The sequence below is a fragment of the Ctenocephalides felis genome, unplaced genomic scaffold (assembly GCF_003426905.1).
Source record: "Ctenocephalides felis isolate EL2017-DRISC unplaced genomic scaffold, ASM342690v1 CF-g0.4_SCAFFOLD_01886, whole genome shotgun sequence".
Lineage (NCBI taxonomy): Eukaryota > Metazoa > Arthropoda > Insecta > Siphonaptera > Pulicidae > Ctenocephalides > Ctenocephalides felis.
The window spans coordinates 184,393,889-184,528,230 of NW_020538040.1; the positions used below are offsets into that span (position 1 = coordinate 184,393,889).

General features: G+C 30.4%; 4 protein-coding genes across 4 annotated transcripts; 1 reads left to right on the plus strand and 3 right to left on the minus strand.

Annotated features, from left to right (window-relative positions):
* Positions 1-10,737: 10,737 nt before the first annotated feature.
* LOC113378799 (protein lap4) lies at positions 10,738-88,391 on the minus strand. Its single transcript, XM_026619396.1, has 36 exons — positions 88,093-88,391; positions 48,686-48,803; positions 43,321-43,489; positions 39,886-40,006; positions 39,043-39,189; positions 38,419-38,567; positions 38,094-38,339; positions 37,421-37,541; positions 37,291-37,345; positions 35,830-35,901; positions 35,454-35,566; positions 34,972-35,127; positions 34,745-34,894; positions 34,129-34,284; positions 33,240-33,282; positions 32,291-32,454; positions 32,084-32,212; positions 31,859-32,014; positions 31,591-31,788; positions 31,339-31,525; positions 31,180-31,260; positions 30,940-31,109; positions 30,760-30,861; positions 29,308-29,481; positions 28,755-28,865; positions 28,516-28,695; positions 27,594-27,752; positions 27,416-27,520; positions 27,246-27,344; positions 27,000-27,182; positions 26,792-26,941; positions 19,792-19,867; positions 19,499-19,634; positions 19,233-19,425; positions 13,246-13,305; positions 10,738-11,295 (listed from the first exon to the last, which is right to left on the minus strand). Exons 1-36 carry the CDS (start codon positions 88,252-88,254, stop codon positions 10,966-10,968), a joined length of 5,121 nt encoding a protein of 1,706 aa, XP_026475181.1. The 5' UTR covers positions 88,255-88,391; the 3' UTR covers positions 10,738-10,965.
* Positions 88,392-90,289: 1,898 nt separating this feature from the next.
* On the minus strand, positions 90,290-92,148 carry LOC113377849 (eukaryotic translation initiation factor 3 subunit J-like). The gene is made up of 6 exons (XM_026618286.1): positions 91,964-92,148; positions 91,795-91,883; positions 91,146-91,265; positions 90,953-91,091; positions 90,710-90,862; positions 90,290-90,529 (listed from the first exon to the last, which is right to left on the minus strand). Exons 1-6 carry the CDS (start codon positions 91,977-91,979, stop codon positions 90,336-90,338), a joined length of 711 nt encoding a protein of 236 aa, XP_026474071.1. The 5' UTR covers positions 91,980-92,148; the 3' UTR covers positions 90,290-90,335.
* Positions 92,149-93,704: 1,556 nt separating this feature from the next.
* LOC113376368 (E3 ubiquitin-protein ligase HUWE1-like) lies at positions 93,705-110,725 on the minus strand. Its single transcript, XM_026616274.1, is given in 30 exon segments — positions 93,705-93,939; positions 94,015-94,205; positions 94,269-94,434; positions 94,502-94,823; positions 94,898-95,023; positions 95,026-95,064; positions 95,379-95,399; positions 95,485-95,760; positions 96,058-96,654; positions 96,732-97,071; positions 97,312-97,766; positions 97,769-98,232; positions 98,234-98,357; positions 98,455-98,629; positions 99,064-99,295; positions 99,627-99,933; positions 100,001-100,339; positions 100,399-100,610; positions 100,922-101,081; positions 101,259-101,531; positions 101,943-106,002; positions 106,074-106,523; positions 106,631-107,794; positions 108,015-108,116; positions 108,183-108,465; positions 108,562-108,912; positions 109,291-109,469; positions 109,715-109,954; positions 110,024-110,309; positions 110,644-110,725. Coding segments are annotated over 29 exon segments (12,015 nt in total). The 5' UTR covers positions 110,288-110,309; positions 110,644-110,725; the 3' UTR covers positions 93,705-93,836.
* Positions 110,726-112,725: 2,000 nt separating this feature from the next.
* Positions 112,726-117,416, plus strand: LOC113376369 (WASH complex subunit 4-like). Its single transcript, XM_026616275.1, has 18 exons — positions 112,726-112,780; positions 112,912-113,114; positions 113,178-113,274; positions 113,337-113,524; positions 113,587-113,808; positions 113,889-114,137; positions 114,196-114,378; positions 114,453-114,551; positions 114,624-114,857; positions 114,924-115,256; positions 115,321-115,579; positions 115,666-115,820; positions 116,001-116,180; positions 116,250-116,493; positions 116,569-116,786; positions 116,854-117,034; positions 117,101-117,294; positions 117,363-117,416. Exons 1-18 carry the CDS (start codon positions 112,726-112,728, stop codon positions 117,414-117,416), a joined length of 3,348 nt encoding a protein of 1,115 aa, XP_026472060.1.
* The last annotated feature ends 16,926 nt before the right edge of the window (positions 117,417-134,342 follow it).

The following is a 134,342-nucleotide window of genomic DNA, read 5'->3' on the forward strand; positions in this document are numbered from 1 at the left end:
TTGCATGATACTACCGCGCTATTCGGGGGTTTCCGGTACTCATTACACGATTTACGCGATGCATAAGTGGCGCAGGACATATAGAGCCCCTCACCAGACTCATCAGAAGTAGAGATGCAGACTATACCACTGCCCACCCCGAGATGCAGCTGTTCATTTGCGTGCGTACTTCTTGTAAAAGTGCCGCCAAATACGGTGACGACGCGGTAGAAAATGGGAAAAAGAAAGGAAGCGGTAGAAAACGGTAGAAAACGGTAGAAAACGGTAGAAAGCGGTAGAAAAGCATGGAACGCGTCGGGCCGCGTCAGATTCCTCTGTCTCACCAGTGTGTTTTGAAATTAAACTAATTCGATGTTATTAGTGATTAAAACATTTTTTAATGTCACATAGGATGTTGTAATTCGAATATTCGGCTTTGTCATTATAAACGTATTGAAAAAAAAATCAAATAGAAAATTATTATCATTTGTCTGCTTTAGACGCTTACGAAATCTTTCAAATAAAGATAAATCGTACGACATTCAGTGTTTTACTTCATTGTGTATAAAGATGTTTATAGGGGCCTTTTGAGGACAAAATAATATATAAATATATACTTCCGTCCGTAATTAAAACAATAAACCACAGCAAATTGTGAAAGAGAAACATTACTGAAAAGTTTCCTCGAGAACAATTTTTCATTTCGATGAATCAGCGCGTATTAAGCGTTAGTTTTATCGAATTCTAAGGCCAGATTTGTCGGCACTATTACACATGGGTATATTCTCAATAAAATTAAAATTAAAAAAAACAACTCTGTAGTAGTGTGTCGAACCCTTCCGTTAGTTGATGCACCATATAATGTAAGCATATGATACACAACTTAAAACATAAACTGGAAAACTAAAAAAACTGGAAAAACTATACTTATTAAAAAACAAAACAGCATCGCGATCGCCGCATCAAACAAATGATGGTTTCTTAACACCATTGCGATTATTACTGTAATATATTATTATAAATATATAAATCATTATTCTAAACACATATGTAAAAACTTATAGATTTATACAAACGTCCATGATAATGCATATACACATATATTAAATTATATATAGTAAATCACAGCCAATCTTGGACATTTATCATAAAAGCATTTTATTTCCACATTAGGAAAAACACAAAAAAAAACAAAAAAATATGAAACCATTTTAAACCATTTCAAATGAGAAATTTGACTCAAGTTACGTATAGTTAACATTAATGTTATTTATACGTAACTTTAATGTTACTTAAACGTAACCACTAAACGTAACTACTAAATTTACTTACAAGTCACATTAATATTACTTATACGTAACTACAAATCGTAACTACCAAGAAGGTTACTTACAAGCAATTTTAAAGTTACTTATACGTAGTTTTAGTAAAATTTCTAATTTAAAATGGCTTACTAATGAATAACATTACTCATAAATAACTTTGGTCAGATTTATAATTTAAAATGGCTCAAAATGGTGTAGGTAATGTATTATATTCTTTAATATTTTGTGTTTTAATATAAATATCAAAATTAAAAAAAAAAAATTTAATATTCTGTATTATTTTTTTGTCTTTAATTCTGCTGTGTTTATAATATGCTAATATTGTTAAATTATGTATATTTTTTTTGAAATTCTGGCTGTGATTTATTACTAAATTGAATATTGATTTCTAGTCAAATTACAAAATTTTATATATATATATATATATATATATATATAAAAAATATATATGTGTGTATATAATTATATATGCGTGTATGTTTGTATAAATCTATATCTTTTCACATATGTGCACTATTATAATTTAATTGTTGTTGTATTTACATATATTTATAGATATATTATATATAGTACAAATTTATTTTAATTTAAATGTTGCGATGATGTCTTTTACTTAATGAAAACATAGAAATACAATTTTACTTACAATTAGTCGATACTATAAAAAAATGTACAACGTACTGCAATGCAATAAATGTTTGATTAAAAAAATTATTAATTATGGACAAAAAATCATTAAATGTAAATGATAATTTTTGGTGATTTTTCTTTATTGATGAATTAGAAAAAATTTAAAGCAATCAACAATAAAATATTTTGTTGTAAAGAATTATTAGTATTAATTTTTATTTTTTCAAAATTAAAAAGTTTGATCTTGACTAGTCTAGCCCAAACTAATTTCTGTAAAATTTTAAATTTTAATTAGGGTGGTTTTTAATATGGACATTTACGAATTTCTTTGCTCCCAAGGGCTTCCATATTAATAAAAAAAATCTCTAAAAGTTTTAGCTCTTAATATTAGCATTTAGATAGTGCGAATTAAAAAATTCAAATATTCATTATCAGCATACGTCATTAAGTAAATCCTTGCGCCATCTGTGATAGCATTTGTGAACTCAAATATTATGACACTTAAAAATATTTATAAATAACTTAACCTCTAATTAAATCCATGTAGACTGTTTAACAAAATATCTATTCATCATGTCATCAAGATGAATTTTGCAGCAAAATATTTATTTAATTGATGATGTTGACATTATCAGTAATAAATTGCCATCAAAATTACAAGTGCTAGAAGTCTGTTATCACAGATGGCGCAAGAATTTACCTAATGATATTTGTTAATAATAAATCTACTGAACTTTTAATTGAATTGCAGACTATCTAAATATTAATATTAAGAGCTAAAATTTTTAGAGATTTTTTCTTAGTAATTTGGAAGCATTTGAGACCTTGGGAGCAAAGATTTTCTAAAATTTCCATATTAAGGTCAATGTAAATCGGGGTCAAACAAACTAAATAGTAAAAAACCCTTTAAATTTTTGTTGCACATTCTTAATAAATGTTTTAAATACTGAATTTTGCCTGTTTGTCTATTAGGTCCTTTTACATATGAACTGCCAAAAATGTTGCACCGCAGTACGTTCAAATTCTAAATTCCTCTAATAAGATTCTAACATATTGCAATTCTTTGAACAGATCTATTTCGTATATGTAAATATATGTATAAGTTGTGTACTATCATGTATAAATATTATGGGTAAAAAAATTATTCGTGCTGTTAATTATGAATGGTTATATAAAATATGAACTACTTGTTGTGATATTTGTAAGACAACTTCAACAAGTTTTGTTAATTTATAATAATTGCACGTAGTAGTGTTGTAAAGAGATAAATAAATAAATAAATAAATATATATATATGAAAAAGTTGATAGGTGACCAGTGTACACGTTTACATTCAGTTCGATATGTCCCAGTATGACAATCTTCCTATAGAATTATTATCTTTTATTCCACGTAACAAATTTATATCTATTTATATTAATAAAATGTTTATTTCAAATATTCTATTCGAATGAATTCAAAGTGTTTTATTTCAATTAGATTTGCAATACAGGGCGAAGAAGTTAAGCTGACATTGTCAAAAAAAAATAACAATATCAATTTTTAATTTTGAACATTACATCGATTATTTTTACTTTTATTATTATTATTATTATGTCGATTATTATTTTATGTCAATAAACATTATAAAAAAATGTTTTTCAGTACCAAAAATAAAAATATATAAAAATAATATAAAAATATTATCTAGTACCAAGTATTTATTTTATTGTTTTATTGTGTGATCGGATCAATATTTGCACCTATATAAATTTATATGCATTTTATACATAGCTTCTTAAACTATGGGTCGCGACAACATTTGCGGTCACATTGGAAAATTATGGGGTTACGAGAAATTTCAATATATATATATATATATATATATATATATATATATATATATATATCTTTTATAATATATATATATATATATATATATATATATATATATATATATATATATATATTTGTTTGGGGCCGTCAGAAACTCGCAATCATGGGGTTGCGAATGGCAAAAGTTTGAGAAGTTCTGATTTTATACATGGGCTGTTCAAAAAGTTTTCGTAATTTTCGTTTTTTCAAAAAAATATTTATTTATTCGTCTACATTAATGTGGTCCCCTTCAAAGTAGTCCCCCCCAGATATAATACACTTATGCCAGCGTTTTTTCCAATTTTCGAAGCACCCTTGATATTCACTTTTTGATATGTTCTTGAGCACTCTCAGCGATTTTCTTCAATCGAGGAAAACCGCCGTCCTTTCATGGGTCTCTTCAACTTTGGGAATAGGAAAAAGTCACACGGAGCCATATCTGGTGAATTTTTGCACTTTGCAACACTTTATTTCATTTTTTACGCAAAATTTAAATACAAATTCTTTGACTTTTCAATTCTTACATTGTAAAAATCGCCGAGCTCAGAAAAACACGTCGAACCTTAGCGACTACCACAGACAAAGTAAACAGTGAATATAGCTGAAAATTTCATCATACTTTAGGGGCATGTATACCAACACAATAAAAAAAAATTTTTGACAATCAGACACTCCAGACCCGCGAAATTTAATTATTAGTAATTCCGGGTACTTTTTGAACAGACCTCGTATGTTTTCAATAATACCTTTCAAAGGAATTTAAAGACCAATTCTCCGATAAAATAGAATTCACTATGTTACGGATCCATCTTTGTATGAATTGGTAGTAAAAAATGTCAAATATTTGTATTTGCAGTGCGATCAGGCGTTTTACAAATAAAACCTAACTTTACCTATGTGTTATCAGTGAGACATCAGAAAGATGCTCTTGTGATAAAGTTGTTATTTGGCGTTTTGTAGGTTAGGTTTTATGTGTGAAACGCCTGATCGCACAGCGAATACATAGCTTTTTGACAGTTTGTTACTGCTAATTCATACGAAGATAGACCCGTAACATTTCGTTGGGGAATTGGCTCTTTGTAACTATGAAATTCTATCATCCAAAAATTTAATTATATCATTTTTCAACTATTCGTGTCATTCATTATAAAATCATACCGGGACGTCCAATCCCTGGATTTGTATCGATTTAGGCATTTTAAAAATTTGCTGATATCGATATGGAATAGGTGCAGATATTAAAAAAATATTATAATATCGATTACGTAATTTATTGAATTAATTAATTAATTAATATTAAAAAATATATAAATATTTTAACAAATATATATTGTAATAAATTGAAGAACATCAGCAATTCAGATTTGCCGTCAGAGATCAAAAGTTGAGAGGCGCCAATTTTATAGGTAAGTGTAACTAAATCGTAAATTTTAATTTGCATGTATTCATATATACATAATCTACATATATATACATACACATCATGATCATATTATCCAAACAGTTTTTATTGATTTTATTTTAATTTTTTTTTTATAACTATGTTTATTAGGGTGGTCCTTAATATGGATATTTTCAAATTTCTTTGCCCCCCAGGGGCTCAAATGCTTACAAATTGATTTAAAAATTTTCTCTGAGAGTTTTAAGTCTTAATATTAACTTTCAGATAGTCCGCAATCCAACCAATATTTCTTGGTATGAAAAATATATCAAATTTTTATTTTCAATATATTATTTTTTTATTTATGGTCAAAATAAGCAAATACACTGTTATTCTCAAAATTTTGGTTCACTTGTAGCTAAGTTATAAAATTCTAAAAAAACAAGTTACATTTTACCCATGTTATTTTCATAAGAAGCTTTGGTTGGAGTGCGGACTATCTTAAAGTTAATAATATTAAGAGCTAAAACTTTCAGAGATTTTTTTTTATCAATTTGGAATCATTTGAGCCCCTGGGAACAAAAAAAAATTAAAAATATCCATATTAAGGACCACCCTAAAGTGTATGTATATTAATTAGCGCTTCTCCTTTTTGTTTGAATTATTTGTATGTACTGAAGATAAGTCAAACAAAAACTCGAAACGTAAGCTATTTTATTCAAGATATTCATCTTCATTAATTTTTACTATTATTGAATGGATTTTTTAAAAAAAATTCATCATACACATACATATATATTCTAATTGTGTCCATTTTAATCCTAAAAATCGATTATGCTCTTTGTAAATACTATTTCCTCAAAATCTAGTAGGTACGTTTTATGTGAATTTTTACTACCACTACTTTTTACTACCATCTCCAAAGAAATAAGAGTGTAAATAATATTTTCCTATCCCATTAAAACTTTAATCATTAGCTTACAATCCGCATACAAAAAGTCTAGTTAAATATTTATCTTCAAAGATTATTTAAAGAAAGTTTTCGACATACTTGAAACTGAATAAGTTTTCGACATGTTTGAAACAGAGCAGAACAAAATAGTTAGTTTTAACAAGAGTTTCAAGTAGTTCTTTCTGTAGAATATATTTAAAGTTGGTTAAAAGTTAGCTTTTTATTATATAACAGATTTTAATATGGCTCATTCACAAAAACAGAAACGGATGTTAGTAATAATAATACTCATATATATTTTTTTTATTTTCTTATAAATTACAATCTGTCTAAATAGAAAGACATTGAGTAATTAATTTGACAAATAACATAGAATTTTAAAAGGAAAACCCAGTGGTTCGCCTTTAATTAATATACTAAATTATATCTTAATTAAATTTTGGTATTAATAATACTCATATAACATCAAAATTACTGAATGTATATATTTATTTATTTTTGAAATATATTGTAATTACTAACTAGTGGTGCATGGCATCGTGCCTTAAGGCAAATTGCTGGAACTTCCCGTACCAAAAACTAAATTATTAAAAAAAACTTTGCAAAACTTTGAAACAATTAGATTTTTGAAAAATTTTGAAATTTTTGAAGAAATTTGACTTTTTTCAAAGATTTGATTTTTTTTATATTTTGATTTTTTTGCATTTTGATTGATTTTGAAAATTTTGAACATTTTTTTTAAGTAATCGCGCTGCATAGCTGATTTGGAGTCGAAATATCAAAGCGCATTGGTACGGAACCCATATAAATGTACACAAAATTTTTACTTATCATTATAATCTTTATAAAATATATGATAATACGATGTGCATATGTCTAATGTTTGTTTTTGACCGCCAAATGGCATTATTTTTGACTTTTTTTTATTGGATCTCCGGAGACGCTGGACTGCCTTTACAAAAATTATACCAGTTGTTCATTTCTTCAATACAAGTAAAATGCTTTTTAACTATTTAAATCGGACACTCCGTTATCTCAAAAACTGATATACCATTTTTGCCACTTTTGCCCCGTATCTCCGAAACGGCTAGATCTGCCTTTGCCAAAAACTAATCAGCACGTCTCCTTATCAGTAGGAGTTGAATTATTCAAATCGGTTCATCTGTGTTCGCAAAATTGTCGACGAAAATTTGTATCCGCACACGCACGCACACACACACATACATCAATTTTCTAAGGTATTCCAAAATGTTCAGAAATTTCTGAAACGTAAAAATATATATAAAATACTTCTTTGTCTACGATATTATATTATATATATTTTTCGATCTTATACTTTTCGATTTTGAGCCTTGTATAAAATTCTATTCCATTTTTTCATAATTAATTGGAAAAAAATAATGCTTGTTTGTTTGTTTTTATAATTTTTGGTAATTTACCTATAAGAGCTATTGGGTCAAAACACCCCCACTTCCCTTTAAAAACCTCACGTGATTAGTGGACTCCCCCTAAATTCGGGACAAATATTGCTTTTAGAAATACCCGAGACACAAGGTATAAATTCGGGACTGTCCCGACCAAATCGTGACGTATGGTTACCTTATTAGTATATCCATTGCAACTTTTGAACTAATCGATTAATGTAAATAGTGTATATGGCCAAATTGTTCAAAATTAAATAATCTACAACATTATGTAACATCATTTATTCCTACAATAACTCTGTATGCCCATAAATCGTGTTAGAAAAAGAGAAATATTTCGGCTTGTCGAGTCGAATCACCAAAACCGGTGCGCGCGAATTATTGTAAAAAAAACATTCGTAACAAAGGAATTCGTTATGTAGCCGTCATGTTTTTGACACGAGTAATTTTTCACGTGTGATACGAGCTTTTACATTTTCACATTAAGGATTTATACAAATTAATTTACGCGTTTAGACCTAGGACACATTCATTATAATGTGCACACGCTAACATTTATGAACTCCATGGTAAACTATTAATAATGCAAGCAAAACGAAAATAACATCCAAAAAAGTAATAATAATACATAAGATGATGCAGAATTATAAATATCAATTTCGATATTAAATATAGTATTATTTTGCGGATTTTTTACAAATTTGTTTAAAGTGGAAACCTTCAAATCACACCCATGTTGATGACGATGCATTCGAGTTCAAAACAATAATCAAGATATGGAACTTACCTCTGGTCTGCCCAAAAATGCCACACTTTTATTTTCAGTTTCTTGATGAAAAACAGCAATTCAATATTTAATTTGTGTCTTTTAACGATTTCAAGTAAAACTTGTTCCAAAGTCAAATTTAACCACTTTAATACGGTAATATAAAAACGCCATTTACAATATTTTCAAATTTAGCATCTGAACACAATGATCACTTTCACAAAATTCAGTTAAAAATAAAATTTAATTTTAATAAGGAAAAAAAATATTTAAGCCCTAAACTAATTTACTCACGTATTACTTCTACATACAGCTGTGTAATATATATTTAATATTAATATTAAACACAAAAATTTTGATACTAGTATTTACTACTATTTATCTACTGTTCAATTCGGCGTCGGAAGAACAACTGATTCGCATTCGATTGCAAGTTTTCGGATAAACAATTTTAATGCATTGTTAGAGAATTGCATAACAACATTTTTAGAAGTAAACACAACTGAATAAGAATAGAAGCAACTAACATCTGACAAAAACACGCATTCGAAATTATTATACAAATTTGTAACGTAAGTCGGAGCGATGATCGTCTATTGACAGGAATTAAAACAAGACTAACATGTAGCCAATTTGTCGAAAATAAAAAATAATAAATATTAATAAATAATTTAAATATATAGATAAATAAATATATTTTATATTTTTTTCACAATTTTGTCTTATAAAACTGATAAAGATACCATCGTACCCGGAAGTCCATTAATCATTGGATTGGCATTCTATTTAGACATTGTAAGTACTGCCAAAATTTGCTGACTTTTTATATGGAATAATTGCAGATATTTAAAAAAACTATTAAATGTTTGATTTGTAAAAGTTTAAAAAAAATTCAGGTAGTTCTGGTATATTAAAAATATTTGAAGTTGTATCTATCATTAAGAATTTATCCAAAATAGATTAGAATTACCATTGGGGTTCCCTTTAATTAAAAATGTGACAAAAATAGAATAGGATAGGTACTAGATCTTATAATAATAAAAATATTTCAAAAATAAATTAGAATCATTATTAGAATAAAATAAATAAAATATTTAAAACCTAATAAAAATGCTTCAAAAATATAATAGGGCAACCATTGAGTCACCTTTAAATAAAAATATGACAAAAATAAGAAGGACAACTATTATGTATTATATTAATTTCAAAAATAAATTAGAATCATCATAGGGTTACCTTCTAATGAAAATGTTTCAAAAATAGAATAGGACAACCATTGGGTCACTTTTAAATGAAAATATGACAAAAATAGAAACGACACCCATTAGGTCTTATAATAACAAAAATATTTCAAAAATAAATTAGTATCATTATTGGGTTACTTTCTAATAAAAATGTTTCAAAAATAGGATAGAACAGCCATTAGGTTGTATTTTATGAAAAAACATATTTAAAAAATAAATTAGAATCACAGTTAGTTACCTCCTGATAAAAATGTTTCGATTGTTTCAAAATAAGGCAACCATAAAGTTGTCTTCTAATAACCACGAGTAAACAATTCATCACAAAAAACAATAAGCATTGCAACAGAATTTAAATTCTGATTAAACAAAAATTAATTAACAACTTATATTTATTATGTTTCGATTGTTCGAATTAAGTGTTTTTTCTTCTTTTTGTGTATAAATATTTTCCAAATGATGACACACATTGGGTGTCGAAACATACAAAATAATTATCTTTTAAGATTATTTTTTATTTTTGACGAATTGGCTGCTAAGATTTTCAATGTATTTCAAAATCGAGCAAAATAATCATACAAAATAGATTACCTGAAGTTGGAGGTCCTTGATCTGTGGTGAACTCCATCTCAAATCAGGAAAGTTTAGGGTTTATTTCAAATGGCACTGCTCCAGGGAGACCCCTTTAATCGGAAACATAATTTTGACCTGTATTTTTAAATAGAAATCACTTTGTTGTATGCAAGATGTTTTTAACCACTTCAACAAACACATTATGTTGTCATACTGCTTGATATCAAGCTGACTGAGATTGGAATTGGTAGTAGTTCACGTTCCTACCACGACGGGCTCGAAGAAGAAAAGTCAACGTGCAATAGTTTCGATAAAAAAATTTGTACTCAGAAGTCCAAACAACTTTTTTATTTAAGCGCAATTTATAGCCATCTGTAAAAGATAATATAATAAAAAGGAATTAAGGATTTACGGTTGGCAAAAGGATCTCAGCAAAATAAATAATATGGTAATGAAATTCCTTCTTTCGTTAAAATTTCTTCATAATTAGTTTTATTTATAATAAAAACATTTCGTAAAATTTAACATTTACGAGTTGAAATATTCTCTTAAAAAATATTGTCATCTCCTACACCGTAATGATATAATAGAAATAAAATTTGTTATAATTATCATAAATATGATTAAAATAATAATACTTAAAATTATTCAAAATTATTCTAGATCATTTTTAACTTGTGAATTTGTTTTGTGTTGTGTCTGGGTCATATAATATATATCATATATCGCCTAATCATTTCTGTCCTCGGAGTCACATTTGGATCGGCAAGCATTGTTAAAATTTCCAAATCGAATGTTAAGAGATCTTTAAAAATGCCGCTCCAACTGGAGTCACAAATACTAAAGTTTCTTCAGCGTCTCTTGGTCTGTTTTGGACTTAGAGACGTCCGTCACAACATCCAATCCGCCCATCCTGGTGACCAGGTCAGCCAGCAGGGAATTTTCAGGAGAAAATTCGTCTGGTGAGTTTTGCTGCCGTCTCGGGGTGGTAAAAATCGTGTGTTCCTCCGTCTTCCTCCCATCCATTACCACTTGTCCATTACCGATGAGAGTCGGGTTGACGGCCTCAGGAACTGGATGACTCTGGTGAATGGCACCAGTATCTGCTTCGAATTCTGATCGATCGTACTCTAACGACGAAACACGTTGCTCCGGCGTCGAGTTATCCACCTGGAGGGACATGAAACAAAAACGTTTATGTTGATTCTGTATTATATTTCGTTTAATGCGTCTCCCAGCACGTGTGATATGCGATATGGTATGGATTTATGCGGGTGAGAAAAATGCGCAGACACGACCCTTTCAACCTGTGACGTTGCCGATAAGCAAAGGTGCGAGGTAATAGATAAAGGCGACGATTTAATTAAATTTTTATTAGTCATGGTTGATTTTTGTAATATAGAAATGAATCATATATAGGAAATGTATGGGGATTAGATGGAGGTTTGCTATAATAGCGCCTTCACATTGATACTGAAAACATAAATTTATTACATACAGATTATACTAATTCTACATGTTGCATTCTAAATATTTATTACACCAAGGTTTTATTAAGTAGAGTAAAATGAATTTATTGAGTATAGCTGTATTCGTATTAGTGTAATTATATGAAACAGTACAGTGAAATGAATTAAATCCTGGATTTCTTCCTTGCGTATCGGATTCTTCTATAGGTAATATTTTTCCCAGATACAGATTTTTTGTCCCGAATTTTTAACTTTGCGTAAGGTAAGTTATAGTAATCGCAAAAAAGTCGGAAGTGAAATTTTTTATTTATCTTTACGTTTCAGAAGTTTCTGAACATTTTGGCATACCTTAGAAAAAATTGATGTATGTGTGTGTGTGCGGATACAAATTTTCGTCGACGATTTCAGGAACACTGATCAACCGATTTGAATGATTCAAACGTGCTGATTAGTTTTTGGCAAAGGCAGGTTCAGCCGTTTCGAAGATACAGGGCAAAAAAACAAAAATGGTGATTCGGTTTTTGGGAGAACGGAGCGTCCGATTTGAATAATTCAAAAAACAATGTATTTGTATTGAAAAAATAAAGTACCGTTCGAATTTTTGGATAGGCAGGTCTAGCGGTTTCAGTGTTCGAGTAAAAAATTCTCAGACATCTCTTTTTTTTTTCAAAGTTTTCAAAATAATTTAAAGATTTTTTAAAGACACCACTAATTTTTAATGCGACGATAACGGCATAAATAGTTTCATTAAAAATCGCCAAAAACATAATTTCAACATTAATTACTAAAAAACGGCCTCGAAGATCATCAGCAAAAACTAAAACTAATCAGCACGATTCCCAACTGTTATCTTTCGAATGGTTTTCAAGTTTTAAAAATCGGTTCACAATTTTTGGAATAAATCTGGACAAAAAAAATGCACTTTTTTAGCTAATTGTAAAGACACGACTCGGCAGATCGTCGCGAGAATAATAAATTCGAGTTGTGATCGAAATTGATCAAATAGCTTTTAAATTTATAAAATTAAATAAATGCATATCTCATTTTGACCATCTTAGAAAACATGAAAATGCTGCAGTCATATCCATCGCTGAATCTTTTAGGATTACCAGGAGAAGATTAAAGAAAAAACAACCTATTGATTTACTATAAGTAATAAGGGCTCTCATTTGAGAGTTTCCTAAACAAACCACATTGTTTGTACCACAAATTTGTAAACAATAAAAAAATATATATAAAATCAGTGCAGCCGTTTTGATTCACATACATACTCAGACGATTCGGTACGACTAAAATATAAGTTAAAAATATAAGTCATTTCTTTTACCGAATAATCAAACTTTAAGTTGCACATAGAATTTTGTTCAGTAATTTTTGCAATTTTAAACTCAATCTTTAACACTTGGTGTAATAAAATCAGAATGTAACAAATGATAAATTCAAATCGCAGTATGTCAAGTCCAGCGTTCACCACCATGAAACTGATACCAATATGTAGTTTAGCACATATAAACTATGACAATACTAAATTATTCAGATGACAATACTAAATAAGACAGATATTAGAAAGCTGACGTGTTGTGCAGGTGATAATTATCCAATCAGCTCAGGAATGATGAAGTTTGCCTAACAGAAACATAAAAAAACTAACCTCTTCTTGCATTAACCTTTGGGCCATGCTCCTTATAACGGCTTGCGCTTGCATCGCATCCTGAAAACACATGGACATAGAAATAAAATAATAATAAATTAAAAAAAATATATAAAATAAAGTAATTGAGTTTCGGCATACCTGAAATGTACAAATTAAAATATTTAGACATTTGAAAAATAAATCAAATAATTGGTTTCCCTACAATTCATTCTCAACAAAGCAATATCAAACTATTGGTATTGGTATTGGTATGTTGCCTTGAGGCAAGTTACATGAACTTCCCGATTTGTGTAAATAATCGACTTAATCCATGATAGATAAATTAATTTATGAGTAATTAAAAGTATTCGAAGTGGATTTATTAAACATTATTGAAAATCGAACACGTCAACCCGGTTGAGAAGCAAATTTTCAAAAATCAATAATTTTTATAATTGAACCAGATTCCATAGGACTTTAATGGTTTACTATGTTCATTAAGACCAAATACTCTATCGTTATACCAAGTAAATCGTCTAATTTTAATTTCAACAAATATCAAAAGAACTACTCATTTTCATAAGACCATGATATATATCATCAAAAAAAGTTTCATAAAAATCGGCTTAAATTTTTTTTCAACAGTTAATTACAAGAAAACGGCTCGGTAGATTTTTACCTAAAACTAATCAGTATCATTTCCAAGCAATATCTTTCGAACAGTTTTTGATTTTTTAAAATCGATAAGGTAGTATGAGCTGAAATATGGACAAAAAGTTTAACACTTTTTTCCAAGTTTTAAAGGAACGGCTCGGCCGATCGTCGCACAAAACTGAGAAACAATAATCCTAATCGAGATACATCAAATGGCTTTTAAATTTCTGAAATCGGTTGAGGCGTTTTTGAGAAAACGTTGATGAAAGGTCTAATTTTGACAATGCCAAAAAAAACGATACTAATTTTTGGAAACTTTGACGAATTTTTAAAGATAAACGAGTTGTCGTAGGGCATTAATGTTTTAGTATGATCTAGAATACTATGGTATCTACCGTCAAAAAAATAAAAAGAAAGATCGTCGAAATTTCTTCTTTAAAACTTTATTACAAGAAAACGGCCCGGCCGATCTTTACCAAAAACTAATCAGCACGATTCCCAACCAATATCTTTCGAACGGTTTTTGAATTTTCAAAATCGATTAAGAATTGCGGGCTAAAACGTAGGCAATTTTTTTTTCACTTTTTTGCGATTTACAAAGAAACGGCTTGGCCGATCGTCGCACAAAACTTAGAAACGCTAATCTGTTCACATACACACACACATACTTCTTCCAAATTTGGTCTCATTCGATTCAGAATGGCTTGAAACGTCGAGAAAACATAAAATTAGCGAGTCGGATTTTTTTATGAAAACATAAACTTCTCCTTCGGGAAGTTAAAAACGAGGCCACAAGGTGGAGGCCCCCTTAATTTATATCGATCATTCTTAATTTTGGACTTTGTTATACGCTGATGGTACAACAATTGCAAAAGTTTGTACCATATATAAGGGTTTGTACATATCTGAATAATATATAATATTTTCTCAAAATCAAAGATTCCTACATCCAACGACTTCACTCTTCTACTAAACTGAAAAGATGCTGAACAAAGAGTGATTATCAACAATGTCAAAAGATTTTTTTTGAGCTCAACGATCTACTCAACCTATTTTTCCCAGACTGCGCGAATTCACTGATGTTTGATTTAATATAGAATTTTATAAATTTCATCACGTGTTATCCTGTATTTTTCTTCATCCCACTCCTATAAAGACTACGTTCATCAGCTATTGCCGCCCTTCGCCCTTCGCTCTACGCCTCGAACGGGCCGTTCTACGTGTTCTACGAGAAGTTACACCTTCCGAGAAATTTCCAATTTGGAGTTATATTTTGATTCAAACGCCGTTTTCGTTATCTTACCGCTTTCATATTTTGTATGTGACGTCACGTCGGGGCCCTTATCTGCTCATGTCACACGTGTCAAAAGACGAAGACGACGACGACGACGACGACCAGCCTCGAAGAAGGAACAAACTTTATGGGAAGGGCGCTAGGAGCAACATTTGTGTGCTTTGATGGAAACCAGTTGATGAAAATCTCCAATTTAAAAACAAATTTCAAATTTAAAAAAATGCTATTAACAAACTTGGTGTAATTGACGTTTAGCCTTAAGGGGTTATTCTAATAAGGGTGTAGCTGTAGATGCATGAATTTTAGGTCATTTTCAAATAATCGTAAGAAGCAGGCAATCATTTTTTTTTATAATTCATTTATCAATGTTACAAGAGTACAGAAAAAAATAAAACAAAAGAAGTTAATAATTTAAAAAAATAACAGTAGTTAAATTGAGGGGTATTAAAAAGTTGACACGTAACCGTGCCCACGATTGCAACCCTTCTAGTAATCCAAAACGGAAAAAATTATTAATAACTTCCCGTAGGGTAAGTTATTTTAATCGTCCAAAAATTGAAATAAAAATTTTTTGCATATCTTCACGTTTTGAAAGTTTCTAAACATTTTGGCATACCTTTTGTGTGTGCGTGTATGGATGTATGGACACAATTTTTTGTCCACGTTTTCGGGCGCACGGATCCACCGATTTGAATGGTGAAAGGCAAGTCCAGCCGTTTCGGAGATACAGAGCAAATAAGGCAGAAAATAAAATTCGTGTTTTTGAGAGAACTGAGCATCCGATTAGAATGATCCAAAAAATATTCTATTTGTATTAGTATTCTATGCTGACGAGAAGTGGTGATTAGATTTTGGTAAAGGCATGTCTAGCCTTTTTGGAGATACAGAGCTTAATATGCAAAACATTGCAGTTTTTTAGAGAAATAAGCATCCGAATTATTCAAAAGACTTGCTGTTTGTGTTGACGAAACGATTGCTTTTTAGGTAAAAAAATCGTTTTTCTTTTTTTTTTGAAATTTCCAGAAAATATTTATTTTTACTGAGTTCCAGCAATTTGCCTTAAGGCACGATGCCATGCACCACTAGTTATCATTATTAATCTAGAATGATGTCGCAAGGGTATATACTAGGATTAAGTTAAAAAATAGATTTTTGACAAAATGGCAAATTACCATTTTTTTGAGTATCTCGAATTTATTAAAAATAGTATAAATTCAAATTTGGAGATGAAGCTAGTATATATCTGAGAAAGAATCTCCGAAAATTTTAAGTGATTCGGTCCAGTAGAACTCGAGAAATCGTGGGTATCGTATTGAAAAAGAAGAGGATTATCGTGGTCAAACAGATTTATCTCCAAAAATAATTTAATTTTTTAAAAATCCTCTCATACACATATTTTTAAATTTTGAAAAATTGAAAAAAAAGAAAAAACGATTTTTTTGAATTCTACACTAAAATACCCCCCTTAAAGCAAGTTGCATGAACTTTCCGATACGTGTAAACAATTGGCTTGAATCAATAAAAATCAGGATTAGACATTTTGATAAAATAAAATTATTTATTGCTAAAATAAACTAAAATTTTAAAGAACGAACGATCAAACAAATAATTCGATAGTTGTATGTTTGATACATGGTTTTCACAGAATAATTACAAAGTCAAATTGGACTTTTGTGCCCCGTCCTACCCTACACTAACAACATAAAATTTTATAAATATGTTTTTTCTTTCAACGATTTTCTCCTATCGAATAGGAAAATTTTAAGAAATATTTTGTGCAGGTTTTAGCATTTTCTGTGTATCATATTTCCTATAAACCGCGTTTGGTAAAGATTTTAATATGTGTTTGTCAAAAAATATTTATTCCTTGAAAAGATTGGATCCCGGTGTAAGCGCGGCCAGGACACCGGGATCAAGAGCTTTAGAACTTTTGTAAAGGATTGAGACGTATATTCAAAGCCGATTTCAAACGGCTCTCAATGCAATACTTGGCCGTGTTGTGTTATTTTTAGATTTTAGATTTTAGATTTTAGACGATTGATGTGTGCAAGTTCGTATATATCAACTTCAAGTTTGTTTATCTACCGCCCGTGATATATATTTGATATTAATATGATAGCATATTAAATGTTAATAATGCTCTCGAAGAATAAATGTTTGTGTAGAACACTTGTGAGCTTGCGGAGAACATATGCTTTCAGAGAAATCAAAACTAATGTAAACACATGTCATTTTACGTGTAGTATGTCTGTATTATATCGTATACTTCTCAAAACTATAGTGTGATAATAAGAAATAACTAGTTGTAAGTAGTATTTTGCCTTAAGGCAAGTTGCATTAACTTTCGGATACGCAGAATCAACTTAATCAATAAGAATTGAGATTCAGATATTTAAGTAAAATGTTCAACTGTTTAAATTAAATTAATTTGTTTTACATATTTTATTTCATCCATTTTGAGTTGTAAAAATGTATTTTATTAAAGTGTGGACGTTAACGGTAATCAGTAGCTATCTACAAAACACGGAACGTATATACTTTGGTATAGATTATTATTTAAATCGCTTAAGCTCAAGGCGAAATTCTAAACTTCAATATTTTTTATAATCCAACTGTCTATCGTAGGCCTATAATATTTCAGTATGCTATTTCAGACTAAATCTATCGTTATACGAAGTTTCATCAGAATCAGGAAAAAAAAAATTTCAACATTTAATTACGAAAAAACGGCCACGAATTCTAACCAATATATTTCAAACAGTTTGTGAAATTTTAAAATTGAATCAAAACTATGAGCTAAAACGTGGGCAAAAAAAATTATATTCTTCTGCTAAATACAAAAAACTGCTCGGCCGATCACCGCATATAACTGATAACTTATCGATTAAGTTTTAAATTATTGAAATCAGTCCAGCCGTTTTTAAAAAAAACATCGAGAAAAGGTCAACTATCGTCTCCCATACACACATAGTTTTCCAACTTATATTTTATTAACTTCCCGTAGGGCAAGTTATAGTAATTGCAAAAAAATCGAAAATGAAAATTTTTGCATTTCTCGACGTTTCAAAGGTTTCTGAATAATTTGGCATACCTTAGAAAAAATGGATGTATGTGTGTGTGCGTGTGCGTGTGTGTGTGTGTGTGTATGTGCCTGTGTGTATGTATGTGCGGATACAAATTTTCATCGACGATTTCGGAAGCACCGATCAACCGATTTGAATAATTCAAAAAACATTCGATTCGTATTGATAAGGAGACGTGCTGATTAGTTTTTGGCGAAGGCAGGTCTAGCCGTTCCGAAGATACGGGGCAAAAAGTGCCGAAAACGGTAACTAAGTTTTTAAGAGAACGGAGCGTCCGATTTGAATAATTCAAAAAACATTTTACTTGTATTGACAAGATAAAAAATTTATCAAATTTTCATGAAGGCAGGTCTGGCGGTTTCGGAGATCTAACGAAAAAAGTAAAAAAATGCCATTTGGAGGTCAAAAATAATCATTAGACATATGCACATCAAATTATCAGATATTTAATAGAGATTTTAACAATAAGTATAAATTTTGTTTGCATTCCTATGGGTTCCGTACCAATGTTTATCCGTTAGACAGCGACGCGGCGCTTACGCGCTTTATATTTTGTCTCTATGCAGTTAAAGCAGTACGATTGCTTTGAAATAAAGTTCAGATCTTCCAAAATATGTCAAAATAAAGAAAACAATTTTTTTAAATGAAAAATAATAAAAAAAAAAATTGAAAATCTTTTTTTTTTTAAAAAAGTAATTTTTTGTCCAATTTATAGTTTTTCAAAAATCTTATTTTTTCGAAGTAAAATTTTTTCAAAAATGTTAATCGTTTTTAAAAAAAATAATGATTTTTGGTACGGGAAGTTCCAGCAATTTGCCTTAAGGCACGATGCCTTAAGACAGATTTCCTCTTACAGCTAGTTTAAGTCAATATTTTAGAAATTATAACATAATATTTTCTGACAGTAATTATAAGAAATATTGGGATTTGTTTAATTCAAAATGAATGTATTATTATTATTTCTATTAATTTACCTGTTCGAGTGACTTGAGTCGTGCCTGCCTCCAAGCGGCTCGTTTTTTGGCCTTCAGTGCTCGCAGTTCGGCCGGCGACAGGTCCGCGGTCTCCTGATCCGCCGAATCGCCCGCGCCGTTGCTGTTCCCGTTGCGGGCCCTATGCCGCTTCTCGGCGTTTGCAGTTCGGATTACGGCCGGGGCTTTTATATCACTGAAATAGTAAACACAATAAAATGATTTGCAAAAACATATTTGTATGTCGACGCTTTATTTTTAATACGTACCCCACTGAGCCATGATCATCCTCATCCGAATATTCTGAAGAACTATCAGAATCCATTATAACCGCAGCAATTTTGTGTTCTTCTTCCTGTTTTAACTTTTCTATTTCATCTTCGCTTAAAAAGCTAAATACTTTTTCTGTAAAAAAATAATCACACAACGATTAATAATTAGAAGTCTAAAAAATATTGAGTTTAACCCTTTCCACTCGCACATTGCGTATTTTATACGTGTTTTGCCGCCGGTGTGGCGACATCCGAGTCGAAAGGGTTAATAAAGATGAGAATAAACTTGCCTGGTTTAGGGGATGGTTTATGCGTTTCTTCGATCGCATTTTCGAAAAACTTCTTTTTGTCGCTCACAGAAAATTTCTAAAAAAAAAAAAATAAAAAAAAAATGTAAAACATTTTTCTGGCTGTGTTACAGCATAAATCCATAAAAATCATAGTAAAGAATAACTAAATACACCAAAAACTAAATAAATTAATAAATAGCAATTAAACTAAAAAATAATGCAAATACAGAAACCAAAATCATGCTTGTATTTATAACTAAAATAAGCCACATACACGTATGCAAAATCTTTGTGATAAAATTTGAAACAAAAAGTCTGTAAAGAATGAACAGAATATAATATAAAAATAATGTAGGATAGGCGGTGGGTCACAAAGGTCCAATTTGTTTTTGAGTAATTATACTGTCTGACAATTGAACAGCATGACAATACATAACATGGATCAAACAAACAACTATCGAACAATGTTAGTAAAATTCCAATTAATTCCTAATTATAGAAAAAAAATTACCAATTTTCCTAAAATTTGTCACCTGATATAATATTTAGTAAAATTCCCAATTAATTCCAAACAATAAAAATATATTTTTTAGCTAATTTCCTAAAATTTGTCACCTGTCTCTTTTTACCCTATAAGCGGTGTAAACAGATACAACGCCTATTTTTAATAGAATTTTACGAAATATTAGCTACATTATTTAACCAATGTGAAATACAAATTTTATAGGACATTTTTTTATGAAGATTTCATTGCACATAACCTGGACCTTGTATTTCAAAAGGATTATAGTATTTTTTTTATATTTATATAGTAATAAACAGAGGTCGAATAACAGTTATTTAATTTAATTTAAAAAAAAAATTAACCTTATGTATAACCTTGATCTTTTATTTCGAAAGAAATGTTAATATACAAAGGTCGAATAACAATGTTATTTCTTTTAATTTAAAAAAATGTGAGTTTTAAACGTAATATACTTATTTATTTACTATTTTCTTGTTTACTGTTTATTATTGTTTTGGTATAAATATTGATACATTTCCATTTATCTCTAATTAAGGTAATGTCCGGTTACACATTCTCTTACCTTCTACTTTAAAATAGTATCACAAAAAAAATTATATATTTTGCTTATTTTTGAGATAAGTATGGTGGCCCTATTAAGTCCCGCTCTACCCTTTCTCAAAATTAATTATAAAAATCTCAATGTAAAACATTGAATAGTATAAGATATAAAATTTTCCAGAACAAAAACAATAGATGATGGAACAATGTCCCTTCGTTATATAATCTTTTTCCTCAAAATCTCCATATAAAAATATTATCAAATTAGCTTTTATATGAGAAGAGAATATTAATGAAAGCAAGCTTCTGGAATCTGAAAATTACGCATGTCACTTGCATGTTTGTACGACGAAGATAATTATGAAGTTGAGATATGCTCCCGGAATTTCTAATATAACAAGCATATTTTCTTTTCTATACAACTAACTTTCAGTAATTAATATATAAATCGTAGAACGTGTACGACAGGAGCAATGGAATTAATAAGATATCAAATTTATTTTATTTATTTTTAAATTTAAATATACGTAGCTGTAAAATACGTAATCCAAAGTCCAATTACAAAGATACACACTATTAAATTAGTTATTGATTTCGAACACGTACAATACTGTGGCTACGGCATGTTAAAGTTTTAAACAATATGAAGAGCTGCCAGTTGGAAACATTTTTGATGCCTCCAATTACCTTGGATGATTGACCGGTGAAATTCAGAAGAAGAGTATAATTCAGAGTCAAGAAATTGAGGAGGAAAATATTAATTTTCACCCGATTAATTGAGACATGCGCAATTGTTGGACGTCCAAAGTTTTTGGTAAATCTTAAATAAATAAATTTGTCAAAATTCTGAACACCAGCAACAATTTTTTGAAATACTGCATCGAAAAATGGGCATTTTGATTTTTAAATAACAGTAAAGTGCATAATTTATATTAGTCAATTATTTTTCAACTAGGTGTAAGTGGCATCTTGCCTTAATTCAAGTTGCTTGAATTCCTCAATATGCGTGAATAATCAATTAATCAATAATAATGATAAATATTATTATCACCCGATTTGAATGATCCAAAACAAAAACATTCAATTCGTAATGATGGGAAAAAGTGATTATGTATTTTTGGCAAAGGCAGGTCCAGTCGTTTTGGAGCAGTTTTTGAGAAAACTTAGCACCCGATTTGAATGATTCCGAAAACTATATGCTTGTGTTGACGAAGCGATTGCTTTTGTGATTTTTTTTTAAATTATTTTTAATTTCCAAATTTTTTTTGAATTTCGAAAATCATTCGGATTTTAATTTTAACTCCAGTAAAAGTTCTAGAGCTCACTTATATACTTCAAATAATTAATTTTAACTTTGCTATAGTTTATATAATTCTTATAAATATTAGAAAATGTCCTTAATTTTAAATTCGATTGATTAAATTTTGTTTATTTACTTTTGTGTAAAGATATATAAGTTATAGTATTTATAATAATCTATTTGAAAACATTTAATATTCCTCGAATGTTTCATTACAGTACGGAAAGTTCCAGCAATTTGCCTTAAGGTACGATGCCATACACGACTAGTTTTATTTAAGTGTGGACGTCAACGGTGATCAGTACAAATCCAGAATATACACGGTCTATGTACTAGGGACGCCTGTTGTTCATTAATCCAAAAGTTATTGAATTTTTATAATTAAACCAATTATAGTAGAACTATAATATTTTATATGTTAGTTCAAACTATAAAGGTTACCGTTATACAAAGTTTCATCAAAATAGTAAAAAAAAAAACTAAGAAATGGCCCTGCCGATTACTACCACTGATCAGCACGATTCCCAATCGGATGTCTTTTGAATTCGAAAATCGGTTCAGATTTTTTTACGAAAACGTGGATGAAAAATGTAGCACTTTATGCTAATTCTAAAGAAATGGCATCGAGTTCGAGTTTCGTCGAATGGCTTGTAAATTTTTGAAATCGGTTCAGCCGTTAAAAAAAAAAACTTCGGCCAAAAGTCTAAATATTGTCTTACATACATATATACACACAGAAGAAGAGCGAATGAGAATAATTAGGACGAAAGTTTATTTAAAGTGGGCATTAAAGATTTCTAGAGCCTCCCCCCATGAAGTAATGCCTAACGGCGGTTTCTGTGGTGACTAAAAGCGAGGTAAAAGCGTAAGTTTTAGTTAGTACTATTTATAATGCCCAAGATACCCAGACAAATACCTAGTCTGGCATGCGTAAATGCATTTTCTTCGCCATAAAAAAGCACACACACACTTTTACCAAGTTTGGTGTCAAACGACTTAGAATGTCTTGAAAACACGAGCAAACATAAAATTAACAAGTCGTATTTTCTAAACGACAAAACGTTTTATACGAATATAAATTGATTCTGCGAACGATATTCCACGGAATCCAAACGATAGTTCATAAATTAGGCAAACCGAACACTAATTTATTTTACTTCCAATTAAAAATAAGAATTTATTTCGAGATTCACATTCACACATTCAACATTGGATTAAAAAAAAACTTCGACCTGTGTAAAATATCAAACAAGCAATTACAAAATTTAAATTAAAGATATATTATTTTTCTTAAAAATCAGTACATCGCCAGTATTTGATAAAAAGTTTTGCTCTAAAAATAAAGTACATAAATTACAAGAGACACAATTTTTATATATGAGAACTGCGTAGACTATCCCTAGTGCTTTGACTCAGAATTAATATTGAGGAAAGTATTTTATATAACATTATTTTCAAAAAACAAAAAGTTTCTAACAATATTAGTTAAATACTTTTGAAATATGGTACATATTGAATCAGTAATTATCAGCAAGCTAAAAGTATGTAATTTAAAAAAAAAGCATAGTTTTCACAAACTGTATTACCATTCCAAACAGTTTTGATATAGATTCGGAATAGTGTAATACATTATATATATAAAATATTGCCTATTATTTATTTTATTTAAAATTATCAGTTCTTGAATGTCATTACATCTAGGACAATCCTATATTCAATTTATTATTCACAGAGTAGGACGAATTGAAAAGGTATTCTATTGTATGAAACATAAACTATAAAGTTTTATTCGTAATAACAACTATACACGCAAACATACACACCTACAAATATGAATTAGAATATATAAATATTCTATATATTCCGAAACATATTTATACACACATGTATATATATATATATATATATATATATATATATATCTTTTGCTTAAAACCAACTGAAACCCTTGTTTAAAAAATATGAAAACAATACTTGTTTCCGAATCGGTCAAATTGAAAAATTTCACCTACTTACCTGTTTAAATATATAATTTTTACCATATTTACACCTCAGAATAGTCAAATAAATTGGATTTATCTTCATATATATTTTTTAAACAAGGATATCATCATGAATTTTCAAAGAAGAAAAATATGGAATACAACTAAGCACCCAGAGATAGATTTAATATATGCAAAAACATTACATAACAACGTATACAAAGAACGTGATAAAAATGTATACATATACAGAACCTGGAATAAACATCTCTATCATTTTCGACAATTTTCAACAATTACATAAACTTTGTACAAGTATTTCTCAATAACCATGTAAGATATAATACATAGAAATTTAAATATGAATACTAAAAGTGATTAAACATATATATACAATGGTATCCTGTCATACGAGTTTGATTTGTTTCTTAACTATGCTCATATGTCGATATAATAGCTGGTATCTCAAAGCTATTTTTCCCATATAATTACATTAAAATGCTATTAAAGTGTTGGTAAGTTTTTTGAATATTAAAAATAAGTTTACTATTTATAATTATTGTGTTATCCTATTTATTCATGATATTGAGAAAATGAGTTAGACATGTTTTGTTGTACAACTTTTTGGAGGATGAAAGCTGCTTATAAATTATTGTAGTCATACCCTTTATCAACTCCTTCTGCTTGAACAGATATCTATGACTAAACTCGTACATCCTCATATTTTTCTATAATTTCATGTTTTAATCCAAGAGACAAAAATTTGAACTCAACATATATAACTGTACAATCACTAAAATTAAAATCTCAAATGTTAAAATAATCCTCGATATATTCAGGTGGGTGAATTGTTACTACACAATTAATACTAATATATAATTGAAATGACTAACTATAAAATAATGTACTATCATAAAACAACCAAAATATTTCTATGATAGGAAAATCATTGTTATACTGGCAAAATTTTTCATATTTTCATTTTGCCATTAACATTTTTCTACCAAACTCTTGATCGCTCAAATCTCGCAACAAATCTTTGGCGGCTCATATCTCGAAACATTCGTATGTCAAATCATTCGTAAGTCTCAGTACCACTGTATATATATTCTTAATCACAGTGATTAAAATAGAAATTTGATTTATACTTGCATACCCAAATCATGAGACAAATGCCTCACGATAATGTTAGTGCTAAATGTACAATAAAATATTGATAAGTCTTTCCTCAACATTTTTTTATGATTATATAGATACAAAGTTATATGCAAATATATATATATATATATATATATATATATATATATATATATATATATATATATATATATGTATATGTGTATAGATATATTATGCGGAGTTGATCCCTTTATTTTTAAATACTTTGTACAATACCAATTTTAAATCTTATTTAAAATTGAAGCTTAAATTGAAGGTAAAAAACTCTTTCATATAACATTAATAATTGGCAGTAATATAATGTTCTTGTTTTTTCAATATACAATTATAATACACATAACTATGAAATAATCAAATTATCCCCATCCTAAACTAACCAATAAATTTTACCAGATCATGCTCTTTTATATAAATGCAAAGTAGAAAAACTTGCTTAATCAAGTAGAATGCTTCAAATAAGTCAAGATTAAGATTTCTTTAATTTATCCATCCATACTGTTAGATTATAATTCATGTTAGTATAAAATGCTCGGTGCAACTTTCAGAGAAAAACCACAAGATTGTAAGGTGATAAATGGAACATGCAAAGAGACACCCGTTCTAACAACTTTCGCACAATTGAGCAAAAACAGTTCTAATATTACTATAAATAAATTGGCAGACTTGCTTGGATTTGTAGAATTGTAACAATAATATATAAATAATATAATTCTGATATCTTCATGGCACAAAACCATATAAATAATAAATTGTTTATCTACAAATCCAAGTAAAATAACATTATTTGAATAGGATTAATATTAGAGTTAGAAAATTAATTTCAAACTAAAAGCTGCGTAATGAAGAAATGTATAAACTTTTACACTATATTGTAGAACATTAGTAAAGAATGTGCATGTAATAGAGATGTTGTATGTTAATGAAGTTCCTTGTAAGATGATTTTTCTTTCTGAAAATAAAATGTAACATTTATAAATCAATAGATCTTATGCTTAATTTCATAATTTTGACTTTAATTTCTTAAGCTTGTGCAAAAATAAATTGAAATCATCACACACAACATGAAATTAATAATACTAAATAAACCACCAACAAACATAATATAATATAAAACTCACAATACAAAAAGCAATAGCAAATCATGTTGCAACAAAATAATAACTGCAAAATAAAACAATTAAGCGTGCAGAAAAGTACTAGTACAAAATACCATTTATATAATAAAAATAATAAATAAAAATTTGATACAATTAGCATAAATGATAAACATAATTTTAAAATAAACAAAATAAAGTATGGTAAGTTCACTCAAAACAAATTAAATTAATAAATTTGAAAACTATAAAACATTCAAGGTAATATATATAATTTAGATAAAATTATCACACAAGTGTAGAATTTTTGAACTTTTATTTTTTTGACAAAAGTATCAAAAACATTAAACATTTGTTTAAAATTCTCTTATAGTCTTACCTGCGTTTGAGGTTGCTCTAACGTGTGTTTCGACATCATTACAGTAGTTTTTTTATGTAAACTATCCTTGCCATCATCCTTTGGACTTTTTGGTGAAATTGGAACTAAATCAGGCACTAAATTCTCTGCTGCTCTTACAATTTCTAATACCTAGAATATATAAAATATAATATAATTCAAGTCAATAATAAATATTTGTTTATATTACCTTTTCTGGTGTGGATTTAGTCCTATTTTCTAACAATTCAACTTGCTGCATATTTTCATGGCCTTCAAGTGTTATATGACTAACAGCCTTATTATCATTATGTACATCATTATAAATATTATTACTGATATGGTCTATAACTGGCTTGTCGTAATTCATCATTTCTTTATTGATTAAGTTTTCCTGTAAATGATACCAATATTAATGTAGTATGTAAGTATTATTATTAGTAATATTATTTATTACCCTTTCAATTGTCCTTTCTTCTTTGTCCAAACTACTAACACTAGGGCTAACCGATGCAGTAATTTGATCCCCTTTTGGTTTGTTATAACCTGAGCAAACCTGAGATAAAATTAACATCAGCAACGGTTTCAGTAAAATAGCTCATGGGTATATCAAAATTAGTTAGTTACCACAATATCTAGTTCGTCCCCGCAAGATCTCAAAGCATTGACTGCTTCCTGATGAGTTACTCCTAATAATGAAATGCCATTTACTTTCAGCAGCCTCATTCCCACCTAAAAACAAATTTATTAAAAACAAACTAGAAATTAATAATTGCATGAATAAGAGTGTCATTATTATTTGAACCTTTAATCGACCGTCTCTCCTTATAGCTCCTTGAGAACTGATTTTGGAAATAAAAATACCTTCATCGGATGGATCTAAAGGATTGCCTTTCAAACCATTTAAACCTCCTTTTATGTGCATACCCAATCTTTCTCCTGGACTTTTTATAATACGAATTTCCTGAACAAATAATAAAATAAATGATTAATAAGCAATAAAACGCTGAATAATAAATTATGTGCATCAAATCTAGTGCTCTAAACGATTATGGAAACATTTTTCAATACTTGTATGTTGCTAGAAACTATTTAAAAACTAAATCGTTAGATGGTTTAATGTTCCAGCTAAACTTCATACCTATATATATATATACATACTACTATTAGATTAAATATTATACAAAATATTTTATGAAATTATATAAATGATGTATGTTTTTATTACAATGTACAACCTGCATTATAGTTTTACATGGTAAAATCCAACAAAAGTATTTATAATAAAATTCGAGCAATTATTTATAAGTCTAAAGCACAACTTGTGTTACTTACAATTGTTGGCAAGTGTTCTACAAGCTGCATGCAATGAAAAAAGTAACTATATAAAATTGCAAAAGCATTTTAAAAAGCAACATCACAATACAAATTGCATTTGAAGTAATCTCTCTTATTTTTGGCAATGATTTAATTATATAAGCATATTTATAATGAGCAGTCTTTTGCTATATACATTGTTAATATAATAATTTGAAACTAATTTTTTATTAGTTTTTTCTTTTACATGATATGCAAAATGTGTATTTAAAGCAAAGATTCTATGAATCTTCAATATCATATTTATTTATAGTCATCTACTTTAATTTTGTTGCTATTTTAATCTAAAACTATACTATATTACAGAATTTCTTCTTAATCATCATTTTTACAATTGCCCATAACCTTACCTCAAATCCTGCAGGTAGCGGATCGTGTTGAACTGATAACGTCATTTCTTCCCCTGGTTGTAAAAGAAGCATAACAGCTTCATGATGTGATGCTCCAACAAGTGATGTACCATTTACACTTAACAAACGATCACCTAATCTTAATTTACCAGATTGATGAGCTATGCCACCAGGAACAACCTAGAAAAAGTTGTCAAGGTAAATCAAATATAACACTATGTTTCTTACAAGTTACGTACGTGTGAAATAAATATTCCTGGTTCATTTATGCCGAATGGAACTGAGGAATGATCAGTGCCTCCAATAATACTGAAGCCTAATGAACCCTTAGTCTTATTCAGAACCACGTCCTAGAAAATTTGAAAATGATGCATTATAAAAGACATAAAAAACAAAGAGTTCAGAAAAACCATAAGAAAGAAATACAAATATAGATTTACAACCTGTATAATTTTATAATTATCAGTCACATATGTATTGAAATGCTTTTAGTACCATTTCACCTAAAATATTAGTTCAAATAAATTAAAACTATTGTTAGATACAAAACTAATATACGGACAAATTTACACATAAGGTTAGTCATGACTGATTAATTATTTTCTGTATAGAAATGAAATAAGGAACATTATGTAAACCGAAGGTAAAGAGAAGTGTTCAGTATACAAAAAGAAGCACTCACAATCCAATTTCTCCATCAATGGATTTGGTTTGTTTACGAATGTATCATCGTGTATCATTCCTGAATATTAGTAAAAGATATGAAAATAAAAAATGTCTTTAAAATCGCACCTCAATAATAACTTGCTCGCGTAATTTATTGTCAGTGACCCGAGTAACAGTAGTCTCAGTGAATGTTGCCTTGGTTATTGTTTCAGTCACTTTGCCGATGGCAATCGTTGTAGGAGGTAACAAATCAATCACGCCATTCCCGACTGGCGGAGGCTGTTTTATTGTTACAGTCACCTGATCAATCGAAATAATGTATAACAGATATTGTTTGAGATTAGTAATCAAAATAATAATATAAACTTAAACTATTGAGAAAAAAAAAACGAATAAAGCTCAGAATTTTGCTCAAATCTGAATCGCATCCAGTCTATCTCAAAATATTAAATGTGATTTTCTCTTTTATTATTTGTGTAGTTTAGTATATTTCCATGGTTATTACACATTATATACAGGGTGTCCCAGAACTCAACGTCAAGCCGAAACAGGGCAACAGTTTGATTGTAACCATCATAAAAGTTTAAAAGTTATAATTTCTAAGTTTTGAAAGTTTTAATTGACCTTCCTAGAACCACAGTCAAGAATAATAATAAAATCTCCCCAAGTTGTCAAGAATTAAGACTATTTGTTAAACTATGAACTTAAAATTTTCTAAACTGATTGACTTTGAAATTGATGGATTACACACAGAGAAATCTTGTTTGAGATTTCGAATCCAAAGCTTAAATGATCAAAATTAATAATAACCAAAAATGAATAATGTTCGACCAAAGCCCTAAGTTGTATGGGATAAATTTTGTTTCCAGTTATTCTCTTGATAGTTACAATCAATGCTGTCACCCCATTTTGGTTTGACGTTGAGTTCTAAAATACCCTGTATTTTAGTTTCCATTACTTAATATAATTTAGTCTCTCAGTATCTAATGTTAGTTTTTGTTACTTTTTATTTCAGTGGTTTATGAATTAAAATGACAGTATGTAAACACACACATGCTTTGTATTAAAAATGATATAACAATTTGTCCTAAATTAGTCAACAATAATATCACTATAAATACACCTTAAAGACGACATGGATGAACAAAAATAATCGAAATGATATTAATCTCTAAAAAAAATAAAAACAGAATGCATATTCAATTATGGTATAAAAATGTAAAACATTGGCAATTGAAATAATGATTAGATACCTTAATTTCAAATATTCTCTTTTCAAAACAGATATGAAATTTAAAAAGTATATTATTGGTTGTGTTTTTACTTTTTTCTGTACAAATACAAATTATTGATTAGTAGGATTACCCCAATTTATGATTTGGTTAAAAGTTATAGACAATTTACATTGAAAATAATAAGTGTGAACAGACTGGTATTGCAATTATTATAAAATTTGAATTATTTATTCACCATATTATATTCCTTTATAAAAAATATTAAAACTATTCTAAATTATTCACATGGACATTTTATTTATTATTTAAATTAAAATAACAAAATATTTCAAAGTAAAGTTACCTGTGCTTCAGGTGTTGCCATAATTGCTGGGTTAGGTTGATTGCTTAAGAAATGCGGTGGAATCATAGCTTGGAATTCTTCATTTGTAATTGGACGAGGTATCTACAAACCACATGTTAAAAAACAATCAATTAATTTATATCAATCGCGTAAGACTGCAACTATCAAAACCATACATACATGTATATCATCTCCCTCATGATTTTCAGGCTTTGTCGTACTAGGTTGCTCTTGGTGTGATTGTGTGTTTTCTGATGATTCATTTTTATGCTGGGGTTTAGTGATAGGAATGTTCGTGATGACCTCCTTCATAGACCTGGGTGCTGGCTGTGGAGGCTGAAGAGCCACTCCTAACAAAATTCTTTATTTTTATTCTTAAATCATAATTCGTCTCACTTATCTTAAGCAATCAGATATTACCTGCAGGTGGTTGAACAATTCCAGGAGACAGTGTTGGCTTAGCCGTTTCCTGATCTGTTATATTACGTCTGTATGTAAAACCTAATAATAATAAAAATTATTATTGTTGTAATTATAGAGTTTATGCAATTCGATGAAGTATTTATTGATTATTATTACCTGGACGGTTTGCTATATAACTATTAGGGCTGTATACATTTCCTTTAAGAATATTTGGACTTGGACTACCAGTGACGGAATCTATTGGAACTTGTCTCTCAACAACAATCCTAACAAAACGTTCCAAACCAGTTAAAAGCCCAACAGCTTGATCATGTCTGCCAGCAGTCATGTCAACACCATTAATCTGGATTTAAATTAATTATTAGTTGCAAAGTTTGTAATACATTTTTTTTTTGTTTTTATACTCACAGAGATAACTTTATCTCCCAGTTGTAATTTTCCATCTTTGTGAGCCACTCCGCCTTCTGCAATTCTTGATATATAAACACCATCTGCATTTTCTTTGTAAGAAGGAGATTCTCTGCCACCAGCTATACTAAATCCTAGACCACAGCCAGGATCTCTTATGAGTGTTGTATGAAGTGTTATTTTCTGCATAAGTGGTTCCTGAAAATATAAATATCACTTATGAAACAAATAGTATACAAGTAACTAGATAATTATTTTTTTTACGTACTGAATTGTCTGGTACTAATGTTATGGGTTCTGGTTTCATCATCATTGTGGAAGACTTTTCACTTACAACTATATCACTTCTATTACATACAGAACTATTTTGTGAAACGGAACTATTTTGCCTAGAATGTGTTTTGCTTGTTGTTCCAGAATGAATCTGTAAATCAATATTATTGTTAGAACTGTTTCGCAAACACAATTACTTTATTATTGAAACAAGTCGAACCTCGTCATTATCACTTCGAGTAACCTGTAATATTAACAAAGGACCACTAGCTTTCAGAACTTCGACTGCATCATAATGATCAGCGGAAAGTACGGAAACTCCATTTACAGTTATAACTTTATCGCCAACCTGTAAATGATACATGTTTTCCCATAAGAAATTATACAGTCATCTCAACAAATAAATGTTTCATGTTTTGAAAGTTACCTTGAGTCCAGCCAAATCAGCTGGTCCTCCGGGAGTGACTCGTGATATGAAAATACCCTCATCATCACCTTTGAATGGAGTTGAACCAACACCACCAGCTATGCTTAAACCTAATCCTGAACCTGTCCTAGATACGCGTATTTCATGCACGATTTCTTTGCCACCTGGAATAACGTATATATAAATAAACTATGCAAAAAAATAATAAGCTACAGTTCAACTGTTTTTTTTTTTGCATAACCCTTTCGCTACGGCGGTGTTTTCCATACAAGTGACAATGCTGTACAAGCCAGCAAGCCGCTCAAGAATTTGTTACACAAAATATTTTAAGCTTTATTAATCATTATTAAAAATAAAAGTTCATTTGATACATTTTGAAGCAAAAGTCGACACACTGAATGTCGTCTATATGCGACACTCGTACCCACAGACCGATGTCAGGGGGATGTCGCCAATAGGCGACGCTCGTAGCGAAAAAGTTGAATATAAATTCGAGGAAGTAGAATATGACCATTAAGTATTTTAAATATTAGGATTTGTAATTTTTGCAAAAATATATTTGATTTTTTACACACGGGAAGTTACACTGGATCTTCGACGTCTACGCGATCCCCTCCTCGGCAAAGAATCAACTTTAAATTTAACTTTCAGCATAATATTAATTTTATTTTAACTCAGGTTTTAATTTTTAAAGCTAAATGTAATGGAAGACATTAAAACACTATACAAATGTGTCATGTTTATGTACATTACTGAATAAAACGATAAAGGTTCTCTTATCAAAATCAAACAAGATAAGTTTTGTGCGAGGGGAGGTGTGTGTTTGGATACGAGATACGTTATCGTTTTATATCATAAATAGTACAAATTCTTTAGTTTTTTAAATATAACAAATATTTCGGAATAAAAAAATTATCAGCATGTATAAAAGGTGTTTGATATGACTCACCTAACGCGTTCATGAGTTGTTCTTCTCTTTCGCGTTTGATAACCTGAAATGAAAATATTTATGTCACCGTGAACGAAAATATATTTTCATATATATTATTAGGGCGATTCAAATTGCCAAAGAGTGCACAGGTTGCACATCGCGATACTAGTTCTATGGCCCATTTCAGAAACTTTGCCAAAGAAACTGTAGCTCAACGCCATTGCAAGTCAGCAAAACTTTGAATATAGTTTCTTTTCCATACACATATTTAGAAAAAATCAGGTTTATTCGTCTCAGAATTTGTTGAAATTTCGTGTGGTTATAGAGTTGATAGTCAAGTCAGAACTCTTAAAATATTAAAGGCCTATAAAAGTAGTTTAATTTTAATAAATTAAAATATATAGGCTGCACGCATAGTTTTCTGTCGCCATGTTAGAATTCCAAACATTTGCGTTCCAAATTTTTTAGCGTATTGCATTTTTGCATTTGCATTTAAATATGTAAAGAAAAAAAAATATATTCGGACAACAGTTTCTTCGGCAAAGTTGCTTAAACTGACCCATGAAATAAATCAGAATTGCAAAGTGTCCCAATGGCCAAAAATTTGATTCTCTAATATATTAATTACACATATAAAACATATACATATATAGAGATACAACACAACATTAATACACTGATGGATAAATGAAAAAAATAAAATATACGTAAAAATTGGAAAAATGACGAGCAAATGAAAACACTAACGTCTACGAAAACATTAGTTATAAGTGCAATAAACAAATGCTTGAAGTTCGAAAAAAGCCTTTCGATCTACCGCTTCGATCAAATCATATTAGCATCTATGCAAAAGTCAAAAAATGAAAATAAGATGATAATGGCCTGTTAGAAACATTTCAGAAATTACCGCATCGAGCAATGCCATTTTTTCCTTGTCAGGAGTGGACGTCACTCTCTTATTTTTAAGGTGATGGGGGGTATCTCTCCGTTTCAGTTTGCTAACTTTACTGTCAGCATCCGCATTTTCTACGAATCCAACCTTTTTTTCTTCGTACTCTTCATCCTGATTATAATCATTATTTTTTAACAAAAATATTATCATCTTTCTCTGAACCTTATGTTGCTTTTCTACTTGATGAGCTATTATTCTTCGAAACATGTAGAGACTTAAAACACGAATTTCAATGCGCCTTGGCTTAATATAAATGTATTTTACGTGGTGCATTGGGTGTAAAATAAGACAGGTTTTACTTAACACTTCAGTGGAACATCGACGCATAGAACTTACATTATTTCATCAAAGGAGTCACAAAATCCAATAATTGCGAGAAAAATGCAAATCTAAAAAATGCTTTGAAATGCAGTAAAATATTTAGTAAAACGCAGATGTCCCACTGATTTATTAGAGTTGGGCCAAATATATAGCAATCTGCAGTCGGATACATGTATAAGACTCAGCAAGGTTATGAAACATGGAAATAGAAATATCACAGGTTATAACTTATATTTTTAGAAGACCATACCTCAAGGTAAGCAGCACTGTCCACATCTTCTGTAGGTTCTGTTGAAGCATCAGCGGGACTCGTAATGACTTCTTCATGTACAGCATTAGGCGCGACAGAATACGTACTATCTAACTGCACATTTGCTTTCACGTCGTTAGGTACTATTTGCTAATTAAAAAAAAATAAAAATAATTAAATTATACATATACTTGCAGGTATTCGACAAGATAGTATTCGACAAATACCTTAGTAGCTTCCACAGGTTTCGTTCCGGTAACAAGGTGGTTAACGGCAACCGATTGTTGTTCCTCGGTTGAGTTTTGCTTTGATTTCAAAAACAATTTTTGTGCTTTAGCTTTCAATTCCTTAGGATGAGGTGTATTTTGTCTAACAAATGGAGTCTGAAAATTTTTAATAGAAATATTAATATTTCAGTATCAAAATCTATTTACTAACAATTATTTTTCATAACCCGAAAGGGTAAGGTGTAGTCAATCCTAAGATTTTTTTAATTGTTTGCATTAATCTCTATTATTTTTTTATTATGCATGATTGAAAAATACATACGTTCTAAATTTTTACATTTTAGTAAACCAAATGATTTTTTGTCCCGCTTTCATATAATATAAGTGAACAATTTATTAGAATTAAAGTGCGGGGGTTGTCCAACCCTAAAACATTTTTTAAATATTTCAATTGTAATAAGATAAGTAAAATTTTCAATTACTTCTTTATCTTGTTCCCGTGCTTTTTGGTCGGAATCATCGTGTTGGAATTTAACAGTGGACGTTCGTGAGGCCTCCCTTTCCTCCCAGTCGGTAGTACCACCGCTATCCGTGTCTAATAAATAAATAAAAAAAAATTAAAATTTGTGATCATATTTTAAAAATTATAAATATTTATTCTCCATAAAATCGGAAATTTAAACAATATATTTTTAATACATGTTGATACAATTTTATGCTTTCAGAGGTGCATTTGTGCCAGATGATAGTGTTGGTATGTGCTAATTATTTCATGCGTGTAATATAAGTTTGGAAAATCAATAAGATATTATACAATTATCTTTCTGATCAAAATCAACAATACGATAACTATCTTACCTTGGAAATTAATATCACCGGATTTAAACTGTTGTTCTGACCGATATAATCGTCCGTCAGTCCACTCGAAATCTGATGTTAATTAACAAACAAAAAACAAAAACATACATACAATGTGAAAAGTGAAAATGTGCATATAATAAACAAATATTACAAGAACTGAACAAAGCGCAGTAGCATAAGACAATGTGCACGTGGTAAAAGCAAACAGAAATTCATTATTTAAATATTCATTACAATATGATTTTCACGAACAAAAGAGTTCGTATTTGAAAATAAGGTAATATAAAAAGAATTTTTTTTTCTTACAATAGGATGATATTTGTGCGTTAGTTTAGCGGTGCATTGTGCAAATTTTTTAGTGTCCTGAAAGCAACCTTATCCCCATGATATTGCTGATTGAACATTGAAAATGTTTTTTGTACTTAATAAGTATTAATTTGATATTCTTAACAATCACGGTTTGTCCAGTTCTATAAAAAAATAAATAAGTTATCATAGTATGCAATGGTACTACGATAGTACGCCAACGTGCTACGATAGTACGATTTCGTACTAGAATGATGATCGCACGCTTACGTAGCACAATGGCATGCTTTCGTACTACAATGACACTCTATCGTAGAACAATGGCGACGAATTGCGCTCTTTCGTACTACAATGACACTTATCGTAGCACAATGGCGCTCTTTCGTACTGCAATGACACTTATCGTAGCACAATGGCGCTCTTTCGTACTACAATGACACTTTCGTACTGCAATGACACTCTATCGTGGCACAATAACACGCTTTCGCACTATGAAAGTAGGCTATCGTACTGCAGTGGTGGTACGCTATCGTACCATAATGGTAAATTATAGTAGTAATATAGTACGCAATAGTAGTACGACAGTACGCTATTTAACCACCATAGTACGGCATCGTACTATAATATTACGATATCGTACCACGATAGTATGCTACAGTAAGATAGTATAAATACATTATGCTAGGTGTGCAAAATAATCTAATATAAATTATATAGCTATTTAAAGTGATCACCATCGATAAGGGATAGTGCGTTGCCAAGTAAATTTTTTGCCTAGTTAAGTTTTAATTACGTTCAATTCAGTGCAAAGCAAGTTATTGCATTTAATCGTACAACCACCAATTATCTGAATAAAAATTGTATTATGAGCATCAGTCACATTTATTAAATTGCATTTAGCCTGTTGTAAAGAAAAAGATTTAATTTGATACCGAGATTGATTCAGAAAACATTTAATTAGATAACACAAAAAAACAAATAAATTAATCAAAACTTAAAGCAAACTCAAGACATGAAAAAATGATTATGTTAGTTTTAAGTCATGATGAAAAGCAATAATAAGAGGCAATGAATGATCAATTTGCACAAAATAAAATCGATTAATATTTCTTTTATCAAGGCAAAATTCTTTAGCACAACATATTAAATTACCTTGCGTTGTAGGATGTTGGTAATCTTGTTGTGGTAACAAGAAACATGTCAGCACCTGAAGATAAAAAAGAACATGTATCAAAAACTTCCATTAAAATTTGATATTAGCTTATACAAATATTTTGTCTACCTGTTCTGAGGTCGCTTCGTCAATATCAGTTTGGAATGTAAGAAGTGGCTGGGCTTGGTTTTCTGATAACCAAATCGCTTTTAATTGCAAATTAACTAAAGAAAATGGAAGATACTTTAATCTGAAAAGAAAAACATGGAGTAGAATTTCATGAAATTGATAATGAAAAATTCTTAAATAATTAGTCTGGCAATTTATCGTGTAAATTACACCCACATTCTAAAGATAAAATAATTCTGAAGGGGAGTAATGAATTTGCAAAGGATCATATTGCCACCATATCGCCAAAACGGAATGTTTGGCCATACTCGGCGGCGCGATACCATAATGTTATTTAATAATAAATAAAACCGAATAAAAATTCCAAGACCAAAAATTCGATAACAAAACTTGAAAAATCCGATATCAATTACTCGCGTCATTTTATTTAAATTATTATAAAAGTGTAAACAATTTCGTCATAGTTTTGCAAAAAGCCCTGTACAGATTCGAGAACTTTGAAACCGTTCAAAAGTTCAGTTGGGAATCCTACTGATTTTCAAATTTAGCCAAAGATCTAACTATTTTAATAAAATTTTGCATAGCGATAAGAGAACATCCAAAAATATTATATGAATTGCATTATAGATATGCGGATACATTTGAAATTTTATAAATAAGTTTATCATCTCACCTATTTCCGGACACGTCAAGAACATGCAATGACTTGCAGTCTCCGAGTTCATTAGGCACAACTGTGAGTTTATTATCACGCAATGACAATACGCCAAGCATCGTTAAATTACCGATCTGGTGAGGTATTGACACCAGGCTGTTACGATCGACGTTCAGGTTCGTCAAGCGCAACAGGTTGCCGATACCAACGGGCAAGGACAGGAGGAAATTTTCAGTCAATATCAGCTCCTGCAGATTTTCACATCTGAGAAAAAGAAAAATAGTAATTGTAAAAATCATAAGAACAGGTATAACATTTATCATAAATATCCTTTATCACTTACTTTCCTATGTTGCTATTGAGCGTGTGCAGGCGATTCTGGTCCAATTTTAAAATGGTCAATTTGTGCATTTCACCGATGCCATCAGGTAACTCCTCGATGAGGTTTTGTGAAAGTAGCAAATCAGTGAGATTGGCAAGTCCTCGCAACACCTTCGAATAAAATAAGATAATTCATGATAGATGTTAGTTCACATTTAAATGTAAACTTCGTGAGAATAGTGTAGTTGTCTGCGAATCACGAATGACCATTGCTATCTTTACTGCGGTCGTCTTACGATTGCAATAAAGTTTATGGCGAGCTAAGAATGAGCAGGCTAAAGTCTGATACCGCATTGAGGTGGTCTACAGTAGTAAATAAACAGGATCAAATCGGAAACTATTTATTTTAGATTCAACTCTAATTATATTATAGTAGAAATCTCCATCAGAATAGGTAAATTGATTGCCATCCGAAAACAAACAACACAATAATTCATATTCATATCAAATTTTACTTATCAAATTAATTAATATGATCAAGAGGTAATAAAAGATAAAGACTTTATAGACTTTTGAGAAATGCTACCAACTTTAATTTCCAAATAAATCTAAAAAAATACACTAAATGTTCCATTTATTCCCTTACCCGATCAGGAATTGTCTCCAATCTATTCTCCGAAACGTCGAGACAAATCAGACTGCGCAAAGAGCCAAGTTGTTCTGGTAGAGACTGCAGCTGATTATGATCTAACCAGAGCTCCTGTAATGCTGGAAGGGATCCTATGTGTGGGGGCTGATAAAATAAATTATTAAATTTATTAATATTATATCATTTAACCTAGTACTTTATTATTCACATATAAAAACTTTACTTTTTGCAAATGTTCTAGTTTGAACAATAAATAATTTTGAAACATATTATTTTCTGAAAGCTCATGCGGTGGAGCAGTCTCGTTCATTTATTACCATGCACATTAAATTCGATAAAACTTAGTTAAAATTTGTTTCTCTGAACCAATTTAAATTTCTATACATTGTTTATTTCCAACATATTCAAATATTTTATATATGTCCAATGTTTTCGCACAAGGCCAAAGTAAATTAACGGTTATCGTTTGTTTATACAATCGTTCAATGTAAAACAAATTTATCTGAATACTACATATGTATTGTTTGACTTGTGATCATAAATAATAATATTCTAGAATTAACGTCGATTTATCCTTTACACGCTAAATTATATCCTTATGAAATAAATTTTTAGCGTTAAAATATACATTTTCAGAATGTTTAGTGTGCATATAGCCTGGCAATTAACAAAGCATAAATTTTAATTGTATTGCTGATATTGTATATTTTGCAATAAATTCACAGAATTTACTGCTGCAAAAATACACTCATAATTCATAGAATTGAATAAGCATACGAAAATGCAAATTTAACCATTTTTTTGTATTTCGTTTTAATTAATAATTAATAAATTACTTACCAATTCTTCTAATTCATTATCACCTAAATCTAGCCTCTGCAACTTTGAAAGTCGACTCAAAGACTCAGGAAGAGATTTTAATAAATTTTCTCTCAGTTCTAATGATTCTAGTGATGTCAAGCTGAAATAAACATGATTTAGAATATTTATTGAAATTGTAAATAATAACTAATATAAACAATACTAAAATCTGAATATAAAGTAAGATTTGTAGATCTATTTTTAGATCGGTCATCAGAAAAATGTTATTAAGCAAAATCCCAATAAATTTTAATAAAATATAATTTCTCATAATTTATGTGGTTAAAATATAAATCTAAATATACATATTGTGTGTATATAAATATAAATATGTATATATATAAATATATTGACGTTAATGCCACCGCAAACAACAATTTGAAAACACAAACGTAAAAATAGAATCGCATTATTTTTAAATGGCGAGTGAATTTTCATGTGTTAATATAATTACATCTCAAATCTGGTTCATACGCGTGTGAACATTAAGCATTTCGTATGAAAATAATATTTAAATATTATTCAATTTATTTACTAACTGAACAAATAAATAATAAACTAGTGGTGCATGGCATCGTGCCTTAAGGCAAATTGCTGGTACTTCCCGTATCCAAAACTAAATTATAAAATTAGATTTTTGAGAAGTCTTGAAATTTTTGAAAAAATTGATTTTTTTGTATTCTGATTTATTTTGAATATTTTGAACATTTTTTTTAAATCCAAGAACCGCTCCAAACAGATTTGCCAAGAAACTCGACTTCTAATTATGAAAATTTATAACTCCTCAAATATTTAAAATAAATATATAATATATTCAAACAATTCGTAGTACAAATTCTGAATTATCGATATTTATACAAATTTTACAAACCTATATAATAAATTTTAGAAATATTTGCAAATTAAAGGCCAAAAACGCTTTAAAAATATTTGTCAGACAACTCGTGGTGTATTTGAAAAATTTGTAACCCCAACAAGTAATTAAACATTTAGTTTTCGCTTACATTATTATTTTGTTATTGTATAAAATTCAATTAATAAATGTATAAAATTAACATATATTTTTACGTTCAATATTTTATAACAAACTTTAGTACAGTTAGAAATTTATTTTTAAAAAATCGATATCAGGTAAATAGGGGGTCCATGACAAAAAAACAGTTTGGAAACTTATGATCTAAACAAAGATTCTAAAATATTAGAGTAGTTGAATAATTAAAGGCAATTTCTTTCCCCATTTTTCTGATGTGTAATTGAAACTAAATGCATTTAAAACGCAGACAAAAATAAATTTCAAATAAAGTAATTTCTCAGCCATCAATTTTTCTAATAACCCATTAATCTACCCTTCAAAAGTAATTTTCACAAACTGCAATGTAAACAATGTTGGCCGTATCAATTTCGTCAAATTTATCGACCTTTAACCCGCACCCAGCCTGTTTTCAGAACCTAACCCTGTTTTCATCTAATAAATGCGATTAAAATTAAACGACTAGCAAATATTGAAGTTAGGTATCCAGACAAAATCACTTGAGGCGATCTTATAGAAAACGATGAACTAAATTGGTAAATGAAATTTTAAAAGGGGTTATAGACATTTTAGAGTATCCACATTTTTTTCACCATGTACATTACAAATAAACCTAGTAGACATCTAGCAAACATAATAAAATTGATATAACTAATGGTGAAAAATTGCTAGAACTTGCCGTACCAAATTAAAATTTTGAAAATCCGAATTATTTTCGGTATTCAAAATATTTTTTTTTTTGAAATATTTTTTTTTCTTTCCCAAAAACAATAGTTTCGTCAACACAAGCAAACAGTTTTTTGAATCATTCGAATCAGATGCTTATTTCCCTCAAAAAACTGCCATTTTTGCACATTTAGCTCCGTATCTAAGAAATGGCTGAACCTGTCTTTGTCAAAAACTAATCACTACTTTTATTATAAGGATTATTCAAATCGAATGCTCCGTTCTCTCAAAAATTTGATTTCTATCTTCTGCACTCTTTGCTCCGTAACTCCAAAACGGCTGGACTGGCTTTTGCCAAAAACTAATCAGTAGGTCGCTCTATCAATAGGAATCGAATGTTTTTTGAATCATTCAAATCGGTTGAATCATGCGCCCGAAAACGTGAACGAAAAATTATATCCATACATACATACACACACACATAACAATTTTTTTCTAAGTTCAAACTTCAAAACGAAAAAATATGCAAAAATTTTCAATTTCGATTTTTGAACGATTACAATAACTTACCCTTCGAGTAGTTAATAAATAACAATGAGTGGAATTTACCAGTATTACTTCTACTTTAAATAAAAAATACCATTGGGTAAGAATGAAAATAAGTTTCCACATAATACAATAGCAAAATAAATTTTCTATATCTAGAAGAGTTCTAGTTGATGAGTTCTTATAAGTCTTTTTGGAAACAGCCAAAAGCTTTTGGGATCATTGATGGGATCGGAACCATCAGTTGCTTTTTTGGGGTGATCATATTAGTATCCTGATGAAGGAACCAGTTTGGAATATATTTAGGCGCTAACAGACAGATCATAAAGATTTTATTTTAAAATCTTTGTTATGTATTGATTTTGGGTAGTTGTCCTATAACCCAAAACTGTATACTACATATTCACGTAGATTTTATATTATCCTAGTTTAGTAGTTTATTATAGGTTGGTGAAAAGGACCTTGGTCCTAAAAGCCGGCACAGTTGTTTTCGAGTTGACACATATTTAGTGATGATCATAATAGTTCTATTCATAGAGAACATTTATTTAATAACATTTGCATTCCTTAACTGTTTAAGTGCTGATGAAACATACTGATTTCTATCTAATGGCATCATCGCAATGCAGAATAGTAAAATTTACTTGAATATAATAATGCAAGAGGAATGTATATAGAGCAGAATGAGTTATATCTTATGATATTTTATATATGTCATATATAAGAATACAACAAAGTACAACTTTTTTGTTACTTAAAAAGAATATTTTATGAAATTTTTGTTAATTAAATTTGTTAGTGCCCAGAGTTCACAAATATCGACAAAATGATGAAATGTCTATTGATGTTCACAGATTCATGATATAGTTACCTATAAAATTCATAAATAGTTAACCCGTTAACTTTGGCGCAATCATTGAACTGTGCGCACAATTTTGTGTGGCCAAAATCGAGGTCAAATTTAGTTTTGGGGTAAAAAGCCCCAATACTAAACATTTGGAATCTTAAGAATATATTTGTTGTTTTTTTATTTTTTGTTCAAAATTTGCAATCCAAATACCCAATGGTCAAAGATTTATACGACTGACGAGTATACTCGACAATCGCAGTTTCGAAAAAAGTATTTATTATAATTTTAGTAACAAGTATTTATTATTATTGTTTTGGCTTACCATCCGAAGTCGCTCGGTAAGCTCGTGAGGCTCATGTCATTAAGGCCTAGTACTGTAAGTGATGTCAGCTGACTAAAACCCGAAGGTAATTTAGGTATGGGGTTACTACTGAAGTCTGCTACCTGTAGTGCCCGCAGATGCTTGATGTCCTCAGGTATATCGGGAATGTCTGCAATGAAGTCATAAAATACAAATAATTAGACTAGTACGCAATTTCAACTTACAACTTACAACTAGTGGCTACAAGGCTCTTATCATCGATATAGATAGAGACGGTGTTTTTTTCCTTTACGTTTATTAGCCTCTAATAAAGATTTAGCCGTGTATGTAATATACAAATAAATTCTACTTACATGGTAACTTAACTTACTAGAAATGCATTATGTAAAACTGATACTAAATTAAGCGGTTTAAGTAAAAATAGTCATAGCCCTTCTTAGGATTGATGCATCAAATTAAAAAGTCATTAGCATTAAAAAAATTCTAATCAAAATATATCAAATATATATAGAACAACCATTAGGTGGTCTTCTAAAAAAATCCATGTAGTTAAGAAGTATCACCACAACAGCTCATAGAGCTCTTAAAGTTCTGATTGTTGTTCTAACAAATAAAATAAACTGGTGGTGCTGAAACTTCCCGTACCAAAAATTATAATTAAAAAAAAGCTTTAATTTTTTTTTTTGAAAAAAAAAAATGAGATTCTCGAGGATTTTGAAATTTTGGAAAAATTAGAACTTTTTGCCAAAGGTATCGCGGTTGCGTTAGCTAGAGAGAGACAAAATAACGAAGCGCGTAAGCGTTGCATCACATTCAAACTGTTGAACATTGGTAAGGAACCCATAGCAATGTAAATAAAAATTATACTTATTATAAAAATCTCTATAAAATATATGATAATTTGATGTGCATATGTCTAATGATCATTTATGACCCCCAAATGATTTTTCCTTTCTTATTGGATCTCCTAAACCGCTACACCTGCCTTCTCAAATTTTAATCTATTCATCTTCATTTCGCCAATACAAATAAATTTTTTTTGAATCACTCAAATCGGACGCCGATAACCGAATTGTCATTTTTTGCTATTTTTACACCGTATCTTCGAAACGGTTAGACCTGCTTTTTCCAAAAACTAATCAGCATCCATGAATAAAAATCAAATGTTTTCTGAATCATTCAAATCGGTTGATCCTTATTCTTAAAATCGTGGACAAAAATATGTATCCAAACATACATACATACTAAAACACACACACACATAAACATCCAGTTTTTTAAGGTACGCCAAAATGTTCAGTAGGTTTTGAAACGTAAAGATATATAAAAAATTTCATTTCGCGGAAATTATAACATATAGGTACTTGTTGAACTAGTAGTGAAATGTTCGAGGAATATTAAATGTTTTCAAATAGATTATTATAAATACTGTAATATTGTCTAATATTTTTAATTTTTTTTTGTTTATTAAAAAATTTGATTATTTGAAATTGATTACAATTATCGGGCTAGTGATAGAAGTCTTCAGCTCATTTACTCATTACAGTAATGAATTTTGAAATTAACTGACTATAATAATGTACTGAAAGTTATTACATGTTGCAAATTATGGATATTATTAATGATAAGAGAAAATCGGTGCTGAATTAATAAATACTTCTCCATTCTCCTGATATGTGTTTGATTACCGAATTAAATTTCGAATAACCAGATCAATAAATTAACTTCCACCTGTACTACATAGACTCAGAATCTAAAGTATCCAGTTTCTTAATTGGTGTTTAGTGTTTGAATGTCAGTGTTAATTATCATTTAACTCTCAAATTATCCAAATCGGTCTTTGTGTGAAGGATACTTCTACTCAGTGGCGGCGCTAGACCATTTGTCGGCGTCGGCGAAATTCGTTTGCGAGGCCCCCCTTTTTTAAGGACTATCACTAAAACTTTCCGTGCTGTAATTTAAATGTTAAAAAAAATCTGAAAACTTTGAAAAAAAAAATTATTTTTTTGAAAATTGAAGAATTGAAATAGATTTTTTTTTTATAAAAATTAACTTTTTTTCTAAATCGAGATATTTTTTATTTATATTTTGAATTTTTTTGAAAATTTTGAACTTTTTTTCAAAGCAATCACGCTTTGTTACCTCCCTGAGATGAAATATCGAAGCGCGTAAGCGCCGCGTCGTGGTCTAACGCGGAACATTGGTACGGAATGCATAGAAATCGAAACAAAATTTGTACTTATTACTAAAATCTTTATAAAATATCTGAAAATTCGATGCGTGTATATCCAATGATCATTTTTGTTTTGTTGAAAATAGCTTTTCTTTTCCTTTTTTTAATGGATCTCCAAAACCGCTTGACCTATCTTTCTAAAAATTTAATCAGTTTTGTTACAAAGTTAAAAACTAATTATTGTTGAACAAAAGTATCAGATATATTTTTAATCAGATATTTACACAAATTGAAATATACAAAAATTGCACAAGTTAAAATGAACAAACTCTTCGGCAAAAAAAGTTCGTTCATTAGATCTTAGTAAAACACGGAAATTAAATAATTATCCCGAAGATGTTTCTTTTTTGCCAAATTATTCGATTAGATAGTTTTATAATTTTTCGACTGTTCAAGTCTTTCTGAATGAAAATGATTAGAAACCACCGACTTAATCAATAACTAATTAGACAAAATTTTAAAATCTACAATTGATTAATTAGATTTGAAAAATGTATAATCGTAATAAATTGAGTGCACAAATACGCACATAGAACGTACACATGGCATGACCTAAAAGATCGGGCCATTATTCCAAAATTTAATGAATTTATATAATTAATCAATTATTGTAGTTCCATAAACTTTATGTTAGTTTAGACTATAATTTTTATCTTTATACCGAGTTTTTTTTCTAAAAAAAATCTACAATTAATTACGAAGAAACGACGCGGTCGATTTTTACGAAAAACTTACAGCCAACTGAAAACTTAAGAGTTTTTGAATTTTCAAAATCGGTTCAGAAATTTCAAAATGTCGGATTATTTGAATCGACCGATTTAAATGATCAACAGAACATTCCTGTTGATAAATTGGCAAAAGCAGGTCCAGCGGTTTTGGAAATACAAAAATAGTTAAAAGGTTATTAATCAATTTGGTGATGCAGTTTTTGAAAGAACTTACCATCTGATTAGAATGTTTAAAAAAATATATCGACAGTGTAAAATAATGATTAGTTTCAAATTAACAGTATTTATAATATTTATTTAAAAAAAATGTAAACCATTGTCAATTCTCATTGATCAATTTTGATGGAGCGTTTATTTAGTTACTGTTTGGATACGTTAAGATAACTACATGTTTGTATTCCTAAATAATGATTTACATTATGCTCACATAAAAAACACACAAATATAAACAACCAGAGAATTAGCCGCCTTGCGCGAAGAAATCTATAGTAATGACAGACGATATTAGATAGTGCCCATAAGAGATAAGAGAGTAAAATGAGAGTGCCCGCAAACCACTAATCTTCTTTACTCGCTCATCAGCATAAAAAAAAACTAAATAAAAATTGAAAACTAAACTTTAAATAATAAAAATTTTTTCGGGGCCTCTTGCGAGGCCCCCACAGGCGCGAGGCCGTCGGCGGCCGCCGACACCGCCGACGCCTAGCGCCGCTACTGCTTCTACTACTCATTATCAGTCATGAGCGACTCATTAGCATTTATTGAACGCCTGTCAGTTACAAAACATGTTGATCTATAGAAAAATCTGGAATTAATAAGAAAAATTTACCGCAGTGCTGTTATGGATTATGTAAGAAGCGGTGCTAAATTTTACTAATTATTGTTGTGTCATAATTGACCTATATGCCTTGAATTTTGGTCTAATATGCTGCAATTTTTTTACAACTATAATATGTATTTTTTTTTAAATATTGGTAATTGACTAATCTTGCTGCAACTAATTTTTAGTAGGGTAGGAAAATCATATTTTCTATCCTCTGTCATCGTCCTATCATTTTTTTTAACTTCCCGCAGAGTAAGTTATTGTAAAATAACTTACCAAAAATCGAAATTGAAAATTTTTACATTTCTTCGCCTTTTGAAGGTTTCGGAAAATTTTGGCATACCTCAAAAAAAAAATAGATGTGTTTGTGTGTGTGTAATGTGTGTATAGATAAAATTTTACGTCCACGTTTTAGGGCACGCGGATCAACCGATTTGACTGGTTTAAAAAACATTCGATTCCATTAATAGGGAAATGTGCTGGTTAGTTTTTGGCAAAGGTAAGTCCAGCTGTTTCGGAGATACAGAGAAAAGAGTACAGAAAATAGCAATCGAGCTTTTGAGAAAACGGAGCATCCGATTTGAATGATATAAAAAGCATTCAATTAGTAATGATTGGGAGAAGTGGTGATTAGTTTTTGGCAGAGGCAGGGCCAGCCATTTCAAAGATACAGAGCTAAATGTTAAAAAAATTGTAGTTTTTTGAGAAAACTAAGCATCCGATTTGAATGATTCAAAAAACTTTCTGCTTGTGTTTGTTCCAAAAAAATTTGTTTTGTATATCGAAAATAATTCAGATTATAATTTTCATTCTGGCTAAATTTCTAAAGATCACTTATATACTTAAAATAAATAATTTGAACTTTGTAATTTAGTTTATATAATTCTTATAAATATTAGACAATGTTACACTATTTATAATAATCTATTTAAAAACATTTAATATTCCTCGAATATTTCATTACGGTACGGAAAGTTCCAGCAATTTACCTTAAGGCACGATGCCATACACAACTAGTTCTTATGTGTTTTAAGAGCTTATAGAGCAAGATTTATGTGTAAAAAAGCCCAATTAGTTCTTTGTAATAGTTTTTAGGCTGGTGTATTTTTAAATCAATTATCTAATGAGATATTATTCATATTAATTTCTTAAATGTTCTAAATCACTGAATACAATCACTGTGAGAAGCCCAATTAGCCAAATTAAACTTTGCGCTATGAACAAAACTAATTTCCAAATACCTCATGGATAAAAGTTACCAAAACCATTACCGATCAAATGTATCGTTCATAAATATTTAAAAAATGGTTTTTAACTTTCATTATAAAAATAATGCCCAGAATACATATTTCGTTGCCCAAAATTAAACACAACATTATATTCTAATGATAACAACAATCTGTATTATTCCCAGACAAAAAGTCAAGTAACGCAATTACAAGACGTTTACTCTTGGCCGTGTTTTATTTGTTTAAAGAGCTCTTTGTGAAAACTCATTAAAATTCACGTTCAGTAAATGGAACTTGTTGCAGTTAATTTAAAACAAACAGTTTAACAGCCAATAAAAACTCAAATGCTTACCATTTCTTGATACGTCAAGCTCCACAAGATTTTCAAAATTTTGAATTTCGGCAGGCAACCGGTGAATTTCATTATCACTAAGTCCGAGCTTCCGTAATCGTTGAAGGCGAAAGAAATTCTGAAATAGAAGGAAAATAGTATGTGAAAATATTGAAATTTTAATAATACTAAAAACTTAAAGTTATCATCTCCAATAATAATAGATAAAGTACAGCATTATTGGTTGACATTTTTGATTGACTTCTCATAGGCCTATAATATTTTAGTTTGACTAGCATCTGCTCTATCCCAGTTGTTTCAGCAAATTCTCAATAAATATTAGATCTTGTAAGTTGATTTTTTAATATATAAAGGAACTAGTGGTGTATGGCATCGTACCTTAAGGCAAATTGCTGAAACTTCCCGTACCAAAAATTACATTTTTAAAAAAGATTAATTTTTTTTAAACTGAAGAAGATAGATTTCTGAGACATATTAAATTTTTGAAAAAAAAAGACAGATCTCAGAATTTTTTTTTGTTTAAAATATTTTGGAAATTTTGAACTTTTTTTTTAAACAATCGCGGTGCTTTAGCTGCATAGAGACAAAATATGAAAGCGCAAAAGCGCCTCGTAGCAGTTTTACGACAAACGATGTTTTCTGAAACCCATAAAAATGAGAACAAAATTTATTTGTATTATTTTGGCACTGTTTTTGGCACTTTTTGCCCCGTATCTTCGGAAGGACTAGACCTGCCTTTGCCAAAAAAAATAATCAGCACGTCTCCTCATCAATAGGAATCGAAGGTTTTTTCAATAATTGAAATCGGTTGAACGGTGTTCTTGAAATCGTCGACGAAAATTTGTATCTGAACACACACACACACACGTATACATCCATTTTTTTTAGGTATGCTAAAATGTTCAGAAACCTCTAAAACGTAAAGATATGCAAACATTTTCACTTTCATTTTTTTTTTTGCGATTACTATAACTTACCCTAGGGAAGTTAATAAATATTTTTTTCTGGAAAAAAAAATAATTTTTACAGTTTAACTGTTAACTCCATCACCAGTCGAAAATTCATCAAAATCTTAGAAAAGTAAACCTAAGGTTCTCCTTGTTAGATTATGAATATTATATTTTAACACTCCGTGTTTCACTAAATACAAAATTTTCAAAGAACAAAAAAATTTTCTAAAGACCATGTTCTTCACAGATTTCCTGAAGATGGAACGAACATAGTTCAGAAAAGTTGACAATAAATGAGTTTTCTAAAAAAATTTTTTTTGTTATTTATTACTATTAGATTCCTTAGTCCATGCTGAACAATATATAATTTGTTTATACAGATCTTGGCACTTTTTTAATTTATTATTCCGCTCAATGATACTTTCGCCCACATTACATTTAAGATCAAAAGTTTCAAAAGCCTCTGTTACATTCTCCCGCCGAATTTGAATCCCTAAAAACGGTGTTTGTTGCTGGGTGCCCATTTGCTTCGCATTGTATTTTATCGTAATCGTCAAAAATAAAATATTCATAAAGGTATTGATTATATTATTCTGACAACTCTCTCATTTTCTTCTCCTCCGAATAGGTAATTGCTATTTTTGTAATTGCCTTCGCTTTCGTGGCAATTAACTTCGGAAGTTGAAATTCGCATTTGGCCGGGATTCATATAAATCGCCGAAAGGAAAAAAAAACGATGTGAACTAAATGTTTTGATGGAAAATGAATTTTTGATAGAGTTCTGTATGTATTTTCTTTCAGAGTTATAATTGCTTATTTTTGTACTGGAAAAATAATTAGGTATAAAAATACATGTTCTTAATTCAAGTGTTTCAAATAAAATTAATCTTACATGATCATATAAATATGATGTGCAATTCCTAACCGATAAGACTCTCTTTAATTATTATTTTGATAATGAATATTATAAATTGCCTTTTCCATTTAAAACATGTTTAAAAATACTCATTCTTCATTGAAAAATTTCAAATCAAATTCTTCTTGCATTGGAATTGATAAAAATATATTTTAGTTTGTTTTAATAAATAGTGCTCTGGTATATATCACCTGATTTGCGTAGTAATAGTGACGAAAGAGCTGTATAAATATACAAACATATATATATATATATATATATATATATATATATATATGTGTGTGTGTGTGTGTGTGCGAGTGTGTGCGTGTGTGTGTGTGTGTTGATATTAATTGAACACCTTAGATTATTCACAAATTAATATAAATTTTTATGACTCCTCCTCACAAATATATCTCTTTCTAGTATAAAGGGTTCTTCATCCTTTCTTGATAATATACGAGTTTTTCTTATTTTAAAAAATTATGAATATGATTTTTAATTTTGACAATACTTAATTTCTCCCCTTTTAAATTCAAAAACTCCAAAAAAAACTACAGAATTTGTTTATAAAGTAGATTGCAATGATTGTAATGTTTGTTCATAAGTCAAATTTTTCAATTCCAGTACAAGAGAATATATCAACATGTTTAAAATTATAAAAATCCAAAACTGTGTTTTCCGATCAAATGATAAATTTCAAACACACCTTTGATAAAAATAATCCTATCAGTAATTAATTAATTATCCCATATAAAGAACCAGACAGCTTGCAATTATATGGAAATAAAAAAGAAAAAAAATCTGCAATACCTTGTTTTATTTATTTAAATTGTTCTAGTGTTAATGAACGTAGTTCTTCTTTACTTTTACTTTTTGAAAGTTACCAAAAAGGGCTGATTAACATTTGTAAATCCAATGTATTTCCTTAATATTTAACCTCATGTTTTCACTTACATACTTTTTATTTTTCATTTTTTGTTTTTTTACTCTTTGTTCATTCAATGAAAAGTTTTAGAAGTTACTTGATTGAACCAGATGATTTTATAATATGTCAATATATAAGGTTGTCAAATATCTCCCTTCCGCCTTTTTGTATTATAAATCAAGAGCAAAAAAGCGGAAGGGAGATATTTGACAACCTAATATTATGAAATTATAATACGTAAATATTTTATAAATGTTTTTTTACTAAAAAAAGTTTAGCACAAGAAGAAGTATAAGCAATACAAGGTTAGGGGTGAATGTGTTATCCTACTATTTCACAAAAAGGCAATCCAGCGGTTATCCATTCTCCTTTGCGTGGCGATTATATTTAATAAATATTTATCTATCTAGTTATGTTGCAGCAATGCCTTCGAGTGTCTATTCTCACTTCAAATCATATTTGCAATATATGACCTATCTGGTATCATCCTGCTTGATATCGAGCTGGCCAGAATTGAAACCAGGAATTGCTAGTCCATGTTCATTTCCTCAACTGGCTCTGATTTTTCTAGTACCTATCGATTTTTTCTACGCTGCCATAGAAAAATATTTAATTATATTATATCATTTCCATTTGCATGAGTCCATTGTCGTGTGAGCCTTATTGATGTCGTTCGTATGACGGTGATCACAGACAGGTATTTCTATGTAGGTAGGTATCCGAGCTACTCTCTGATGCAGTTCAACGCGCATTGTTGACGATCAAACGGATAACATTTTGAATATTTAATGTGCATCGGAAGTGAAAAACTATACATTGACACTATTATTATGTTTCGATTCGCGACGGCTCTAGATTATGCGATAAAAATTGATTATTATTCATTCATATCTCATATCTATTATGATTTAGTTATCAGTATTGTTTCTATAACGTCGTATGGTTTACGAAAGTTCCTTCTATCAACAAAAAAACTTACCGCTGGGTAATTTTTTATTTTTGTTCTAACTTCCTTCATATTAGCGATAATATTTTTTGTTTTATTTTATCTATATAAAACAGATTGCAATTGTGTGTAGTGAAATAAAATAATCATTTCTGTGTGAACAAATTTGTTTTTGATAATTCCCAAAATAGTTAAAGTTAAATTAATGTATACCGACCAGGAGGGAAGCGTCAACATATTATAATGATGAAAGCACAAACTAGTGGTGCATGGCATCGTGCCTTAAGGCAAATTGCTGGAACTTCCCGTACCGATAATTAGAACTTTTACAAAAAACTCTAAAATTTTTTGAAAACTTTTTTTAAAAAATGAAATTTTTAAGAATTTTTAGATTGACTTTTGAAAAAAATTTGACTTTTTTCAAAAATTAGAATTTTTTTATACTATGAATTTTTCTGAAAATTTTGAACTTACAAAAAATGATGACCTGATCATTCGACTTAAAGAATTCATAATGAGGTCAAAGTCAAACAGCAAATTATTACATACCTAACAAAGCTAATTTATCCATTATTATCCTTCTCGATTGCAACATTTGTAACTTTTACACATAAAAAACAAAATTGAAGCAAAGTGAAGGAGAAATGAGTACAATATTCAACGAAAGTGTTATATACCATTCTAAATTTGACAAAGTTTTCTGCTAAAACTTATACAGTTTCACATTTTTGTGGATGCATTTTTTGTAATTAGCACAATAATAATATAGACTAGACATGATAATTGAATACAATGACAAAATGTTTTTTTTTTGAACAGCAATCAGGACTTAAAGGTACTATGATCTTTATAAATAGAAGAGCAGCAAATTAAAAATTCAAGAAAAAATTAGTACAGTCTAGTTTCAACTTCATTAAAGTGTAGACACCAATCTTATTTTATACAAAATTTTGAACTAAAACTTACACTAGTATTGTAAATTTCATATTTTTATGAATGCCTTGTTGTGACTTTCTCATTAGCACCATCATTAGACAAAATAATTGAGTACCATAACATTTTTTTGAAAGGCAATCACAACTTAATATGAACTTTTATACATTAAAAAAATGCATAAAGAAATGAGTACAAACAAGTCTAGCAAAAGTGTTAGTCTAAAAAATTTTGAACTAAAACATACACTAGTTTTACAAATTCCAAATTTTTGTGCATGCTGATTTTTTTCATTAGCACAATAATGTAGTCTGGACAAAATAAACAAATACTACGATAAAGTGTGTTTTTGAACACACTTCTTAACCATGTAGCTTCTTTAGCAATCCAACATTTGGCCTGTCTCTATTTGATATATTTTATTATTACAGTTTCTCTAACCAATAATTCACTTGCATCAATAGTTTCAAGCAAATACTAATATCTCTCTTTCATTGTATCAGGTTGTACAAAGTATATCTAACCTGTATCCTTCTTGTCAAACCTCTTACCAAAAGCCTTAACAAAATGTTTAAATACAAAATTGTGATGATTGGCCTTATTTCACTAGAGTTACAATTGCACAAGCAAAATGTCACCAACAAGGTCCACATGACAATGGATGCATGGTAATGGAAATATAATATAGTTAAATATTTTTCTATGATCATGTATAGAATGAAAAGTTAATTGTCTGCCGATTTGATTCGCTTATAGTGCACACGTTTATGTAAAAAAATATAATAAAAAGAGTGCGCGTAAGGTTCACACGCGATTGAAGTAAAACTCATTTGCTACTGTACAAGGTGAATAGATTTAAGTAAAAATATATACATCATATAACAATTTTGAATAATTTTTATTAGTAATATGGTAATACTCGTGATGCACACATTTATTAGTGTCAACCATTATACATATTTATATAATGATAAATTATAACTTATATATTTATAATAGGATTAAAAATATGTAGAATATTTAAAAACAATAATATAATTAAAGTCATATTTCAAATATGATTTTAGTCATATTTCAAAGTTCATTTAGAAATGAACCTTCATTAGAGAAATGAAGTAATTGCTGATTAATATTATTAATATTTGTTCACACAGTGGATTATGTTAAACAACGCCTAAACAAAAATTGTTTTTGCAACTTTACTCATCATGTAATTGTGTTTAAAGAACTTCATGTAATTAAAATTAACATACATTCATTGAGTGCTTGTATTTTTTTTACTTTTTCGCTAGCGATATAATCTCATTCTTTGAACAGCTGTAAAATCTTGCCTAAAAAAATATTTTCTATTTTAATAACTTCAAATGTTTATAGAAACTACAAATAATATAGAAATAATGTTTAATCAATAAACTTACGTTTGAGTTTTAACTAGAGGTTCAGTACACGGCCCAAACGTTTAATTTGTTTTATTATTTCCAAGGAACAGGGCAAAATATTCTTCTGGTTCAGGAATTTTTATTGAATCAAGATTTGTACTACGATGTAACTTTAAAATGTTTATTTATCTATGCCGATTTCCTTGTTGATATCGATACGCATACAACGTTGATGCCGATACGCATACAACGATAGATCTCTATTCACATACACGACGGCTAATCCCAATCGACCCGTATAGAAATGATCTCATCGAGAGCGAATGACGAACAGTTCGGGCGTAACGGACTTCCGTTGCATTTGTACGGATTTACACCCTAGTCGCGCCTAAAAAAAGTTTTACTTCAAAAAATTATATGTTCATATAAATGATTGTACAGATTAAATTAATTACCTACATACAATACTTAGACTGATAAGATCAACAAAAATGTTATAATGCCCGAAGGTAGTTAAACATATTGAAATTAATACATCCCGGCTCTCATGTAATGTTTGCTCGAGAATGTTAACTTTTACGTTTTATTTTACATCCCTTTTATAATTGCGCAGCTTTACATATCAAAAGTTTCTATCTCAGTGTTTAATTAAATGTTATTGCTATAATGAGATATATGCTCGTACAGCGTTGCATAATGAAAGACGGAACGCTGAAACGGTGAAATGCTAATTACTATTTTAAAAACGAGTAGCAAATTAGAAACTCTAGCTTCGTAGGTGATATCTTTGTCATTTGGTAAAATGATGAGTTTCAGATGCATTTTGCACTGTCGACGACGTTAGCTAGGAAAGCGCCCGGTGTTATCGTTCAATATCCTTTCGGGAATGCGACCGTTCGAAGATCTGTGTCTAACGGTCGAAGACTAGATCTCGGAGCGTACTCAAGGTCTTATGGAAGATCAGGAGAGTACTCTATAAAACTAACTTTCCGAAGGGTATGTCATATAAATCTAAAAACATATTGATATTTTTATATCTTTAGGATTCAGGGCTTTATGATTCTGATTATTTTGGCATACCTTAGAAAAATGGACTTATGTATCTGTGTGTATGGTTTTGTATCCATGTATAATCGAACTATGACCTCAGCATCCATTTACTTCAACATCATGCAGAAATTTACTCACTCTTACACAACAATATGTGTACATTTGTTCGACATTCCCTCTATAACAAGACTTCACAAAAAAACTGCCTCTAAATTCCAGTGCAATTCCTACCATTTATGTTTAAATTAGCCCTAAAAGTTATAGAGTTAAAAATTATGATCGAATATAGTTGTTCGAGATTGATTGTTAATAGATCAATTGAAATATTCATTAGTTTTATTTTAGTATTTCAGACAAATGAGTTTAATAGGTTTTGAGAAAGGCAGGTCTAGTCGTTTTGGGGGATAGAAAAAAATAATGCAGTAAATGATATTTCAACCATTAAAAGAATGGAACGACCGTTAACAAAGATTCGAAAAACATCTTATTTGTATTGGCGATGTGTTGAAAGTCCAAAAAAACTCATCGGTTTTGAAGACACTGATATGAGAAACAAGTGCAGAAAAGAGCCATTTAGGTCTCAAAAATGTAACTTATTGCCAGGCATTTGCTTCTTAAGAGGCACAACTAGTGTGAAATTTTCAAAAAATCGAATTCCATATCAATCAATTTTTCCATATTTCGATAGGTTATACCTTTAAAAACAACATACCAAAATTTTAAATCGATATCTTAAATAGTTTTTGAGTCACAGCCATTTAAAGAGTATATATATATATATAGTATATAGTATAACGATCATTTTATCTTTAAACGCGTTTTTCTCGAAACAGCATTTTCCGAATTTGCTGCAGCGATTACTCAAAAACAAATGATCCGATCACTATCAAATTTTTTTACATGTTCTATATATAGTTCTCCGTAAACTGAACTATCGATTTTTTGATCGGATCAAAAATCGAATTTTGGCAGTCGAAAAACGACCAAAATTTTAGGTAAAATTCGACTTTTAAAAAAAAAACGCCGTCATTTTGTCAATTTTTTTTTTTTTTCTTTATCGTAGTTCATTTTACAGAAAATATTATCTAGTTTAACGAAATTTTTTTTTTATAATTTCATCCACGTAGAAGGCCGGAATCACTGCAGCAGTGAAGGGCCTTTTTTTGTCGCGCCGTTGGAGATCGAGGATAACTTAAAAAATATTTAATTTTTTCCTTCAAAAATTTTACTATGTATTCTTAAAACATGTATAAATATATCCCAAACATTTTGATGTGATTGATAAAGTAGTTTTTTTAATATAAATTCCCAAAAATCACCTTTTTTTAGGCGGTTACACTAGTTGTGCCCCTTAAATTATGCGATAGAAATTTTATTAGTGCGAATAATTTTTGGGTTCATATCAATATTTGAGATAAAATTCATTTTTGCAATCAATAATTATGATAATTTGGGAAAAAATTACATAATATAGTATGTAATTGTAAAGCCGAATGTGATTATATAGAGCCAATAAATTTAATCAGTGTAATAAATATAATTTAAGAGAAAATCGTGTTTTAATATTTACTCCAGATTCAATGTGTAAATGATAATAGTATAGCCCAAGTAAAAATCCTGAAAATAAATAATCAGCATTTTTTAAATCTAGTATATTGGGATAACATAGATACCTATATAACAATATTTTATTTATTTACTGATTGGTCTCACTGACTTTAAGCATTTAACAACATTTTTATTTCGTGATTTATTCAGTGGTTTTACAACATATTGGATTATATTAAGATATTGTTTCTTATATCCCATTCCTATAAAATTTTTACTCCATACAACAATTTTTTTGAAATCACATATATTTAGAATCATAACTCAATTTTCAAGTAGAAATTCCTACAATCAATTTGCGAGTCAGGCCTGTTACCATTACTAATCATAACATTTAATATTTTAAGAAAATCAACATTTCACATTTTATCACAAAAATATTTTGTACAGGGATTAAAGTCATTTAATATGGAAGCATTTGTTTCTGAAACAATATATCAACAATTTATTATTTATTTATCCGAACTCACTGTAACATATCTCCCTGAACTAGAAATGAATAATATATTTTATTCATATTTTTCCATAAACAAACGCTTCCGCTTTAAATTGTATACTATAATTTGAATTTCATTTCCAAGTTTTTCGTGTTTTTATTTAATTTATCATGTGGAAATCTTGAATAAAATCCTGATCAATTTAGAATGATTCTATAACGTATATAGTATGAATGATTCTTGAAAGTGAAGAGAGTAATGAGAATTATATATAAATATATCTTCAATTCCTATGTCCCCTTTCTCATCGCAGTATTCAATGCCTAATAAGCATATTATTATGCATGAATTAATTAATTGCTTAATTGAATTACATAATCGTCAAATTTCAGGGAACAATTCAGGTCACATCCCCAGAGAGATCATTTTCCGGATGAACGATGAGATGATATTCGCGATAGCAAAGTACTTCAACGCAATTCAGTTTACGGTAGCATTAAAAGCTACTACTGGACGCAGAAGCAAAAGCAAAAACAAGCAGCAAAAGCACAAGCAGCCACTCTTATCTTGCCGATTATGAGCGTTTTCTCTCCGCAACGATATTGACGACTTTATTTTATTTTAATGGGAAAATGCTGTGTTCAACAATAAAAGGCCATAAAAGAGCAAATCAAAATTGTAAAGGAAACTAGAAAAGTGTAAGAGTCGTTCGCTTACCAAAAAACCTCAAGTTTACTAGTCTGACACTCGGCATCCATATGGGAAAGCTTTAGCTAAACTGTGACCATTTTTCGGTAATTGTGATTATTTTTTTTTATTTTTGTCTATTTAAACTTTGGAACCGTAATCCTAAACAACATTTCTAAAAACCAGTCAAAACTAATGACATCTTTGCAATAAGTTGTCTAGAGCCAAGATTATTTGTTAAACTGTGAATTTAAAATTTTCAAAATTGATAGACTTAAAGGCTGTCCTTTATAAAAATGTACTAAAGGGCTTTCGCAACTTAAAATTACTTATTACCTTCATACTAAAAAAACGAGTAATTTCCCGTACAATGTTTGAACATTATAGAACCAAAAATTATTAGGGGGCGGCCATTAATCACGTGATCGAGTTTTTAGATATTTTTAGAGCCCTCTACCCCTTGGTAATACGTCGTGATATTTAAAAAACATCACGTGTATTTTTAGTCACGTAAAAGTTTTCGAAGAAATTTTTCGAATTTACGAAAAAACCGCTTTTTTTGAAAATGTTTGGATTTTTTTAAAAAAATTATACACGTGATATCTTACCCAAATGGTACCCAAAAAAATGAAAACAGAATTTATACTTATACTTAAAATCTCTATAAAAAGTCTGATAATTTCGATGTGCTTATATCCAGATCATTTTTGACCACCAAATGTCAGTTTATGGAGCTTTTTTCCTGCATGTCCGAAGTCAGTCAATACAAGTAAAACGCTTTTTGAATCATTCTGGTCGGATGCTTCGTTCTTCCAAAAATTTAATTGCAATTTTTTGCACTTTTGGCCTCATATCTTCGAAACGGCTAGGCCTACCTTTGCCAAAAACTAATCAGAACATCTGACCATTAATAGAAAACGAATGTTTTTTGAATCATCCAAATCGGTTAATCTGTACTCTCGAAATCGTCGACGAAAAACTATATCCCCTCATACATACACACACACATACAGACAGACACATTCATACATCTAGTTTTTCTAAGATATGCCAAAATGTTCAAACGTAAAGATATACAAAAATGTTCATTTTCGATTTTTGCGAATACTACAACTAACCCTAAGGAAAGTTAAAAAAAAATAGTTCTACAAGCAATATAAATAAACAGTTTTCCACGTCGAATGTTAGTAACTTGATGCCCCCACAAATGTAAAATAAAATAGTTCATTATCACTTTTATCTCACATTTGTGTGGCTACCACGAAACAAACCATATAAATAACTGTACTATAAATAAAAACCTAAAAATAACATAAAATTTGCTAACACATATAAAATAATTTGCACTTAAAATTATATTTAGGTATACATATATTATTAAGTGAAGACTAATATATTGATTTAAAAAAAAACTGTTACAATAAGTCCTGGTGGCTGGTCCAGGAAAATTTCATTGATATAAAAGCAGGATAGTGGGTAGTTTAAAAAATCCAGAATAGCTTGTAATTTATATTTGTTTTTTGCTTACATGTATCAAAAAATCTAGATATCAAACTGTCCAAGGAATCGAACCTGGAACCGGGTAGTTGCAAGAAAACAAGCTTTTCTAGTAACGTTGAATGCAAATGATACAGTTAAAACTTGAGTCTAAAACTCTCTAGCGAAATAGAAAACTTTTTATCGAACATTTTGGTAGTACTTAGAATGTCTAAATCAAAAATGCCAATCCAATGATTGGATATACGAAAACAATTAAATTGATCTCCAAAAAATCATCTAATCTGAACTATATATTACAGTACAAAGAATTGCTTTACCACAAACGCATTACAAATTGCCTTCACGGAATGAAAATAAATAATTATGTATTTATAACACAAACGCACATTTAATATTTTATCAACTTCAACAATGCATAATATTGATAAGCTTTCCGGCGAGGTTTACTATGCGAATAACATATTTTGTTTATTGCAACAGTAGCGGAGAATTTAATTATTCATGTTATGACTCAGATAATATTTATGGGAAATAATAATTGCGTATAAAAAATAGGATTACAGGAAAAAGATGTGATAAATCTAACGGTAACTAAATTATACATAAGGTTATAATTTTTGAATATTTGCAGTTGAAATGCAATTATTTTTAACTGCAAAAAACACTTACAATATTAGTAATTATATGTAATATAATTTCCAAGCTATTATGGATTTTTTTAAACCACCCACAATCTTGCTTATATCAATGAAATTATAATTTAGGAAAGCTAGGGGCTAGTTGTAACAATTTTTTTTTAATTAATATATCAGGAGCTAGATAGATGCTTTAACTATTCTTCTGCCTTAATGATTTTTCCTAGAAAAGGTGCAGATATATAAAATTTAATAACGTAAACCGAAACTTTATGAAAAAACCATTCTATATTACATAGGTATTAAAAATGACGGACCTGCACACTTCTGTTTATTACGTCGGCCTGCGGGCAGTAGATATAGTTAGGCAGGACGGTTTACATGTACAATGGAGACAAACAAATTATTTAATAACTAGTTACTAGTTACCCCTGTTACAAACAGCCCCAACCTTCCTATCTAATTTGGAAATAATACAAATATTGCAAAATTACAAAAAATAATTAAATTAAAACAATAACTGCATAAACTCATATAAAACTATTAGATTAATTATATAAGTTTTCAAACAGTTCAAACCTAAAAGGGTGTGTGCCTGCAGATAATTTATTTGGATGATAAAATATTTTTTGTGAAAATATATTAAGTAAAATTTAATAAATATTCGTAGAGTAGAAAAAACCATTGAAGTCGTGCTTATTAGACGATTTTTACTAAATTATAATATAAATTAAATAGTATAATGATAACTAGAATAATATTTAAAGCTTTTTCCAGAGTGTCTTTATAGAGACAAGTAGCGATAAATAATGTCATTTACTTATTTTTGTATAATTGTAGTAGATGGTTTTTTGTGGCTATACATGTATACAAAACCACATTTGAAAATTACAAAAAAAAAATATACTATATAAAAAAGTGTATCAATAAACTGTATAAAAAATCTAGAATATATAGATGAAAGCAAAAGTTTTGCATACACTATTTATAAATATATCCAGGATTCATTCCATTTTTCAGTCTTAATCCAATATGCAGAAAAATATTACAAAATTAACAGATTATCCAAAAATTTAATTATATAAAAAATTCTTCAAAACAGTTGTACATATCAAACAGCAATCAGAACTAACACGCAACCCAATGGCTTTTCTATCTTATTATCATATATTTATTTTTAATATATTACTACTGCTTATTATCAGGTTAACCAAGGTAATTTTTATTGTCATATTGAATCGATGTCAAAGTGTATAACTATTATCCCAATTCCAAGACATACTGTCAACAATCAATTACCAGTTAATTAAGCAATACAATGAGTTATTTTATCTAGATCAGCCAACAGGCGTCTAATTAGTGCGCGCGACTGACGACGTAGGAAGACCAAGGTCTGCCTATTTGAAGTTCAATTTCGAATTAGCTTTCGAGCTTGATATTTTGTTATTGAGAAAATATATTTCACTGGAAGGTCACAGGTGAGATTATCATTACCTCCTTTCATGACGATCGCGTCCTGTTATGAAATGTCGCTTGGAAAACATCAATAAGGCTTCGCGGAGATGTCATTGGAATATGTAAGGAGTAAAGGAGTAGGAGGTGAAAAAGTTAGCCATTGAAAGTAAGCAGGATCAAATCCCGCACTACGAGCATCCTAGTAGTGATGGGCGTTGAATCAACGAACGGTTATTTTCAACCGTTTCTTCTTCGTTAACTAACTAACCGTTTCGTCGCAACGAAATAACTAGTTGAAAATCAACTGGTTTCGAAGCAGTTGAAAACATGGCGGCCAGTTAGTTTTTTCAACGATATAGGAATTCGTTCGTTGTCGAAAACGAACGTAGGCAGGTACCTGCGTCGGAAAGGATCAACTAATACTATGAAACTCGCTTATTGCTGGGCTACTGCTTTTATAATATTGCAAATGTACATGTACATCTTAAAAGAAACTTGCAACACGCGCCAAATCGTTTAATTTTAGAAAATCAGTTACATTTGTTATAGTTTTCAATGGTTAATATTTTTCATAAAAATCTCATAGCATTTGTCTTGTAATAATTTTTTTAAACTAAACCTGAAAATTGATTTTTTATTTTTCATAACATTTTATATAACTATACATTTTTATATTGCTATTTTTATATAACATGTAAATTCGATGTTTTAGTATATGGCTTTGCTGTAATGAAAATATTTAAGTTTTTTAAATTAAACCTTTATTATATATATATATATATATATATATATGTGTGTGTGTGTGTGTGTGTGTGTGTAATAAATGTGACAATTCACATTTATTTCTTTTTATTCATCAAATCCAACGTCAACTTGACTTTTATAAGAACAAACTTCATATTACCAACTTTCAATGAAACAGTTATTTCAACTATCAGTTTCTTAACGTTGCCAGCGTTGAATCGTTAAAAATAACTATAGTTGAAAAATAACTAGTTATTTAACTAGTTGACGAAACCCCGATAACCGTTTCGTTTCGTTGACGGCAAAACCGTCAACGACCCACCTCTACATCCTAGTATCGAGCAGTAGTGATATGCATTGAAATAGATATAGTATGAAAATATAGATATAGTCTGAGGCAATTTTTCATTCCCTCAACACAAATAAAATGTTTTTTGAATGATTCAAATCGGACTAAAAACTAATCAGCAAGTCTCCACATCAATAGGAATCGAATGTTTTTGAATGATTCAAATCAGTTGATCTGTACTCTCGAAATCGTGGACGAAAAATTTTATCTGCACATACATACGCACATACACATACATCCATCTTTTCTAAGGTATGCCGAAATGTTCAAAAACACCTAAAACGTAAAAATATGCAAAATATTCCATTTCCAATTTTTTTAAACTTCCCGTAGGGTAAGTTATAGTAATCGCAAAAAATCGAAAATAAAAATTTTATATATCTTTACGTTTCAGAGGTTGCTGAATATTTTGGTATACCTTAGAAAAAATGGATGTATGTGTGTGTGTGTGTGTGCGTGTATGTATGTGTGTGCGGATACAAATTTTCGTCGACGATTTCGGGAACACGGATGAAGCAATTTGAATAATTCAAAAAACATTCGATTCGTATTGATAAGGAGACGTGCTGATTAGTTTTTGGCGGAGGCAGGTCTAGCCGTTCCGAAGATATGGGGCAAAAAGTGCCAAAAACGGTACCTCAGTTTTTAAGAGAACGGAGCGTCCAATTTTAATAATTCAAAAAACATTTTACTTGTATTGACAAGGTGAAGAACCGATCAAATGGCAGGTCTAGCGGTTTCGGAGATCTAATGAAAAAAGTAAAAAAAAAATGCCATTTGGCGGTCAAAAATGATCATTAGACATATGCACATCAAATTATCAGATATTTTATAGAGATTTTAACAATAAGTATAAATTTTGTTTACATTCCTATGGGTTCCGTACCAATGTTTATCCCTTAGACAGCGACGCGGCGCTTACGCGGTTTATATTTTGTCTATATGCAGTTAAAGCAGTACGATTGCTTTGAAAAAAGTTCAGATCTTCCAAAATGTGTCAAAACGAAGAAAACATTTTTTTCAAAAAAAAAATAAATAAAAAAAAAAAAAATTCATTTTTTTTTTTCTTTTAATTTTTTTTTTTTCCAAAAAAGTAATTTTTTGTCCAATTTATAGTTTCTCAAAAATCTTATTTTTTCGAAGTAAATTTTTTACAAAATTGTTAATCGTTTTTAAAAAAATAATAATTTTTGGTATGGGAAGTTCCAGCAATTTTCCTTAAGGCACGATGCCTTAATTGCCTTAAGACAGAATTCCACTTACAGCTAGTTTGATTACTATAACTTACCCTACAAAAGGTTAAAAGTATGACTCCAAGTGAAACTAGCCTTTCGAGACCTTTAAAAGTTCGGAACATTGCTGCACATATATATCATCTATTAGAAAAATATCTAATAATGTCATCACAAAGAGAAGGGATTGCCTTCTAATAACACTATGTTAAAAAGCATTTATATGCAGATTAGGGTGGTCCTTTATATGGATATTTTCAAACAAGCAAATACAATGTTATTATCAAAATTTTGATTCACTTGTCACTAAGTTATAGAATTCTAAAAAACAAGTGGAATTCTACCCATGTTATTTCTATAAGAAACTTTGGTTAGAGTGCGGTTTAGCTAAAAGTTAATATTAAGAGCTAAAACTTTCAGTAATTTTTTGTTTCATTTCGGAAGCATTAGAGCCTCTGGGAGCAAAGAAATTCGAAAATATCCATATTAAGAACCATCCTAATGTATATATATATATATACAAAAAATATAAGCTAGTTAGATTTAATCATAAACTCGACATTCACATTTTTCTCATTTTCGTATATCTTTTACTGGTCACATTATTAAGGGTTGATCATAAATCCCTTTGTTGTTCATTATACAGATATCTTATGAATTTATGGCAACACAAAATTAAGTTCTGATATATTTCGCGACCAAATAATGTGTCTATAACTCTCATGCTCGGGCAGTAATGATATTTCGTGATAATGTGATATGTAGAATATTTCAACCCTCGGGCTCAGAAATTGTTTAGTATGTATTCGAGAGGAATAACAGAAATGATGCAAGGTCGCGCGTTTCGCATATTAATGCAGCGTGCAACAAGGGTGACTAACAACTTCATTGTACGATTTGCGTCGAAACGTGCACGACGTATTCTCTGAATCATATTTCACGCTAACGGAATCACTAGTGCATTCCTAGAAGTTTAATTTGGGAAGTTCAGTTTACAATTGTTGAACGTATTCATACATAATACAACAAAATAAAACAGAACACATGGGTAAACAATTTCCATCACGTTTGTTGCGAAAGCAAAGCAAATATTTGATATTAATCCTATGCCTTTTCATTATTTGGATTTGTGAAAGATAGAATGAGTAATTCGTGAATTATTAAGTTTTCACATGTAACAGGTCATGTCCTGGATATGCTGCACCAATAAAAATATTCGCCCTATTACAGAAATTGTAATAATAGTATGAGATGAGACAACTGTTTGGGTTGACAGCTGAACAGACAAATTAGCACTACAGCTGATAGGACTTTTTAGTTCTGATTGTCGTTCAAAAACTAAAAAAAAAAAATGCATTTACATGAAAACGAACCCCTTGCACTCAAAGTACTATTAAATTCTAATTGTCCATTATTATTAAATTAAATTTTTCTAAATTGTATATAATCATATTTCCTGAACATTTCCTAAAAACTGAGGACTGTACAGCAGGATATGCCCTAAAAATCAGGGCCCCTAAAGAAAATTAAAAAAGGCATTATCAACAAATGTATAAAAAAATCTTTAAAATAGTCTTTTACATTGAAATTACTTATATATTTAGATCCCCAGATTACAATTTTTACTGATTTTAAAAATTTCGAGAATATCGATTTTTTGAGAAAAAACCTAAACCTTAAAAAATATTAACTTGTCCGTAGTTCATACGATTGCAACATTATTTTACATTAATAATATTTTTATAATATATAATTAATAAGATTTCTTTCTTTAGATAATTTGAAGGGCTAAAATCATGGGTATGGTCAAGCGCCAATTTTTTGAAAAGCGAAAAAAAGTATAGTAAAAATATTGTTTTACGGCTTTTCAAAAATCGCACCTCAACACCATGGAATTTCGATTTATCTACTTTATGTATTTATACATTCAATTTATCTTCTTGCGTATTACATATTTACTTTTCCATACGGATTACATATTTTCATTTTTCTTACATATTTTAATTTTCTTGCAGGATAATTGGAAGGCAGATCCGTGAGATGAATGAAATTGCAACTCGATCATGAAAGTGCAGAGTGAGAGATTCTATTCTATTCACAGAATGACTTTGAAATTTTATCATGCTGAACTTTGAATACTTCTTTGCACGGCAGCGCCTTGAAGGAAACATATTTTTGATCTATATTTTTAAGTAAAACCCGATATTGGTACTACCCGATGCAGGGATTGTAAAAGAGGAGGAAGAAATTATATTTGACTTTAGTTTTCATGGTAGTACTATTTTTAGTGCTTAATACCTCAAATCCCTGCTTCTACGTTCTACTTGATCTTGCAAATCTGCACAATTCGTTCTTGTTTATTTGTCCTGAAGCGTCTATTTCTAAAACCTCATAATCGACTGCAAAGCTTATTGCTCCATTATTTCTCGTGAAGCTGCTTTACAATGTCGAGTTGCTTAAATTTAGAAATATGTAATTCGATTACCGCACATATGGCGTTATATTATACTCTTTGATGTTAGCCGAACTTCTCATGTTTAATGTCCGAATGGATTTCGGCCGCGAAGAAGGAAAATAAACTTCATCGGTAGTAGCAAATAATTTAACCTGGCTCGCTAGAGATTATCGAGGTAGTCTATTGGAATAGTTAATTTTGATACATTCAAACTGATTATATGAAAATAGCCAAGGATTTATTAAGAACAAAATTATGCTGAAATTAATTATATTAGCATAAGCATTATACGCCATAGTAGGACATGCCTCAAGTTGCTCCTACTTTACAACAAAAATAAAAATGCACTCTGTTTGTGGTTCGTATATCGTATCTAAAGTTTTATAGCATTTTACTTCTAGTACTTATAAAATAATATGGGAGATAATATAGGAAATATTATAGGGCAGCTAGAGTCATATTATACAGGAGTAAGTAGTAACAGGCGTTTTCCTATAGGATCTAAAACAATTTTAAAATATTACTTTGTCTCGATGGAACATGTAAAAATACACGTGATGTTTGGCAGGAGAGGGGGAGAAGGAAATATCACCAAGGGGAAGAGAGAGGTCCAAAAATCCTTAAAAAGTGATCACGTGATTAATGGACGCCCCCTAAGACGTGCGCTGATGTAAATTTTGTCACAGAAGACACTATATTTTTAACTTCCCGTAGGGTAAGTTATAGTAATCGCAAAAAAAATCGAAAAATGAAAATTTTTATATATCTTTACGTTTCAGAGGTTTCTGAATATTTTGACATACCTTAGAAAAAATGGATGTATGTGTGTGTGTGTGTGTATGTGTGTCTATGTGTGTGTATATGTGTTCGGATACAAATTTTCGTCGACGATTTCGGGAACACGGATGAAGCGATTTGAATAATTTAAACGACATTTGATTCGTATTGATAAGGAGACGTGCTGATTAGTTTTTGGCGAAGGCAGGTCTAGCCGTTCCGAAGATATGGGGCAAAAAGTGCCAAAAACGGTAACTCAGTTTTTAAGAGAACGGAGCGTCCGATTTGAATAATTCAAAAAATATTTTATTTGTATTGAATAATACTAAATAAAGAACTGTTCAATTTTTTGGAAAGACAGGTCCAACGACTTTGGAGATATGGAGGAAAAAGTAAAAAAATGAGCCATTTGGCGGTCAAAAATGAACATTAGACATATGCACATCAAATTATCAAATATTTTATAGAGATTTTAACAATAAGTATAAATTTTGTTTACATTCCTGTGGGTTCCGTACCAATGCTTATCCGTTAGACGGCGGCGCGGCGCCTACGCGCTTCGATATTTCGTCTCTATGCAGTTAAAGCAGTACGATTGCTTTGAAAAAAAGTTCAGATTTTCCAAAATATTTCAAAATACACTTTTCTTCAAAAAGTCTTTTTTTTTTCAAAAAAAAATAAATTTTTGTCAAAAATTTATAGTTTCTCAAAAATCTAATTTTTTATTTGCATTAATTTACGTTGATTTATGAGAAGAATTACTTAGAAATAAATCAATTTTCTTAAAAATGAGTAAAGAATAAATTATCAGAGATGTTATGTCGTTACTACTTGCCCCGGTAAATGTTACAAACAACCAGCCCCAAACACGGGGTGAATTGTAACACCGCACTTTTTCTAGAAAATGATTATTTGTGAAATAATGAACAATAATTATGGAATTATTTGTATTGTATTCGGTAGAGAAAAAGTGATAGCACCTATCCATCTTTATTTCTCAAAGATATAATCAGTAAATTTCAAGATTTCAAATAGTTTTTTTTTATTTTTTCAAAATTCCCATAACCATTCCCATAACCATTCATTCTTGTATGCATATACGCCTCGGAGGTGTGCAGATACTTCATATATATTTCTATAGATGATATTTATTACATTATCCATGATATTTATGAAAATCACAATACAAAATTAAGAAACCTAATCATCTATCCCATTATTCCGTCCTAGTTCCGCAACAAAAGTGGATGCAGACTGTTTGTGGTTCGCCTAGCATTAACTGAACTCTATCACTTACAATCGCTAACGGGAAATCTAAGGTTCTAAATAGCGCCGGAGCGGCAATCCGTCCCACCGGCGAGCAGCATAAACAAGAAAGTCAATTTATACAAAAGCAACGGACGAGACGCGTCACAGCAACCTGCTTGCTGCTGGGAGAGGAGGAGAAGATGTAGGATAAGTAAAAAATTAAAAAATCCAAGTTGAGGGGGTAAACACCAGTGTAAATTTCGATTTGAAAAATCATATAAATTAATTTCCCATTGTTTTTCAAACGTGGCGGCATGTTCGAGCCTCACAAATTTTATTACCCCATCTTTCTCTACCTGACATAATAAAATAATTTCCTACGCTAGTATAAGTGCAAACTAGCTAGTTATAAGAAATTTATTCATTCTGTACTTATACCTTGACCCGATAACATCTAATACAATTTCTGAACTAAATTATTAACCTTTATCCACTAACAATCGTATTTAACACGATCATAACAAAATTCTGCTGATAGTGTTTTCACAAAATTACTCATTTCTTCTGCATATTTTAAATATTGTTAAAATAAAAAATAACAAAAATGTACGAGATTTTTAAAGTCTAATTTTATTACTTGTCCTTGTATAATAGGTGTAAAAATTATTAGTATTATATAGAAATAAGCATCAATAAACTGTGAGATTTGCATGAAAAAGTACCAAGATCGAATCCTGGTCTGGTAGTTTGTATAAAAGATTGTGAAAACTAATACATTTGTTAAGTATAAAGTTTGTATAAAAGATTAAAAAAGTATGTAAAAATCAATAAGATACAGTTCAAAGAATAAAATAGAATATATGAAGCATGTAAAATAGATAAAAAGTTTGTGAAAACTTATACACTTATCAGAATATTGAACAGTAGAGAGGATATAAATTGTATAATAATAAAAATAAGTATGTGAAATATCAATATGATAGAGAACACCGAATAAACCAAGGTATTAGTGGCATTTTGCCTTGAAACAAGTTGCAAAAATTTTCCTATATGTGCATATAATCTACTTAATAAAAAAAAAAATGCGTTATAGAAGTGTGATTTGAAGACTGAAGATTGCAAAAGAGTGACGACAAAATTTTAAAATTTTGACCTAACCCATTATTCCAAACTTTGGTGTTCGCCACATAAAAAAATCAAGAATTAATTACAAAGAAACTATTCGTCTGATCTTTGCCAAAATGTAATCAGCACGATTCTCAACTGCTATCTTTTGAAAAGTTTTAAATTTTTAAAACAGGTTCAGAATTTGCGTACAAAAAATCTTTTGCACGTTTTCACGAATTTAAAAGAAACTATAAGGCTGATGGTTTCGTAAAACTAATCAGATTTTTTAGACAAAAAAATTACATTGTGTTCATATAAAAATAGAAATATATAAATAACTTTTGCTTAGGAGAATTTATTCAGAAAACCACCTTTACCAATATTAAAAAAATATTATGCGAATTTAGTACGATTTCAGTACCCTATTTGCTGCACTATAGATATAAAAATTACCATGTTTATCACCATGTCAGTCATATGTGTCTGACGTTAAGAAGTTCTACATGAACCATATCAGATATATGTGCAGATACACGCAGTTTGGTAGAAAGAAAAAAAATAGTTTTAATTTAGGGCCATGTCAATCATATATGTGTGACATAAAAATAGAGTTTTCCAAAAAAAAAATGGCATAAAAATGTCTTAGATACATTAGGTTTTATACTTGATACATTTTAAACTAATAACGTTACCAATCATGTAATTTTTTTTATTAACGTGTTAATTCTGCTCCAAGGAAACAGTAGAAAATTTGAAGCGTTTCCTATAATTATCATCTCCATTTCATAATTTTCAACATACTGTGTTCGGACATATTTTCGTTTTATTATATTGGCCATGAAGGTGACAATCTTCATGGCATTGAGCTTTCACGTGGGATGGTTGCTACCCCTGGTAGAGGAGGTAGCGGATAGTTTAATGGGACTAATTGTTCACTTCTAAAAGTAAAGTCCGCGAAACAACATGTATAACCAATAAATATATCTTCTTTCATTATAACTTAGTAACAAATCAGTGATTGTAATAAGAACTGCAACAAATACATAATATATCAACAAATCAGTATTTAATACAGTCCACAGCTACAAGGATTAAATTATAACCCAACAACCTGAATTATCGAAGGAGAGTTTTAATAAAAGTTTTAATACATAAATTCCATAATTACGTGGCGGTATACATACTGATTATAACACATTTTATTCTTCAGTATTACAAGTACAATTTCCAAATATATCAACTAATTTTGTACACACACCAGGATTCGAACCGTCTAACCTCTTATAAACTAAACCACAGTGCTCACAACCAAAAAAACTAACAAAGAAAGAAAATACTTTTGTTACGAATTTTCTAACTTTGTCGTTCGAGGTGATGGCTGGTTATAAATCTTTACTGTTGTTCAAAAATTCCTAACTTACTGGTTTTTTATTATCGGTGGCGGACCTTTTTACCCACGGACCTTCAAGCCCCGCTCTATCCTATACCAACACAATCAATTTGTATCCATTCATAAACGCGTTTTATAAAAACTCTAATAAAGATGAAATAAAATAATAAATCAGAGCAGAAAAAAAGAGTTTTCCGCCGGCAGTCGCACGCTGTGAAATAATTGCCGAGCAGTAATGAACTTGGAACGACGTCGTACGTGCACCCGGGAGATTCTCGGATAGATATTAAGCTTTTGCTATCGTACATAACAGCAAGCAACAGCAACCTGTTTTCTGGTCAACAACTAGTTTGCTCGCATTAATAATAACGCAATTATTTCTTGCAAAGGTTTTCAGGGCCTGTTTGGAGATCGACATACAAATCTAATAGTTAAGGAATTAAATTAGAGCATTGAAACGAGTGCATTAAGATGTTTTATTTGAATATATCAACAGTTTTATTTGGAGTGTTATATTAATATTTTGTGCAATATTATTCAATTTAACTAGTTGGTATTAGTATTTTGCCTTAAAGCAAGTTACATGAACTTCCCGATATGTGTAAATAATCAATAAAAAATAAATTAATTCATGAGTGATTAAAAGTATTCCGAGTAGTTTTATTACACATATTTGAAAACGAACGAACACGTTGATAACTCAGAGTATTTTCTAAAAGCAAATTTTCAAAAATCAACAATTTTTATAATTGAACCATTTGCCGTAGTACTTTAATGTTTTAGTATGTTCATTAAGACCAAGTACTCTATCGTTATACCAAGTAAATCATCTAATTTTAATTTTAACAAACGTCAAAAAAACTACTCATTTTCTCAAACTTTGATGAATTTTTAAAATTGAACTAGTTGTCGTAAGGTCGCAATATTACAGTAAGTTCTATAAGACCATGATATATATCGCCAAAAAAAGTTTAATAAATTCGACTTAAATTTTTTTTCAACACTTAATTACAAGAAAACGGCTCGGTAGATTTTCACCTAAAACTAATCAGTATCATTCCCAACTAATATCTTTCGAGCAGTTTTTGATTTTTTAAAATCGATTCGGTAGTATGAGCTTAAATGTGGATGAAAAGTTTAACACCTTTTTCAAATTTCGAAGAAACGACTTGGCAGATCGTCGCGCAAATGATAGTCCTCATTGAGATACATCAAATGGCTTTTAAATTTCTGAAATCGGTTCAGGGGTTTTTGAGCAAACGTCGATAAGAGGTCTAATTTTAACAAATGCCAAAAAAACAATAATAATTTTCTCAAACTTTGAAGAATTTTTAGAATTAAACGATATGTCGTAGGGCCGTAATATTTTAGTATGATCTATAAGACTATGGTATCTAGTAGTAAAAAATTTTTTTCGACGATTTTTATGATTTTTTCATGATAGATATCATCTACCAAAATCGGCCCGGCCGATCTTTACCAAAAACTAATCAGCACGATTCTCAACCAATATCTTTCGAACGGTTTTTGAATTTTCAGAATCGATTCAGAAATGGGGGCTAAAACGTGGACGAAAATTTTTTCACTTTTCTGCTATTTAGAAAGAAACGGATTGGCTGACTGTTGCGCAAAATTGATAAACGCTAGTCCTCATTGAGATACATCGAATGGCTCTTAAATTTTTGAAATCGGTCCAGCCGTTTTTGAGAAAACGTCGATTTACGGCAAAAAATCTGTTCACACACACACACACACACACTTTTTCCAAAATTGATCTCATTCGATTCAGAATGGCTTGAAACGTCGAGAAAATATACAATTAGGTAATCGGATTTTTTTATGAAAACATAAACTTCTCCTTCGGGAAGTTAAAAAAAAAACAGCAAAAAATGCATTTCTGAAATGATGGATGGTTGAGAGTTTTACTGAAGATAGTCAGATAGTTGTTTGTTTAATATGTGTTATTTGTTGTGATATACTTGATTTGGTTTTCCCAATATAATTCGATCCTCAAATTGTCTCTTTGTGCCCCGCCTTACCCTATTTGGACCTGATATAAATTCTAGAACTGATCGCTTTACAACGGTGGAAAAAATATTTCATTCATGTCAATTGCATTTTGCACCACCTCCTCGAGCATGGTTTTGTTCTGAAGATAAATAAAAGTTATTTCAGTTGGCTTTTCTATATGCAGATCAATATTGCGAATAAAAGCGATTCAAAATGTATAAAATATCCGATCCAATTGGAATAAAAAATAGCCTTGATACAACAATATGTTTCATGTAAATTTATATAAAAGAATATTGCACTGTATAATCGAACTTTGTGAAATCCATTTTTCCATTTGACGACATATCTCTTTTATTGGATTTTAATAGAATATATGAATGTGTTGCCATAAAGCTGAGGATATTGCTGTATAAAATACACAGCTTGGATTAAGGTTATTTAATGTGTAAATTTATTTGTATAGTATCGTTGTGCAATCTGTGAGGAGCAATCCTATGGATTATGTAAAATTTGAGATAAAAAATCGATTATTTGAGCACCTAAAACTTCAAGATTAAATTTTGAAATCATAATTAAAGCTTATTTAGCCCACTCAATGTACTCGGGAGATTTGAACACAAATCCACAGGTAAATTTATTTATATAAAAATAGGGTAGGAAAGCGCACAAAGGTCCAATTTGACTTTGTATTTCAAAGCTTTGAGCAAATATATTGTAAAAACGAAGGCAATTATACAACAACAAATATCACCTATCAAACAAACATCTGGCTATGTTCAGTAAAACTATCTAATTCATCATTAAAGAAATGATTTTTTGTTATTTATTTAAGAAAAAAAAATTTACTCAATCGAGCTTTTATCTCTGAATGCTCTCGACAATAAAAATAAATCCTTTTTTAATTGTGTATTTATAATTATAAATTCTCAGCGTTGAAACATATTTTAAAAACAGTTTCTTTATAGCCAAAAATTGTCACTACTATTTTTAATATGGTTGTAAGAAATAAAATACATTTTCAGACAAATTATCTTCAGTTTCACTCCAGATGTAGTTTACAATTTCCGAAATGAGGAAACCAGATACGTTACCCATCTTCAAGGATAGTTAGATACTTGATATTTTCATAAACAATGAAATGAAATTCAATTCCAATATTGACTTAATTGTACTCAAAGTTTTCTGATACTTTCGAAATCTATTTGGATTAACATTGTATAAAGCTGGAAAAAGCATAAAGTGGAAAATGAGAATTTTTTTTTGTTCATTATACAGTAATTAGACTCATGAGAACTGTAATACTACTCAACTTCGAAAGCAACCCAGAGGGTGGACTTCTTTATATTTTTATTACCAGAATTTCCCTAATAGTGATAATTTTTAATGTAATACATCAACGCCGGAAAAGCATTATTTTTTAACTTCCCGTAGGGTAAGTTATAGTAATCGCAAAAAAATCGAAAATGAAAATTTTTATATATCTTTACGTTTCAGAGGTTTCTGAATATTTTGGCATACCTTAGAAAAAATGGATGTATGTGTGTGTGTGTGTGTGTGTGTGTGTGTATGTATGTATGTATGTATGTATGTATGTATGTATGTATGTATGTATGTATGTATGTATGTATGTATGTATGTACGTGTGTGTATGTATGTGCGGATACAAATTTTCGTCGACGATTTCGGGAACACGGATCAACCGATTTGAATAATTCAAAAAACATTCGAATCGTATTGATAAGGAGACGTGCTGATTAGTTTTTGGCGAAGTCAGGTCTAGCCGTTCCAAAGATACGGGGCAAAAAGTGCCGAAAACGGTAACTCAGTTTTTAAGAGAACGGAGCGACCGATTTTAATAATTCAAAAAACATTTTACTTGTATTGATAAGGTGAAGAACCGATCAAATTTTCATAAAGGCAGGTCCAGCGGTCTCGGAGATCTAATGAAAAAAGTAAAAAAAAATGCCATTTGGCGGTCAAAAATGATCATTAGACATATGCACATCAAATTATCAGATATTTTATAGAGATTTTAACAATAAGTATAATTTTGGTTTACATTCCTATGGGTTCCGTACCAATGTTTACGCGTTAGACGTCGACGCGGCGCTTACGCGGTTTGATATTTCGTCTTTATGCAGTTAAAGCAGTACGATTGCTTTCAAAAAAAGTTTAGATCTTTCAAAATATGTCAAAATAAAGAAAACATTTTTTTTTCAAAAAAAAAAATTAAAAAAAAAAAATTTTAAAAAATTTTTTCTTTTTCAAAAAAAAGTAATTTTTGTCTAATTGTTTGTCAAAAATCTTATTTTTTCGAAGTAAATTTTTTTCAAAAATGTTAATCGTTTTTAAAAAAATAATAATTTTTGGTACGGGAAGTTCCAGCAATTTGCCTTGAGGCACGATGCCTTAATTGCCTTAAAACAGAATTCCACTTACAGCTAGTTTAGAAACATATTGCCATCTGCGGTTCCAAGTGATAACTATTCTCCCTTGGGTGGAGTGACTAGGGCGGATGCTGAACACGTCTTTATGGAGTGCAAAAAATGGGAAAAAGGTAAGCAAGAACTATGGAGGGAGATAGTAAGGCAAAAAATCTCCCTCCCAACCAATTTTATAGCATTATTGACAAAGAAAAGAATATATGCTGCACTATATAATTATACACAATCAAATAAAATAAAAGTGTAAAGATATCTTATGTATATGACTGATGTATGTGTATACAAAGTCAACAAATAAACAATAAAAAAAACTACTGTCCCAACTGCTTGATATCAGACTGTCCGAAGGGAGTACCGAGTTGAATGCCTTAATGGGCGTCCATTAATCATGTGAGGAATTAGGAGGAGGGAGGGTTGTTTTGCCAATAAATCACGAAGTATTACGTGAGGGAGGAAGGAAGGGGTCTAGTAAGATATATATATATTTTTTATTTATTATCTCTTTTATTTACAACTGTCCAGTAAAGGGCATTCAATAAATTTGATAAATTTACAATAGTCGGCCTGAAAGGGGCATTGTATACTACAAGGGCATGTTGGAAAAAACAACTCAGTAGTTGTTTTTTCATTCGATATAAAATTCACAATATTTTATTGATAATTATATAATTTTAACTATTTACTTATTGAATAATTTTTTTTAAATAATGATTAAGTTATTTCAGTAAGATATCACTTGTATTTATTTTGTACCTGAATTTTTGAAAAAAATCTAAACATTTAAAAAAAAAATACGATTTTTTTCGTAACTAAAAATATACGTGATGTTTGGTGGGAGGGTAATTTTGAATATCACCACGTATCACCAAGAGGGGGTCCAAAATCCTGTAAAACCGTAATTAACGGACGCCCCCTCGTCCCTTGAGGTCATAGATTTTTTTTTTTTCAACAGCAATCAGAACTTTACGTCCTATGAGCTGTTGGGCTGAAACTTCTCCTTACTTCGTTTTTTTAGATGGTAACCCAATGGTTAATCCATCCATATTTGATGATTTTTGTTATTAGAATTAATCTAATAGAGCTGACTTTTTATTGGTGCAGCAATGCCGGGCAAGGGCTATTTTCACTTGAGAACATATTGCTATCTATATTTCCAAGTGAAAATCGTTGTCACTGCTGCCTGACAACAGGCTGCTCGAAGTGGGTATCGAACCCGGGACCTCTGAAGCAAGTCCCGTCGCTCTTAACCGATTACGGGCGAGCCCATAGGATAATTTAAACGATTATCCAAGTGCCAACATATTTCACTGCATCCTTTTGCAGTGTTGAAAGGGTAGTGTGATTCAGTCTGTTTATATACAAAAGTGTAAATTTTCGAGAAATTATGTTTGACATTGACCCAATGACAACTTCGTGAACCTTTGAAAAAAAATTTTAATTATCAGCACGTGCTTTCACGTATCCTATCCTATTATAAAGTATGTATTTCTGTGTTATGTAAAGTTATTATTTGATCGCGGAATGGATCATTCACAGCACATGTGTGAAGATTCGTCCGTTCGCCGTGGAACACAAGGCCGGCCGTTAAGGCGCGTGCTTCATTTGATAAACACTAGATTTGTTTATGATAGTTTATTTTAATGGTATCGATCCTGAACAGTTGGCGCTATAGAACGGGTCCTTCAGTTTTATTATAATTATTTTCATCTAATATAATTAATCTGATTTATAATTCAAATATTTATTTTTCGTCGAGATATTTTTACACGCAAACACTGATCTCAATACGTCACTGAGATCGGAATTGATCAATTTATTTGAATCGGATCTTCTTTAAGCACTCTCCAAAATACTGACAATGAGTGGAACAACTTGAGAAGAGTTTAATAGATAAGATTGTGTAATGGCATGCCAACAATCAATAAAAATTGAGACATACATTTATTATTTATTTATATCAATAACAATTATAACTACTCAAAACTACTTGTCATATAAGCTGTTTGGTTAATGAGTAACATACTATTTCACAAGAGGCAACCCAGCGGTTGCCATTCTCCTATATGTGACTATTATATTAGAAGGTGTCCATTAATCACGTGATCGACTTTTTAAGGATTTTTAGATCCCCCCTCCCCCTTGGTAATACGTGGTAATATTCAAAATTAACCCCCTCCCCCAACAAACATCATGTGTACGAGGTCTGTTCAAAAAGTTTTCGTAATTTTCGTTTTTTCAAAAAAATATTTATTTATTCGTCTACATTAATGTGGTCCCCTTCAAAGTAGTCCCCCCCAGATATAATACACTTATGCCAGCGTTTTTTCCAATTTTCGAAGCACCCTTGATATTCACTTTTTGATATGTCCTTGAGCACTCTCGGCGATTTTCTTCAATCGAGGAAAACCGCCGTCCTTTCATGGGTCTCTTCAACTTTGGGAATAGGAAAAAGTCACACGGAGCCATATCTGGTGAATTTTTGCACTTTGCAACACTTTATTTCATTTTTTACGCAAAATTTAATACAAATTCTTTGACTTTTTCAATTCTTCCATTGTAAAAATCGCCGAGCTCAGAAAAACACGTCGAACCTTAGCGACTACCACAGACAAAGTAAACAGTGAATATAGCTGAAAATTTCATCATACTTTAGGGGCATGTATACCAACACAATAAAAAAAAAATTTTGACAATCAGACACTCCAGACCCGCGAAATTTAATTATTAGTAATTCCGGGTACTTTTTGAACAGACCATGTATTTTTGTTGCGAGTAAAATTTTTGATTTTTTTTGAAAATGTTTGATTTTTTTTTAAATTCAGGTTAAAAATAAATACACGTTATATCTTACTATACCCTCCCTCCCCCACGTGATATTTCGTGATTTTGTGTCAAACCCCCCCTGCCCCTAAAAACCACAGGTGATTAATGGACGCCCCCTCAGATATATAAAATAGGCATATATTGCAGTAATGTCCTCGGAAGAATATTTTACGTAAAGTCATATTTTAGATCTATTCTCAAAAGAAAATCTGATATCATAGTGCTTGATATCGAGCTGGCCGAGATTGGGATCAAACCCAAAACAATTTGGTGCTAACCACGTTCTTAACCATGGCGAGCTCTTTAAGGCATGGGGTAAAGCGGAGCTTAAAGGTCCGCGAGTAAAAAGGTCCACCACCAATCTCAAAAACAAGAAAAGTATAAAGTTTTGTAGTGATACTATTTTCAAGTAGAGTAAAAAATGAGTAACCAGCCTTAATTCTTACGACGTCGCTATCGTCGGAAATGTATCAATATTCATACCAAAAGTTTTTTTCCTTTCGTTGGTAGTTTCTTTGGTTTTGAGTTCTTGTGTTTAGTTTATGATACCTGAATATCTACATTAATATGTTTAGGTAGGTTTACAACTTAACATTTTAAAATGAAGAAAAATGTTAATAAATGTAAAAAAAATAATATACATCTCACAATTATTTATCAAGTAAGAGGTAGAAAAACTAAGCCTTGCAAACACAAAGTTGCAAGTTCGAAATTCCAAAAAATATATAATCAGTATATAGTTAGGTTGCCATCTAAGAAAGCTAAAGCTAAAGCTTCTGGTTCTCATAGAAAATTCTAGTTGCTATTCAAAGAAAGGAATACTATATTCATTATCAATAAATCGTTCAGATTTAATCCAAAAATAAATCATAAACTAATCGCTTAACATTTGATTATTATTATGGTTAATCCGAGCTGCCAGTTCGTATTGTAACACGATATTTAAAATTGAAACTTACCCACGATATCGATTTATATTTGATTTGCGATCGTTGGAATTCGCCAACGTAAATGAATCATATTTAATGTGTAACGTTTGAAAGATGTGATAAAACAATTCATCAGCTGCTACGTGCTATATTTTGCTGTGAAGGATATTTTACATATAGCATGTCATTGTTAATTTTTACACATTTTATGGGATTGGTCTCTAATATAATTAAATTAATTTAAATGCAGCTTTCAAAAGAAGGAGAAATCCAGATATTTGAAATCGATTATCAAATCGAATATTTGAAATCGAATTTGTTTGGACGTCCATCACCTAAAAAATTGTTCACACACCAACATCTAAAATGTTAAGGTATGGCTCATAAAAATTCAGGTATTTTAACTCCAAAACATTCTGAATATCTGAAAAAATAAAATTAATTTTCACTTCTCTGGTTGTTTAGATCATTTAAAAAATAAAGAGATTTGGGCCTGGAACTTGGTGATCACGAAGCCAGAAACTTTGTACGTCTATCAATCACGTGAGGCTTAAAAGGGAGTGACAAAAAATCACAAAATATCACTTGGGGGAGAGGAGATCTATCACGTGTATTAAATTTTTAAAAAATCCAAAAATTTTCAAAGGAAAACCAAAGATTTTACGATTTTTGCTATGTACTGAAAATACACGTGATGTTAGGTGAGGGGGAGTATTTTAAATATCACCAACGGGGGAGAAAAGGTCCAAAAAAACCTTAAAAATCGAGCACATACCTGATGAACCCCTATTGCTACGAGCCTCAAATATATTTAAGCGTCAATTAGACAAAAGAATGGTTATAAATATTAGTTGTAACAATTGAAAAATATGTTATAACCTACTCTATAAGTTCTATTATGTCTATTTGTTAATCTCAAATGGCAAAATAAACAAACAAAACAAAATTCTCAAAGATCATATCAGTAAAATTTACAGTTGTGCAAAATCTAGAAGCATTCAAAGTGAAGGCAAAAATCAGAATTGTATTAATGTTTTAAAAATTGATATATGTACTTATATTTTTTGCAAAGTAGGAAACCTTCTCGATTCTCATGAATAAAACATTATAGGGGAGCTACGGGCTTATTGTAATATTGGTAAGTACGTTTTACAATAGTCTCTCAATATTTTTTGTCTCAATTGGACATGTAAACGCAGTGAACAGAAATGTGCAGGTCCGTCATTTGGGGATAGTTGATACAAAACCTTGGGGCTAGTTGTAACATAATATAATTATATACAGATTTAAGTGAAGAGGATTTGATTGGAATATCTAGTTTGTAACATGTGGGTACATGAAAACTGTGCAGAAGGTGCTATAGGGGGAAGTCCCGTAACGCCGGACGGCACCTAAAGCCGGACACTATTTAACACGTATTATTTAAGCTAGTATAAATCTTTTTATTTCAAAATATAAGTGAAAGGGGTTATAGCGGGGGGCACACAGGTGCAGGATCACCCGCCAAGACTCACATGTGACGCACACGGCCACGACGGGAGCAACCCTTATTTGTTTTAGGCGCAAAAACACGGCGTCACTTAAATATCAATGGAAGTATTTCTAGTGTATTTATGCATTTATATTTTAGTGGCATTCAAAAATAAAAGTAGTACTTGATTGTTATCCGTAAAATGGTAGTGTATTATTAGAAATTTTAAACAATTTTAGTAGGTACCACCAAATGAACAAAACTGACTGTTCCTTAGCACCGGACACTAAGCCGTCCCTTAGCTCCGAAACATATCGATATTTCTTGTGAGAATTGACGTAATTTATTCTAATTATTTAATTTTGTTCTGTATGGGTGCTAACGGTCACTATATACCGCCATTTTTCGTATTTTCTAGTCAAAGAATCCAAATCTTATGATGAATGCTCCAGCTGAGAGCATCGGTGTGGCTCAGCCAAAAGAGTGGATAATTAGTGATTTTTTTTTTGCAATATCTAAGAATATTCGTCAAACACAAATGTGCAGACATTCCAGAGTGTGGAAATGGCTACATATGTGTTCAATACTGGTTATTTTGAAATGTCCGGTACTAGGTGCCACTTTGTAAAATCATACTTTTTGTTACCGATGTTTGATTGATAGTATTAATTATTGTTTAGCAAAGTTTGCGTTTTTGTTAATTTAGTTTGATTTCTAACTTTGTTATCTAACATAAGTCATAATTTAATAAACATTTCGTAAAATATTTTTTTTATTTATTTACAAATAACCTTAGGTGTCCGGCACTCGGGGACTTCCCCCTATAATTTATTTTTATTATGATTATAATTGTAGTTTAAGTTGATTTATACAATGAATTTCTGTAAAAGAAGAGTTATGGAATTATTTTTACTCAATTTGGTAGAGAAGTAATTACAGCATCTATCCATCTTCATTTAGTAGACGTATAGTATAATCAGTGAATCTCTGAAAACTGTTACAACAAACCCCCAACTCCCCTACATCCAGCCAAGTCTTTCAAAACTCTTTTACCATATACGATGCTGTAATAGACACTGCAATTTACGGTATATGATTCCGATTCACCCGTATCATGCAAACGTTGCCCTGTAAAACGTTTCCTTGATACTCGTAAGTGAAATCATTTCCCACTGGTTCCTTGACCATCGTATTGAATTGATTTTATTATTGACGTTATTAAATCTACGACTTCCCTTTTCGTAGCTGAATATAACAACAAATTGCTTAACGACGACACAAAAGCAATAACACTCGTTTCGAGAATGAGCAACGTCTGGATTGAAATAGCAACAATGGTGCAGCCGAGTTGTCAATAACGTTTGTTATTAATAAGATAGTCTTCGCATACCGGACGCATGAGAACGCATAAATTATTTTACATTCTTTGTCTTTGGTAGTTGGTACACTCATAAATAACTCGACTAGGAGAACAAATATTATAAACAAAGTATTGAACATTAGAAATGAATTTCAATTCAAAACTAGTACAGCAAAGACAGGTGGGCCTATTCTCGGTTAATATATGGTAACTATCAGTGTCTCCCGTCGTAACCTAACCTGTTTCAAATAAGAGATGGTTGGTTGGTCGTTGCTGAAGATTTGGTGATTATCATATTTGATATTGGCTTTTGATGTTGCTATTGATGTTGGATGATGATGATCCAATGTATAGGTTGTCAATACCCAGGGTGTTTATATAGGCGTGGACAACTAACCACCAAATAGCAAAAATATCAAAATAACATCAGGGCGACTTCATGCATGTTCTATCTATAAGTGCAAAGCTTCAATATTTATTATTTTGAAGTGTTAAAGGGGTATTCTGGTCTAAGGTTAAAAAAATGGATTTTATTTTTTTCTATATTTTCAAAGTTTAACTATTCAAGAATTTGTAAATAAAGAATTTTTCGAAATTTAAGGGAGTATTCTAGTGTAGAGCGATAAATTTTAGGTCATTATTAAAGTGTCGTAAAAGAAAGCAATGAATGTTTTTACTATACGTTTTTTACCACTTGTTTATTAATATTATTAAAATACAAAACAAAAAATAAAAAAAAAGTTGAAAATTGTAAAAAATGGCAGCTGATGAAGTGGGTGGTCTCAAAAAAATGGCACCTTGACATGATTTCAACCCTCCTAGCCATTGGAAATGCAAAAAATAAAAAGATTATTAATCTACAATGATGTCGCAATCGGCCGAACTAGCGATGAGTAAAATGTTTTTTTTTACAAATTGGCGACTGTTTGAAAAAAAAGTGTTTTTTTTACTGTTCTTTTGAGTTTCTCGATTTTTTTAAAAATAGTAAATATTGGAATTTGGGGATAATCCTAGTTCCGGCTATAGATAGGTCTATAAACAAGACTCTCTGAACATTTCAAGTGAATCTGTCGATTAAAACTCGAGAAATCGTGTCAACAGTACTGAAAAAGTCTGTTCTGAGAAAAACGCATTTAAAGTTTTGCGTGAAGCCAAACCAGTATGGAGACCGAGTCAGTAAAATGCCTATATCTTCGAAAATAATTCAAATTTTCAAATACCTTCTCGTACCCATATTCTTAGATAGTTAAACTTTGAAAATATGAAATAAAAAAAATCGATTTTTTTGAATTTCTACACTAGAATACTCCCTTAAATTATTTACAGGGATCCAGTTTGGCCACGGTAATCCTCATGTGTTTCTTTCCTCTGCGATACTTTAAATACCAAAAAATGAGCCAAAACATTGAAATGATATAAAAAATGAATAAGCCTATTAATTAGATTTTTGAGAAATTTTAACTTTTTGGGAAAAAACTTGGATTTCTTTTCTTTTTTTGAAAAATTTTGGAAATTTTGAACTTTCTTTCAAAGCAATCGCACTGCTTTAGCTGCATAGAGACGAAATATCAAAGCGCGTAAGCGCCGCGTCGCCGATTAACGGAAAAACGACGTTACGGAACCCATAAGTATGTAAAGAAAATTGATACACATTATTAAAATCTCCATAAAATATCTGATAGTTTGATGTGCATATGTCTAATGATAATTTTTGACCGCCAAAAGGCATTATTTTTTACTTTTTAACTTCCCATAGGGCAAGTCATAGTAATCGCAAAAAAATCGAAAATGAAATTTTTTATATATCTTTACGTTTCAAAACCTTCTGAACATTTTGTGTGTATGTGTATGTGTGTGTGTGTGTGTGCGCGGATACAAATTTTCGTCGACGATTTCGGGAACACGGATGAAGCGATTTGAATAATTCAAAAAACATTCGATTCATATTGATAAGGAGACATGCTGATTAGTTTTTGGCGAAGGCAGGTCTAGCCGTTCCGAAGATACGGAGCAAAAAGTGCCACAAAAGGTAATTAAGTTTTTAAGGGAACGGAGCGTCCGATTTGAATAATTCAAAAAACATTTTACTTGTTTTAACAAGATGAAGAACTGATCAGAATTATCATGATCATTTTCATGAAGGCAGGTCTAGCGGTTTCGGAAATCTAGTAAAAAAAGTAAAAAAAAATGCCATCTGGCGGTCAAAAATGATCATTAGACATATGCACATCAAATTATCAGATATTTTATAGAGATTTTAACAATAAGTATAAATTTCGTTTACATTCCTATGGGTTCCGTACCAATGTTTATCCGTTAGACGGCGACGCGTCGCTTACGCGCTTCGATATTTCGTCTCTATGCAGTACAATTGCTTTGAAAAAAGTTCAATATTTCCAAAATATTTCAAAATAACATTTTCTTCAAAAGTTCTTTTTTTTTTTAAAAAAAGTAAATTTTTGTCAAAAATTTATAGTTTCTCAAAAATCCAATTTTTTCAGAGTTTTTTTTAGAAAATGTTAATCTTTTTTAACAAAAAAATTTTTGGTACGGAAAGTTTCAGCAATTTGCCTTAAGGCACGATGCCGTGCGCCCCACTAGTTTCACTAGATCTTCGAAACCGCTAGACCTGCCTTCCCAAATTTAATCAGTTGTTCACCTTGTCAATACAAGTAAATTGTTTTTTGAATTATTCAAATCGGACGCTCCGTTCTCTTAAAAACTGAGTTACCGTTTTTGGCACTTTTGGCCTCGTATCTTCGAAACGACAGGGCTGCCTTTGCCAAAAACTAATGAGCACGTCTCCTTATCAATAGGAATCAAATGTTTTGTGAATAATTGAAATCGGTTGAACCATGTTCCCGAAATCGTCGACGAAAATTTATATCCACACACACACACACATACATCCATTTTTTCTAAAGTATGCTAAAATGTTCACCTTTGAAACGTAAAGATATATATAAATTTTAATTTTCGATTTTTTTATGATTACTATAACTTACCCTACGGGAAGTTAAAAATAAGGGGGGCGCAGCATTATTTTTGCAAAGGTTGAAAACCGCTGAGTTACTACTGAATTACCTTTTAGAACCACTAGTTTACAGAATGTACATTACAATAGCTTATATAACACATAGTTCTGATTGCATATATAAAAAATGCAGAGTCAAAAGATCGTTGCATATTTTTTGCCCTTTAGAGACTCTATATTACGATCGGTGATAAACCTGCTATTATGTGAGAGTTTTGTGTCGTCGGTCGTCGACATATTTGGCCTGTTTTTAATAATGGTAATTGTATATAAATGTCGCAACAAAGTCTAGACAGAAACTCGTCTAAAAACAACGCTTTTGATATAATAAAGCTCGGCTTAAGTTTAACTATACGAAAAGAAAACAAATATGAGAGAATAATTTACTCCTACGTAACATTGCGCACAGTTGAACTTGAGTCAAATATAATTACTATTTTAAAATCATATTATAAGGAAAATGCTTTGCAGTACTCGATTTCTAAATACATATTATATATAAATTTTTTAATTTACAAAAAGTAAGAATAAATCTAAACATCTTCTGAATACACAAGTATTAGATATAATACTAAACAGATATTGGTAACTAAGATATTAGAAATCTTGAAACGTTAACATTGTCATCAATAAATTTAAATTCATTTTGGCGGTATGTTGCAAAATTGTAATCCCTAAGTTATAAATTAATGCTTAAAAACTTGACTAAAGCATTTGATGTTTCAATATACATATATTCATAAAATAGGTATACATATTTTTTATATACTCTATTGTTTAATGACCTAACATAACAAGACATACCTAACATTGTTATTAAATTAATTATTTTAGGGGAAAACAAAAGGCAAATTGTAAACGTTAATTATCTAATTCACTTTTATAACAGAATAGTGGACTGTTATATAAAAATATTCAAGTTTAAAGATATTTTATTTGCTCTCTATTTGGACACGGACAAAATTATTACATGATTTTCGAGAGAACTTGTTTTAATAACTTACCCGTAGGGTAGTTATAGAATGAACCAAAATCGAAAATAAAAATTATTGCATATCTTCAGGTTTCAGAGGTTTCTGAACATTTTGGCATGCCTCTGAAAAAATTGCATATCTTCAGGTTTCAGAGGTTTCTGAACATTTTGGCATGCCTCTGAAAAAATGTATGTGTGTGTGTATTTTTGTGTGTCCGCATTTTTTCGGGCGCACGGATCAGCCGATTTGATTCCTATTGATAGGGAGATGTGCTGATTAGTTTTTGGCAAAGGCAGGTCCAGCCGTTACGGAAATACGGAGCAAAGAGGGAAGAAAATAGAAATCGAGTTTTTGAAAGAACGGACCACCCGATTTGAATGATCCAAAAAACATTCAATTAGTAATGATTGGGAGACGAGGTGATTAGTTTTTGGCAATGGCAGGTCCAACCATTTCAAAGATACAAAGCTAAATGTACAAAAAATGGCAGTTTTTGAGAGAACTAAGCATCCGATTTGAATGATTCAAAAAACTTTCTGCTTGTGTTGACAAAATAATTGCTTTTGGGGGGAAAAAATCATTTTTTTCTGTTTTTTTTTTTGTATATCGAAACAATTCAGATTTTAATTTTAATTCTGGCTAACGTTCTAAAGCTGACTTATATACTTTAAATAAATAATTTTAACTTTGTAATTTAGTTTATATAATTCTCATAAATATTAGACAATGTTACAGTATTTATAATAATTTGAAAATATTTAATATTTCTCGAAAGTTTCATTGCTGTACGGAAAGTTCGAGCAATTTGCCTTAAGGCACGATGCCATACACAACTAGTTTGCTCTTTATTTGGACTATGGACAAAATTAATTACATGATTTTCGAGAGAACTAAAAGAAATTCTCAACGCTATTTTTCTGAGTTATAATATAAAAATATATACTGAATAATATATTTTTTTACAAATTTGGGTTATTTTACATACTCTGTGTTAACTCAAGGACAAAAAATAACATGATTTTCGAGAAAAACTAAAATAATCTAAACGAAACTGTTCTAATTTATATAACAGTATAAAAATAAGACTATCAACTGTTGATACCGAATATAGTTGAAAATAAAAGTAATTTCATTCCATAACGATATGTAACAGAAAAATAAAAGTGAAATAGCCTAGTTCCAGCATTAATTGGACCAATAAATTAGATTAAAATAATTAACAATTAATATGATTCATATATGCAATTAAATACACCTCAAAAATTCATGACGTTTCTCATGGCCATGGAACACTTGTTAAAGCAACAAATGTCACGCTTGTTTATGTACTTTTAATTGATAAACGGTAACAGGGAATGCATTCCAAATGCAATTATATCAGTTCTATATAAATAGTAAATAAATAATAGGCGAAAGAATGCGTAAACAATTGGACATCAATTAAATGTCAAATTGACAAGAATTAAGGTTATATCGTGATCATTTGACACTTGGGACAGTTTGTACGCCAGTCGTGTAAAAATGAGTTACCTGGTGCAACTTTTATCAAATTTACGTAAAAATGAGCGCGTTGCTAAATAAATAGGGCCCGTTTGACGTGTAAACAAACCGAAAAGCCAACGCCCTAACAATAATAACAAATTGTTAAACTCACCTTAGGCAAATCCCTTATATGATTAGCATCCAATAACAGTTCTTCCAAACTTCTTGAATAGCGTAAAATATCTTCGGGCACGTTTGGTAAAGAACAGTGTCTTTTGTCCACAAACTCCACTTGCCGATTGCAACCTTTAAATATAGGAATGCAGCGAAACATATCGAAAACTATTATTAACGTTATTTAGTAAATACACATATCACATTTGAACTATTCACATATACAATTATTATTAATCGAACAAGAAAATCATCTTTTATTTATGCCAAGCGGTAACACCACTCCTCAGCCGTTGTTCACACGATAAACTCACAGAAACTAACAGCTAACTAACACACGGCACTCTGTTCGGACAGTGCTGACTGCAAGGCGCTCGCACGCCGTACTACGTTCGATGGAAGATGAACGTTGACTACCTTGCCTAGTGGGGCAACTGATAGACATTTTGGAAACACTTTTGTAAATTATTAAATTTATGCTTAAACAACTATAATCGACATTAGCACTAGCAAATGTATAGAAATATACACAATTTTATTAAAGACTGTTATTATTTCTGCAGCAACTTTGCAGCAGTCAGGAACTTTAAGCCATTTTGTATTGAATATTAGTCTAGTATTTTTCTGTCCTAATTTCAAAACAGAAAACAATTTAAATTTAATTCTGCACAAAAAATAAACTTTTGTAGAAAAAAAGACAACACAGTAAATATGACTATTTATGAATCAATTTAAAACACAAGTCACAAATGTTCTCATTCAAATCACGTTTTAATCTCTGATATGTAGGAATCCAAATAAATAATAATTATTTATATTGTTTTTATTCTTAATTATGTAATTAATTTTCAAAATAATTTAATAAATTCAATAATATTTAATTTTAAATTGTTTTAAGAACATTCCAGATCTTTGCGACCAGTCTATGCAGCGGGAAATTCAAAATAACTTACCGCGCCTTACGATGGTATATAAAGGAACGTCGTTTCTGCGGACATCTAAAATTTAATAAATATAAAAATGTGAATATAAATAAATGTACAAATGTACTAAATATCAATAATACTATGCGTGACTGAATTTAATATATAAAGTTTCAAAATATTAAAACTTGTTGAAAAACTTTTGTTACAGTTGTAGTGCTGCCAACATGATAATATGCCATTACCTGTCAAGTCGTCGATGTCAGATTCGATACCCTCCATTTGCTTTCGCGCGCGATATTTGAAATGGTAACTAAATATAATTATAATATCTTTGATGTAATATGTACAACATTGTAAGGCAAATGGATTTTTTTTTTAATTTTTCATTTGGCCTTGCTTACTTTGAGCATACAGCCACTTACAACATTTTTATTTATTTACATTCTATTTTTATATCATATTCAATCTATAGAATATATATATCTATATATATCCTATTCTTAATTTTTCTTATTTTCTTCAATTCTTTATTATTTTCAAATTTCTAAGTTGAATAGAACTTACATCTTTATTCCATTTTTTCTTCGTTCTTCTTTTTAATTTCAGCAAGTTCTAATTTTTTTCTTCTTACTCCTAATACAATTTATCTATTCGAATTCTGTTATTGAATGGAGAATAATTAACTTAAAACTACTAGAAAACAAAACTGTAAAGTTGATTGATAGAATGTATATGACTAATGTACTTGTATACAAAGTCAAAAAAAAAACAATAAAAAAATATTTTGATTTTGAAAAAACATTGATTAAGAATGTAAACAATTTGATACATAAAATAATTAACACATTAATAAATTAATTTCTGGTATATCAAAATATGAAATAATGAACATACTTTTACATTTTCATTGTTAAATGAAATAAAAATCAATACAATAAAACTACAAACATATTAAAACTGTAAAAAAATAACAATTGCGAGTACAAAGTAAAAATGATTTGTTAGATATGCAAAATTATATCAGCAGACTGACTTTGCAGAGAAAATATTTCAATTATATACATTCTCCTTGTTGACACAAAGCATTTCCTTTGAAATGTTAGTTGAATTGTTGAATTGTTCTAACAACAAACAATTTCAAATTCCACAAACAAATATTTTCTACCAAAACGCATTTCAACATTCAAGAATTTATTAATTTGATGTAAAAAAACAGAAAAGTAGATATGAAATTTTTTTAATGAAATAATTGGATTTAAACCAAAAACCTGAACATTTACATTTTATTATGCTTTGAAAATAGATAGTACAATGATCACATGAAATCATCATAATCATCATAATCATAAGCTCCATATTGATTCATTATAGCATTATCGCCCTCCATTTTCAATTTAGCTTTTCCTTTTCCCTTAGACTTTTTAGCTTTGTCGCCCTTTTCAGCTTTTTGTTTCTCCATATACATATTATCTATCGTGAGTTTCAATTTCTTAAGATCAAAGGAATTTACTGTAATAAAAAAATATTTGTGAGAAAAAATTATGAAGATATTAAGTTGCAGTACTGATGCAAAGCATTTTTTAAAATATCTTATTTTTGTTGAAAATTGGAAGAAATTTTGGGATATTATATATAACAAGTGCACTTTCGCAACTGTTGAAGTAAACTATAGTAATATATTTTGCTTACAATTCACACAGATGTTTCGAAATAGATCCTCCACGAAAGCAGGAAATTCATCTCTGGATTTATATATAGACACTTTTCTATTAATAGCATCTGCTAGCTCCTCAAAGCCTGCTTTGTCATTAGGATTGATGCTGTCAATACTGGGTGCTACTCCTGAAATTAAATAGTATTGAATTAAATTAAAATATTTTTTCTGATTCAAAAACAAAAAAAAATGTACTTCATTAAATCACTAAGTATTACCTAAAGTTTCAAGAGCTAATCTCAAGTCAGCTTCTTCTTGAAGCTTTTTCCTACGAAGCTCAGCTTCACGTTTTTCCTCAGGAGTCATATTCTCTTCCTCCTCTCGCTGTCTACGTTCAGCTTCCTCCAATCTTAATTTCTAAAAAGTTTATAGTGTAAATCTAAACATTTTCAAACAATTTTTTATACTCACTTCCTTCTCTGCAACACTTTTTGCTAAGGACTTTTTTGGTTTAGTTTTAATAGGTTCATTTTTATTTGAATCATTTTTCTCTACATCCTTTTTTTCTTCTTCTTCATCTTCCCAACTTTCCTAGAAAGCAAATTCATATCGATATATTAAGAACTGTAAACAAATTATAAACATATGATCAAATATCGTATACAAGTTTAGTTGGTTCGATCATTTCACATTTAGTAACTACTGTAGTGATTTATAGGTATTAAACCAATTTAGACAATATTACACCAATTAGTTTCCAAATTGAATACACAAATTAGAACTTTATTAAATGAATACAACATATGTCACAACACTCACAAAAGAAAACTAGTTCACCAAAAAATAAAGAACACAAAATTTGTTTACAAAAGTGCAAGAAATTCCTCAGCTTGTTATGATTAAACAAAAGCTTCTATCAACAAATAACTGATAACAAGTAGCTGATTCACATGTGGACACACTAGAAATTTTATTCATTCGTTTCTAGAAAAATCAAATACAGTGCCAAAAGGAAGTTAAATTCGCAAATGGAATGTTTAAAAATGACGTAACGAAACAGTGAAATTAAAGCTAATAAGAAATTCATATCGTGACGCGACAACATATTCTGACACCTCACCTTCACTTCATCGTCTTCATCTTCACCAGCCCATTTGTTAAGAGGATTGTTTGGAACAATCGACGGAACTTTCGGGGTTACAATATTTTCTGCAATAAAAGCTTAAATGTCAGAAAACGGCACATGGATCACTATCGTATATCAATATAATCTTCATGTAAAACCTCACCCCAATCGTCCTCCATGGTTTAATTATAAATCAATTAATTGCGTATTAGATTAGAAATACTTTCGAACAACCATACCTAAATATTTGTACAATAAACATCATGACCGCACTAGCCACGAAGCGTGTTTCTCAATCATGCACATTGCAATGCGAATCACACGAAACTTGAAACAAAGCAGCCAACACTAAACTGACTATTCTTCTAGAAACTTCATGCCGGTATTGCCTAATCCAACGGATTAACAATTTCAAACCACCAAAACGCGCTAAAACTCAATTTCATTTTTCATTATTATGTAAATGATGTCAAATAAATAACAAAGAACGTCAAATATTATTTTGATATTTTCTTAACGTTTTAAATTTTCTTATCAAAAACAAAAAAGCTTTAGTTTTAACTTCAATTCAATTTAACCAAGTCATGGCTAGCATACGAAGCATCCGATTTGAATAATTCAAAAAACCTTTCGCTTGTATTAAAGAAACGATTGTTTTTGAGAAAATAAAAAAAAAATATTATTAACTTTCCGTAGGGTAAGTTATAGTAATCGAAAATAAAAAAAATTACATATCTTTACGTTTGAAAGGTTTCTGAACATTTTGGCATATCTTGGAAAAAACTGATGTATGTGTATGTGTGTACACACATTTTCGTTTGATTTAAATAATTAAAAAAACATTCGATTCGTATTGTTAAGGATACTTGCTGATTAGTTTTTGGCAAAGGCAGGTCTAACCGTTCCGAAGATACAGGGCAAAAAGTGCCAAAAACGGTAACTCAGTTTTTAAGAGAACGGAGCGTCCGATTTTAATAATTCAAAAAACATTTTACTTGAATTGACAAGATGAAGAACTGGTTTTGATTTTTGGGAAGGCAGGTCTAGCGATTATGGACTCTAACAATGTACAATAAAAATAAGTTAAAAAAATTACGTTTGGCGGTCAAAAATGTTTATTGGACATATGCACATCAAATTATCAGATATTTTATAGAGATTTTAATAATGTGTACACATTTTGTGTAATTTTTTTTGAGTTCCATACCAAGATTTTTAATTACGGTACGGGAAGTTCCAGCAATTTGCCTTAAGGCACGATCAGTCTAGAGGCATAAATTTTATGCGATTTTTGCGAGACTGTAAAAAGGCAAACATTATTTTTATCATATTTTTATTACGCATAATTAACGTTTTGAGAATATATAACAAAAAAAATTAAAAATAGACAAAATTTTGATTCTAGAAGAGAATGAAGTTGGGTATCTCAAAAAATTGGCACCTGACCATAGCCATGATTATGATTATAGCCTTCAAAATAATCTGTAGAAAAAATTGTAAATATGTATATTATTCATGGATAAATAAAGAGTATATTATTAAACCAAAATCAGGTCGCTATCATACAAACTATGAACAGGTCATAAAAAAAATACACAAAATGGCGACTCTGAAAAAAAAATTCACAACTTTTTTTTAGTTTTCTAGAATTCTTCAAAAATACTGATAATCAGTATTTGCGTTATGTTACAAACAAATGTAACAATCATAATACTTTAATGACCCATGTGTTCATTGTAAAATCACTGTTTATGAATGAATAATGATACTTAAAGAAAAAACATAATATATAAAGCAGATAGACAGGGTATATTTCACTACCCTGATATTTTATATATTTATTATGTAATAATATACAGAGCTTAACAAAAAAAAATATTCCATAGATTGGATGTTACACCTTCAGTCTTAAAATATACAAAAATCTAGTATAAACAAAATAATTTATTAGTTATGATGAGCAATGTAATCAGCTCTTATTATTTAATTCAGTTATATATTTATTCCATTGTTATCTACATCATTACTCTGAGAATTTAGGCAAATCCAAAACCTTCAGAACATTCGTGTACTGCTTTTAGTAGATAGGATCGCAGCTTATCATATGTTTCATATACAGGCAAATCTAGTTGATTAAAGCTGGAACAAACATAAATCAATATAACTCGATCTATAATTTCAATAACTCTATCCTGATCCATTGAAGTAACTTACCATGTATGTGCAGAAGGTAACCTGTCAGTTGAACGATCATCTCTATGGATTTGGAATTTCTGCACACCGTTCATGCCTTCTAAAGCAGCAAAACCTTGTAACGGAACTTTAGAAGTGCCAGTTACAAACTGCAAGAACTTGGCTCTATCTGCCTGATCAAAAGAGCGCAGAGATCTCCAGAACCACTGAATCTGTGTACAAATATAAATGTCAGAGGTACAAATATATACAATATGATTTTGTTTTTTAATTACCTGTATCGATGTTGTCTGGTATTTATGATATTCTGTGTTTGCCTTCAAGTCCTCAATATCAACATTTGGTAAACCGGATATCAGTAGCTCTAGTTCTTGCTCATTGAAAATAGATATCAACCGTTTAGGAATGATGTCGTAGAACCCTTCTAAGAAGGCATTTAATCTGCACAAAAAAAAAATATGATTTATGTATTTAATACATAAATGTTATCAAATATTCAAATACTCACTGTTGCCTTATAGCACCGCACATTTTCATTTGACACACCCTTCTAATATACTCATGTTTATTTTGCTCGGTGACAGGTATATTTCTGCCATTAGGAATTAAATCTCTTATATCAGTAACACCGAATTCTTGAACTTCAGCACTGAATGTTAGATCATAACCCAAGTCAGAAACATTATGTTCAGTTAAATATACCAAGCCTTGGTAAAAACTGTAGTCCTCGCTTTCCATATCAGTATGCTTCACTTGTATGCCAAGAATATGCTTATAGAATGACCTCGTGAAGTAACATTCAAGTAATTTGTTATCATAAATTGCCTTGGCTGCAAAATAATAATTGTAAATAATTATTTATATTTCATAGATATCCATATCAAAGTTAAACCTATAGCCATACCTATAACTCTTCCTACAAACTTATAGTAACACAAGTGATTGGGATTACAATGACTTGATGAATTAATCATGTAAGTCACCCTGTCTCCTGGTGATACAGTGAACAATGCGTACATTGGGTTGAAATATCCCTGGAAATTATGACATACCATTCTCTTAGTAAGCCACCTGCATCTTGCCCTCTTCATCTGTTGAGATCATAAATATTAATGATATTGAAAGTTATCAAACATTAAAAGTTATCAATTAGTAATATGTTTCTGGCTTGCATACCTTCAAAGACACATATAGAATCTATTTTTTCCATTCCTCAGAGTTTCTCCTATACAATTCCCTGAACGAATCCTCAAATATATGACTTCTGCGCACATGCACAGCTAGTCTCCTCGCGTCGAACACCTTCATCTAACCTCTCTAATTCTGTCCTGAAGTATCGTCTTTTAACATCAAAGTCCAATACTCGCGTGTGATCCACTAATCACCTGCATCTTGCCCCTCTTCATCTGTTGAGATCATAAATATTAATGATATTGAAAGTTATCAAACATTAAAAGTTATCAATTAGTAATATGTTTCTGGCTTGCATACCTTCAAAGACAATATAGAATCTATTTTTCCATTCCTCAGAGTTTCTCCTATACAATTCCCTGAACGAATCCTCAAATATATGACTTCTGCGCACATGCACAGCTAGTTCCTCGCGTCGAACACCTTCATCTAACCTCTCTAATTCTGTCCTGAAGTATCGTCTTTTAACATCAAAGTCCAATACTCGCGTGTGATCCACTAATACTGAGAATGGACCGTCAGCCAAGTGAGTAGTTGTTTGACGCAGAATTTGATTTAAAACTGTCCTGTGAGTTTCTGTAAATTATAGATAAAAATAAATTTGATCAATTGAACATTGTAAATTTAGCAAATATTTAACAATTTTATATTCTACAAGAATGTGTAATTGTTAAGATAAAAAAAAACAAACTAATTGAACCCTTTACGATTCAAAAACAATCTATGAGCAAATCGGCGCCGCCGAATATGAAACAATTATATTTGCTTTTCTACATTTTCATGTCCACTGTACTTACAAATATCATAAAAAAACTACCAACCATACCAAAAGTAAGTAGTTAAAGAAAAAATAAATCTCATGCACAAATCTACCTGCAAAAGCCAAAAACTTCTTTTGATCAGTGTGTAAACTGCTGACAGATGGTTTGTTTTCAGTTCGTTGCACGACAGTGTTATTTGCGCCTTCTGTTCCATGAGATGCGCCATCCAAAGGTGATAAAGGTGCTACATCATTATTGTCTATAGGAGGAGAAGGAGAAACAGAGCCACTGATTCGGTTACTAGAAGCATTATTACTTCCACCCTCTTGAACTTCTCTAGAACTGACATTATTAGAGATTGGTTGCTCCTGAATATGAGGATTTCTCTTATTTCGTGAAGCTGAATGAACAAGGAAAAAGGCTTCCACAGCTGGTTGTAATACTAAGACTGCATGATGATCAGGAGTTTCCTCCAATTCAAACAGGCACTGACTAAGAGTGTTCCAAAGACTATCCAAATTCAAAGCTTCACTCAACAAAGTGAAAGTAGGAGTGTATATGTTATTTTTATTTGACATAGCATCAGCACTAGTATCCATTGCATTTGTTGCTTCACTGTTAGGATTATTTTGCGGTTCACCAGAAGCTCCATCTTCAATATCAGCAGTAGCCATCGAGACATTTTCTTCTACTTCTGGCCTCTCAAATTCTATATAACGAAAAAAAAAATCAAGTTAATAAACCAATAAAAAGTCAAACCATTTAAAAATTCTCTAGAACACTTACCCAATTTAGAATCTTCAACTTCCTTAATTTGAACAATAACCTTTAGAATTCGTAAGAAGAAGGCTTGACTTGATGTCTTTGATATAAGCGGTGCCATTGAAGGAAGTTGTAAATCACAAGTTGCTTTGGTTTTTGATGAAGCTGCAACAATGACTGCATCATTTGTAAATCTATCTTTCAAAATTCCTTTAGATGCCTTTAAGTTGTCGCCCACGTTCTCATCTTTATTTATATCTTTCTTAACATTATTCATAGTCTTCAGCTCCTTTACTAAATTACTAATATGAGTTTGCACCATCACAGATAAATCAATTGCTCCTTTAAGCAATAAGCGTAATATCTAAAAATAAAATTGAAGTAATAAAATAATTAAATTTCACAATGCAGAACATTGTACTAAATTTTGTTCAAGTTATGTGAGGAATAAAAAATGTTTATACAAAAACCAAACTGGCATCATGTGGAATTGAGATAATAGACACAATCAGTGTTCATCAATTTGACATGACATCATGTATATTATGTTTATTACAAGTTTAATTTCATACTTAAGAATTGTAATGAATAAAAATAATAATACCATTTTTCTCGTTCTCGCAGAGTAGTGCGAAAGATTTAATAACAAAGCAGTGGCATCTTCCAACCCATCCTCAGAACAGCTTTTGGAAGTTAGCACTTGAATAGCTAACTGTAAATGTTCAGGAGAATCAGGTACAAATTCAGGTGATTCATCAGAATTCTCCACTCCACTTGAACAGGAATGTGTTACTGGTAGATCGCTTGAAATTAAAGATAACAGCCGCAGTAACTTATCTGTCAATTGGGAACTTCTCTTGATAACATTAAATGAGAGCATTGACACTAATTGCCCGAATGGTGAAGTTTCAAAGTTTCTGCTGGTATTTACAGATTCAGTAAAATCTTTAGGCATACGGAGAACACCTTTTCCTTTTCTAGAGGATGAACTAGAATCCAATCTAATGAGTATATCCCAGAAGTCATTGGAAGTTTTAGTAGAACCAGACTCTTGCGATTCTTTGTTTGGTATTTTTCTTTACTTGGAGGTTTGAAATCATTTGGTAAGAAGTAGCCTGGGAAACTTTTTGCCAACGATATCAATAACTCTAAAGTATGTTTGCAGACCACAGATGCAGCCTGGGGATGAATTGCTATGGGTGATGAAGATTTATTCCTTCGAGTGATGAGTCGCTTCATTAAAAATACATTTGCCCTGCAACCCAAAGCTGCATCCAGACTAATATTCAACCATTGCGGTCGTTCCACAGAATTTATGGACCTAACCGGAAATGGATCATTACTTTCGTTACTCTTTTCTATAATTGACAGCAATGATTTGATAACCCATTCTCTGGTTGGAACATGTGAGCATAGGTTGCGTATAACACGATGTAATCTTAAAGTATTAAATTTAGGTTCATCTATAAATAAAAGAACCAGTAAGCATGTTAAGGACTCATGATCTAGAAGTGGTCTTCCAGTCCTTTCTATTCATATTAACAGATAGAGCTGTTGAGGAATGAGAAGTATTTCCGTCTGGACGATTCCATGCCAACCATGTGGTTCCTTGCCTTTCATGAGGGTTGTTCATTTGATTACCCATGATACCTGAGTGAATCACACATATGAAGTATTAAAATTCATAGATATATTTAAATATCAAACATATGAAACAAATCTAATGCAAACATATGTAAATACAAACCTCTGCTGCGAAGTATTGAGGAAAGTGTAGTAGTCGAATGCCCAATTTGATTAAGAAATCTTTCTTGCATCAATTGTCTATTTCGACTTTCCCAATCCCTTCGTAAATTTTGTGCTTCTGCTGCCAATTCAGGTGGAAGTACAGATATTTGTGACTCCTCCATGTCAGTCAAAATCTTTAAAAATTACAATAACAAAGTTTTACTTTTATTAAAGAATCATGTGATAATGTTTAAACTGTTTTGTTTTTCAATGACATTTATTTATATAATGACATTATAATAAGTCTCAATTGTTTTTTCTCATCTCAGATTCACTGACTGCCCAGCAACATTGTCTATTAATTAAGTAGAAACCATGGAAACATTTATTAAGAAAAAAATGCAATGGCATAAAAGGTAAGAATATACTGAGATACTAATTTTCAAGAAGACAATTCATAATTAAATCGTTTCGTCCTCTAAGAACAAATCACACATTGTAACCAAGCTTCGCAGGACTCAGAACAGGAAAAGAGTTTGCAACAAATTAAGATGACCATTTGTTCTAGTTTGGCCAGGATTCTTAGATCTTAAACAAGCAATAGTAAGAACTACAATTATATACTTACAGCCTGTCTAAGCGAAGGTTGCAGATTTTGGAAGAAAGCAGCAGCATCTACAGGATCATTAGGATTTGCTGTAGCTGCAGCTTGCCTTTGCTGCTCTATCCTTTGCTGTGCTAAAACTTCTTCTTGTATAGCTGGTGGCAGAGCTGCTAAAAATTCTGGATTTACTTCAGCCAAACCCACAGGGCTGGTTTCTGTGGTCATTGTTTGAGCTCGTACACGAATTCTTTGTAATCTGTATATTATTATGCATATTTCCGATTATTGCAAGAATTATGTAAAAAAAAATATATAATTGCTTATGCGTTGAAAACAAATTTATATGAACTTGTAACAACAAAATATGTCTTTGCAACATATTGAAGTATAATCTTTACTTTTGATTTCTGGAAAATTAATTTAATTAAATATTAATAATGAAGTTACGCAAATATATTCCATAATTATAGATTAAAATATATTCCATTATTGATTATATGATATACTATTTTTTTATTACTTTTTTATGTAGGATTTATAGTTTTTATACAATTATGAGTTATATTTTTATAATCATTCCCACTTACCTCATTTGCTCAGCTAATACTTCAGCTCTCATTTCATCTGGCAATGCTGCCAAAAATGAAGGATCTACCCAATCAGGAATGTCAGAAGAATTAGTGTTTCCCGGAGCATCTCCTCCTGGACCGATAGGACCCGTAACAGGAGCAGAAGCGGTCTCAGTAGTGCTATTTGCATTACTTCTAGGTCTACTAGGACCAGCCCCTTCATCTAACATGGCCCAATTGTTGGAAGCTACAGAAATTAGATTACCTGGAGCATCACCTTGTCTACTTGGAGAACCGGTAATACCAATTATGAAGTCCAATGGATCTGGCACGACAGAATTTATAAGGTTGTTGTGAATTACTGTTTGATACAGATGTGTTTGTCGTAGTACTTGAAGGAGTCAAGGAATTTACACTGGCAGCGACGCTAACTGGAATATTGGGCCTTGAAACTGGAACTGTTGAAGGAGGAGTCAATATTGAATTGATATATTCAGATCTCCTAACTGCTTCAGCATCCTCTCTAGCCAATCCTGCATTATCACGAGAAAATTCGTCAGAATCAACAAAATCTGGATCAAAAAATAAATCAGGACTGAAACCTAAGGGTAAATGCTGCGATTGGTTTATTAAATCACTCTCTGAACTATTTTCCAGAGCCCAGTGAGCAAGTGCCCTCGCTGACGCCGTTATATTATCTTGAGCTTCTTGAGAAAGGGAAACATTATCTCCTGAAATTGAGCAAATATAACTCATTTACTATTCCACTGCCTGATCAAGCATTATTAAATCTGAGAATTCAAAGCTGTTGGATTGGTATGCATAGAAATGGACAAACTGGGTCCTAGCAAATCAACAGATTGATCCACAAAATCAATTGCTTCTTCTTCTCTACTATTAGTGAAGACTCCAAAGCCATTGTCGACTACTAGTAATCTATTATCTCTTAAACCACCAGTGGATAAAACACGGGGTAGATTTTGAGAGTCTGGACCAAGAAGCCTGATTAACAAATCAAATTATCAATTATAGAAGATAATTAAGCAGATAATTCAAAATACCTAAAAGTTCATACAAGCACAATCACATATGTAAACTAATATTAGATTTAACAAAAAAAAACATTTGTAATTGTAAAATTCACATGAGAATTTCTTGATTATTCTTGATGTTTGTATAAATATCATTTTTCTTCATTCCTGTACTTTGCAATAGTATAAAATCTTCAATGACTAATGACTTCACAATGACTGTTGATTCAAATCACAGCATACTTTCATTCTTCAAATTTAAGCAAGTCACTAATAGCGTACCTTTGCAAAATAACAGGTGGATTTTGATCTCTTGTATTATTAGGAATTTGAAGATAATGATACCTCCTTTGCCTGTTGGTTCTCTGGGTTCTGGAAACTGCTACATTAGCTGGATCCATACTATGTCTCGCCATCAGAAGAGGGTGCGGGGGAGGCAGCACTATACAGAATAAAACAGAAATTATATATATATATATATATATATATATATATATAATATATGCATCCTGAACCTTTATTCAATGTTAAAACATATTTGTAAATTTAAATATAATTTTTAATTATTCCATATGTAATATTCTGAACTTCAATATTATGATTAGGAAAGTTAAAATACCTGCATCTGGAACGTTAGCTGATTCATCCAATAATCCAAATGGAAAAGATAATCCATTAGACCATTGAACTGATGACGCATTTCTTCGTGAATTTTCGTTTTCACCTTCATTATCAGGATCAGGATATTGAATCATCAATACATTTTCATTTTCTCTCTCCGTGGGACGCATTCGGAATAAACTTTGAACAACTTCATCATCATAAAATTCAAATGGATCATCATAGTCATAGGGGTCATTTTCTGTTTCACCATCCTCTTCATTTTCTTCAGCTAATAATTTTTTTTTATTAAACCAATATCATATAAAATCATAAACAATCGTAATAAGTTAGAATTTTTTTTTTTGTTGAATGTAATACAGTAGAACCTCGATTAACCGGACTAATTATTGTCAATGGCCATTCAGATAATCAAAAATCTGGATAATCCAATGTATTAAAATTAATTTTGTGTATTTATTAAAAATAGCAAATACATACATAGATATCAATGAAAATCAATGTTTATTAAGAATAAACATTAAGATACATTCCTCATGTATGTACATACATATTTTCTTCGATTACAATACACACACACACACACACATATATACTAAAATGCAGTATTAATCATGCCAAAATTCGAATTGTAATTATGAGGTCCAGATAATTGAGGTTCTACTGTACTTTTAATATTTACCATCTTCATCCATTTCTCTGTCTTCTGGTTCTGATCCATTTGAATCTTCATTAGAGTCCCCAGATTCACTGCTCATCATGTCTTCAGTTGCATCTCTATCAGGATTATAAACAATATTTTCAATTGGTTGTTCATCAACAATTTCCATATTATGATTCTCTGACACTTGTTGATGATATCCAGATCTATCCAAATCACGCTCTAGTAGATGATCCATGATTTCCTCTAAACCAGTGTGAACATCACTATGGATATTTGAAGTCTGTTCAAGACCATCAGTATTCTCTGTAAGCTCCTGATCATTACTTTCACTATCCTCAGCACTGACTTCCTCAGCTTGGGCTTGAGTGGTACTGGTGTTAGCAGAATTAGAACTTCCCTGCTCTTCAGTTACTTTTCTGGGTACTTTGAACTTGAATTTAGAATTATGCACTGGTTGATTACTAATTCTTAATAAAGTCTCTAGTGGTTTAAGAGTTGCATTAATGGTTGCAACCATATTTGGACTCGAAAGATCAAGGCATTGGGGTACCCTTGCAAGATCACAAATCAGTCCTTTTCTAAGCATTATAAGAAATATATCATTTCTTTTATATGGGATTTTGATATTGGATGTATTTTCGGTTGGGCAATTTTCAATCATAATTGGAATGAGGGCAGTAAGCAACTGTATTTGGTTGTGTTTTTCAAGACTCTCAGGAAGTGCCAAAGCTCTTAGCAAAGCTTGTTTGACTTCATGTACAACTGCTAGCTGAGCTGACACAGTATGAGATGCAGCTAAAGCAGCTACTAGCATACGAACTGTAGTACAACACTCAATTTCTACAGGACTGTCAATTACAGGTAATAGATTATCCAAAATAAATGCTAAAGCATTTGTGTTCTCCGTGATTAACTCTGATTGGCCAGCTCTATACTCATAATCAGTTATTAATGTTGCAACTATTTGATAGGATCTAACAGCTTCAGCCAAGATTTTCAAAATTACAGATTTCGGCAATAAGGGTTTTCTTACCTCCTCTTCTGTCGATTTACCATTCATAAAAGAAGCATCCCTGTAAGTTTTAAGTGGTAAAATTGGAGTGATTGGCATATCATCTTCATTATTTTCAGGTCGTGAAGCATCGTGGGATGCAGTTCGCAGTATATCAATATGGCCAGGTGTGCGACGAAGGCGAACAGGCTGGTTCACTAGGGGTAAGGCCATAGGTACAGGTGACCTTGTAGCTGTAGTACTAGTACTAACATTTGAAGAACCAGCACTTGTGGATGGCTTTTCTGGAGATACATGAGTGGAACTACTTTGTGTACAGCTTGGACTATTGTCAGTGACTACAGGCTTTACCAAAGCATCAAGTAAATCACAAATTACTTGAATTGCAACAGAATCTTCTGCCAGTGGTGGTCGTGGGTCACTTTGGCTAGGTATGGATTTTAACAACAATCTGTTATCTTCAATTAATGGATTGCGTCTATTTAAAGCATTTACGTCAACTCTCAATATATTCTTTGCCATTTGCAAGTAAACTTCAGGATTTCTAGAAATTGCCGAAGAAAGCCTCGTTGATAAATAGAATAGATCCCTGAATTGAGGCGGAACATTTGACATTGTGCATATTCTCACAACATTCTCCATAGCAGTCCATAATGTCCGTGGTTCTTCAATAATATGCCTTATTAACAGAGTAGCTAAATTAATGAAACCGGTATATGAAGATCCCTGTGTGGTTTCCAATAATACTTTCACACCACCCTCTTTGGCAAAAATAGTTGCATTTTCATGATCCCTAGTGTAACGTAAGCAGATACGCATTAATGCATGTAGAGTATCACGATCAACTGGTAACATCATAAGTCTTACGCATGATGCAACTATTTTACCAGATTCCACTTGATGTAGTTTCTCATATTCACCATTTGGCTTTCTACGTCTTTTAAAAGTATATTCATCTAAGGAATTATCACGAATCTTGCCATCTGTCGTACCTGCCTTCATATCACTACCCTCACGGGTCTTAGTGGTTTCTTTGTACATAGATTTTGGAGTTCGTATTATGCTACGCACATTATTTCCAATTTCAATTTCACTTTGATGGAAATCCCTAAATGATATCAGATATCTCTGGCCACCAGAGTTTATACGACATTCATCATCACCATTGTGATAAGCCTCATTGATAATTTTATTATTTGCAGAAGTGAATGGAACCCATTTACCACTAACAATGTCATAACTTTTCCATAAAGGTGCTGTTAAATCTTCCATTTCTTCTTGTCTCTGTGCAATGAGAGCTACTTTTTCAATTAAATTGAGTAACAATAGCAATGGAGGCATCCATTTTGGAATTACTTGTACATTACCAGCAGAAGTCATACATTTTTCGGCTTGTATAAGAAGAGTTACGAGTTTAGGGACAATTGCTGCACACTGAACAACTTCTGTGTTAGGAATACGCATGTCTTTTATTTTAGCTCCTTCAAATAACAGAGTGAATAAATATATCCTAACAGCAGCTTTACTGGAAGCATCGCTATGTATTAAATCATGCACAATTTCTGCAGCTGGTTTGTTTTCTTCTGTTACTGCTATCAATTGCTGAACATTACTGGAGATCTCATTTACAAGAGTAACCAGCATATCATCTCTCCATTTTACCCCATTACGCTTTGTAATAGTAACCAGCAGAACACATACTCTATAAACAGTGTCTGGTAATATATCAAGTAAATTCAAACAAGCAGCTAAAGCCCCTTTTGTAAAATGGTTAATTACATCTTCTGTCAGGGGTACATCATCAACAGGTTTTTTACTGTCGTTCTTATTTTGTTCTTTGGAATCTGAATTTGGTTTATCTCCAAGAGACATAGCAATTGCACGTAACATTTGGTAATCTTCAGTCAAATCCAAATCCATGCTATTAGCACCTCTGGATGAAGGAGGACTACTCAATAAATAATCAGTTGCCTGCTCTAAAGTTGAAGTATGAAGTAGAGCTTCAGTAGAGAGATCTTTAGAAAATCCCATGTCCATAAGCTGCTTTAAATGATCAGCATCTACATCTGCATCAGGGAGGAATGTGCTAGCAGTGCTTGTTCGAGGTGCATCAGAACTTGCACTAGTACTTGGTGGATTTTCATCTTCTGCAGCAACTACAGTTCTCTCAGCAATTATTTGTTCACCACGCAAAATGTGTCTTATGATGGATAACATTGTTTCACTCATTCTTCCTCCATAAGTTTTTAAAGGTTTTTTACCCCACATCATCATTATGGTATTGAACGCTTGTTTATGTATTTGGTTGAGATATCGGATTGCATCAAATTCTTCACCCTTCCTTCTAGCTCTAGCTGGAATTACATGTGGTGTATCTAATATAGACTTGGGATTTACCATCTTCTCCAACAATAATAACCAAGCATCTAAAAATTCTGCAGTGCCTTCTGGTAAATCAGGATGTTCCAGCCCCTTCTGCAGCGGTATAGTCCCTCCTGCTGACAATGCCCATCTAAATGTATCAAAAAATGCTGTTTGGCCCCCTTCCTCTACAAACATTTGCAACATAATATGATAAGCATATCTTTTCTCATCAAATAACATTGGACTTGTGAAACCAACAGAGCATATTAAGAATGTTAATCGGAACTTTGGAACTGGAGTGATTGGCAGTTTTTTCCATGCAAGTCCTTCTACTAAGATATAACTTAAAACTCGAGCTATATCTCGAGATGCAGGTATTGTCAAATTCGGTGTTGGATGTATGTTTTGTCCACGTCTTTGCCTTATTGGAGACCCAACACAAAGTTTTACTAATAGACCAAATAATTCAGCTAAGGCACGCCCCAATCTGGAAGAAGCTCCTAGAAGTGTTCGAACATATTTTAACTGTTGAGCATTAGCTCTTTGCTCATTTGTTCGCTCAGACAATGCTAAAGATTGATTAGAATCCACATCCATGTTAATTGGTGATGGATTTGTACTAAGTGCTTCCATTGCACTTGTCATTCCATTGCTACCAGAATCTTGATTTATCATTGTAGACCAAGGTGTTTCAGTATCGCTCTGTATTTATTACAATAAAACAATAAGTAAATGGTAAACGCTGTAAATACCATAAAATAATTTAAACTTACCCTTAAATCCTGGGGTAGAAGTTTATCAAGATCTTCTCTTCCAAAATCACATCCAGCAGGTATAATATCATCGCTACATAAAGCTAAAAGTAACGTACTCTCCCAAACCAATGCAGTATATAGCTTCACTAAATTATGGAGAAGTTTTCGGCCATATTCATTGTCTTGGCCCCATTTTTGTAAAGCCATAGTTCTAATTTCAGCACGACCAGTTCGACAAACATGTACAAACATTACTATATAACCATGAGCAGCACCCATAGCATGCAAAAGAGGTGTTGCTGAAGCAGTTGAGAAGGCACAATCTATATTGGGTGCAGTTGCTAGTTCTTTTAAAAGTACTGATCCCCCTGGAGCAGTAAGATGGTCATATAAGGGCTCCAATGTCTGCACTAAATTATACAGATGCTCCAGACCAATTTGAAGCACTTGAGGTTCATGTCCCAAGTTCTAAAATTAAAAAAAGTAAATAAAACACATTGAAGTACAAACACAATAAAAATTATGTAAGAAGTGAGAAATGTGAAAAATATTTATGCTAGATGAAATTAACATACCAAAACTGATTTGCATACTGATGCAACTGCTTGTGCAGCCTGGGTTATGGGAGAATCAATAGGCAAATTGGGCAACCCAACAATGGCCAATAATGGTTTTAAGCCACCCTGGTGTACAAAGGCTCTGCAATGATCATCTGTAGAATTATTACTTAGTATAGCATCTACAAATTTCATCACATTGAGAATATAGTCCACCAAAGCTATAGGTGTTTTCTCATTAAGAGTTTGTGATGTATTATCTTGATGTGACTCATCTCTTTGAGTATGTGATGATGTTGAAGCTTCTTCTTCATCCTCATCATCCTCATCACTGCTTCCAGCTTCATTGTTACCAGAAGATCTTGCTGTAGGTGGGGGTGATGCACAAACATCCGATTTACTCTGAGCACGCCAACATACATATTTAGGATCAGTGCCCAAATGCACTAAATCTTCTAATAGTCGAATTATAGCATCTGTTGCATCTATTTTTAAACTTGGTTGATGCCTAATTAGCTCATCCATTGCATTGCCTAGATTTGAAGCGGTGTCAGACATGGGGTGAGAATTTCTTCTTCTCCGCATAGCAGCCAAGTATACAGGTGAAAGCAAAACCTTGAATAATTTTTCGAAGGGCTTGTACTTCACAAATGACAATAATCCACGTGCATTCAAGCACAAAGCACTAAATACATTTGGTAAGGAACCAATGACTTCTCTAGTAGCTGGCACATCTTTTATCAACAAGGCATGCAGCAAAACTTCAGTTAAACCATTGTCTTGTAATGAAGATAGATGACTAGGTTCTTGAAAAACATAAACTGTTACCACATCCGTTGCCAACAAAAACAATGAAGGGCCATAGTATTCCGCATTGCTAATAATGTGCTTTAATGATGAAGGCAAAGTTCCTTCCATTACGTGCCGTATGCTATCTGAGAAGGCTGAATCTTGAATTGCCTTTTTCAAAAAATTTAACATAGATTTTAGAAGAGCTGCTCTTTGGGGTAAACATGTAAGACCAGTTTTAAGGTTTCTATAATCTGCTGCAGTTGGTAGCACAGTTCTGTCTCTAGAAGTTGAGGGAGCAGGTTCACCTTCCCCAATATCATCAAGACCTAGTTGTTCTGGCTGAATTACTATTTCATAAGGTTGTTCTTTTCTACATAAATTCACTTCCATCTGAAACCGGTTGCCAATAATGAACACAATTTAAACAAAACTTTTTTAAAAAAAAAAAATAATAGCAAGTGTATGAAAGCTTGTCTTAACAGTTGAGATTCATGCATATATATGATCAATAATTTTACTTAAGTAATGTAAGCATGATCATATTTTGATAGGTTGTGGAGCATAGCTAGTATCATAAGTTTAAACCTAAATTACCAGTAAATAAACTCACATTTAGTCGGGAAATAAAACTACTTATTCCACAGTGGGTGTGAAAGGCTTGCATATCAATGTTCGTTATTAAATCAATAACACGGACAGCACGGGTAACGAACTAAAAATAAATGATTGCATTAGATTACTTTAATTGCTTATGAATGACATTTTTCATAAAACTTACTGTTATATGTTCTAATTCATTTCCAGGCCAATTTATAACCCTTAGCAAGCTTTCCATCATACCACAGGCAACTAAAGCCTCACCCCCACATTCATAACTAGCTAAATGATAAAGAAAGCTAAACAAAGCTGTAGCAAGAGGTAAAGGAAATAAATTATCTCCTTCTTCTTGCTTAGGTTGTGTTAATGTACGAATGCAAGTCCTGACAAGAACTGGGAGAAAACCATGGTATGATGCAGCACCAGTAACACCAATAATAAGATTTAGCCGAGAACCAGGTTTCCTTTAAAAGAAAAAAGTATTAAATAAAGTAAAACACAATTTATTATATATATATATATATATATATATATATATATATATATATATATATACATACTTAGGCAAATGAGGATTCCTGTCCAAATGAATAATAGATGTTAAGGTCCTCAATGCAGCTGCTCTTATTTCAACCAAATGGGGTTGTTGTAACTCTAACAATTCAACTAATTCATCAAGTAAACCAGGATATAGCAATGTATGCGCACTATCTTGGAGAGCATTAGCATACACTAAAACTGAAAGTGCTTGAAGTCGTGCTTGAACAAATTGCAATCTGGCAGAATAATCATGGAATGATGCTGCTAACCGGAGTCTTGTAAATATATGCAACTGTAAATAAATATGCAGCAATTACAATATTGTACAAAATGGAACATATTAATGAACACACTCATTTATAAATTGAAAACTTTAATTTAGTACATACAAAGAAATATTAGTTTTAAAATAATTTTGAATTCAATGTAAATTAATTAATTTCAAGTAGCCACAACAAAAGATTATGCTTGCATTTTACAAATAATAAAAACCTTATCAATTCAAATTGAACAGATCTGATTTTACATAAGCTTCTAGTAAAATAAATGCTTATGTTCACCTTTCACACAAGCTTCTAGTAAAATAAATGCTTAAGTTCCATTTTTATGCAAGGTTTTAGTGAAATTAATGCTTACAAAGTCAAGAATTCAATAATATATACTAACTTATATTCTATAATATACATTTTATAATTTTACATACAATTTTTTCTTCTGACAAATCTTTTCTTTCTTCTGTGATCCGAGACATATGATCGGCCACTGATTTTCGAGGCACTTCTAAATGAATATCTTTAATATGAATTAATGACCAATTCCCATCTTGCCCAAAATATTCATAGTAAAGAGTAGATGCAGTTTGAGGAACTTCTTGATCTTCCTTACAACAGTCTGCTAAACCAAACCCATAATCATTACCCCCCCAGGTCTGAAAAATAAAGAATATTGATAATAACATGCACATGCAATTAGTATCCTTGTATATAATTAGTACTTTTAATATACTTAAATAATTTTGCTACAATATTTTTTTTATAGAACTTCATTTTACAGAGAAGATTCAAGTCAGTTTGTATAGTGCTAATATTTATATTCAATGGATTTTCTTCCAGAAAAAATAATCTTTTGTGTTCTTAAAATATTTTCATATACTAAATTATAATAATATATTACCTCAGCTAAAAAATTAAGACGACAAAGAAGTGCTTGTCGTTGATCACTATTGAGTCGAGTAATAAAATTAGAACGCTTTGAAAACATGTACAATAAATTCAAAACACCCAGAACAATCTGCATATTTGAGGAAGACAATAGTGTTATCAAATGCTCCATCGAGTTGTATAAGTGGCGAGAAAAAGAATGTTCTATAAGTAAAGTTGTAAAATGTAACACCAATAATAGAAGTTTTTGATCCTGAAATAAAAAAGTTTATATAAAAAAATTATTTTGTACCTTCACAAAAAAATTAAGATTTATAATTACATTGGTGTTGAAAGATATATCACAGGTAATATAAAATCTATCATTAGGGGGGCAAAATACAGCCTCCTCCAGAATTGAATCAAATTTATTGAGTATCTCAATCCAGTGATACAATTCACACTTTCCAAAAGTCCAAGTTTCGACTTTTGAAAGCTCTGTGCAAAGCTCATTTTTGGAACAAGTTTTTAACTTGTCGATAAGGTTTTGGCACTCAGAAGGTACTTCAGAAGTGCTCTTCTTCAGCCTGTTCCTGTCAATCTTCATGGTTGCTCACAAGTATTCACATCTGTAAATGACAATCACTTTAGACATTTACTGAAGCACTATTGCACAAATTAACTATATCTCATTAAGGACAAACACATGAAAAAACATTTCACTGACAGCCCTCAGACAAAATAATGTATATTATTATCAGCACTTTGTAAAGAATACAGTAAATTAAAGTGGCAAACAAAACTAAAACCTGCGCATATATTTACCATTTTAGACCTACACAATAAAGAACAAGAAAATTAAAATGGCAGCCATACAGACTTACTAAACTCAAACAAAGAATAAATTCCGTATTTGTCTAGTAAACGTTTGGAATACATTTACTATTAATTAAGAGTATTTACCAGTAAATATATATCAGTCATCAACTATATTCAAAACAAACATTTCTTTTATTTTAAGAAACTTCGATAAAACACCGGACATATAAATTTTCGCTTTAACTTAGACGATGAGTTCAAGAGTTTTCGCTCTATTGGCAATACTTGTCATCAAATCGCCACATAGAGCAGAAATATGAAAAGCACTGAAGATACGAAATCATTTTCAAATCTTCACTAACTTTTTGCCATACAAAAAGTCATTACAAAAATAAATAAAATCAAAAATATATAAATATAAATTATAAATATAAATTATAAATATAAAATTAAATATATAAATATAAATATAAATTGTAAATATAAATATAAATTGAAATATAAATATGAAGAGGAAGAGAAGATGAAGAGGAAGAGGAAGAGGAAGAGGAAGAGGAACAGGAAAGAGAGAAAGAGGAAGAGAGGACGAGGAAGAGGAGGGGACGAGGCGAGGAAGAGGAAGAAAGAGAAAGAGAAAGAGAAGGAGAAAGAGAAAGAGAAAGACAAAGAAAGAGAGAGAGAGAAAGAGAAAAGAGAAAGAGAAAGAGAAGAGAAAGAGAAAGAGAAAGAGAAAGAGAAAGAGAAAGAGAAAGAGAAAGAGAAAGAGAAAAAAAAGAGAAAGAGAAAGAGAAAGAGAAAGAGAAAGAGAAAGAGAAAGAGAAAGAGAAAGAGAAAGAGAAAGAGAAAAGAGAAAGAGAAAGAGAAAGAGAAAGAGAAAGAGAAAGAGAAAGAGAAAGAGAGAAAGAGAAAGAGAAAGAGAAAGAGAAAGAGAAAGAGAAAGAGAAAGAGAAAGAGAAAGAGAAAGAGAAAGAGAAAGAGAAAGAGAGAAAGAAAGAGAAAGAGAAAGAGAAAGAGAAAGAGAAAGAGAAAGAAAAGAGAAAGAGAAAGATAAAGAAAATAGAGAAAGAGAAAAGATAAAGATAATAGAAAAGAAAGATAAAGATAAAGATAAATATAAATATAAATATAAATATAAATATAAATATAAATATAAATATAAATATAAATATAAATATAAATATAAATATAAATATAAATATAAATATAAATATAAATATAAATATAAATAATATATATATATAGTATCACGTTTGGATTATAGCTCTATATGAATTAGAGACATGGACTCTAAGAAAAGCTTTAAAATATGGTGCTGGAGACAAATGGCAAAGTAGGCAGCAGGCAAAGTAAAAATTCTACTAAGCATGATCATGAAGAGAAAATGAAATTAAATCGAACCCATATTCGACATCGTCCAAAGTAAAATAGAAAGACTGAAAGGACTAGGAAGAAGAAAAATGCAAATGATTGGAAGTAGAAGGACCGAAAGGACCAAGATCGAGAATAATGCAGATGATTGGAAGTGAAAGAACTGAAAGGACCAAGGCAATAACAATAATGCAAATAATTAAAAGTAGAAGGACTGATTAAACTAGGAACAATAAGAATAATGACCAGGAACAAAAATAATGTAGATGATTGAAAGTAGAAGCAATGAAAGGACTTGGAAGAAAAATGCAGATAACTGACGACTAAAATAAATTTTATATAATAATAAAAAGAAAGATCTTACCTCAAAATATATAAGAACTAGAGAACAATAAACTAAGTTCAATATTAAAACATTTAACTATTATATTATTTAGTAACAAAAGCGATTGCAAAAAAGTTAAATTGCATTATGGGTAATGTTATTAATAATTTTGCAGGATAGAGCAAGTACAAGAAAACTATCTTAAATAATGTTTCTAATTAAAGTAATTAAAGCAAAAATTGTATACCAATTATTAAAAGTAAAATAGTATGCTTACCGAATACTGTTTCTTGAATATTTAACTTTCGCTAAACTTTATATCTTCGATACACAAAAACGCAATAACGTACAATTGGTTTTCCAAGATCGGGAAAAGATGGAGAAGGCGAGAAGTCCAATCTATGCAAAAAGTTAACTAGTTTTTTGTCTTGTGTTGGCTACTTGAGAATTACCAAAACAAAGATCATTCTGCAGGTACTTCACAATTGATGTAAGAAGTGTCAATTTTGACAATAAATTGAAAATGCTTAAAAATGTTAGCAAATTCAAGTGCAAGTCATAAAACGACTCTACAAAATGAAATACATAGTTAGTTTTAATTTTATTACTATAAATAACAATAACTAATTAGAGTAATCTTTATTTAATTTGGTTTAATATTGTTTCTATATTATTACCTTACTATTATTATTTCTATATTTTTACTTATCTATTTCTAGAAATAACTAGTGAAGTTCAATTAAGGCAGTATGGATTATTTTTGGAAAGATATGAATCTGATTTGGAGAGTATACTCGACGCGATGGAGTTTAGCACAACATCTCAAATTGATTTTGATAAGAATCTTATTAAGCTGGACTTATCGTTGAATGAAACCATTTCTATGAATTCTTTACCAGTTGAGTATGCGATCCTGAATAAGGTAAGAAACTAACAATATTACCTATTTTTACTGACAATTTTGTAAATTTTCAATCTCATATAGGTTGTGCAATCTTTCATTACACTCTGTGTGGAAATCAAGTTACTAAATTGTGAAGCAAGAGATAAATATTACAACTTGATTATGCTATATGGTGAAGGTATGCATGTTTAATAGTCTTTATTTAATTCAATTTTATTTGTTTATGAATTTCAATTTTAGCCGGGGAAGAAAAAACTCAGGAATATATTGAATTTTCAAAATTAGAAAGTATGTTAAAAGTATTGAATGATCTTTGTGTGTTTGTAAATCGATGTCAAACGGTAGTTGTGGAGATAATTGCTCAACTGAATTGTCTTTCAAAATCTGATCACCTTTCACAGTTTTCATATCCTGGAGCAACTGAAATTGTGTGTATAAAATCATGGATTACTGTCAATTAACACAAAATGTAATATTTTGTTTTTTCCAGGATATTTTTTATTACATGTGTGATATGTTGCTTGTTTTAATTACTATAGAAGAAATTTTACAAAATAGCATTATTCTTGATCATTGGAAAATGTACCGTAGAACTGTAAAATCAGTACACAGAAGCCATTCTACATTTAATTTAGATTTAAATGTGTTAGATAATTTAGACGAAATTCTAAACTATATAGAAAATCAATTACTCTCCGAAAACATTATACAGGTAGTTATATTATGCATAATATATTCATTATATTTAATATTGACAATGCATTTGACCTGAATTCTTTTTTTGACTTTCAGAGTACAATCAATAAGTGTGTACATTGTTTGTATCAAAGCAATAATGAAGTAAATAAGGTTTTAGAAAAACGGTTTTATTCATATATAAGGATTTTGATTAATGATTTAGAGAAATGTGATCCTGATTTAATTGATACTGAAAAATCTACCGAGTGGGTGAAATTAAATGTTTTATATATATTCTATATAAAATTATTTAAAGTTAATGATAAGAAGTTTTTTAAAATCTTGAAGGGTGTCAATAAAAAGGTATATATTGTTATTTTTGATTAATTTTTCTATTTATTACTGTATTAACTATTTCAAGGTCCCATGTGTTACTCTAGTTGGAAATATAGTATGGTGCTCTGAACAATTTTTATCTCAGCATTCCAATATTATCAAAGGTTTTGATCAGAGGTTCATTCAAGAAATGAATAGAGTAAAGCAAACATACTTACAAAACAAAACACAGAATTTACTAAAAGATTCACATAACACAGCACTACAAGTACATAATCAATTTTATAAATGCGCCATAATAACATTAGTATGTATTAATTTATGATATCGTATCAATTACAGATATTTACATGGATTTTAGAAATATCAGCAATTTTACAGGAAGGTGCAAATAATTTGAAATTAGAACATTTGACACAACGAACACATTTGTTACTGCAAGTATGTGTGTGAATTTAAGAGAAACTTTATTTGGCATTACTAATTTATATATATAAATATGTTTGTTTTCAGGGCCTTACGCACGCATATTATTTAAACTATACAATTAAATCAATCACAAATTTACATATGGCTCAAAATAAGCCTATGACTAAATCATGCTTATTATCTGTTTGCAAACTGGTTGAGTTATTAAAGGCAGTACATCAAATATTTTCAAAATATTCAAACCGAATTGTAAATTTTATACATAATATAATGCATTATTTAATATATCAGTCATTAAATATAATTTCTATAACAAAGGTATGTAATTATATTTTATAGCCATTATTTATCAAACTACTTATTCATTATAATCTTTTGTTTTAGAAAGCTTTATTAAATGAAAAATCCTATGTCAAAAAACATCCTGAAGTATTGGCCGTACTTTCACTTTTGGAGAGATCATTACATGGTCCAAGTACGGAACGAAAAATAATAATTGCCCATCTGGCATTATCTTGCATTAATGTAACACAAGTATTTCATGATGATAACTTGAGTAAATTAATAAAAGACCTAAAATATATACAAAGGATACAAAATTTTCAAGAATATTTGGATGATACTACAGATTGTTCTTTTTTATTTTGGCATCAATCAATACTGCCAGCATATTTTAGTAATGTTTACGAGAATAAAATGGATATATCTAAAATTTATGTGAGTTCTTTATTTACTGTTATTATTAATGTTCAATGCAAATAAAATCATTTATCAATTATAGTACATGTTTCAAGCATTGAATGATTTTGAAGAATCTGAGGAATATAAGGAAAGCTACATGAAAACAATAGATTCATCATTAAATGAAAAGATTTTGGAACCTTTATGTTCACAAGTAGAAACAGATTTGAGACTTCAAATACACTCACATTTACAGCCAGGTTTAATGAACCCATTTGATGATGGTACTCCAGAAGTTAGTAACAGTTTATTGGAACTAAATCCTATATTATGCGGCCAGAAATATATTGATATTAAAGGTATTTATATTGCCTAGTGATAGGTAATATTCAACTAACACCAAAAGTTTTGTAATACATGTATTACAACTAAAAGGTATTTTAAGGGCACGTGGAGAATTATTTGGATTCCATGTTTTATAATTTAACAACAGTTGTACTCTTTGACTGGAAAACTTATGGGGAAATGAGACGGTTAGCAAATGAGAAATTTTTCTTACATACTATTGAAGATCATCTGCCAACACAAACCTTAGAACAAGTAAGATACATTTTTATGTGTACAATATAGAATACTAAAATCTTTGCATATTTTTGGAGAGTATAATGAACTACAATAAGTTGCAAGGTTCAGATATTTATAAATGAAATAAATTAGTAAATGAAATATGTTGGGATGAATATTTTTGTACTCTATTGGTAATTATGAATTTATTCAAAGGGATTGGACGTGTTGGAAATCATGCGAAATATGCATATATTTGTTGCAAAGTATCTTTACAATCTAAATAACCAAATATTTGTTGAGAAATGGAGTAATAATAAGCATTTAAATACTATAAATATTCAACATGTTGCAAACTCAATAAGAACGCATGGTACTGGAACTATGAACACTACAGTAAGTTTTTCTTCATTAATTTTTATTTAGATATTTTCAAACATATTTACTACAAATTTTGCATTCTAGATTAATCTAACATATCAATTTTTGAAAAAGAAATTTTTTGTTTTTTCGCAATTTTTGTATGACGAACATATTAAATCTCGCCTGCTCAAAGACTTACGTTATTTCCGTGAGCATAAAACGGAATCGAATCCCATGTACAGCTATGATAAGGCATACAACTTTAATAAAGCCATTCGAAAGTTGGGTATATCATCAACTGGTCAAAGCTATCTGGATCACTTCAGATTGTTAATAACCCATTTAGGTAACTTTTCAAAAGCATTAAAGATATACATAATTCATATAAAATTATTTATTTGATTTCAAATCTACATTAAAGGAAATGCAATGGGTTATGTACGAATGATAAGATCAGGTGGACTGCATAGCTGCTCTAACGCTAGTGTATTTTTACCAGTACTAGATGAAAACAAAACATTTGAAGAATTGTGTCAGGCGAACTGTTTATCAGAAACAGTATGCCAGGCTGCGCATGTTTTGGAGCAAGATATACGAAATTTAGCATGCAACTTTGCTGAAGGTTCAGAATATTTTAAGGTACGAATTTGTTAAAAAAAAAAAAATAACAACTTCTATAGTATAAATATATAAAATTTGCTTCTAGCTTTTAGTAGATGTTTTTGCTCCTGTCTTTCGCAATCCTAGAAATATCCATTTGAGAAATTTCTATATTATTGTTCCATCACTTACAATAAATTTTGTTGAACATTTAATAACAGCTAAAGATAAATTAACTAAGAAGGATAAGTCTGGTGCTGCATTTACGGATGATGGTTTTGCCATGGGTAATATCAAATAGAACAAAATTATTTATATTTCAGTTCTATTATATTATATGTAAACATTTTTAGGCCTTGCATATATTTTGAAGTTATTAGATCAAAATTCTGAAATGGATTCACTTCATTGGTTCCAATCAGTTAGTGAAAAGTGTAATCAGGAAAAACAGATTTTAGCACAACAAAAAGTTAACGCTAGCAGAGATGATAAAACATTACAACATACCCTATCATTAACTACTAAGAGACTTGAATTGTTCCAACAGGTTAATTATTTATATATCTTTAACAAAATTTATGAAGTTGTTATTATAAAACATTTCTATATTTTCAGGAATTTAAGTTACTTTATTATAGCTTCAGCAGTGCAAGAATATTCTTTCAATGATAAGAATAGAAAAAATGCTCATCATAAAAATAAATGTCTGAATATAATAATTATTGTTACGTTATATATTTATAAAATATGTATCTAAATTTGTAAATAAACAGAATTAAAATATACACCGATTTTTTTTATCAATTTTGTCGTAAAAATGAATTTATTTTAACTACAAATATATTAACTTTTTGAATTCCATTATGATATTTTGAATAGTTTACAATTTTATTTAGTTTAAAATTTGTTTAGAATTTTTCATAAAAACGTGAAGTTTCAGCAAATGGCTTTTAAATTTTTGAAATCCGTTTTTGTTCAAAGCAGGTCCAGCTGTTTCGAAGATACAGGACAAAAAGTGCAAAAATGGCAATTCAGTTTATCAGAAAACTGAGTATCCGATTTGAATGATTGATTCAAAAAGCATTTCATTTGTAGAGATGAAATTAAAGAGTTGTTTTGGAAAGGGCTGGTCCAGTGGTTTTGGAGATACAATAAACAAAGTTAAAAACTATGCCATTTGGCGGTCAAAAATAATTATTTGACATATGCACATCAAATTTTTAGATATTTTATAGAAATTTTAATAATAAGTACAATATCTGTTCACATTTATATGGGTTCCTTATCAAGATTTATAATGTTTAGCCGTTAGAGATTGTGCAGATTCAATATTTTGACTCCAAAGCAACTTTCCAAAAATATTTAAAAAAAAATCAAATGTTGCAAAAAATTTCAAAATTCTTATTTTTTTTTCTAAAATTTTAAATTATAGCACGAAAAGTTTGAGCAACTTGTCTTAAGGCTAAGGTTACTAGTTCAATTCTGGTGTCAAACGATTCAGAATGACTTGAGAACATATAAAAGAAAATCAGATTTTCCCTTTGGGAAGAAGTTAACAAGAATGTGAATACGCACAGAAATTTCTATAGAAGTGCCTTAAAGATAGCAGCACGATATATGAAGAAGCTGCACCGACTAGATAAAACCAGTACTGAACTGTATTTTAATTCTTATAGCGGTTTGCGATTATTATAAATACTGGAATAATTATATTACTGATTTTTATTTGCTACCGAACTACTCTAATTTGACTCTAGGAGCTGAGATTTTATCATAAACTAGTGGTGCATGGCATCGTGCCTTAAAATAAATTGCTGGAACCATAGATAAAAGAAGAGTATGGAACTTATTGCCGTACCGTATTTTTTTTTTGAAAATCAGATTTGTGAGAATTTTGAATTTATTGAAAAATAGAATCTATTATTTAAAACATTAGTTTTTTTTTAATTTTTTGAAAATTATGAACTATTTGAAAAGATTGACTTTTTTAAAAATGTTGAATCCCATTCAAGTCGGTCGAACCATACTGTTAAAAATGTCTAGAACGCTTGTCTTTTTTTAAAAAAATTAGATATTTTGAAATTTTTGAAATATTTGAAAAGATCGCCTTTTTTAAAAAATTTTGAATCCCATTCAAGTCGGTTGAACCATACTGTTAAAAATGTCTAGGACACTTGTCTTTTTATAAATATTAATTAAAGAAATTTTTTGAAGATTTTGAAATATTTGGAAAGATCCGACTTGAATAGGATTCAACATTTTTAAAAATTTCGAACGACACTGTTAAAAATGTGTAGAAGACTTGTCTTTTTTTTAAAAAGATAGATTTTTTGAATTTTTTTTTAAATTTTGGAATATTTGAAAATATCGACTTTTTTTAAAAATTTTCTAGGACATTTGTTTGAAGTATATATGTAAACTTTCGAACATAATAAATTATGGTACCGAGCCCATAGAAAAGGAAACAAATATTGTGCATATTAATAAAATCTCCTAAAAATATCTGATAATTTGATGTGCATATATCTAACTATTATTTGGCATTTTTTTTAACTTGTTTTTTTTAGATCTCCAAAACTGCTGGATCTGACTATCCCAAAAATTTAACCAATTTTTCATTCCGTTAATACAAGTGAATGTTTTTCTAATCAGCAAATCGGACGCTCCGTTCTCTCAAAATTGAATTGCCATTTTGGCACTTTTTGATTTTCATCTTCAAAAAGGGCTAGACCTGCCTTTTCAAAAAAATGATCGGCACGTCTTCCCATCAATAGAAATCGAATATTTTGTCAATAATCCAAATCGGCTAAATTTGCATCAATCGAATGCGTTAAAGGCATCTTTCAAACGTCCTCAAAAATGAGAAGAACCAGTAATTAATATCTTTTCATTTGGTGGCAGCGGTAAGATGACATAAAATATTATAATAAATACATAATAGTTCTCAACAATACATACGCACCATACATCATTTTTTACAAAGGGTACTGAGAAGTAATCAGCGAACATTGTTATACTTGAAAGAATTTTTTAAATCTTTTTTATTAATTTTATTTACTATTTATGGCTCAATTAATTCACTCACAAAATGCTCAGAACCCTTTGAAACGTAAAGATATGCAAAAAAATTCATTTACGATTTTTTTGCAATTACTATAACATACCCTGCGGAAATTGTGAATAAGAGGAATACCCTAAAATTGTGAATGAGAGTAATGATACAGAGGTCTTTTAGCCAGAAGCTTGACATTAAACGTATGGCTGTACTACAAATTATTTGCCAAAAGTCGGTCAGGTCATTTATTCGAGTTATACTAATTTAGGGTAGGTTAAGGCTAAAGGCCCAGATCGACGGTGTACCAACTAGAACAGCTGGCGGTGGACAGCACATAGCACAATGGTCCAACGGCCCAACGGCCCAACGGCCCAACGGCACGCCGCTGGGATTGTTCATTCTAAAATCTCGTACGATGCGCGCGCATTCCGCATGCGATCAATGAAGATATGCAGACCGTGGGGAGAAATGCTCAGACACGAACAGGGTTGATTCGACAATTCATTTCTTCGAATCAATCGAATCATTTCTTAGTTTTGAACGAGATATAACATATATATGCATCTCTTCTGCATGATTTGATTTATATCAGCAAATGCAGATGCTACTTGATAAACGAGGTAAAGCGCATATTTTATAGAAAAAGGTAATAAATTTACTCACGTTGGAAACTGGAATGTGCACGGTGAGAAGCGCAGAGGTGTGCTTCATCTTATTTAAATACAGCATCTGACATGACGAAGAATACTGAAATACAATTATTTTTATTATTCAAAATTGCAAATTTTAATAATTTTCTCTACAGTAAAACTCCTTTAAGACGATTTTTCAGGGAATATGTACTTACTATTTATAATCTTTCTCTACTTCTATAATTACCATAAAAATATAACTTAATCATTATCTATGTTATTATGTATTTAACTGGTTTTTGAGTTCAGTTTGAGGTTTTTAAACCAGTTCGTCTGCAATAAATTCTTACACAACGGATTATATATACACCGTAATAAAGCTAAGCATTTCCTGAAACTGGAAGATCATACAATACTATAGTTGCTCAATTTCTTCACCATTATTACCATTACTACATACGCAGAAGAAAAGTGTTCATAGACTTGTGTTACATATAAAGGAGAGTGAATGGCACTAATTAGGAGGAAAGTATAATTAAGAGAGAGAATCATAGCATTCTAGATCCTCCCCCCATGAAGTAATGCCTAATGGCAGTTCCCGTGGCTAAAGAAAAGCGGAGGTTTTGGTCGGTATTATACCCAGGCGGTATTGAACTCGACATACCCAGGTCATCCAAGTCTCATCAAAACATACACTCAATAAATAATTCTGGATAACTGTTATAATTTATGATTTTATTTTCTTCTTAAGGCAAATTGCTGGAACTTCCCGTACGGAAAATTAAATTTGAAAAAGATTTTGAAAAATTTCGATTTTTGAGAAATTTTGAAATTTTTGAAAAGAAACTGACCTTTTTGAAAAAAATATTTTTTTTGAAAATTTTGAACATTCTCTTTAAGCAATCGCTCTGCATAGCTAATTTGAAGTCGTAATATCAAAGCGCGTAAGCGCCGCGTAGTCGTCTAACATGTAAACATTGGTACCGAACCAATAAAAATGGACACACAATTTGTACTTATTATTATAATCTTCATAAAATATGTGATAATACGATGTACATATGTCTAATGTTCATTTTTGACCGCCAAATGGCATTATTTTTTACTTTTTTTTATTGGATCTCCGGAGACGCTGAATCTGCTTTTACAAAAAATTTATCAGTTGTTTATTTAGTCAAAACAAGTAAAATGCTTTTTGAATTATTTAAATCGGACGCTCCGTTATCTCAAAAACTGAAATACCATTTGTCGCACTTTTTGCCCCGTATCTCCGAAACGGCTAGAACTACCTTTGCCAAAAACTAATCAGTACGTCTCCTTATCAGTAGGAATCGAGTATTTTTTGAATTATTCAAATCGGTTGATCCGTGTTCGCGGAGTTGTCGACGAAAATTTGTATCCGCACACACATATACACACACATACATCAATTTTTTCAAATGCATGCCAAAATGTTCAGAAACCTCTGAAACGTAAAGATCTATAAAAAATTTCATTTTCTATTTTTTGCGATTACTATAACTGACCCTACGAAAAGTTAATTACCCAATAGAGAACAATCAGAATTAGAATATTGTATCGTAATTGTAATAATTTGAAAGAGTTCAGTTCATCCAATCTTGTTCGGTAAGAATTGTATAGCTAGGCGGAGTTGGTCAACAAGTTTGAATGTCGGGTGGCATGCTGGTAGCAAAATGTGTGTAGGCATTGAGAGAAATGCTTTAAACGTGGTAGTATGTGCCCTTTCATTCTTAGAATTTGCAAACGGGTAAATATCGGAACTACTTGGAACTTGGAATCGTATCTTATAACAGGAGGCATTTTTATATTAGACTCAACTATGATTTATCGTAATCTATGCAGAAAACGATGACGTATAAGTTTTAAATACAATGATGACGTATCTGTATAGCGATAAATAAATTCTATTCGTTAATTAGTATTTTGGCATCCACTGATATCATTCAGTCGTTCACCCGTCATATCAAGGCATCTCGATTTTATATGATTTTCATTTTATCTTATATATAAAAATGGATCGCAAAATGTGTTGGTAAGCGCATAACTCAACAACGCCTGGACCAATTTGGCCAATTATTTTTTTAAAATGTTTGTTGAAGTCCAAGGATGGTTGTTACGGCGAGAAAAAAACGAATAATTGCCGGGAAAACCCTAAAAACAGCCCTTTTCTTCTTTAATCGAGTAGGCAACGCAATTTGTAAAAAAACAATGATCTATGTCATGACATTTTGTGTAGTTTTTGATAATCTAATTTTGAACATATTTATATAAACATAGAAATATCTTTCTATTATTCAAGCTATATTGGCAGCCAAAAACATTGATGTAAATTAATTAAATTCCAAAATTCATTCACTAACCAAGACGATCCACCGGAGTTTCTAAACTCGCTGGATTTGCTAGGATTGTCACCTCACAATCTTCAATTAAAGGTTGGATCTGCAATTATAATGTTGCAAAATATCGACCAACTATATTCAAAGGATAGTATAAAGCAGAAGATGTTCTCGCACCATGCATCCCAATGCGTTTCCAGTGCGTTTATGGTATCATTAAGTGTTTGTGGTATTAATTTAGAAAACCCATGTTTCTCACATGGATAATTGTATGTTGTTTGTTCCCGTATTAGAAAACCATCAGATTTGTTTGTCTAAGTGCCAGGTAATCAAATAAAAAACATCGTTTATCACAAAGCACTACAATGAAAATTGAACTGATTTTTGAATTATGATTTACATTATTAAAATTACTTACTATTAAATGCTTATAGTGTTTTATTTAATTATTTTTAATTCACACCGAATTATTACCAGGGTGACGGTTCTGTTCAGGATAATTGTTTGCAAACAATAGAAAAAAGATAGGCACAAAACACCGCCACATTACAATTTTTTTTGACAGGACGAAGTCTGTCGGGCCTGCTAGTTTAAAATATATATATATATATATATATATATATATATATATATATTCTTTAATAACTCATAATAATCAGTTTTTGGCATCAAACTGATATCATTGGGTCATTGTACCAAGTCGTGTTACCCCAACCTGTTGCAATGTATTTGATTTAATTATTGATTACAAATATCTTGGATGTAAGCCAGCAAAGTGTCTGTGATTCGAATTATGATTAATATATTTGTAAAATATATATTTCAGAATGACGACAACACAAGTTGAAATTGGAATAAATCTACTATTATATATTTCAATTTATTGCTGCAAAGATATAAACCAGTGATTTCCAAAGTGGTTCACCAAGTTCCTTAGTGCTCAATGATAGCTTTCGAAGTGTCCATGTCAGCGAAAAATTTTTTTGCCAATTTTTGATAACTAAACATTTATTTTTTGCTCTATTTTTATTATAATTTTAAATTCAATTAATAAATGTAATAAGTACGTATGCTTTAGTACAGTTAAAAATTTATAAAAAAAATATATCGGTTAAATAGAAGGTCCACGACACAAAAAAGTTTGAGAACTTATAAAAAAAGTTTAGGTATGTATAAAAGTAACACGTGTTTTTAATTTAAATATTAATAATAATAAACTTTAGTACAAAATGGGGTCCACAACACAAAAAGATTTGGGAACCAATGATCCACACGATAATTGTGTGAGCAAATCTTCTTTATTTACCAAACTGGCAGTGGCTCTTAACAAATGTGATGTCAGTGGTTACTATATTGCACTTCACTTTAAGCAAAGGTACGTTCTCGCCACTTGCCCTGGCTAATTAAGTTTGAAAAACATCATTGCACAACTCATTTTAATTACAATTTACAATTAATCTAGAACAGTGGTTATTCTAGAGTCACTAGATATATATATATATATATATATATATATATATATATATATATATATATATATATATTGATGAGTTATTTAGATCGGGCAGTAACATCAAGTAAAAAAAAACTAAAGTAGTTTTGAAACACTTTATTTATCCATACGTTTCGGTCATCATTGAGACCGTCATTCAGTGGAAAAACTGTGGAAATATGATGTAGGAGGAAAATAATATAAAGTTATAGAACTTATATATAATTTTATTTAAGTTATAGAACTTTATATATAAGTTCTATAAAATAATATACAGTTATAGAACTTATATATAATTTTATTAGAACTTTATATATAAGTTCTATAACTTTATATTATTTTTCTCCTACATCATATAAAATCTTTTAGTTTTTCCACTGAATGACGGTCTCGATGAAGACCGAAACGTATGGATAAATAAAGTATTTCAAAACTACTTTAGTTTCTTTACTTGGTGTTACTGCCCGATCTTAATAACTCATCAAAATATATATCAACACCAAACTCACATATTTCAATATATATATATATATATATATATATATATATATATTATATATATATATATATATATATATATATATATATATGTACATTAGATCAGGTCGATTTGTATGGGTATTTGTACAGGCACATGTGATTTTCAGATACTAGGGATCAAAATAAGATACTTTGCTGAAGAAACCATACATCTAACATAAATTCTGACGTCCAGTGCATTGGCCCAAAAATAAGGGTAAAAATTTGAAAAATTCTATTTTGAACCATTTAGAGTGCTTCAATCGCGTCCAAATATATGGCCGATTCATCCATGCCCGTTGTTCACCCCCTGGGACCCATCCTGAGAGGCTTTTAAAATTTTAACTCTTATCTTTGGGTCAATGCATGGGACATTAGAATTCATTTTAGGGGTATGGTTTCTACAGCAAAGTATCTTAGTTTGATCCCTAGTTTCCAGTACGGAGCATCCAATTTGAATGATTCATAAAACATTTTATTTGTATTGACAAAATGAACTAGTGGGGCGCATGGCATCGTGCCTTAAGGCAAATTGCTGGAACTTCCTGTACCAAAAATTAATTTTTTTTAAAATCGATGAACATTTTTGAAAAAATTTACTTCGAAAAAATTAGATTTTTGAGAAACTATAAATTTGACAAAAAATTACTTTTTTTGAAAAAAAAAAATTTGAAAAAAAAATGTTTTCTTTATTTTGTCATATTTGGAAATTCATAGAGACGAAACGTCAAAGCGCGTAAGCGCCGCGTCGCTGTCTAACGGATAAACATTGGTACGGAACCCATAGGAATGTAAACAAAATTTATACTTATTGTTAAAATCTCTATAAAATATTTGATAATTTGATGTGCATATGTCTAATGATCATATTTGACCGCCAAATGGCATTTTTGTTTACTTTTTTCATTAGATCTCCAAAACCGCTAGACATGCCTTTATGAAAATTTGATCAATTCTTCATCTTGTCAATACAAGTAAAATGTTTTTGAACGGACGCTCCGTTCTCTTAAAAACTGGGTTGCCATTTTAGGCACTTTTTGCCCCGTATCTTCGGAACGGCTAGACCTGCCTTCGCCAAAAACTAATCAGCACGTCTGCTTATCAATACGAATCGAATGTTTTTTGAATTATTCAAATCGGTTGATCGGTGTTCCCGAAATCGTCGACGAAAATTTGTATCCGCACACACACACACACGCACACACACACATACACACACACACATACATCAATTTTTTCTAAGGTATGCCAAAATATTCAGAAACCTTTGAAACGTATAGATATGTAAAAATTTTCATTTTTGATTTTTTTGCGATTACTATAACTTGTCCTACGGGAAGTTAAAAACTGATTAAATTTTCGAAAGGCAATTTTTGAAAAAAAGTTCCATATTTTCAAAAAAAAAAAAGATGAAATTTTTCAAAAAAAACATTTTTTGAAAAATTTCAAGATTCTCAAAAATCTCATATTTTCAAAGTTATCAAAAAACTTTAAACCTTTACAAAAAACTTTAGATTTTAGCACAGAAAGTTCCAGCAATTTGCCTTATCGCACGATGCCCAACTAGTTTGATCGGTCCATAACCGAAAGCTCTGGATTTCTATTCCAAAACGATTTCTTTCGAAAATCCGATTTAGTTCTGAACATTAATTATTCGAATATCTCTTACTGAGCAATTGAGTATTTCAAATATGATAATTTTTCGTGTGGAAATTCGCCTAAAGGCAGCGAAGCAGTAAAATGAGAGAAAACAGAGTTCACGTCGTGGAATGGATGGGTGCGCTATGGTGTGCTCACATCACACCCACGCGAGCCGAGCACGTGGTATGGCGTGTTCGATGACCAAATAAACGCCAAATAGAAATACTCGAAAGATTTCATTGTTTCATATCGTATCGGATTTTATTTATATCTGAACAAATGACACGAAAAGCAATAAATCTGCAATTAAAATTAGAATCTACATTGTTACAGATAGAACATTATATTATATTCGATTTAAGATTAAATTGCATTTTATTTCACATTTAATTTATATCGTAAATATAGAAAGATCTATATTTCTTCTGTTTCTCAAAATAAAAATATTTTTATTACATAAATCTATAGGGGAGCTAAAGGGTTATGGTAACAGGTGTAAGCAGTAATAAGCGATTTAAAATAATTTTTTGTTTCAATTGAACATATAAACCATTCTGCAAAATATTGTCATAGCTACGGTTCCGCAGGCCATTGCAGTAAACAGATTGGTGCAGACATAAAATTTTGGTTTGCGTTATTATTATTGACTAATTTTAAATATTTTTTTACAAGTAATATAAAACTGTCCTATCATAAAGTTTTGGTTTGCGTTATTATTATTGACTAATTTTAAATCATTTTTTTACAGGTAATATAAAATTAGCCTATCACAAAATTTTAGTTTGCGTTATTATTATTGACTAATTTTAAATCATTTTTTACAGGCACGTTATATAAAATTGATCTATTTATTATAAAATTTTGGTTTGCGTTATTATTATTGACTAATTTTAAATAATTTTTTACAAGTAATATAAAATTGTCCTATCATAAAATTTTAGTTCGCGTTATTATTATTGACTAATTTTAAATCATTTTTTTACATGTACATAATATGAAATTGATCTATTTATTATAAAATTTTGGTTTGCTTTATTATTATTGACTGATTTTAAATCAATTTTTACATAGGTACATAATATAAAATTAATCTATTTATTGTAAAATTTTGGTTTGCACTGTTATTATTGATTAATTTTAAATTTTATATATTTTATTTATTTTTTGCAGTAAATAAAATATATAAAGTAAGGTAACTTATAGTAATCACAAAAAAATCGAAAAGAAAATATCTTTACGTTTTAGTCATACGTTTTAGTAAGATATATCTTTACGTTTTAGTTCTCTGAACAATTTAGCATACCTTAAGAAAATAGATGTATGTGTGCGTGTATGTTCGGTAAACAATTTTTGTCCACAATTTTGAGAGCACGAATCAACCGATTTCAATGAGTCAAAAAACAATTCGATTATTATTAATGGGGAGACGTGCTGATTAGTTTTCCTTAAATGTAGGTTCTTCGAAGGTACGGGGCAAAAGTGACAAAAATGTCAATTCGGGTTTCAAGAGTACGGAGTGTCCGATTTGAATGATGAATGAAAATGTTTCACTTGTATTGCCGGAATAGGGAATTGACTACATTTTTGGGAAGGCAGGTCCAGCGGTTTATAATAAGTACAAATATACTACTACTACTTAATAATAAGTATACATATACCAAGATTTATAACTATGCAGCGTGATCGTTTTAAAAGTCAAGATTTTCAAGAAGTTTTAAAATTACATATAAAATTCAAAATTATCAAAAAAACGTTTTCCAAAAAAGTATTCCAAAAATGTTTCAAAAAATCAAAATCTTCAGAAATTTTAAAAAAATCTAATTTTTGTAAAAAAAAAAATGAAAAAATGCAAATTGCAGTACGGGAAGTTTCAGTAACATGCCTTAAGACACATATACCACTAGTTAATTTTATAGTTAAATCATATTTTTAACTTCCCGTAGGGCAAGTTATAGTAATCGCAAAAAAATCGAAAATAAACATTTTTATAGATCTTTACGTTTCAAAACCTTCTGAATATTTTGGCATACCTTAGAAAAAATGGATGTATGTGTGTGTGCGTGTATGTGTGTGTGTTCGGATACAAATTTTCGTCGACGATTTTGGGAACACGGATCAACCGATTTGACTAATTCAAAAAACATTCGATTCGTATTGATAAGGAGACGTGCTGATTAGTTTTTGGCAAAAGCAGGTCTAGCCGTTCCGAAGATACGGAAAAAAAGGGCGCGAAAAACGTTTTTAAGAGAACCGATTTGAATAATTCAAAAAACATTTTACTTATATTGACAAGATAAAGAATTGATCAATTTTTCATGAAGGCAGGGCTAGCGGTTTCGGAGATCTAATAAAACAAGTAAAAAAAATGCCATTTGCGGCGCCGCGCACCTACGCGCTTTGACATTTCGTCTCTATGCAGTTCAAGCAGTACGATTGCTTTGAAAAAAAAGTTCAGAATTTCCAAAATATGTCGTTTTTAAAAAAAATAATAATTTCGGTACGGTAAGTTCCAGCAATTTGCCATAAGGCACGATGCCATGCGCCTCTCTAGTTTTATAGTTAAATCATATTTTTCGAAAATTTCTCGCCCCAAATTTTGTAAACCACTTGCCTCGTCAAAGACAAGAATAACATCAGATCTATGATTGCGATTGCTGTGAATTAATTTGATATTATCTCGAAGACACCTCAAAACATATCGGAGTGGTTTAGTATTGCAGAGAGGTAAAGTCCTGAGGATCAAACGACGACCACATGTAAAGCCTTCACTTAAACAACAGAAAGAAAGAAATGTGGTCGGTCGGTCGTTCACGATGCCCCCGGACCTAGTCATTTCGGGGCCGTAGCGCTCCGTTCATCCCCGCTACGTCGGCATCATCCCACTCGCGGAATTCAAGCTCCACCCTCGCGCGCAAGCTCCCACTAGTCCCACTGGCGAGCTTTCCGAACGCAGCAGAACGCAGAACGCGCAGTCTGTTCGAAAAGCTCAACGTAACGCAAACGGCGCCGCGGATACGGACGGCTAAAAGTCCAGACAATATTAACGAAATAATCGAAAATTTCGACTGACAATTGCTTCCGCGTCAATAGAGAAAAAATAATACAACAAAAAAATACGAAACGCACGAACACATTTTGTTGAAATACCTGTATATCAAAAAATATTACTACATATCGACAAGCGGTGAGATAACAGTTCGTAACGTAAAGAGTGATTTGCAATATAGCCGATGTACATGTGGAATAAACAGAATCGAAAACAGGTCTAATAGATTTGAAATCTATTAATAAATTAGTATATGTGACAATAAGTTTAGAACTCTCTACAGTGTCGGGAATTTCGACAGAGACAGAAAGCAAAACACATAGCTTAAATTCCCGAAACTTAGTAATCTACGCTATAGGAATATAAGGTATGAAAACTATGAATGTGGTAGCAACAGTTGTCACGTGACGCAACACGATTTCATTCATTGCTCATCAGAGTATTTGTGTTTCGCGAGTTTGGTCTCTTTGTACGACGAATATGCATTGTTCATGGTTCTATTGACATGTATTTTACTATCATAAATTCTATATACGTCCATTGACGACACGTATCTCGTGTTATATTTTTTCTAGTGTACTATCGCAATATATCGTCAACAGTGTATAGTATGAAAAGCAACTATAAATATATGAATTAATACAAGGTAGAATTTTACATTTGAACATTTATGAACTGAAATTTTCAATATATTTTTACATCGATAATGATATTATTAACTGGTGATTTATAAAACTAATTTTGATATGAGGTAGAACGGAGCTTAAAGGTCCGCGGATAAAAAATCCACCACCATTATCTCAAAAAACAATTAAAGTATAGAGAATTTTTTAACGATTCTATTTTAAAATAGAAGGCAAAAGATGATAAAGCTTAGATAAAAAGATAATTAACCATGTATGAATATTCTTAACAAAAGTATTTTGTTTCGTCGGTGCTTTTTGGTTTTGAGCTCTTTTATATAGTTTATATACTTGAATATAATTTTAAGTATGCGTATTTAATTAGTAAAAAGGACCACCTGAACTTTTACATTGGCATGGTGAAACAATAAGAAAATAACAAATAAAAATGTGAAATAAGTTAAAAAAAATTATGCAAAATATATTTAAATTGATCATTACTACAACTCTGATAATAAATACTTTTATGAAGGCTGTATTCAGTGCACTTTTTATAAAAAAAATGTGCCCATAAAATATGTATTTCAAACAAAAGTTATATTTACAGCATTTGTAATGATTAATAATAAATTAAACAGAAATATCCAAATATCAACCAAAGCAAGATTTATGATAGCAGTAAGAGTTTATAAAATTTTTGTTCTATGTTTAAAAAACCAAATTTAGATTATGATTTTCAATTATATTATTCTATAAAATCTTTTTTAAATTAAAAATAAAATGGTATATCTTTTTTCACTGTGGCTGTCTCATTTCACTCGCTCATGGGGTTAGAAGAACAAGAGACTATTTTTGAAAAATAGAAAAAAACATATATCTACAATGATTAATTAGCTGAAAGTTTTACTGACTATACTCAGACAGTTGTGTTATTTGTTGTTATATAATTAGTTTAGTTTTTCACCAAATAATTGCTCAAATTCAAATTGGGCCTATATGCCCCGTCCCACCCAACTTCATAAACTCATTTATTTCATTTATCAAACCCCAAAAATAATTGTTCTTTCTGCTGCTCGAACTTTTGTGAAAAGTTTATATAGCATTTTGTAAATAGTGACATTTTTTCTATTTTATCCTTCAAAGATAGCCGGATATGGTTAGAAGCTGAATATAATAAAGGTCATTGAGCTCGTACATATATTATACAGAATTATATATTATACAGAATATATTACATAAAAATATTGTTCCAAATAACATTTGTTGGCGAGCAATGTTGGCGGGGAATGTAGGCGAATAACGCTATAACAGTTTTTATTTCTGACGTTTATATAGAATGCAACAAATCAAGAAGAAATTCATAGTAATATATTATTACTGTCATCTCAGAACGAATCATCTGAATCTGTTGCTGCCAAAACCAACTGTTCGAACTATTCTCAAAAATGAGCTATGTGAGCTGTATTTTTGAAAATACATTTAAAAATTAAAATAAAAATTTTGGATCTGTTTGCCTTTCGCCTGTTCCTTCTCATCGCCCACGGAACACAAAAAAAACATTTTATAAGACAAATTTTAGAAAACGAGAAAAAAAAAAAAAATTTATATAATAGAATTTAACTGCAAATGTTACTGAACATAGTTCGATAGTTGTTTGTTTAGTTGTGTGTCCTCAAGTAGTTCATTTTGTTTAGACAGTATTTTACTAAAAGTCAAATTAAAAATTTGAGATGCAATTTATATATAAGATTTGCTTTATGAAAAATAATAGTTTTGTACCCATCGTTCCACCGACAAACGTTTGCCAATAGATTAATTTTTAATATTACATCAATTCTTAATTTTTTTTGAATAATAAGTATGAAGTGAATAAGAACTACTTTTGCAAAAAAACTTTGATTCTCACTTAGGCTTAATTTTAAGAACCACCAAACCGAACACTTTGAAGCCAATTATATTTTATATAATACTAGGCAGTATAGTATACATAATGCGAGTGCAACAATACTTCTTGTTACTCTACAATGAGATCTTTAGCATTCCAAAGCCCTGTAGTATAATAAATTCTGTATAATTAGTCTCGTTTAATTAAATTTATATCATACGTTTATTGATTAACTTTGGAATAATTTATTGCGAACAATCAGAACGGAGAATTATTACGCGCGAAAACGGAACTTTCAACAGGCGCTTATTGTTAGTCTAAACGACTTAAGAATAATTATGTTTTTGCAGTTAATGTTTTATACAAATGCAGATATTGTATTTGCTCGTAAAATTTGAAATTAAAACATACACGTATACATAAATAAATGATTAATATAAGGGAGTTAAGGGGGCTTATAGTTACAGGGGTAAATAGTAACAGGCGTTTTTTCAATAGAATCTTAAATAATATGAAAATATTTTTTTGTCTATATTGGCATTTAAACTGTCCTGCATAATACTGCTATATCTACTGTAATTTTTGACACGTAATATAAAATTGTAATATCATAAAATTTTATTTATTATTATTATTATTTAATTTATTTTTTTTCTTAAATTGACCTGCGTCCCAGAAGCCAGTACAGTTCAGCGGTTCGATTTTTCATAGTTTTTAATTTAATCATGAAATTTCGGTTAAAAAATTGTCACAACAATCCCTATCTGACTTTAAATGATGGTAGGCATATTATAATTGATATAATTTGTTATACACTCTGAAATATTTTTACAGAATCTAAAGCTTATAGATTATCGTTTATCATCTTCTTCGGTCTCCTCACTTTATTCTGTAGCAAATTTATTATCAGTGACTAATCTTGAATATTAAAAATAAGAAATCTATATAAAATATGTGATGATATATTTTAAATATTGAAAAAAAAAACGTATAAATATAAGGTGACAATACGTCCAGGGCTGGCCGGGTCAATACCGGATTACCACCTTGCATCCCGGATTTTCTAAAAGCAATATTTGTCCCAGATTCAAGTCCTTAATTACTGATTTTTTGATAGAATCTTTTTAACTTCCCGTAGAGTAAGTTATAGTAATCGCAAAAAAATCGAAATCATTTGTAATCGAAAAAAAAATCATTAGGCGGACAAAATGATCATTACATATGCACATCACATCGCATATCATTATCACATATTTTATAGATTTTTAATAATAATAATAACAGATTTTGTTCACTTTTCTATCGGTTCCGTACCAATGTTTATCCAATTGCAACGCAGCGCCCACGCGCTTCGATATTTCGTTTCTAGGCAGCTAACGTATCGCAATTGCTTTGAAAAAAAGTTCAAAATTTTCAAATATTTCAAAGTATAAAAAAATCAAATTTTTCAAAAACGTCAATTTATTCAAAAATTTAAAAATCTCAAATATCGATTTTTTCAGAGTTCTAAAGAAAAAATTGATTTTTTTTAAATTAAATTTAAAAAATTTGAAGCTCCAGCAATTTGCCTTAAGGCACGATGCCATACACAACTATATTCAAATTTGTAAATTTGAATTTGCAAGGCTATAATATTTATCATTCTATGAAAAAAATCGATGTTTTAATCTACAACAGTAGTTATTTTATCATTATCTCGTGGTACATATGAAGATTGAAGAAAAATGTCGTTTGAATTTGAGGAATACCCTTGTAGGTCATAAATAAAATGACAGCAATTAATAATCTAGAACATCCATCAAAACTGTATAAGCTTATTTTACTAAGCAAATAAAAACGAATTTATTTCTGTTACATACAAGTGTAGGTACGTGTTACATGTTAATGACATAACATGGTTGTTTCTATTTACGTGAACCCATTACCGAAACGTGCTCCCTCGATGGTCATAATTCTTCCATTCATGTAATTTTGATTTATGAGCATATTGTGTAAGCCTAAAGTATATTCACAATTTACACCTTTATAATATATGCTAAACTACAAATAGCTTTTCTCGGCTTGATAAAATGTCATTTGATGTGAACCCTTCATGGTGAATACGTAATGACAGGCATTGGTAAGAAAAGCAAAGTCGGGATAAAGGTTCATATTAATTGTATGATTAATATAGAAACTACCCTTTTAAGAATACGCCTTTTTAAAATTTAAAGGGACTTCACAAAGTAATAGCTACATTATTTAACTAGATAAAAAATTTGTGAAATACAAATTCTAAGTTCAGAAATACAAGTTCTTTTGTGGGTACCCGTGATCTTTAACCTAGTTCTACCCTACATAATTTA

What these genes read in the sequence shown, in the direction of transcription:
- LOC113378799 (XM_026619396.1), bottom strand. Translation starts at nt 88,254, where the DNA reads ATGTTTCGCTGCATTCCTATATTTAAAGGTTGCAATCGGCAAGTGGAG. An exon ending in CAGGAATATTTATTTCACAC is followed by an intron (nt 28,696 to 28,754) that starts GTACGTAACTTG and finishes AACTTTTTCTAG; the next exon opens with GTTGTTCCTGGTGGCATAGC. An exon ending in CGCTACCTGCAGGATTTGAG is followed by an intron (nt 27,753 to 28,515) that starts GTAAGGTTATGG and finishes TTATTTGTTCAG; the next exon opens with GAAATTCGTATTATAAAAAG.
- LOC113377849 (XM_026618286.1), bottom strand. An exon ending in AAAGTGTTGCAGAGAAGGAA is followed by an intron (nt 91,092 to 91,145) that starts GTGAGTATAAAA and finishes TAAACTTTTTAG; the next exon opens with AAATTAAGATTGGAGGAAGC. An exon ending in TCGAAACATCTGTGTGAATT is followed by an intron (nt 90,530 to 90,709) that starts GTAAGCAAAATA and finishes TTTTTATTACAG; the next exon opens with TAAATTCCTTTGATCTTAAG.
- LOC113376369 (XM_026616275.1), top strand. Translation starts at nt 112,726, where the DNA reads ATGTTAGCAAATTCAAGTGCAAGTCATAAAACGACTCTACAAAATGAA. An exon ending in CTGGAACTATGAACACTACA is followed by an intron (nt 116,181 to 116,249) that starts GTAAGTTTTTCT and finishes TTTGCATTCTAG; the next exon opens with ATTAATCTAACATATCAATT. An exon ending in AAGGTTCAGAATATTTTAAG is followed by an intron (nt 116,787 to 116,853) that starts GTACGAATTTGT and finishes ATTTGCTTCTAG; the next exon opens with CTTTTAGTAGATGTTTTTGC.